Source organism: Colossoma macropomum, unplaced genomic scaffold (assembly GCF_904425465.1).
Source record: "Colossoma macropomum unplaced genomic scaffold, Colossoma_macropomum, whole genome shotgun sequence".
In the NCBI taxonomy this organism is placed as follows: domain Eukaryota; kingdom Metazoa; phylum Chordata; class Actinopteri; order Characiformes; family Serrasalmidae; genus Colossoma; species Colossoma macropomum.
This window is the reverse complement of record NW_023494809.1, coordinates 12276548-12389803: the sequence shown is the minus strand read 5'-3', so window position 1 is coordinate 12389803 and position 113256 is coordinate 12276548. Positions and strand designations below refer to the sequence as shown.

Below are 113256 nucleotides of genomic sequence, written 5' to 3'. Positions count from 1 at the left end.
GCAATTGTCTTTTGCAAGTAATAAAACATGCATTTACATGCACTTAATAATCTGATAACTGCAGAAAATCAGATTTAGTCATTAATCCGTTCAATGCGTTTACATGCACTTGATTAATCAGATCATAGGTAAATTCAGACAGTAATCAGATTTTAGCAGAAAATATGAGTATACACCTACTGAAGATGAAGAATATTTAAATGCTGTGCTCCACGCCGCTTGCTATTTCTTGTACAGCGGTCTGTTTGCACACCTGAGAAAACCAAAAGAAATCAGAGTATGGGTTTCCATGCGCTGAAAGACCCATTCCTCGAATCCAGGTCTCTTTATCAGATTTTTTTAATCAGATTTCTAGGCCCTAAGAAATCTCAGTATGCTTGAATAATCACTTGAATAATCAGATAACTGCCAAAATCCAATCATGATAGGATTATTAAGTGCATAAATGTACTCACTGTGTTGAGGCAGCTTAAGAGGTCATTAAACATCATGATGAACAAAATAAACCTCTAAAGTCATGAGTCATTCTGTAGTTAGTGCCTTGCCCATATTTGGAACTCCAGGTCTAAGCAGATTTTCTGGGGAGAAATGAGTGCTGTTTTTGCCCTGCAGTGAACAAAAATGTTCTAAACTGGATATGTTTTGTCTTACCTAGATTTTTTTTAAAAAATGCTGCTCATTTTTAAGTTAAAGAGAAACCCTAATATGGGCAAGACACTGTCTACAGAATGACTTGACTAACTTGACTAAGTCACAGAACAAAATTGCCCTGAAATGTAGACATTAGCCGGTGCAAAGTCATCCGAACACAGTGTGACATATCAACTTTGACAAGGTCTAAACAATGCAATAAGCAAGAATGGCAGGCTTGGCTAAGTGCATTGAAGCATGTCTTTTCTCACTATGACATGGCTTGTATTTGTACACGTATGCATTCTTTTTGTGTAGTTTTTTAGCTCATAGAAAGTATTTCACTGCATATGTCATATTTAATTAGCTCAAAAAGACATAATCACGACTGTTCAAATTCAAAGCCAGTTTCTGACATACAGGTTAGCCAAAATGATTATGGAGGTGGGTAGAAGGTGTGAATTACCTGAGTTAGCCTACATGTACTTAAAGGGACATTCTGGCCAAAATGAAGATATGAAGCATTGTTACATCTGTTGGAAATATGACTATTTGCCTTCTACAGTCATGCCACAATAGTCTCTAATTTTTTTTTTTCAGTTTAAAGAGTAGAAAACCCATTGATGATGTATCTTGAAGGTGGACGGATTCTTTTTTTCCTTCTACCTGGATAATACGGAAAGAAGACAGCTCACGCTACTGCTAGGAAGCTGAATATCATGTGTGTATTATTATGTGGGACTGGTTGTATGACATACTTACATAAGGCATGGTGAGAGGTGCAGTAAGGAAACACTGATGGACAAAAATACAAAAAGCATACAAAATTGTAAATTGTAAACTCTAAAACTGATGAGGCTGAGGGAAACAATGCTGCACTACAGAATATTACATAACATGACAAATAAAATATTAAATGTGAGTTTTACAGCAAAGTTCCCCTTTAAGTGCATTTTTATGGGTCTGTAGCTTCCTAATTATGTTCAAATGTCAATACCTTTTCTTCTACTCAAGTACATTAGTAAGGAAAGGAATCTACCTTTTCCTCAGTTCCACATCTAGTTCCTGATTCCCTTTTTCTGGTTTTGCATTCAATGTATTTTGTATTGCTTTACTGTTGCTCACACTTCTCAGTTTGGAGACCATAAAGATCCAAAAGGAGAATACAGTTTAACAACCTTCAGTTTCTATTCTGATAGATGCCATAATGTGCTCAAATATTCTAAGAGGGAAGTCAGAACTAAGTTTTTGGATCTGAGACGTTTTTACTCAAGTTGTTTTTTGGGAACTACTTTTACTAGAGAGTGGGGTTTCAGCTACTCTAGCTAACTGTGCAACTGCAGACTGTCACATAGGCTCCACATTCATGTGGGAGAGGGGAATTCAACACACTTCCATTCAAACCACACTTAAACAGCTCCTCTAGCAGGAAGAAGTACAAAGGCGCTGAAAGCAATGCACACATTCACAGATTCCAGTGTCCAGATACAGAATGTTCTTTGTCCTTCAGCTTCAGGGAGGCAACACTAATTAAAACCACACTTTAAGCATGAGCACAAACACGGCCTGCTATGGTTCTATAGTGGCTGTTTGTGGTACTGAAGATTGAATTAGTCAAATTTTACTCTTTGGCTTAAGCCACTCTGAGATCAAGACAGACCTCTTAGAAAGCACACATTATATAGACATTTCAAAACACTTCTAAAATTTGAGTCACTTTTGAACACTGGTATACTTTCTGTAATTCTCAGAACATTTAACACAGCCAGGTTTACAAGACAATAAAATTCATTTATAGTCAATTACACTAAAATCTTCTTGACTTTTTATAATGGTTTTGATGTAACAGTGAAACACCTTCTCATAATTAAACATGTTCTATTTCCTAATTATCTTGTAATAGTGAGCTACTTATGCACAAATGTAAGGTAACATTATCTCTACATAATGTCTCATAAAAAAATTACATGCTTTTGTAATACACCACCTTAGTTCAGTATTATGCACACAGTTGAGGTTTTGTAAGCCTGTAAATTGACTCCAAAGTCAAACAAACAGGGCTGTCAACCCAATCCTAAACCTTCAGCTATCATACTGGCCATGCTTATGTAACTCGTCTCAAACCCAAGCTGTTCATGAAAACGCAAACAATGGAGGGCTGTTATGGAGGATCAAGTTGGTTGATGAAAATTTTTTTTAACATATTATCCATCTTATAATGCTGTCAACACAGACTGGCAGAGAAACTGGCCAACATTCACTGAAAAAAAACTGCATTGAATGTTCTTCACTCAATTGGGTATATATGTTCTATATGACTGTAATATATTACATCAACACAATTATGTCCAAAATTGAGTAAAATGAAAACAAAATTGTCCAATCTAGTAAACAACACGGTATCAGTAAGTCAAGTCAAAATTTATTTATATGGCATTTTCCAGGTCCAGTGCCTCAATAAGCATTGCAAAGGGCAACAGTGGCAAGGGAGAACTACCCACGAGCAAGAGGAAGAAAAGTTAAGAGGAACCCAAACTCAAAAAAGGAATCTATTAATGGACAAGTACATTAAAATATGCCTACAGTCATCATTTAAACTGTAAAAAATTTAATACAAAATATTTGTATGTATCATTGCTTATTATGTGCCCAGGAAACTACTAAAAACACCCAATAAGAATGCAAAGATTTTTGAATATGCACAATTATGTAAATTCTGAATGCCCCTTTGCTTCCCGTTTTCCGAACCCTGGCCCTTCAGTCCACAAAAGCAAGCAGTGCTTTTTACCTTAGCTGAAGGAGGAATGCAGCGCTCTATGTTTCAGACTTAGCAGATCGGATACCAAAATAAACTCCCACTTTAACATTAAAAAGAATACTAATAGGATTTAAATGTTAAATCAGAAACTGAATAACTATTGCTATACAATGTTAAGGAATGAAATGTGGAACTGATTATGTTAACGCTAGCATAGCATGCTAATAACTGCTTCAACCTTTGTCCTCTAAACCTGTGGATATCGAACCTGAGTTGCGGTGTAAGAAGCTAGTTCAGTCTGCTCACTAAGCTAGCACTAGCCTCGATTGCTAATAAGGACAGAACAATGAAGCAATAGTACCGTTACTGCAGCTGTTCAACACAAAAAAAAGATTTACAAGCTCAGATATAAGTCTGTTTGCCTGCTTCCTAAACTAACATTAGCCTCTGATGCTAGCAAGAACAGTGGTGTGTGAAGCTGGAGCATGCTAAGCTACTGCTACCTGCTACTAGGACAGCTAGTAGCCATATTTAACAGTATATTAGATAGATTTTAGATAGATACAGTTGACACAAATTGACAATCTGTATCATCATAATCAGCCATGCAAAAAGAGGCAACCATTTAAAACTATGTTTTGAGGGTGTTTAAGTGATGTAAGTGAGCTACTTTAGACAAACATAAGCACACAATGTAACCCTTTTACAGTGGAATTGCATTGAGATTTTTCATAATTACAATAACTAAGATTTCTATTAATTTCAGGAATATTTTCTCTGAATTACTGGCTTAATTGGCTGTATTCTTATAAACATACAATTCCACTATATTGTGTAAACATCATATGTGCTGGTGTACACATAAACTCCCACCACAACTCTGGCTTTCTTCCACAAGTTAACGCACCTTTTCCAAGCACATTAAGCTGGCAGCTTTCCTATGGCAAACATGGTTCACTCCTCTGGCTCTGCCCCGGCCTGACGACATTTAACTGTTATACAATATGACTTTACTGGTATCACAGACACGTACACACTTATTCTTATGCAATCTTACACATAAACACGTGTACATGCCCACAATTGCCATTGTAATTATAGATCATGAACAAGAGCAACAAGTAATAAGAAAACATGTGCACCTTGTTACAAAAATACCAGCCTCTCCAAAACTCCAGAACTAACTCGAGCTAAAATGAAGTCAGTAAATCACATCGCTACGATTAGCCTGTGATGACAGATCATGTCACTCAGACAAACACTGGGATATCCTGATATGGAAGATTACAGCCAGGTTGGGTAACACCACTGCATGACCTTTCCATGAGGGCCAACCTGCTGATAGAAATCACACCACACTATCTTTAAGAGAATAGCCACAGGAACATCAAAGGTCATGCAAACCTAAACACTTGTGAAAAGTGTGGCAGCTGCCACTTTCTCTGGTTTCTAGAATGGGCTCTAGAGGTGTGATAAGCAGAGCTATGCCATGTACCCTGCACCCCTCCTCCAAAGGGACATTAAATGTTGTTGTTCTTTAGGTTAAGGTGTGTGTGTGTGTGTGTGTGTGTGTTGCATGTCTGTTATTGTGTTGGGGTGTGGGCTTAGCTAGTGTGGGTTAGGTTTGCAGAAGTGCCCTTGCTGATGTCGCCATCCCCAGTAGCGCTGGACAGTGAGCTGTGAGGAGTCCCTACAAGATGTAGCCCCAAGCAAAGACGCTTGCTGCTGAGCAGTGAGCACCCCGTGGGGCTTGTGCTGGCTGGGACTTCATGCGCCTCAGGGACTTGGTTCAGGCTGTGTCGGTCATCGGGATGGGGGGGGGCTAAGTTGCTCTGGTCTTGTTCACAGAAGGGGCTCTAGAAGCATGGTATACAGAGTTGCCCCGCACACCCTGCCACCCTCTGCCATTAACGTTGTTAATGTTGATATTCTTTAGATTTACGTGTGCGTATGTGTTGCAGGTGTGTTATTGTGTCGGGGTGTGGACTTAGTTAGTGTGGGTTAAGTCCATATCATGAAGCAGAGTTGCATGGCTAGAAGTGACCTTATTTGTTAAGAGGCTGTTATGCATGTGCACTTGCTGCTGGTGCTTATAAAGAGAAAACATGGCCTCTCCCAAGTCTCCTTCTTCACCAAGATGCTACAATAGATTTTGCTGTTAACAGAGTTAAAGAAGACACCTGAACACAGGCTAAAATGCTCATTATTGAGCCCAACTAAAAGCTCAACATTAAAGACTAAACTAAATGACTGCCGGTTCTTAATAATCAGATGTTCATTAGCTATGAGGCTAATGTAGCTAAAGAGGGGTTCATTTTGTTTTTGTGAAGATGGAGAAATCACAAGGTGCACTTTCTGTACAGGCAGAAGGTTTATCCATTGCTATTAACTGGAAATGTGGAGCTGCTAGCAAACACAAGCTAAACAAAAAATAAGCTGCTTTTTGTTCATTTTGATCTGTGAAGGACTGCAACCACTAATCCCTCCATCATTACAGCTGTCACTGAAGGCCCACTTTACCTTTCAACTTTTTCCAACACAGGGCGCCTGGAGCACTTTGCACAAAACACAGGGTGCATAAAATGCAAGGTGCTGAGCGTGCAAAGCACATCTTTCTTATTAAATACAATCGGAAATTACAGCATGAATCTTCCCTAAGAAGTAAGAGAGACTTAGACCTCACCTGTTAGCATTGTGCTAACCACAAGCCTAAATGGTCACACACTTGCCTCAAACCATGTTGAGTTGTTCAGTAATCTCTAATCAACTTGCAGTTTCTGACACTGTATGACATACTGTTATCTGTAAACATGGACTAAAGTACAGACAACTTTCAGAAGCTGCTTTTTGCTATGCAACATATTTTTGTCCATTTTTATCTCCAGCACAAAACTAAAGAAGCTAACACCAACCATGTCTTGGCTGTTCCTTTAAAAAGAGCAGTCAGTGCTTTTGGTAACTGAACCACCTTGGTTTACATTATTTCTTGTATTTCTTCTTGAAAAGTTGCATTGAGTGAAACGACTGTGCAAGCAGGATGGCACATAAACAAATCATTACCTCCTCCTGATGTTTCTCTCTTACATAACCACTTTCTGACCCTTCACCTCTGCTGAAGGTATGGCTATCTGACTCTCAGAGGTCAAAGATCGACCCCCTAGCCTCCCGTCGTGTCCGTGTGGTATGTAGGGACCTCCCCAACAACCTGGAGACCAGCACATTACTCGAATGTCTCTAGCAACAAGCCATCATTCACCAGTAGTTACATAACCACACCAGTAACGACTGCCTTCTCTTTAGAAAGCTAATTATGTGCAACTTAACAGTGAATTTAGTATGTATTTTAGAGTTAAAATTGGCTGTAAATTGATTAAACTGTTATGAGAATTGTCAAGAAATGGAGCAGCTGAAGAGGATCAATAATTTAGATAAATGAAGTTTAAAAGTGACTACTGTCTCTTTGCCAGCACTCTGGGTAGCTGTAAATGACATACCTCAATGTTTGGCCTCAAGTAGTTTTATGAGGCTAATGTAGGTAACAAGTACTGGCAGAGCCGGCTCTAGACTGAAGGAGGCCTCAGGCATAACTTAGAGGCCCCCCTCTCCTCTGACTTAATATTTGCTTACTTAATATGTTATTCAAATAAGAAATTGAAAAACAATCATGCATCATCCTGTGATCATTTTTTCTTATTGCGCAACACTAAATGTCGAGACACGACCAGCTGGCATATGTATTTCATAATAAGCAAAATGGAAACTAAACATTAAGGGGGCAAAAAAGATTTTTGAGTCCTAATCCAGTGTCAGACATTGGAATTTTGGGCAAATATATTTAAATTATGAATCGTGTATTTTATTTTCATTATCATACACAGTAGTACCATTTTGGAGCCTGAAGTCCATTCTTTTGTCCATCTTTATAGATAGTGTGTCATACAGGGTCAGAAACCACATCTCAGATAGCAAGCATATATCGGTCCGCTGGCTTGATAAGGTCGGCACCCCGCTGACTGTTTGCCACTTCTGGTCCATCTTCAGATCACCCAGATTACTGTCCTGCACACAGGTAGTAGTCAGTCTCCTCAAACAGATTTTAAATGCACAGAGCCTTTTATTTTGGAAAATAGATTAAACAAATATTACAAACAACAGAGAGAAAAAAATAATATAAATGTCCTAATATAAAATGATTTTATAGAAAATCAGACACTGTGTTAAAAACATTTACTAATTTACAAAGTATTACTGAAGAAATGAAGGAAGGAAAAATAAAAAAAATGGTCTGTGAGCAGACAATAAGCAATAATAAGTGGAATTTGGTCAAATACTCCACTTTAACACCAGTGGGCTGCCCAGAAAACGTTAAGCAAAACACCAGTGGACCGCCAGCTTTGCCATCAGTGGGCAAACAGTGGTCCACCATCCTCTTGCTATGAGGGATAATCAGGTCTATTAGAGACTTAAGACAAATGTGTAAGTAACTTGTGTGCATTTAATTATTTTTTACCAAACTGTTGCTTGCACTGGAAGTTTTACAGTATCCCCGTTGCTAATCAGAATGAGGATTTGTTTCTGAATGATCTTGGGGGTTTCTGAGCCCACACTGTGTGGTAATGAAGGCTAGAGCCACCGTGAAGAAACACTTCACAGAGTTAGCGCTGTTGCATGGCCCCTCCTTCGGCTGTGCCACTGTAACTGGTTCAAACTGGCTGAGGAGCTGTTACTCAGCAAGTTTTCCTGCATGCCTGGAGTCTCTTCTCTCATCGACAGCTCTTTACCCCCCCCAACACACAAACACAGTCCACATGTAGAAGCCTGGTACAGTGTGTGCCATACCACGGCAGGGTCCTTGACTGGGATGTTTACAGTCATGTGGTCAGTATAGAAACACATATGGTAGCCTACGTGCGGACTGCTCCACATTTGATGTCTATATAATATGCTGCACATTGCAATAGGTGCCAATTATAGATTACAGGCTATGATGAGTGACAATGATGTGACTATGTGACTTTTATAGCAAAGGTATTCAAACTGTGGGGCTGAGAAAACAAGGAGAAAAGAAAAGGTTAAAACCTAGTATACGTGCGCTGCTGGGAGTCGTATTAATGTCACATAATGTTTATGTCTCAACATCAGCATACTGTTGAAGATAAGATGACAATAGTAGATAATTCACTCACATCCTCGGAAGAGTTCTCTTTGAATTCCCTTTCAATCATCAGATTCATCCCACATTACAAAATGTCTTTCCACACATTAGTTACACGTTTCCACCAGGGAGGTCTCCAAATCCCTAACACTTACATTGTGAAGCTTAAAATGACTGTACTTTTTATTTTTGTGATCTGGAATTTAATTAATTTTCACAATCTGATTTAGTAATCTTAATTTGTTTTATGCAGCTAATAATAAATGGTCAAAAGTAGTGTGATGTAATAACAAAATTATTTGTTTTTTAATACATATAGGCTGCATAGTTTGCATATTAACAAATTTGTTTTTGGAGGGGGCAAATTCTCAAAAAGTTTTCCTTAAAGCGTACTAAAGATTACAGAAGATTATAAAATAAGATATTTTTCCTTTTTTTAAAAAATGTATCAGAATCAGTAACCTTATGAGAAAAACAAACGTTCTTAATTTAATGTATGGGAATGTGGAGAGATAGAAGTAATTTACACCATTGTTGCCATTTTCAGTTCCATTTTTTGCACATTTCCATGCACTATTTCTATTTTTTGTTTTTTTACATATTGGAAAAAAATTAAACATAAAATATAAAATGTGCCATAACTTTGGCACAGGTCAAAGTTATGTTTTATTTTTTCCGATATCTTAAATTCAACAAATAGACAGTAACTGTGCACTGAAATGTGAAGAAGTCTGTTCTCTGTAGATGATGTGTAACTTATTTTTACTTCAAATTAGCCCAACTTGTCATTTAATGAGGGGTGCACAAACTCTTTTTTTATAAGACTGTATAGACAGAAGATGATAGCAAATAATCAGACACTGGTATAGTGTGGCTTGTAAATCTATATGATTGACAATTTGTCAACACAATGAAATGCGACAATATCAGTCAATCAACAGTTTTCAGAAGCCATCAATAGCAGTAGATACTAAAGCTCCCTCCGTTGGACTTTTAAAGAGTTAAGACCTGCTCTTCCAAGGAACATACACTAGGCCATTCAGGTCATGTCCATAATGTTCATGTCCCTTAGCCTCACAGGAAAAGCACAGAGCCAGCATTGTTCCCCACAAATAACCAGCAAATGTTCATGACATCAATAAACACTTTTGAGCGAGCATTGATGCCCTGTGTTTCATTCTGAATGTGTGATTTTTCCAAAACAGTAGCAGAAGATCAAGGCTCCGACTGTAAATGAACATTTACATGTATGATATACAAAGAGTCCCCAGTTTGTTGGAATAAATGTACTCTGCAAAAGTCAGAGACTACCGTTCATTTGGTGATTTCAGTCAATTTCCAGTATGTTACTCGTAATATATAAAATAAAACAGAAAATTACACAGAAACCACACACACATTTTCTAAGCTGAAATCAAGCATGTACTCTAGTGTTTCATGCTGTAGCCTGCTAGGCTAAGCTAACACAAGTGTACCAAGCCACCCTATAATCTAAGCCACTCGTAAGATACGAGCTGAAAAGGGCTAGGATAGTAACGTTAGCTCAAGTAACCTGTTAATCTAAAAGACCGACTGCCTTTCTCAGGCCACATATGATGTACTGTGGCTTTCTGTGATCTCGATATGGCTTTAATTTAAAGTAATGGCAGCAAAATGCTATGTGGCGTGCTGTGACATGCTGAGAAAATGAACAGTGCTCGGGTGATGGGGCGCCGGCACACGCCAGTGTGTGTACCTTCTTTAAAACAATGGTTTCAAATTTTTGGACGATGCACGATGCGATGTGGCACGTCCAGTGTGTGGTGATGTTTAGAGTAGCCAGCCAACATGGGACCCCCCCAAATACCAAGGGATATTTCGTATACTGATAGCATCTGTTGCTGCACTGTTAGTGGCATGGTGTTGTGTGTGGCCAGAAATGTCGAGCCAACAGTGGTCCGCAGAAACTGATGATGGACTGGAGGACGGCTAAAGCAAACTGTGTATCAACAGATGGTCTGCAGTCTCTAACTGTACACAAGCAAAGTAGGAAATTCTAATAAAGTGAATGTATGCATTGTAATTTTATGCAATTCCACCATTGCTAGTTCAATCTGAGATCTGAACACTGAGCTGCTGCATCATGACAAGGCATGAGAAAAAAAAAAACAAGAAAAAACAAAAGGCATCTTTCTCCTGGATTCCTGACCAGTTCCTCATTGCTAACTGTGGATAGACAGCTCTCTAGACCAATAGGGGAAATGATAGCTCCCCCACTAATCCCATGGCATCTTTCAACGGATGGTTGTAATTCTCATTTGGCCCACTCCTTGTGGTGCTGTGTGTAGTCAGGTGTTACTCTCTCACACACTCTGTATCTGAATACCAGGCCTATATATTTTCACCCAAAGCACTCAGATGTCCACCAGCAGCTGTGGTGTCCTAAATAAGTCAGCGGTCACACATCAATCACTACGGGACAGAGGGGAAGAGTTTGGATTGCTGTTTCATCTTGGCCATCTTTCAAGCATACTATCTAATAGTATCCATAATTAGCAGACCCACTATCAGCTGCTGCTTTCAGGGAACAACTTATTTTTATCTTTGTTTGAACCTAATCATCACACAATCTTAATACAATTATGTATTGGAGAGTCACTTACTGTTGTGGATAACGTTCATGTCCAATGCCCTTAATGCTGTGAAGGAGCTGACCAGTAGAAATGGTCCAGAATTACTTGGAATAAGACACAGGGGAGGCACAAGAAGTGTTTTTTATTGAACACAAGAGCAAAAAGGCACATGCAGAAGTGCGAACTCATGGGAGAGGTCACTAGTCATACACTTTACCCTCACAGTGACCACCAACCCTCACTAACTAAACCCACTCCCTGGCACAGAACAACACATAAACAACATTTAAGTCCTTTTTCCAGAGGGTGTGTACCTACCATGAACCTCACAAGTGTCCAGAGTTAAGAACTGTCTCCTATAAAATTAATATTTTAGAGATTTTAAGGTTTTGTTACAACAGTAGCAGTACATTTTACAAACCTCAATTCCAAAAAGTTGAGACAATTTAAGACTACACATGTTGTAAATTGTTAAAAAAAACATCCTAAACAAGTGAAGCAGTCAGGCCATGGGCATAAAAGGATCATCCACGAAAGGAGTCCAATGGGCAAGAATAGGTTAAAGCCACTTTGTCAAAAAAATGCACCAGTGAATAAACCAATGGTTTAGGAACAACACTCCTCAATGAGCAATTGCAAGGATTTTAGGTACTTCACTTTTATGGTACATCATCAAAAGAAGCATTCAGAAAAATGTTTGTGCAGAAAGCGAAAGGATGAAGACCACGACTGAATGCCCGAGACGTTTGATGAAAAGCAGAGGCTGTACATCAACATTGTCTAGAAATGCTGCCGACTTCTCTGGGCTAGATCTCCTCTAAAATGAACTGGTCCACAGTGGAAACATGTATGGTGGTCCACCTTTCAGCTGTTTGTGGAAATAAAAACTGTCATACTCTCCATGTGAAAGAAGAAAAGTACCATCCAGATTGTTATTGGCGTCATGTTCAAACACCATGATCTATTATGATATGGAAATATTATAGAATGACTTGCACATTTATGAAAGCACCATGAACACTGACAGATATATACACATTTTGGAGCAACATTTGCTGCCCTTTAGACAATATATACCCTGTCTTTTAGATGGCGTTCATGCTTATTTCAACATTACAGTGCCAAACAACATTCTGTGTGTTTTATACCACAGCATGGCTGCGTAATCACAGAGTGGGGGAGCTAGAATGGCCTGATTTGCTTCCCATTGAAAACGCGTGGTACATTATGTTGTGCAAATTATGACAACAAAGGCTAACACAGCTGAAGACAAGTATAATGGAAGAATAGCAAAAGATTCCTCTTTCAAAACTGGAACAATTGGTGTCTTCAGTCCACAAACAAATATTATTTTTCAAATGTTAGTGTTTTAAAGGAAAGGTGATGCAACACAATGGTAAACACACTCCTGCTCCAATGTTTTAGAATGTGTCAAATAAATGAAGGGTGGTCTTTGACTTTTGCACAGTACTGAACATAAATAAAATGTATTTTAAGTAAAATCGTTCATGTTGACCATAAGTCCATCCACTTTTGACCCAACACCTTAACAATTACTTTGAAAGAGAAGAAATCTTCAGTTGGGCGTCATTGTTAGAACCAGAGTTGAGTAATTTGCTGCTGGTATGTAAAGTGTTTTTATTATTTTGCAAAGGAAGTTCGTTTCAACCAAATCTAATCAGCCATTGAAGTCATTTCATCACACATCAAGATATGAATGCAGTGCTCAATCTCAAAACAGGTTGGGACAGTAGATCTTGCCCACTCTCATTTTCCTACAATCACATACGCTTAGCTTCACTTCTAAAAGAACACACTGTGCTAATGCTAATGCTAGCTCATTCCCACCCACTTTCATTCACTGTCAGCCTCATTATGTTTCTTATGTGTACTACTCCTTTAAAGTCATGCCTACCGAGAATGCTTCAGGTACAAGTACAGCACACTTACAGTCGATGGGCACTATCATCCTAATCAGACTTGAAAGTTTGATGGGAAAGTGAAGTGAGGACTTGTGAAAACTTGTGCAAAACATTACAGCCTGTTTTACATTCTAATCTTGTGCTCCAGGGTGTTATGAACTACATCTCATGCTTGACTATGAGAGAAGAACAGGGGCTTTTTGAGTCAATCGCCAAGCCACGCCTTATTTGACACATGTCAGCCCTCTGAGGCCTAATAACAGCTTCAGGACAAAAATATGCTTTGGAAAAATGAACACGCAAGAAGGAAAAAGGAAGGGGACGGGTTTAGAAACAGATTTAGATAACGTTTGTTTTGATGCCATGAAATTTCACATTCATCCAAGTAGATTTCTTTAACATGCCCCGAGATTCAGTCCTTCCAGAAGTGGATCAATGTTATAGTCATATTTTGATTTTGATTATACTTTTTCTTAAAGGATATTATTGTTATCTGTAGGGCACTGGATAACATTTTTGTTGTAATGAGATTCCAGCGGGCTTGGCCGGGCTGGGAGGTGGGGGTGACCGTGTTCATTCATTCATTTTTTGACAGTATTTCTTAGCACTGATCTAAAATACATTTGAACAAGCAATGGCTGTCTAGCTCTTCAGCATTTCTCTGCAGATAGACAAGAGCATAAGGCATTGTAACCAAACTGACCAGGCAACTATTGTGTAAGTCGAATCCTGTGAAGCCACGATGAATGTGGCATCTTATTTTGAAGGACTGTCATTTTCCAACGGCTATGCTGGGAGTGGGTTATAATAAGCACTCCCAAACCACATACCCCAAAAAAAGGAGCTGCTTGCCAACAAGCAGTTCCCTGTGGCACTGTTTTATAGAGCTATGAAGACAGGCAAGGAAAAATATGATCTTGTTGTTGTCAGTTTGAAAAGACACATAGCAAAAGAAACTTGTTGATGTAAAGAGTTTCACACATTGGCTGTGAGAGTCACGCAATTATGTCTATTCTCAATGTCAACACTTTACACTACACTTGATGTTTCTCATGCATTTTTACATCTCAATTTTTACCAGTGAATCTGAAGACCCCTGAAGTTTCCTACTCCAGCTTTTCACAGAAAAAGAAAACATGGGCCGGAAATGCTGTGTTCTCGAAAATGGATGCAAATGAATGAGAGCACCTGGCAAACTAGCTAGTTAGTTACTGTCAGTCCAGGGGTGTTTCAGATCAATACTATAGACCACTGTAGTCGTGTCGTCATTTTGTAGACGGCGCCATGTTCTTATGCCCATATTAGGAACTCGGGTCTACACTCCATTTCTCTATGGCCAGAATGAATTAGGTTTTTGAAAAAACATCTCGATCGCACCCTGTGTTAAATAAAAATATTTAGAACCCGAGACGTTTTGTCCTGTGTACATTTTTCTACCGAATACCACTGGATCCTCTGAATTACGAGGTCGGTAAAGAGTTGAATTATGAATATTGCTACATGTGAGCTAAAGCTACTGCGCACTGAGCTCATGTCATTTGACTGGCAGCCTCCTTAAGCAGGTTTTGTCAGTGTACATTTCCATTTCCATGTACAGACTGAGAGCAGATGAAAAGAAGTCAGAACAAAATAAGCAGGTTTCCCTGCAGTTCTCTGTTCTTCATCTGATGCTCACTGAAACACGATAGATCTTTCCTTTAAGCTTGATTTAAAAAGATCTACAAAAGTACCCGCACTCAGGCTAATCCAGTACAGACTCAGCTTAATATCACTGCTCACCCCTGATAAACTGATTTAGGCTATCAGAATATCCTAATTATTATTTTAATGCTGGTAACATTTTTCTCAGGACATTAGCCAGCTTTTTGTTCGAATTTTCCTGTTCCACCTTAAGTGGTGCAGCAGTCACGTTCTGAACTGCTGCGCCATTTAAGGTGGAACGGGAAAATTCGATCAAGCAGCCGGCGAAAAAGAAGCTGACTTCAGCTTCATGGAGGCTTGAAATGCATGATACGATGAGGTTTCTCTATTTCCGCTTAACAGTAACATTAACTTATTTTTGCTGTTTCACAGAACCAACAGGTCAGTATTTTGCTAGCTAATGTGTGTGATAGCTACCCAGTTAGCAAAATTTATCTGGCCCACTTGTGGGCCACATCCTTGGTTGAGTTCTGGCCCAATTCTGGCTGGGTCCCCGGCCCAGATCTGGCCCATATACTGTAAAACGAGAAGAACTAATGGATGCGGCCCAGATCTGGCCCACGTACTGTAAAGTGAGTAGAACCAAGGGATCTGGCCCAGCTCTGGCCCATGTACTGTAATGTGTGCAAGTTTAATGGCTGTGGTCCAGATCTGGCCCACACACTGTAAAGTGACCATATTTAAAAGGTGTGGGCCAAATCTGGCTCATATATGGCACACAGTTACGGCTGACCACCCACCTTTGACCCCGGCCCGGAAATGGCCTTGCAGGATGCCACACTCATTTATTGCAGAACATGCAAAATATTAGTAATATTTCTTCTTAATAATCGATAAGTGTTGACAAAAGCCATTTCAGAATGAAAACTCCATGTTGATTTTGGTTAAATAAGTAAAAACAGAAAGCCTCACCTTTGTGACAGGTCATTATCTGCAGTCTTTGTGTGTACATCTTCAAGGACATATACTGCTGGTCGTTCCGCAGACCATCTGCCTTTTGTCAAAAAGTATAATATTTTCCGCATTCATAAATACATTTCTAAGAATATTTCTACATTCATTCTAAACAGTGGCAGATGAAAAATTCTTGAGCTAAGTGGAGAGGCCACTGAAATAGAGGCTAAATCTTATATCTTCCTTGGAGTACTGTTTCAGTGGGTTTAGAATGTAATTTCTCAGACATTTTATTTTACATCAACGATGACAAAAATGTCTGAAAAATTATACTTTATAATTATATTATATTATATTATATAAGCAGTCTGTGGAATGAAAACAGTTACATATGTCCCTAAAACATAGGTGTCAACCCATTCAGTATGTCTTTATAAAATACATACATTCCTGAGATCAAGCCAACTGTGTATGTCACACTGTTTTACTGTTTTGCAATTTAGCTTGATCAACAGCTACTTTTTCTAGTTCTGTATGCAATAATTACTAAAGTTGTTTTTGTGCACAAATACAAAACTGGAGAATCTGCTGTATCCCTAATGATTTTAAATGCATGATTTTATTCTATATTATGTTAAACATGGACGCTTTCTGGGATTTGCATTGGATCCCAGTTCAGTAAGAGGTGGGTTTAGAAATTGGCTCTATCATGAGCTTACGTGGGTATATTATGATCATTTTGCTTCGTTTACATTGATTTTTACCAGTGCAGAATCCTTTAAACAAAACAAAAAGCAAAAACATTTAGAATATATTCAGACTGTTTATTGTGTATCACAATTATAAATTTTTTCAAAGTAGAAACAATACTGATGCACAGAAGCAAACACGCAAAGGCTAGTGAATACACTAGATAAAACAAGCAATGTATGTTTTTTGTTAATTACATAACCTATAGTAACATAATAAATAATGTAAGTTTGAAGTGATTTGTTGTTGAAAAATATATTTAAAGTACTAGACAATGACAGTTATTCAGTGACCTTAATAATAATAATAATAATAATAATAATAATAAAAATAAAAGTTTTCAAAATACTCATTCTAATGTAAAAACTTACCATTTATAAACATTCCTAAAATTCTACATCGGTCAAAACCTGTCCACTTCCTGATGCCTGGGGAAAGAGGAAAAGCATTCAGCTATCATTTACTTCTTTAACGGATTTCCAGATAACAGTTTTTTGTGTTCAACAAAATCCCTTTACCTGACAATCTGGAGCAACACCACAATCAGCATTTCCAACAGTCCCCTCTACAGACTGAATGAGCTCTGTCTGTTTGGAAGTTGTTCCACTGTAAGCAGTCACAGAACCCCAATAACAGGTCGTCTGGAACAGAGGGTTTTACTTTAGAAACTGAATAATGAGGCAAGAACTCCACAACTGCAAGATCTGTAATCAACAAGAAAGGTATTGCTCTAACAAACATTAAGAAACCCATAATCAAAAATAAGCTACTTACAGGTCTAACTAATGTAAAGCACTCCTGACAATGAACCCTCATATGAACTAGGAAATATCACCTCAGGTGAACAACCACAGCACCTGTTTCAAACTGTTTTCTTCTGGTTTTACTGACTTACACAGAAGGGTGATGTGTGCAGATGAGAGGACTTAACACTGCTGTCAAGACAACGCGCTAGCTCCGAGCTAACCCGCTAACCGCGAGCTAACGTTAGTTAATTACTCTAAGTTAATGTTAACTACACTAAGTTAACATTATTCACGACGAATTAGCAACGAAGGATAACGTAACTAAACCTTGAACTGATTGACCATTTCATTAATCTAGCTAGCCTGTGCTTTTCAAGTGTTAGCTATAGTTATAACTTTTGATTTTCCATACTGGAACAATAATTCACTGAACTAAACTTACACATCACAAATCATGTTAATGTATGTACATGTGATTTTAAAGTATATTACTTACCCTCTTGCTCTTTGTCTTCTTAAAGAGACTTTGTCTTCTCTTCAGTCCTGGCTGCTGGCTTGTCCATTTGAAAATGATGAACTTGGGTGAGAAAATACGTTAAATGAGGGTTTTAACCCTTACAGCGAGTGTCAGCTGTTTTCTGTAACTTCAGTAATGGGCCACTTATGACATACCAGACTTGGGCCAAAAGTACTGAGACGCAAAGCAACGAGCATTGGTCTGTCACAGCATTAAGGCGCGGCCCTCTTCCTTTATCCACACTGTTGGGCCACAACATTTACGCCAGAATTGGCCCTTAAAAGCAGATACGAGTTAAAAACATACACAGCTGTTCAGCATCCGGCCCAATTCTGGCCTACATATCCATCCTGAAGTCAACCAACACTCGCGTATATAAGCCAGAATCGGCCCAGAACAGTCGGCTATTGCAGTGGACCACTTATGACATGCCAGACTTGGGCCAAAAGTGCTGAGGTGTAAATCAACCGAGTACGAATCTGCCACAACTTAATTGTGCTGTGGCCCTTTTCCTTCAACCACATTGTTGGGCCACAACACTCATACCAGAATTGGCCCTTAAACGTAAATATGAGTCAAAACCTTACACAGCTGTCCAGCATCTGGCCCAGTTGTGGCCCACATGCCTAATATCTATCCGGAACTCAACCAACACTCGCGGATGTAAGCCAGAATCGGCCCAGAACTGTCTGCTATCTGGGTAGTCACAGATGCTGCATCATTTAAGGTGGAACGGGAACATTCAAACAAGAAGCTTCGAAAGAAGAAGCTAAATTCAGCCTCGTAGTTTTAACACGGGTAGTATTTTTGGAGTTTTAGTCTATCAAAATATCCCACCCAGAGGTTTTATTTACAGGTATACCTGTAATTATGCGCTACTGTAACGGTTGAGGTGAGGAGGCGGGATGCAAATGCGAGTTGCTTTTATTCAAATTAAAGTTAGAGTCCAGAAACTGAGCAGAAGTTTGAAAAACAGGCAAGTCCATGACGAAAACAAAGTCAAACTACAAGATGTACAAAACCAAGAGACAAGGAAACACCAACAGAGTAACATCCACAATGCAAACCAGAGACTGAACAAACACAGGGGTATAAATACACTGAGGGAAAATAAGAAACACCTGGGACTAATGAGGGGCGGAGCATAGACAGGTGGAGCAGATAACAAGGGGGCAGGACCAGGGAGGAGACACAGAACAACAACAAAAGCACATGGTATAAGAAAACAAAGGCACATGGCTACAACAGAGGGGAAGAAACAGACACTCAGAGCGACAAAGGAAGAATCCGTGACAGCTACGGTAGAACCTTTCGATGAGATACCAAAACTCGTCAGAGCACCGCCACAGCCCACCTAAGTTTTGTGTAGCTTAGTGACATCAAATTGATGTGCAGTAGCTTTAGCTCGCATGTAGCAATATTAGTATTATAGCTTTTTACCAACCTCGTAATTCGGAGGATCAAATGGTATTTGGGAGAAAAATGTACACAGGACAAAACGTATCAGGTTCTGAACATTTTTATTTAACACAGTGCGATAGAGGTGATTTTTCAAAAACCCTATTCATTCTGGCCAGATAGAAATGGAGCTTAGACCCGGAGTTCATAATATGGGCATAACGAGGACTACAGAATGACGCACAAATACAGTGGTATATGGTTAACTCCTACCCCCAACATGGCCCAGTCCACTGAAATCTCACTCGCACAAAAATGTAAAAGTTACCCAGTGTACTACAGATAAATATAGTATCCTCCAAGAAAAGGTAATAAAAGGCTAAATGTGAATGGAACGTTTTTCCGTTTCTGGAAGGACCACTATTTTGGTGCATGTGCAAAAAATGCCAATAAATGTAAGGAAAATTAGATAATGTGGCCTGTAAATGAGCTAATATAGTTGCTACTAGTGTTCAGGCTTTGTTAGCCAGATTAGCATTTCTGTGAGCAGGTGTTTCAGCTAGCCTTATATTAGCTCATACTCTGTAAGAAGATTAAAGGACCCCAGTCCAATTTATGTTTAGCTAACTCAGGTTAAGTTGAGCCAATGCAACACTAATTAAATATTACATCAGGTTGCTTTTGCAGGAAGTACATGGTTTGTTACTTGATTGGCCTCATTGTCAGGGAAATATTTACTGTACAAAAAAACAGTTTAGTCTTGAGTTCTGTCACAACTTTGTACCAAGCATCATTCACAGAATACAGTTTTACAGTATAGACAGTCCAGTACAGCCACCCTCCTTCAGAAGTTAGCAAAAGTGCTAATAACTGCAGCTGTTCGTCAAGTGGCCATTCACAGTGTATAACCAACACCCTCAAATACAGAAATGATCATAAAAACACTGCAGTGTCATAAACAGAACACAGTAGAGTCAGCAACTAGTCACAGCAGAGTCAGATGATAAGCAGCTTTCAGAAAATCCGAACCAAAAAAAAGAAAAGAGAGAGAAAAACAGATGACAGATTAGCGCGAGAAACATGGCGGCCTACATTAGTGACCTCATGGACCAAGAGGTTGCTTTAGTAGAGAGGGTTGAGTGGATATGAGCAGATAGGACAATTTATTTGTGCCTGTTTGTCTGTTTATTTTCTGAATTTAACATCTTGGAAGAAAAATACAACATAATGTGGCCTGTGCAAAAGTTTTGGCACATTTTATTATTTTATGTTTTTTTCCAATATGTACATGGCAACTGCCATTTTCAAATGGTAATAAATAATAAATAAATAAATAAATAAATAAATAAATAAGGGAATTGTGTTTTCTTATGACAGGGACGCTTTGTAGACTGTAAATGTGGAAAACGTGGGCCGGGGGGGTTACACAGTGGGGTTCAGTGTGTTCCAGACAGAGCTCCAGACGTGTCACAACACTGCAGCCCATGGGCACTCTCTCATGCTCAGCACTGTGGCACGGAGCAGACAGGCACATGCTGCTACAGTCTACTGGCCCCGAACACAGTTGTCTAACACCGTCCCAATACAGATACATAGATAGATATATAGATATATATAGATAGATAGATAGATAGATAGACAGACAGTCAATCAGAGTGGTTTGATGTGAAGTGGTTAATTGTAGAGAATAATTGTAATAACATTCTGTGAAGGAGCTTTTAGAGGCATTAAGCTCTACACATGTTTGGTTCCTATCACACTCTGTGAACATTGAGCATTTCACACCAAACCACTCTAAATGACTTTGTTTACATCTTAATGACTGAAAATTTTGAACAATTGGTGGAATTACACTTTAAATTAACTACCAAACTAAATAATTTTTAGCAGGTTTTGACACAGGCAGAAAATACAACAAACCAAATTGCATAAAATTAATTTTCTCTGCTAAAAACATAGCATGAATTCCATGCTGGACTAAGCTGGTCCATGCTGGTTTACCTGGTCACCCAGTATCCAAAATATAACACATGCTAGTTTTGCTGGTGACCAGGCCTGCTGGTCTATACTGGTTTTTCTAGCAGGGTTATTGTGTGCTTGTAGTAGCAATATTAAATAAATTAAAGGGGCACTGATACAGTAATTTCACTCCATAGCAACCTAAAACAATGGCAGCATTTACAGAGAACACTGATACTTCCCTAATAAGAGACGTAGAGAGAACTTCGTTAGACCTACTTTCTAAAAATGTTCTGTAAGCAGCTAGCTATTTAACAGCATGCTAGCCTACACCAACATAAAATAAACCTGTCAAGTGAGTTCATGGACTTTTTTCTTTCTTTTTTTGTTACACGTCAATAAAGTACACTTTAATGTGGAAACTTTCAACAACCACAGGTATGATAATGTTAATTTCGGATAGCTTTGGGATTCAGTCTCTAAGATTTGCTGTGTCATGTTAGCGCCAAGCTAACCATGTGTATATTCACTTTACCACATTGATGTTAATACTATACAGCTTTAGTTTTAACACTGGAGCTTGTGAAAATTAATGTAACATATTTTTATTTTGTACATTGCAGTTTTTAAATGAATCCTTTAGAAAATACTTCAACTTAAAGTCTGTGAATAAACAGGCCTGTTAGCCTGTTAGCTAGCTTTTGAAAGATATAGCTTTAAGCAATTTAACAGCATGTTTCATTTCCTAATATGTGTGTGTGTATAGTGTATGTGTGTATATATATATATATATAAATATGTAATATTCATATATGCAATATTCAAAATTTTTGATAACAGTAATATACTGCTGTCAAAATGTAGTTTTGTGAAAATGTAAGCCTACTGTATTTTTAATACAGTATGTCATTACTGTAAACAAACATTACAGTATGAGTGGTGTAAATATTACATCTATCCATATTTTACATTGTAGAGACATAATTATAATACTATTATTTATAAATATATGGGTAAATCTTTTAGAAGCTCAACCAGCATGGTCATTTAAAGGATTATTCTCTAGTCTGTACCTGTATTACAGTTGAATGCACTAAATTCCATGTTTGACACTAAAACATGGTATTGACCATTTCCAAATCCAACTCAATACATCTGATATTGCTGGTCATCAACAATAAGGCCTGTACTGTCTGCAAATTTGCAACCAAAACAAAAACAGATTTTATGTTATTTTAAAGTCGTCATCGGTATCTCCCTCGTCGCCAGTGTGTGATCCCCTTCCCTTTTGTCTCCATGGCTCAGAACAGAGACAACTTCCTGACGCATCACTGGTCCAGCCAATAGGAGCACAGCTCTCAGGTTCATGTTCTGAGCTTGTCTTTCCGAGCCACCGCGGCAGAATTTTTTTTTGGCCGAATTGCCCAGTGATGCATAAGGGGGGGGTTAAAGGCGATGGGGAACTGAGAGAAGTACACGTGACCCACTGAAGTCTCGCCCCATCGAAAAAAGTGGGCATGGAGAGAGGCAGGGCGGGAGATTGAAGTATGACATCACCCACCCAGCCACTGTGTGCACAGCAACGTGCATGGCCTTTTCTCCACCAAGCAGCAAACAGAAACAGTCAGAACCCATTGGTATGATGTCTAGACAGTTCAGCCTCCTGGCTTATGGTGAGCCAAAAGGAAATAAAGAGGAAATTAAGAAGACAGGAAGACTGTAAAGCCGCAGGGGCAGCCTTTTTTGGTATTTTAACTCTCCTCCCTGCAAATGCACCATCAGTACCAACTCAGAACTCATGGCGTTTGACCTTGACAAACAATATATAGTTCATCTAAACCTAAATTCTGAATTATAATATTTTATTTTGGTCTTGTGAAGTTTCCTTAAAGCAGGATTTGTAAGTAAAGCAGGAAAAAGCGTAAAGTGACAACCGACCAATAGGATTATCACAGATATCTTCTATTGGCGTGATTTTTGGCTTAAGGGAATGTTTTGGCAAAAAAGATGTACACAGTTTTCCACTTACCTCAAAAATGTAGCTGATCAGCCTAAAGATATTTGGTATGCAAGTTTTGCTTCTTTAGTTTAGCGCTAGAGCTACAAGGCTAACGTTGCTAACAAACCCTAGAAGCCAATAGTCACCCAAATCTTTTTCGGTAAATACATTACCAAAACATCTCTGTAACTGCATCCAAGTTTTCGTTAAGATCATACAGACTTGTCAGCACAACATTTGTTCTAGACCACTCCAACGTGTTTACAGAAAAGATTTGGATGACTATTGACTTCTAGTGGTTTTTAGACTTCTAGTGGTTTAACATTGGCTCCAGTGCTAAACATAAAAAGCCAAATTTGGACACCAAACATATCTTGGCTGATCGACTACATCGGAGTAATTGGTAAATTCTGTACATATGATTTTTCACCATTAACATATTGAAGATTGAATATCTTTGCTCTAACACAAACATGTCAACTCAGGAGTGGCTTTCTAATCAGCAAATTAGTTGCATTGTCTGCGTTAGCACAGAAAAAGGCAAGGGTACTGCTGGACTATTACTAGAAACCACTGCTTTAAATATTTTGCCAGCAGCAGTAGATCAGCAAAGGAAGCCACTGCACGTGCTAGCACACGAGCTAGCGCGGATCCTCACGCTACTTTAAACTTCCTCTTGTTTCTCTCACGCTAACTGAGCTCAACACCAGACATCTGCCTATGTGACTCAACAAAGTACTTTCAAGAAAACCTATAAGTGAACAGTCTGTCCTTACAATAAGGGACAAAGACTGACAAACAACAAAAACACATCCTCACCCATTCACTCTTATCTGATGTCCCAGTTGTAAATAGCGCTGATAGCTCACAACTGCCTGTACTGCTAGCATCTTTCAACAACCTTTAAATGATAATGCAACTGATAACATGTACAAGACCAAGGGGGCCAAGATAATACACCAGAGCAAACTAAAGAGTTAAAAGGCAATTCCAACGATTTTTCAAAATGTCTGCATAGTTAAAAAAAAATTATCTCCACAAACTGGCCGAATCAGATTTCTTTACAGTGGTGCCAGTCAAAATAATCAGCTATATGTTTTGACAAAAAATTGAATTTTACCCATTTGTAAAGCTTATTGTATATAAACTAGCTGACTTGGATTACTTTACAGTGGTGGTGATAGGAACCAGAGATCGTAATGTCTACAACACAAATATAGCCATTTTTTATTTACTATCCAAAACCACCAGAAAACCTACACGTGTCTTCTGAGTTTTATATGTAATGTTGATAAAATAGTGGTAAATCTGAAAAAATGAACTTTCTTTGGGGACTATTTTGCCTTAGAACACCCTTTATGTATCTCTCTGCCATGAACAGATTAAAATAAACAGATTAAAATACTTTTTTTCTACAAAACTACCATATAACAATGTCTCAGACATCAGGCAGTGTATTCATAGCCATTTCATGTAATAACTTTCTTTTAGGGAGCTTTTAGAGGCATTAAACTCTTCAAACGACTGGTTCCTATCACCAGCACAATGAACAATTCTGACTCAGTAAGTTTCTCTAGAACATAGCATTTATCACCAAATCACTCTGAATTACTTTGTTTACATCTTACCCATAAAAATTAGGCAGAAATGTTTAAAAATTGGTAATGTTCCCCTTTAAGCATTAGTTCTGTGCTAACATACCATTTTCAACTCATTAGCCAAGTAGAATCACAGATTCTCACTCAAAGGCATTTTGATTCATTAGCCCAGTGGTTTCCAGTGCTGAAATACCCCTGCCTTCCACAGTAGATCCAATTAATCAGCTGTTAAGAAGTCCTTTCCTGAGTTGAGGTGGGTGAATTATGGTGCATTTCAACAGTTCTCATCATCTCAAGTTGGAAAACTGTCACACCACCAAATAATAACCACTAGTCAGGTGGTCATTAGTAACTGTTAAGGTCATAATGTTAAAAATGCATATACACTTGAATGAAAAAATACATGTGCAATTGATTTTCTAAGTAAAAATAAGTTAACACGTCCTCTACGGAGAATACATTTAAATATGCTTATTCTAGTACAGAGTTTCTATTTATTTGCTTAGTTTAACCCCTTAAAATCTCAGACTTATTACATGCTAAGGCTTATAATTCAGTAACTACAGGGACTTCAGTGCAAACTGCCAGAGCTATTCTTAGGTTATAGAAGTGAGTAATAAAACTTTGGGCCTGCCGACGAGCCCTGGCCATTTCAGTGGTTAACATATTGAAAAAAAAAGAACATATTGTTCCACAACTTTTGCACAGATCACATTTAATTTAATTGTTCAACTCAAAAACTCAAGAAAATGTGTAACTTGACCAGGGGCACTCAAACATTTGCATATGCCAGTATATCTGCTGGGGTGGACCAGTGCTACCTTGGTCTGCTCTATTCACATGGTAGCAAGGAAAGTACAGGTTGGTAATATATCTCACCTCGTAAACTTGAGTAACGTATAACTTGCCCACATTTACCACTTGTATTTATGCCCTTTCGGCAGCAATTTCTTTGTGGTGAACTTGGAAGTTTCCTGTTTGAATGCATCTTAAGAGCAGGACCAGCAAGAAAAACTGCACCTCTGTTCCTGCCAACATCTACACTATGTGGCCAAAAGTATCCAGACACCTTCTATAACCTAAATCCAGTTACTTTAAACATTGTTCAATTGCGCACTCACAGGTTGTATAATTTCCAGAGCAAAGCATTGACCAATAAAATGGGACACTCTGATGCAGCTCCACCAGAACCTCAGCTTTTCATGCCTAATGCCATACATGGGCTAGAGGGGTATAAATAGCCCCAAGCACTGGGCTGTGGAACTGAGTTCTCTGAAGTGATGGAGCTCCACCCAATACCTTTGGGATGAGTTTGAGTGATCCAGAGCTGATCATCCAACATCAGTACCTGACCTGACTACTGCTCAATCAAATCCTCACAGCGATGTTCCAACATCTAGTGTAAAGCCTTCTCAGAAGAGTAGAAGTTGCTCCCTATGAATACTCTTGAATTTAGAAGAAATGCTGGTGTCTACAAACTTTTGAACATATTGTGTGGCTGCATACTGTTCTCTCCAAACCACTGATGCCATGTACCTCAACATTCAGGAGGCTTAGAGATTCGGACCACTTACAGGCAACGCAGCGTGAGCTCAGAGAGGAAGCTGCTATCTGTGGTTCTGACCGCTTCCTGTTTGGCACAGATGGCACGCTTCTGTGGACAGCTGGCTGGTTGCAATTCAGGAAGCAATCTCACTGAACTAGATTTGATGTCAATCAAACCCGCAGCTCTTTAAGGGTCTGCTGAGTTATTATATTAAGACCATGGTCTTATGGCTCGCTTGCATTCGTTTGAACAGCATCCAGCCAACAGTACAAATTTTAACAGAAGGTCTTTGCTTTGCTCTGAGCCACCTAGCCAGTCAAACCGGACAATCATAGGATATATGATGATGCATTCGGACAGTCATTGTCAACTCGTGAAATCGTAAAATCGACATGTCAGTCACTTGTAACTACCAGGTTTGCGCATTTATCAGCAACTGGTAGCTTTATCACATTAACAATACATCTGTCTATGTCCTGAGATGGACCAGTGGCAGCTTTGTTGGTTGTGTTCATGTGGTATCAGAAAATGTTCCCATCTCGATCAGTCTTGGCGTTTATTTAGCTCTGCAACACAAACAAGCCAGAGTTTAGGGTCACTTCCGAGCCCCTCAAGTCTGCTTGGTATTGCAGTAAGACAGGCTGAATCATTGGCAATCTGGTTCTGTGTTCATAAGTCTATCATAACAACTGATGGTTGCTGAAATAAGTTTTTATAAATGTTACTGTAGGTTTAGGTCAGCTGTTATTAAAGGCTTATGTAGGTGTCATGTAGCTTTATGAATGCTACCCTGCAGTAAAGTGTTAGTGAATGTTCTATTTTGTGATGTCACAACTTAAACTCACTTAGAACTTAACTAGTTTACCAATTTGTGAGCCGTTAAAGTGCAATTTCTGTGTCGTAAAGCGCTTATGCAGTTCGAAGGCTCTGTAACAAGGGAGTCTTTCACAAAACAGATTTTTAAGTTAGCCAGATAACTTGGGCCCAAAACTGAGGATTGCCCAGTGGGAATGTCCTTCAGCCTGTTTCATATTGAACAGATTTGACTTTAGAAAGTCACTAATTAATCCTGCTTTGTGAAATACCCCGAGGTGTACATTATTTGGAAAGTTCATTTACTTGCTAGTTACTGGCCTCCTGACAGAGGGAAGAGTACCTGTCCAGACGTTTGGCAAGAGATGCAGGCAGACGAGCCTGTTGCATTTCTGTTCAAACATATAATGCATTTCAAATAGGCAGGCGGCCATCTTGTTCAAAATCTTCACAGCTTTATTTGTTTGTTTTTTTTTAAAAAAAATAGCAACGTACATTCATTACCATAGAAGTCCTTAGTAACATTATCACAGTTTCACTTAATATTTTACACTCATGCATTAGAAATGTCACATTAAACACCTAATAGGCATTGCAGATACATATAAACAAGAACAAAAAGTGAGGAATACAAAACAAAGTTGGAAAGGAGGAAAAAGTCCCTTTTAACCAGGTCTAGATTTGTTCCAAGAAATGAATTTACAGGCTTGCATTGACAGTACAGTAAAAATGTTCACAGTGTCTAAAAGAAATTGAATTTCATTCAGTTGTGTAGACCATGTTTACTTCTTTTCCAGTGAGAGTTCTCAGGATGCTGTGGCATCTTGCCTGCAGCTATACAGCCTAAAAAAAAAAATCACCTGTTTTAATCCAGCCTGCTGTCAATGGTTGCTCACATATTGCACCCTTTCAAAGGCATTTATTCTCAGACATAGTACCCAGCTACTACTCGTTTTTACCCGGCCTGTGTTCAATAGTTGTTTGATACATACAAATACAGCGGGTGCTTCCCTTTAAAGGGCACTGATTCTTAGCCAAGGTAGCCAGCTACTGGGTCATTCCCTTTAAAACAGTATTATATTGTCTGCTAGCACCTGAATTTACTGAAGGGGCTCTGTGGTGCACGTACCACAGCAACCATCGACACGGGTCATATTCAGCTTCCTTCTGGCTTTGATTTCTGGCCCCAGTGCCAACTTGCGCCCACCCATTCTATGCTAAGCTGCAGTCAGAGGAACACCCAGCAGCAGCCCTGAACTCTCTTCTTATGGTGAGTGAACTCCAGTGTCTTAGGCTTATGGTGACGATGTTAGTGTAAAACAGTGCCATACAACTTCATTAATCTCTGTCTCTCCTTAACTCTCCATCTCAATCTCCGATTCAGCTTTTTGGTTTCTTCAGCTCCGGCATACAGAGTTCAGGGTCACTTCAGGGCCCAGGGACACGCTGGACTTTCTCGGTCATCTGCTTGGCGCTGTAGTAGGACAGGCTGAGGCCCATGATGGCCAACATCATGGCAATCTGGTTGAGGGCGCGGTCCTGTGGCTGCGTCTGAACCTCACCGGCTACCTGCCTCTACAATGGCACACAAAAACAGACAGAAAGGAAAAAGTTAGTACAGACAGACAGCATTAGCCTTATTCACACAGCAGTCATTATGCTGGTTAGAGTCAGGGTTAGAAGTTAAATATGAACTGCATATGGAAACATATTCAGGAGCAATAGGTCAGTTTTTACTCATTATGTCAGTTTTAAATTTAACCTCAAAATAATGACATTTTCTAAACATTGACGTATTATCTAAAAATAATAAATTACTTTCTCAATGTTTTCAAACATTACCTCAAAATATGACTTATGACCTCAATACTTTGATTTTTTATCTCTTTGACTTTTTAAGTAACGACTTTCTCAACATTGATACATTGTTTAAAAAAAACGGCTTATTTTTTGGCATCTGGAAATAATTTTTTGCAATATTTTTTCTTAAACAAAAAATAATTGCTTTAATATTTTGATATCTCAAAATAATGACTTAATTTCTCAATATTGTCACTTTTTATCTCAAAAAAGGACGTATTCTGAAATAATTAGTTAATTTCTTAAAACTGAATACTGTTTTAACATGTCAGATTTTTATGATAAAGTAAAAAAAAAGAAAAAAATGAGAACATTTTATTATTTCAACATACTAGATCTTGATAACATGTCTACCATTTTGATAAAATAAGTCATCATTTAAAAAAAAAAAGCAAACTTTCAATATAAGTCAAATTTTTGATTTATGTCAAACTGCTCCCAGAAACAGTAGAAAAAGGGGAATTTTCACCTAACTAGCAAGAATAGGGCTTCTATAGCTGCATGATTCTCTTTGTAGACCCATTTGCCCATTTTCTGTACTTTCAACTCAAACTTTAGACGTCTAATTTTCACTCCATTTCTCTGCCAAATGGTCGCTGTGTAAATAGGGTGATTTGGTTTCACTGTTCTGGTTTATCTACACAGCTAAACAGTCTGATTAAAAATGAAAAAGGCGGACGTCCTCTTATCCGGAGCATTAGTGCTTTCCCGACACTTCATAAATCCATTGTAATGGAAGCTTTTATAAAGCCGTGTGGTTGGGTGAACGGCTGGAGTACAGTGATTAAATATTCAGAGGGGGCAGTGTGTTTTTGGAGAGAAAGGGGCGGAGCAATGCGTTTACGGAAAGTGATTCCGACAGCTAGACGACTGCAGGAGAGTTTGACAGACACCAAAACTGAACAGAAAGGCGTATTTTGAAAATAGCATTATTTAGCAAAACCTGCCAGGAGTACTAATTTAGTAAAATAACCATAGTGGTGAAAATGAGAGAAAAAAAATGCTAACAAAAAATCTGTACAGCCAGAATTTGACACATTTTGTAATTCGATCAGCAGCCGGGGCTTTAACAGTGACCGAGGTGGGCCTCACTAGGGGTCTTTAGGTTCATGGGCCCAGACTGTCCAGCTGAAACACACACAAGAGCTGTCCCAGCCGATGTCAACTCGGGTAGAAAACTGGTCTCAATAGTTAATGACAAGGTGGCGCCGCTAATCAGGTTTTAACAAGCCTTCAGCAAGAACCATTAAAACAGACAGATTAAACAGGGCTTAGAGAGGACTAAGAATAGAAAGACGATAAAGGTACTTAAGATTACTAAGATTTACTAATCACTCTTTCTTCATTACTTTAGACATCCAGTATAAGCATATGGGGAAGAAACTGTTTTGCTAGCAAAGCTACAGTGAGTCACTATAGTGAGTCTGAATGTATGTAATTATTTGAACAAACCTCATTGTAATTCTTATGATTTATCATTTAATCTCTCTTTTTTGTGGTTTTCATGCTATTTTTGCATTTCCAGTCAGGCGAATCCTGACCAACTCACACCGGATGTGTCCGAGCTGGTATTTCCAAAGTTAACACGGCCTTAATTCAGCTCACCAGTCCTATTGTCCTGAGGCCAACAGTAAGCCAGCGCAGGATTAACCTTTCAGAGCTAACTGGAACCCAACAGGCCGAGACCGTAAATTCATATTTGATATTATCCTCCTGGGCATTTCCTCATTCTGATATCATTTATTATTCATTTAAAAGCCATTACAATCATTTTACCACCATTAAAGGGGAATTCCACCAATGTTTAAAAAATTCTGCATAGTTCAGCCATGAAGATTCATTCAAAGTGGAAACTTACTGACTCAGGTTTCTTTACAGTGGTGGTGATAGGAACCAGACGGTGCAATAACCGCAGCACAAATACAGCCATTTTATTGACAATGCAAAGTGACCAGTGACTTCAGAGTCACCAGAGTTTTACATGTAATGTTGCAGATGGTAAAATAGTTTTCTTTGGGGACTGTTTTGCCTCACAATGCCCTGTGTGCACCCCCCCACCTCCATGAAAGGATTAAAACATTTTTAAAAATAATGCTTTATGCCAAGCGCTTCTCAAAACTATCATTAAACAAGCTCGAAACAAGAACAGTCGTAACCATTTCATTAACAACTTTCTGTGAGCTTTTAGAGGCTTTAAACTTCAAACGTCTGGTTCCATTCACCACTACTGTGAACAACTAAGTTTCTATTGAACAGCACATTTAAACACGAAACATCGCTTCATGACTTTGTCTACATATTTATTATTTAATTATGCAGAAATTGAAAACAAAATTAAAAGTGGCCTAAAAGCAATTACAAGAGCAATCCCTGACTCTAAACAGACACCATTGGTTAATTTCACTTACTGACATTGACAGCAAGTGAAATGAAAAAAAGCACTCAATGTACCCATTTGAGAGACATACGGACACATACCTGCAGGAGACGGAAGTATCCAGGGGTCAAGCGTCCCAGCCTGATGATCATACTTGCAGGTTTTGGTGAGTACACTGCTAGGATGGACCTACAGAAGACACCTGATGGACCTGGAGGACAAAAAAAAGACATCTCTAAAGCCTCAAGTTTTACAACGCATAGTGTATTTACAGGAACATTTCAAAATTTTTCAACCTAATCTCTATCTGATGCATCTGTAGCTGGGTTCAGTTTCCACCAGCTATAATTTTGATGCGTTCCCCTTGGTGTAGACAAAGGAATAAAAATGCGTTATGTAAGAACCTAAAGCACAGGTGCTAAAGCTGAGTAATTTATGTTTTATAGGTCATCAAACTGCTAATATTCAATTCTGACTTTCCAAAATGCAGTTGAAACAGCACCTTCAAATCAAAGCATTTTTTACATTCCTAGTTCTTGGACATCCAAGCTGTGGTGAACAAAACTGTCACTTTTTCAAAAGCTATAAGATCATTTTAGCTCAAACAATGAAAGTTTACCATCCACTATTTTGAGTCTCTGATCAAGTGAAAGAATCCGAACAGAGATGCCGTTTTGCTCTGCCATGTTAAACCCAGTCGACGCCAGAGAAAGGTCTCTAGCCTTGGGCAATGGCAAACTAAGTCCAGCTGATCCTATTCTCGGACCTCATACAGAGAGGCAAATCCACATGCTTGGACATTGGACATTTCCGTGTGATCTAGGTTTTGGATTTGACCTACTTGATCCATTGCCATGCTACCAAATATAAGGGAATGCAAGACTTATTACATAAGCATGTTTGAGCTGGATCTGACCAGTACTGCCATTCATGGTACAGCCAAGTTATCATGCTACTGGCAGTTAACTTGGCTAAAGCAAATGAAAAGGAATGAGCCATCCCAACTCAAACTGTAATTACAGACACCATTTTGGGAATTTCTATAAATCTGTCATCACTGTTGCTTAAATATCACCTCAGTAAAGCCCTCGAAGAGACTTTTATCTAAGAAACTAGCATATTTGAGAACTGGAGGAATACATGGATAAGGGCGCAAAAGGATTTCCACCAATTCTCTACCAATCTGCCAAAGCTGTGGGTGAAAACCACAACTGGATGAAAACCACAACCACAGACGCAAAGGCATCAAAGCGTCTCAAAGGCAGTCTTTTAAGAACCTTTCATAGGACAACACAGTGGCTAGGAAGTGAGTTTAGCTACCAGGAAGAGGGTACAGGAGGTGCAGGGAAAACATACAAAGCTACGTGTCCAGGATAAGTCTGCCAACCTGGTTGCAAACTTGCAGATGTGAGAAGAATCAAAGCAGTCCGACAGAAGAACACGGCGCAGTTATGAAAAGTTGCTCCAAGGCAGGAAGGAAAGTCCCGAACAGCTGGAATGGATACCAGCACAACTCTTTAGCTGTTAGGTGCTCTGTGGTTGCAGAGCCAAGTAAAGAAAATCCTCATAGACTGGAAACTACAGGACGAGACAGCTAAGCATGCAGGGACTCCTGTTCAACTGAGGAAGCTCACGCTAGAGCTTTGCCCTTTTATAAAGGCCCATCCCACCCAATCAGATGGAGTGACGGTATGTGTGTGTGTGTGTGTGTGTGTGTGTGTGTGTGTGTGTGTGTGTGTGTGTCTCTCTCTCTCTCTCTCTCTCTCTCTCTCTCTCTCTCTCTCTCTCTCTCTGCCAGCTGTCAGAATGGATCACAGTCTTTGTGGCTTCCACCGGGTGCCCGCCACAACACCACAGAGAGGGGGGGGTTGGGAATAAAATAAATAAATATATTTTTAAAATGTGGGTACCTAGCAGCCATGTTGGCACGTAATCTATAATGGCCTGTATGATTCCCATGAAGCCACAACCTACAACAAAAGCCCCACCCGTTCCAAGACAATCTAGGTGGCGTTAGCAAAAACTAGCATGCCTCTTTATGCCGAAATCTCTCCCGTCACGTACGCCTTTCGTGATGTCGAACCACATGGCTCGGCACGGTTTATTTTGCTATTATATAACCCTATTCCACTTCACTTGCTTGATAGTTACAGTTAGCATCCCTGCTGGTCAGCCACAATGATGTAATGAAGGTCGCCATCCAAAGATTCCACGGTTATCTTCTTTAGGAAAGATATTACATGAAGCTCAATCAGATTATGTTCTCCAAAAGTAATAACCTGTTTGCCAAACAAAGTATTCCATGAAGGATTCTCTTCAGTAAGGAAGTTGTCATCCTTCAAAGTACTTGGCTCCTTTTAATAAGCTACATGACTCTGAATAATTGGATTAAGCAAACCGCATTAATAGCAGCAAAAGTAAGGCAAAGTTGACCACTAGGAGCCCATGGCAAAACGCTTGAGGAGTTTCTCGCCAAGTTCAGGTCTCCTGGCTGAGATCAAACGTTTGGCCACAAAAGGCCTTTTTAATCCGTCCAGCCAAGGTGAAGAGCAGTTACTAAGCTGTCTAAGCAGTTTGTTAGCAGTACCTGCAAATAATCAGATTAAGTGACTGGGTTTTCTCTTCACGGTGGAAAATCTCGGCTGGAGGTTTGTGACATACTGGGCATGTCAAGGTGAAGAGTGTTAACATATATGAACAGCTTTACTTGGGACTGGCTGCAGAGGTTGGTCAAAACAAGGTATGTTGTAGCTGTTATGGACGCCAGGTTAGAGTTTAATCTAACGCGTTCATGTTATTCGCCCTCAGCCAAGATGTTTAGAACCCATAGTAGCCTAACGACTGGCAACAGAGATGCTGTTTGCAATTACACTGTAAAATCGGTTTACATTGACACTGCAACATCTAATGAGATTTCCTATTTGTCAGCATAACATCTATGATGTATCCACAGAAAAAGCACACTGGTGCTAAAACCTGCTCACCTGGCCGATTATAGAAGTGCTTATACTATGCTTGCTGAAACTTGCATCAGTACATTACGTAGCCAAAAAGAGTTGGCAAATTTTGTTTTGGTTCCCGATTTTTGGTGCTCTACACGAAATAAGAATCACAAACCCAACTTGTGGTGTGCGTAGATGACGCAGCTTATTAGGCATGTACCATAATATAACAAATCAGGCATGCAAATATAATGGAATCACACTGAACATAATGTGAAAGTTTCTGCATAATTCAATCATTGCAAAAAAAAAAAAGTCATTCAGAGTGGTCTGATGTGAAATTGTTCATCGTAGAGAAACTTAGACTCATATTTTTTTACAGTGGTGGTGATAGGAACCAAGGGTCGATTTGTCTACAACACAAATATAACCATTTTATTTACTATCCGAAACCACCAGAGAACTTGTGTCATCCGAGTTTAAAAATGGTGGACACTCTGGAAAAAGAAGTATTCTTTTAGAACTATTTTGCTTTACAACTGTTTGCATGCGCCTCTCCACCATAAATCCATTTTAAAGAAATATGTTTCAGGTCAAAACTATCATAAAACAATGTCTCAGGCATCAGGCAGCGTATTCATAACCACTTCATTCAATAACTTTCTATGAGGAAGGTTTTAGAGGCTGATGTCTGGTTCCTGTCACCACCACAATGAACACCCTGTTAGAAATAAAGGTACTGTGAAGGTACATTTTTCATACATCAAGGTACAAACAATGTAAATGTACCCTCAAAAGGTACAACAGTGGCCATAAAAGGAATTCTTTTGAATATGAAGATTCTCCTTCATACAGCTAGCCAATCACTGCTTTCCACAAGATCTGAATCCCTCCCCTCTCTCCCAATTCAACCCACCCCCCTCTGTGTGTGATTTGAGTGTGGGGTCTCCCACTGATCCCTGCCAACGAAATGCTCCTCTCTGCCTAAACAATGGAGTGGTGCTGGCTATGGCTTCAGCAGCAACAGCAGCTTTGTGGATGCAGCTTTTTTAACTGAGCTGGTGGTCTGTTACAGCTGTAAGGGAAGGCAGGATGATAAGGAAAATAGAAATCCATTCAAAATTTAAGAATTTTTTTTTCTTCTCCTGCAAAGTCACCATTTTTGAGATATAAGCTTTTGTCTCACTATATATGGAACATGTAAATGCCTAAGCTCATCGATAAAGACTGGTCAGTGTTCATAGTGCACACACATACACAAAACCAGCAAACAGGCTGGGTACTCTGCCTTACGCAACATTACACTGTCGACTCAAGCCCAAGACCCTCCCTTTATCCCTCCCTGCCTTCATTTGTCCATCCTTCCCCACCCCCCTCCCCACCTTTCTGTCGCGTGCACACTGCATTTCCAACATGGCTGTTGTATGTGTATGTGTGTGTGTGTGTGTTGATCCTCCCTCCGTCTGAAGCTAAACAGCCTGGAGAATGCAAAGATAGCAACACATCTACCCAAAAACATAAAACACACCTAGCATATTAGTATTCACAATATATTGCATTACTATAAAGAGCCATTACAATATCAGCATCTCTATGCTATTAAGCTGGTAAGTAAAGGCATAATGACTTAAACTGATTAGCCCTTAAATGATCAGCATGCAGAGGTATACAGCTGCTTCTCTGAATAGAACACCTAAAAGTCCAGTGAACTGGACCCAAGTGTGCATCCTAACAGTTTCTACTGAAATGCTAATGACCACACACTTAACTAAACATTAAAGCTAAAAGAGGCACCTCTACCTTCAAATTCTAACAAGATCAACTAAAGTGTGATTAAATTAAACCTGCTGTGGTCAGTAGGTTCTTTTCATCCTGCCATTTGGCCACAGCTATTCAAAAACTAGCTCAATATGTGAGTGAACTGAAAAAACACAATAAAAATCTCTTCAAACCAGAGAAACAGGAGTATGCACTACAAATATTGATGACATTCCAAGGCATCTTATGTGTCCAAACAAACCAGTCTTTAGGGATAAGAGGTCAGCTAAAGCAGTTTTAATCCTACAGCAACAGAGGCTTATTAGCACCTCTGTATAAAATGTAATCTGTTTACACTTACTATGGTCTGTGCAATTCGGCACTTTTTGGATTTTATGCCTGTAGTCAAGAATTTTAAAAAGAGAAACTCAAAAAGGGTATGTTTACACGACAAAGGAAAAAATACAGTTTAAATTCAATTATATTTCATTTCAAATCTTGTTGCACCCTTTTTATTGGTCCATTTGTCATGAAACGTTCAAAGGCCAGCTGGCACTCAAATGCGGTAAAAATCTATAAAAAATCTACAATGTTTAATTGTTTAGGGTGATCATATTGTAAATTTTATGCATGTGAAATATTTAAATATAGTCCAAAACAAATTCACACCATAGAGACTGCGCAAGTCGAACTATGAGACAAGACTGAGCTGGAACATTGAGTACTCTAAGAGACCCTCCCCCACTCTCGGGAGTCAATTCCAAAGGGGCCACACTATACAAAACTGTTCTACTATGATCTAGATGTTCTAGATCAGGTTTACTCTTTTACTTGACTTTCACAGCTTTGGACTGAAGATTTTCACCAAACAAGATTTTCACTTCTTTTACTTGGCACCCAATGGTCAACTCATGACAAGGTCATGTCAATCCTCCATGCAATGGAGCTTTAAATGTTCCATTGTTTCTCCAAAGACCTGGAGAGTCTACTCTGTCTGCGGTCCAGACATTACAGGAGCAGCATTACTGAACAATTCAGCATTCACTAGTGCAGTGTTTGTCAAGCCTGGTCCTGGAGGCCCACTGCCCCGCACTTTTTAGTGTTTTCCCTGCTCCCAACACCCCTGATCCAACTCATCAGCTCTTTAAGAGCCCATTATTAGGTTAAAGTGGGTGTATTGAAATAGAAAAACACTTAAATGTGCAAGACAGTTGGTTAAGAAACACTGTACTAGTGCTTGTAAAACGTTTACAGCTGCAGGGAGGAGATAATGTGATAAGAAGTCCTATAATGTGCTTTCTCAAAACAGACCACCTCCATACGTGAGCCCCCCGTCGCTAACTTTCCCCAGACTCAGCTTATATTCAGTTTTCACAAGCACGCCTATTTTTTCGTCACTTTTCATTCGAATTGTCCGTTCCACCTTAAATGGTGCATTCTTATAATGCATAAGAATGCAAAATTTAAGGTGGAACGGACAATTAGAATGAAAAGTGGCGAAAAAATAGTCAACGACTGCTCCCAACACTAAAACCCATTAAAAAGGAGCAAAAAAGTAATGCAACTCTGCTTCAAATGCATGCACACATACTACAAAGCCAATCTGGGTCAATTCAGAAGTTAGTCTGGTCTGTATAAACTGGACTAATTATGAGGGAACGAGACATTAAGTTGACTGGCAAATCACAAAAACAGAAAAAAACAAGAAAAATTGTAAACAAAACAAAATCAATTGATCCTTAATTAGCTCGTGTGAACTCTGTCATTTACTTAGGCTTCAGAAAAACTAAACTGTTCTTCACGTTTTGGTCTTCTGTTTGTAAACAAAGCGTCACACCGTATCTGTGGTGATCAGAGCCGCTCTGAATGAATGGCAGACTAAACTTTGGCCACGACACAGCAAAATAAATGAAACCAGGACATGTAAAGAGTCCGTTTCTTACCCAAATGTGCAACTGCTGCCGGTGGATGTGTCTGAAGTGAGGTTGAGGCTGAAAGCACACGGTGTTCAGAATGTAGGTTGTATAGGAAGCCTATATAGAAGAAGGGGGAGGAGCCACAGAGGCACGTGCGCGCCGGCATGGTCATGGTTTTATTGTGTTTTTTAGCATGAACACTTCAAACTCCCTGCAAACTATATATGGCATTATATATCAGATAAATATAAACTTCTACTTGTTTTTTTGGCTGATTTATATATTTTTTATTGTCACTTTTTATTTTACTTATTTTAACTATTTTATCATTTTATCATTACCATTATAGTTTTAGTATTGTTTTCTACATCATTTACTTACTTTTATTACTTTTTTATTACTTATTTGCTTAATAGTATGAATTGGTTGTCCTGATATGTCTTAACATTTCCTAATTTTTATTTTTACGTACTTTTTTAATAATAATTTGGTCGTATTTTGCTACTTTTACTACCATAAATGTATATTTACTCCTTTTATTTCCTTCTTTTTTGTACGATACTCGATTACGACCTCAATGTACTCTGAGTTTCAATAAAGGTTGATTGATTAATAAATATTACATTCATAACAGATTCCATATAGTCTACTGGACCAAAGGTCAGTATGATGATAAACTATTTGGAGAAAAAAAAATGCGCGTTCATGTTTCTTCACGTCATTAACGTTCATTTTGTCCATGTGCAACAACATCTCAAGGAAAGATGTTCTGCTTAGCTACCAGCTCATTTCCACCACTTAGAAAATAAGAAAATACCAAGATAACAGTTCTCTTTACAATAATGGCTAATGCTAATAAGCTAATGAAATGCCTTAACAAGTTATGAAGCTAACTAGCTCCTTTCCATCCACAATCAAATCAGAAAGGAAAGCAAACACTAGAATAAAAGCTCTTTTAAATGAGGATTCCACATTTTCTCCTAAAATGTCTGTTCAATTCAATGGTTAAGATGTGAACAAAGTCATTCAGAGCTTGGCGTGAAATGCTCTGTTCTACTGAGTCAGAAGTGTGGTGCTAGGTATCGGACATCCAGCTTGTCTCATGAAATATGTCACCTGATGTCTGACGACAGCTTTGTGGTACATCATGTTTAAATCTGTTCATGGTGGAGAGATACATGCTGGGTGCTGTAAGGCGAGATATTCCCCACCACCACTGTAATGAAACCTGAGTCTCTACAATCAACCATTTCACACCAAACCACTCTGAATAACTTGCTTACATCTTACAGTTTAGTCCTTTGAATATGGTCCTACAGGTCTAAGATCGTTCATCAGAGTCTAATCTAGGCTGCTAGAACAATACAAGACCTTTTGTGGGCCATTTCATCCATGCAGGCCAAACAAAATAATGAGTGTATACCACATGTAAACCACCTGTTCTATTTGCTCTTTTTCCTCAGTACAACAGGTCAGTAAAACCACAGGAATCTTTGGGAATTAGATTCTTTGGTTTGGTGTATTCTGCTGAAAGTTTGGTAAAGAAATCCAACTCACTCCCTTTCCTTTATACTTATTAAGTTATTGTGCTAAGTACATAGCTAGGAAGACCAATTGCGGCAAAGAACATGAAATCAGCAGTTATTTTTATCCCAGAGCATTTCATCACGTCATTGTTGTCATACTTCTTTAACTGCCTTGTTGTACTTTTCTTTGCGAGCTGTCCAAGTGGCCTGATTTATGGCCGCCCTGCACTGCTTGCATAATGCATGTATATATATATATATATATATATATATATATATATATATATGTATTCATGGAATGTAGACCATAAACATTGCTGATTTGTTGGAACGGTCACTTTAAACCACCTCCAGTGGTTTGATGGTGCTTTATGAGCTCTGACTCTTAAGGTTACTTACAGGAAAGGCCACTTGCATTATATTTAGTGCAAGAGTTTTATGTTCAATAACCTTTTTCTCTTTGACTGAAGACATTAAATGTGTGATTTACTCATTTTCTATTATAGTTTAATAGGTGATGAACACATGACGGCTTTGATTCTTCATTGGGAGAGTCCAGTGTGCTCTACTTACTTGAATAGGCCACAAGACTGTATTTTGCTTTGAATCCATCCTGTACGCACTGGATTTTTTTAGGACACGTCACTGATGATGATGTATGGTTTTAGGTTCTGAATCAGTTTTGCACTTTGTTGTTTCACTGTAGTTAATCAGATTCATAGATTATGGATACCAAGACTGGATATAACAGCAAATGAAAAACCTATAATCACAGTGGGCCAGCTTGGCCAGCATGGAATAGAACATAAAACTAATTTCACTAATCTTTCTTATTGTTTGCAAGTGATTTTCTTGGAGGAGTAATTTTTCTTTATGATGTGCAAAGGAGAGCAGTTTATTTGCTTTCCCATCACTGCACATAAATTAAAATAAGGTATTCTTTGATAAATAGATAAATAAGTCACAAAACATACAAGGCAAGTGTCCAGAGCTATCTCGACTTTTTTGTCCTGAATTTGATGGAATTTCGCTCTGCTGTAAAAGTCCTAAACTGAATGCGAAGAGCTCCCTCTGCTGGTCAAGAGCCTGAACTGGTGTAATAATGAGTATTTAAGGCGTTGGTCGCTAGTAGTGCAGTATTTTGTGTTCTACTGCCCTCTAGTGGGCTGTTAGCAAAACTACAACCGCCATTAAGCAACTGTGGAACTTGGCATAATGGTAGACTGTTTTGCTAACGCTAACAAAACCCCATGTTCTTCACATTTTAGTATTTTCTCCCTCTAAAACACCAACTTAATGGCTACCTGAGCTGAGCTGTGTTGAATCATACATATTAGAATAGTGAGAACACACTTTTTTAAGGCCAAAGGAGCTTCCACACTGACAAAATGTGGCATCTATCATAGTAAATGCAACCATGCAGTATTAACAATTGATGAAAATATAGTTTGACAATTAAAAGATAGATAAACAATCATTTTGTTTTGAGAAATAAAATGTGTTGAGATTGTTTCATTCATGAAAATTGCACTTATTTATTATCCATCCATCTGTATGCGCTCTTTTGTTATTGTTTAGTGTTAATATTATGTTTAAAGCAATCAAAATATCCTGTTATATGACCTTAGAAAGTAATATAACTACTGAATACCAATTTTTTTGAGTGGAACCCATTCTAGAACAAGGTTTAAAATTATGCCAGTTAAGTAGAAAATGGTAATGTCTTATGTGTTGACTTCGTTTAAAAATTAAATAATTGACCCCCACCCCCCAATTTTTCTTTATTCTGCAGATGCCTACAGCATACCATTCTCCTGGAGTAAGCAACATGCTCAACAGCAGAGTATAACAAACTAGTTCTCCAGCCCAGCCTAAACATCTCAGCTTATTCAGCTTCAATACACGTGATAAGAATCACTGGCTCATCGTCCAGTGCTTCGAAAGTGAAATTCAGGAGCGTTGCAGATGTCCTCCAGACTTATCAACATATAACTGCATTTACATTATTTTCCCCTCCGGTTTATGCATTTTAAAATCAATTAACATGAATGCTGAACAGATGGGATTCTTTTGAAATTTTTATTTATTCAAAACCATTTAGAACAAGTAATTTTAGGAGTCACAAAACATCCTTCCAATATTGGAGCGTATAACTTAATAAAAACGACATTATAACAGTTTGAAGAAAATTGTTACTTCCATATTGCAAATTTAATCATGGTCGATTTCCTACATGAAATTTAGCCATCATTTCGTTTTAACTGCGTTAATAAGAACATAATGCAAAAATTAAAACAGTATTGTTGTAAGTACACAAATAAAAAAAAAGAAGAAGAAGGAAGAAAAAAAAGGAAACTTCTTTCCCAAAATATTTTAAAAACACACAATAGCTGCCTTATGAGAATGTTTGGTGTTTAAAATATGTTTTAAAAACCCAAATCCCAAAATGTAGGAAACATTCAGGAGTTTATCAACCAATTTAGCCAGGGAAATCATTTTGGCAAGGTATGGGCGGCTTCGTTAATGACTGGGGGCGTAAATGGATATGAAAGCGAACAACAATTAAACTATAAACGATATTCTTAATATAAAACTTGGTAAAAAATAGTTATTTCAAACTGTACAGTCACCAAGTACACAGAAGAATTAAACAATTCATTTGCTTCTCATTTGGCGTCTCCGGTGGCTTCGACCTTTTGCGCCTGAAAGAAAGAGACGAGAGGAATGATCACAACGTTAGGCACTGTATATTAACAAATTTAACACTAACTTTAACTCTAACGGCTATGCATTAGTGTGGATTACAGTGTCAAAATGCTGAAGCAGCCAAGGTACACAAAAGCTATCTTGGTTCCAGTTAGTAAAATCTTATTTTCCTGATGCTAATGGGACTATAAATAACTTATTTATTGAATTAGCAATAATCTCAGAGTACTAACTGCTTTCACTGTAAGAGTCTGAATCGTGATGAGCACATTTACACTGTGAAGTTTGGCAATCATGGCCTGATGTCATCAACATACCTGGTCTGCCTTGGCATCTCCATTTTCAGCAGGGTTGGCCTTCTTCCCTTTAGCTGCTTTCTGCAAGTTCAATACATACATAATATATCGGAATTACAACAATTATCAATCAGACTTAATCATTTTCTGATTGCTTTAGATGTAGTTTACCATTACAAAAATGAAGAACCCCAGTAGAAATGTAAACGTAAGTTTAATCTCTTAACAAGAGTTATAAATGCGTTTACAAAGTTATGTGCCTTTTCTTCAGCAATCATTTAAAACAATCACACAACTATCATCTTAATTACTGAAATGCTTTATTCTTATTTATTTTTCATTAATTGTTGAGCTAAATGTAATAGACAAATTAAATTTATTATCATTTATTACCTTTGGGGCAGCCTTCTTGGGCTTTGGGGCTGGTTTCGGAGGGGCTGGTCTCTATATAAATAATGCACAGGTGATAAATAAATTAGCAAACATGCCAAAAATAGCCTAAGCAAGGCTCAACTAAGATTAGCAATTACAACAATTGTTATTCTAAAAAGATTAAATGTTAAGTGACATACAGCAGACAGTCTTGCAGAGCGTCTTGTTGGCTGCAAAACAAAGAGACGTAGAATAAAATGCATAACCGCTCACTTTGCAACAGTTAATCACATCAAATCGTTATGAAAACATGATTTCTGGGTAATATCAACGTTCTGGCTAATAAAAAAACAAACAAAAAATCTGAACTCACCTCCTCCTTGCCTTTGGCAGCTTTGTCTCCGTCAGCCTGTGTGTGAAACAATAGTAATGTTAGTTTTATTATTCAGATTTATAGAAATATAACCAAAAAATCAAAACAGCTTCGTAAAATAAATTATTCATAACAGCTGCGCCGATGAAAAGCACGATTTTCGCGGCTTTTTTTGTTGTTTTCTGCTCGCTCGTTGCTCCGAGTCTCGTTTCCCGCGCTTATTCAAATTCAAATTCAAATTCTAGGGCGCGCGCGGCCGCCCTTGCCGCTTCCTTTCCTTTCGTCCTCGAGTCCAGCAGCGCGCGCGCCACAAGCTTAAACCGTCGAAATTTCAAATTTGAGATAGGAATTTTGAATTTGTGCGCGTGATTCGGCCGGATTTATTTGTATTCACGTCATTTTCTGCACAACACTGCAAAAATACTGAGCCGAAATATGTATTTTCAAAGCAACAAAAGGCTGCAGTCTTCTCTGCCATTGGAGGCAGGTGTTCAGTAAACACGACAGCAAGAACAGCAAATGGTATTTTACAGCAAATAGTAACCCAACGTTAACGTTTAATACAACTTCTTACAACGCAGCGACCGTTTTTAGCCACAATTATTAAAAAATATATCACAATCCTAAGAATTTGGGTCATTATTTGTGCTTTTATGAGATAAAATCCACCAGAGCAGCCTCAAAAAAAGATGGGGGTCGAGCTGACAGTTGGAGAAGAAGTCGACGACGGAGGAATTGCGAAGCTGTTCGAATTTGCCCGTTCCACCTTAAATGGCGCAGCAGTTACATTCAGGCGCCTGAAGATCCAGAATGTAACTGCTGCGGTATTTAAGGTGGAACGGGAAAATTCGAACAAGAAGCCAACTTCAGGAGGAATTAGCGTTAGTAAAACTCCACATCAGGTTAAATATGCACATTAGAGGGCGTTTTTCTGCATCTTTAGCTCCTTTCGTACTCTCATAAACGGTAAAAAAGCGAAACATTTACGAGGCTGTTTACATTTTTTTACACGACTCAACGTCACAGGATGACAGCAGCGGAGGAGCTGAGCTGACAGCTTTGTCTGAAAACACGGTCGGAGCGCCATTGGAGCGAAAAAACAACAACACACGTCCACGAAAAAGTGTCGAAAAAGCATCAATATTATTGCTGTTTTTTAAAAGGGTGTAAAATATGTAAGTGCACGGCCTTACCTTTCTTTTAGGCATCTTGGCTTTTCAAAAAAAAGCGTGGAAAAATGAGGGGGAAAAAGCGGCTAAATAAGGTTCTGCAGCGTCGTGCTCACCACACAAAGCTTCAATACAATAACGGCCGAATGTTTATTTAGTTTTTATATTGAAATATAAGATAGAAACCGGTTTAAACCAGATCTTACATTTCGAGCTCGGCTATTGGCTGCGGCCGCGGTCACGTGATTTGGGCGTTGCTTTACATTTTAAAGAGACATGGAGCCGAAAACCGGACTCGCCGACAGAGGGCGCTCTTGTAGCTTCGTTCAGTTCAGTTCGAGTCACTTTGGCCTTTTGTATCAGGGGTGTCAAACGCGACCACCAAAAGGCGCCATATTAAAAATCTCAACAAATCTGTGGACCAGAGAACGCCTGTGTTTCTGTTGTATTTATTAAATTATATTTTGTTATGACCCGAGCTACAATTGTTTATTTATAATACGCAAAAACGTCGAGTCCTGCTAAAAAAGACCATTTTTGCTTTCTGATAGAAAACGGTTTAATGATTTTAAATAGAAACCACTAGCTTCCTGTAGTCCCCCTTAGATCCCGTTAAGAAACAATCAAATGCATTTAAAATCAGCCATTGGTCACCTGTTAAACCATTAGGATCATTTATATTGTGCTATCAACCAAATTAAAAAGCCAAAACACATTACAAAACTAACAGGGCCCAACAGAAACATTTAATGGTTTCTATGTTTATTTTCAGCAGGGAGACCTTAAATGTTGAACTGCAGCTGAAACACACCTACTGTGTTTGGTGGTCTGACTGGTGTGGAATTGTGTAGAATTGTGCAGAACTGAGCTGTAACTGCTGTTCCATAGATTGTTGTTGGGGGAAGATGGTTGGAGCGCACATTATGTTGCAGTGCATGCTGGGGTTTGTAGTGCAGCACATTATGAAACAGTCTAATACTAATAGAAAATCAAAATAACTTAACAGGCTGGATAGGATTGTGCCACAGGCCTTGTCCCTGCTGAAAAAACCCATAGAAACCATTGAGTGTTTCTTAACCCTCCTGTTATGCTGTGGGTCAAATTGACCAGTTTCAAAGTTTAAAAATACAGGAAAAATATTCTTAAGCATTTTTGGAGCAGGAATCCTTTTCCACTTACAAGGGATACAAGTCTTGGTGTTAAACCAACCAATTCTCTTTACTAAAGAACCCTTGAAGAACCATCTTTTTTAAGAGAATAGAAGAGTGCAGGTGTCTACAAACTCTTGCTAATTTGGGCCAGTTTCCCAGACTAGTCTTACACTAAATTGCAGTGCTAAATGGTGTATCACCAATGGGAAATCAGCCTAGGTTTGGGCTTAATCCAGGTCTATGAAACTGGCCCACAGTGTAATTACACACTGTCAATCAGAGTGAGTAGCAGTGAGACTAAAAAGGTAGTCACATTCTTGATATTGATCACTTTATTTTCTAAATCATCTGTCTTTATGTATACATATTGTCACAGTAACATTAAGTGATCAGTGTCCACTCTTTAGCCCTTTGAGGATTATGGCATTCAATCATATTCTGAATGTCTCGTCAACCACATATAGTCATCTGCTACACTCTAGAGCCACACATTCCAAAATCTCCACACCTCAAAGGGTTAAAAATCAACATTTTTAATTGGCAGAGATCATTTCACATGTTGAGCAGTGTACTGTGAAATGCTTTCAGTCCAGAACAGTCATTAAGACAACAAGTATAAATAGTCCACTGCCCCATAAAACGGGGGCACGTCCTTCTCATCTGAACTATATACAAATTATTAGATATAAAAACCTTTTAACGTTCACGGTTTCAGAGCCTTATCTGTTTACGGCAGTCCTGGCTTGATCGAGAAGCCGCCCTGGACAGTAATAGTGGAACTCCAGGACTGAACAGTGGTTCCAAATTCTGGTCCTGGAATGCCCCTGACCTGCACATTATGGTGCCTTTTCCCTGCTCTCAAACACCGGATTTGGCCAGATTTGTAAATGTTTGCCAAAGTTAACTACAAAATTAAATTAAGATCAATACTAAATACTCTAATTTAGTCATAACTATGCTCCTCAATGTAAATATGCCTAAATATGACTAAAGAGCACCATTTGAATTGCTATGACACCTACATAAGCCTTTCAAGACTGACAAACCTACATAAACTTTTATGAAGGCTTATTCCAACTAACTTTAAAAGGCTGCTTTTGTCCATTTTAGTGTTGTTTCACCTCAGCCAGTGTTATAACAAGTGCCACTTGATGGAATAAGCCTAATAAACGTCTACGTAGGTTTACACTGTTGCGTTCAAATTATTTATTTGGTACTTCTTATATAGCCTACTGATTATAGTCGATCTTAGATGATGTGAGACATTTTGGAAGGATAAAAAACAACCAGATGTTCAAAAATCTTTTGTCAACAAAACCTGAAAATGATGGTAAGTCATGTATTATGAGATTAAGAACATATATAAGTTAAAATTCCTAAGTTAAATTTCTTAAGACAGTTTCATGAATCTTCATGAACCAACTAACCAGCTACAATTCTAAAAATGAAGTTGCCCAAGGGGTTCTTACGGAACGTCTCACAAGAACCGCTTTTGGTTCCCCAAAAGAACCTTGCGATGGGTAAACCATTGTTTTAAATATGTTGGTGTGAATGAAGTTCCTTGAACCTCTTGAACTGTAAACGTTCTGGACTACACTCTTAAAAAAGGTGCCACAAAGTGTTCTTTGAGCAATGCCAAAAAACAACCACTTTTGGTTCTACCTAGAGAAATGTTGGAATAAGAGTGAGTGTGATGAATCTTAACCTAAAAGTTCTATACCAATTTAAGAACTCTTCATAGAACTTATGTTTTGTGGAGACTCCTTATACGTGAAAGATTGTTCACACTTCATAAATGGTTCTTTAAAAACCATCCAATGAAAGGTCCTTTAGTGAACCAAAATTGGTTCTTCTATGGACTACATTTAAAGGTTTATCCTAGAGCTGCATGTCCAAGGCATCTTTATTTTTAAGAGTCTAATAATCAAGCCTTTCATGAGTGGGTGTGTTAGAGCAGGAAAGATGCTAAAATGAGCACAGCAGAGGAACCCTAGGACCAGAACCGCTGCCTTAGGAGAACAGAGGCCTAAGCCACAACTGTTGGACTGCTCAAATGTTCGAAGAAAGTGTCTCTTTTCTGCTGCAGAGCGCAGAGGAAGCGTTGCACTCTCTCCTCCCGGCTTTTGGCATAGCTCAGCAGCTCGGTCTGTCGGGCACGAACGTCCATGGGCTTTCCGTTGCCTCGATGCTGGAGCTGTTCAGCCACACACAAGCGGTCCGCCTCCAGCTGGTGTATGGCCTGGCCCTCTTTGTGCACCTCCTGAGCTTTCTACAACACAGTTAAGACAAGCAGATACTTTAAAATTGGGTTCAATGAGTCAAAAACAGACTGTGCCAGACTCTGGTCTTCAGTTCTCAAACCCTGATCTAGATATATTCTAGCAGTTAATTCTCTCTCACAAACTGAAATCTCAAATTTCACCACAATTCGATTCAATTTGATGCAGCTAATGTCAGAGGAACAGAAAGCCAAAATTAAACCTGTTCTCTGGTGTCTGGAGCCTCTGAAGCAGGCTCCTCTCTCCTAGTTAACTGAGCATAGCTGAAGAGATCTGAACACCCCAATGCAGGTTTGGTTCAACTAACTGGTGCTCTGCTATCACAAATATAGATGATAAAACTTACAACAGCGAGAGTAAAGTCGAAAAAAGAAACCATAACCGGTGTCACAAGTCCAGACCAGCATGAAATGGCCCAGTACAGCCTTGAGGACCATTTGGCTCAAAAGTGGAAAAGTGGCCTTAGACTCATCCTTCCTATTTTCTCTGTCTTTTCTCATTGAGGGCTCTCCTTTAGTCATTTTAGATGCACATGTGATGCAGCTGAGGTGAGTTTGGGTAGCTGTTTGAATGTTTGTGAATGTGAGTGTCTGTTTGAATGGGAGCATAATGTCAGTGAGAGCTTTTAAAGGCAGCTTTTGTTGGGAGGACGCAGCTGTGACTGGTTTTATGATCGGAAGAAGGTAAAGTGGCAGTAGGTGCAAAAAATAAATAGTGGACTAATTAAATACTGACAGGTTTGATGCTACACTTAGTCTTGGGGGCTTCTGCGTGATTTTCTGTTAAATGTTTCCTTCCGATGCTGAAAAATGAATAACTTGTACTTAATGCTCATTTTGACAAGAAATCAAATAAATGAAAAGATGCTCTCTCTTTGCACATTACTGTATCTTGCTGAATATTCTTAGAAGAAAATATCATATCCGATTTTAAAGTGCCATGTTTTTACAACCATGAGGCACCTAGGAACCAATCACATACCAATTGAAAGAGGTCATAGAGTTTCTGACTGTCACTGGAAGATGGCTCCCTTCAGTTTGTGAGGAGATGGCAACCCCTGCAGAAAGCGTTTTGCGTTCTCCACTTCAATAAGAGTGAATCAGTCATAACTGTGCAACGTGATTTTCGTCGGCAGTGAACCTCCAACAGCTCAGAGCATTCGTTGTTGGTTCCACAACACTGGATGATCTCCGAAATCGCATTGGAAGAGCCGTGAGTACAGTGACACCCCACATGCTCAATTGAGTATGGGATGAATTTGACTATGGTGTTGATGTTGTCCGTGCAGCTGAAGGAGGTCATATCGAGCACTTGTAAAACTACATAATAAACTTTTTGCTCACTTAAACCATTTACAATTCACTGCATTGTTCTGTAATGATTCACAAGTGAAATAAATCATTTTAAAATCGGATGCATCTTTTTGAATCACGCTGTATCATAATCAACTTTTGATGCAACTTTGATGTCACAGGATGTCATGACATACCTGAAGAGAGCGATAATTCTGCTGGTACTGTAAAATAGCCTCACAGAGGTTCCAGAAAGAGTATTCCGGCCACAGGATGGACTGGAACACTAGGCAAGAGTGAGAGGTCTGTGGAACACACAACAATGAAAGACTACAAATCAATCACTGTCAGTGACCAACAGTAGAATGTACAGAATGTTACTGAAGCATCCTCATTCTTCTCAAATCACTGTAGAAATCAAGTCATGCAAGAATGGAATGTCACAGAACTGACATTTCTGCTTGTGACAAAACTTTATTAACTGGTCATCGAAGAACAGCATCTAAGAACCAAACGCTACAATTTCACTAAAAGATCTGAAAAAAAGCTTCCATTACCTGGCAGATACTGAATAAGCCTGTAAATCACACAATTTCTACAGAAATATAAACAAAAAGTCATTCAGAGTGGCTTAGTGTGAAATGCTCCATTCTAGAGAAACTGGCAGTGTCAGAATTGTTCACAGTGGTGGTGATAGGAATCAGACATCTGAAGAGCTTAATGCTTCTAAAAGCATTTTCATTTTCATAATACGTGTTCAGAAATTGTATTCCAACGCAAGCAAAGTTCTTTTAGGCCTCCGTGAGTTTTCGTACCTGCCACAGCAGAAAGTCACTGAGTCGCACCTCGCCGGACGTGCGGATGAGCAGGTCGGGGTTTGGAGAGTTGCTGGTGTACAAGCACTCATTCAACAGCGCTTCTGACACATCACTAAAATACATACATAAATGCACTGTGATTAATTGCAACATTTCACAGTATGTCTCACAGTACATATAAAGTGCACTGTTGGATCGATAATGTGACATAAATATAGATTGGCCTGCATTATTTTGATCACAATAAGTCACTTTTGTTGGATTGCATGAATACCTTCATGAAAACACAGACACAACCTCAATCAAAGATGTGATTGTTCAGAATGCTCAGAACTATGGGTGGGTGATATGATAAAAATATTACATCATGGTACTGAAAGAAATTTTCACAAAACATGATTACAATATTCTGACACACAGACACAAGGCACTAGTAGTGCCGGATTTTAATTCAGACATTAAAATCTCTGAGTAGAATGGTTTTTATTCAATGTTTTACAAAACAGTACTGAATATTGAATAAATTAAAGCATACTGTCTATAACTGTGACTGGTTACTGACCATATGCATATTACAGGGTCATATGCATTTTCTTTAGAACAATATCAATACTGCAGAGGCCAACATCGCAATAACAATTAACGAACGATATATTGTGCAGCAAGTTCTGCAGCAACATTCTGGTCAATCAGTTACCTAGACTTTATCAGGCCTTGCTCGACTCCCCAGGCCATCTCTTTGACAGCGTTGGCGATTTCATGTCTTGATGTATATGCAAAGCACACGTTCAGAAAACATCTGGCAACCGAAACAGACAAAACAGAACACCATGAAGTTGGAAATGTAGCTCCTGCAGCTGAAGATGTTGAAGGAATAATTCAGCAAAAAAGAAAAATCAGTATTATGTTACATAGTAAATAACATATATTATGCTGTTTAATTGTAAATCTTAAAATTTGTCTCTTACCTCCATTACCCCAAATGTGGCTGATCAACCAAGACATGTTTGGTGTCTGAAGTCTGCTTCTTTAGTTTTGCACTGGCTAATGTAGCTAACAAGTAATAGAGGCTTATGTACACCAGTTAGCACAGTGGGAACACTATGCCCACTTTGTCACATGCTAGTTGTTATCTCACACTTACCCATGTCATTTCTGACACTGTACGACATACTGTTACTATAAAAGGGGGCAGTTGAGGCAAATTTCGGACACTTTGATTCTTTTGGAGGTTTCAAAACGCAGTGTATCTACATCATCATGTTCTAGATTCAGCTCTATCTAATCATGAGTCTTTGTGCCCCCTGCAGCTTCTGTATAAAATAGCTCTGATTATATGTGACTTTTTCTTGCGAAACTCTACTGAGGTTTCAGTTTATAGAACAAATTCTCAGACGTGGTGTGAACAGACTAAGCTTTTTACACTCCTATAAACAAATAACAAACATTCAAAGACAAGTATATAATGTATGGAAGTAAGATTGACTGTGTTGTGCTTTCAACTGAGCTGAGCATATAAACATCCTGATATTGTTAGCCTACATGACATCAGGTCATGTGCAAAACTTGGACATTTTGAATCAGATCGGCACAACAGATTCATTTTGAATGATTTGGAATGAGCATCACTATAAGCTCTCATTACTTGTTAGCTACATTAGCCAGTGCAAAACTAAAGAAGCAAACTTCAGACACCAAACATGACATGGCTGATTGACATCATTGTGCATTGATTTTTTTTACTAAACTATCACTTTAAAGAAGTAGTTTGTCCAAAAATGTGTCTTACAGTGAGTAAAGCCGGCAGTAAGGCTCTCCTTCACATAAAGCTCACTGACCCTGCGAGCTTTCTTTCACAGTTGCATTTTGCAAGTGCTAAACTCTGATGAGAGAAAAACAGTGGCTTTCTTACCTGTTATGTGCTCTTGTTGCCACCACAGCTTTAGCGATGAGCCGCTGGAGATCTTCCGGCAGTAGTGTGAGGTCTCCCAGCACCCGGATACAGACGCCATGCTTCTCAAGATTCTCTCTTGAATCAAACACACAAAACGAGTCACTTGTACAGATCTATACATCAACTTACACAATCTAATTGGCTGAAAAGCATTCTTCAGGTATTACAGCACGTTTTTCCACTATACCCTTATCACTCTGCTGACCACAGATGTTAAGTACAGTCATATGCAAAAGTTTGGATGCTCTGGTGAAACAACATGCTTTGTTGATTTTCTAAATGAAGCTAAGTGAACACATCCTCTATAGAGAACACACTTCTGCACATTTTAATGCACAATTAATGTTTATTTACTGAATACAACATATGGAAAGGAAAAAAGGGAAATAAATAGAAATTACGCACTAACATTTGCAGATAAATGTCATAGGTAAGCATGTTCTCTGTAGAAGATGAGTTCACTTATTTTGTACTTAGGAAATCGACAAAACATGTAATTTTCAAATGTTTGCATACAACTGTAACAAGAATGATATCTTTTCCTCTATGCTGCTGCTAACTGTTAATTGTACTTATATAAAAACATAAAGATGGATGTTTTAGAAAAGATAAAATGGTCTGATTTGCCCTTGAGCTGTACATAGTGAGTACTGCTAGCTGTGTTATGTGCCAGAGCTTCCATATTACCATAGGACAAAACAGTGTTACATCTCAACTGCAAAGAACCTACTGCTGGGTGGATAACTGGTAGCGCTACACTGATAGATCAGAATTTTGTACTAGTTATTTGTAACACTTCTTTGGCCAAGATATTAGAAAAACAGAATAAATTTGGATAAAATATCAATATATTCAGTTACTGTATATGTCTAAATTTCCACAGCTGGACAAACTAAATGCTCCTAATGTTGCTGTTCATATTAGCAAGCCTGTAACTCCTGAAGCTGTTATGGTCTAAGCTGCTTGCTAAATTCTTACTCTGATAGCTTGATAACTTCATCATTAACAGGACTGTGCATTGACATATAATCCTAAACATGCACCAGCCACATAATGCAGAGTATAATTTAAAAAACCACATTAAAAGCATCTTATATGATGCTAATTTCCATAGCACCTCTGTGAGAATTGCCATGTTAAAGGTCTGTGTACTCACTTTCCCTCACTGGGATTTATACTATTAATAGCAGCTCTACTGGCTTTTGCAAGCTGGAAAATTGGAAAAACTTGCTAATGTTTCAGTTCAGTTTGTTCTGTATATTTAAAGTTATGTAAAAATAGCTGCCCGCATGCTGACTGGATGCAAGGATTGCCAACCTTGTTTAGAAACATTCTGATTGGGTCTACAAACACAACGTTTTTGAGCTGCTGCCAGTGTCACTCACTGTTCGTCCAGCAGACGGAGGAACTTCTCTTTAGCCAGCTCCATCAGGCCATCCACTTCTTCTTTAGAGCGCTTGAAGTTTTCTATGCTGAAGGCGTACACTGTCACCTCACGGATGTCCAAATTCAGACACCAACGTAGCGTCTAAAAGGTCAAACAGCACAGCGCGTTAATAAAAATATCTAAAATGAGAGATTAGGGACTCAAAACAATCACACCCTGGGAATTTTTTGTAGCAGTGCCTTTAGGACTACTGTATGTAAAGGAGCTCTGTTGTAACTCCTTATAACTTTAGCATGAATGAATGAAGCTAAACTGCTGTGGGCTGAACATGTGGGTAAATGTAAATGTGTTGGCTTTCATGCCATCACAAAACCAGTGAGATCAAAATGGGCTGATTTCGCAGCTTAGTTTCCACATATGGACTGTATGGACTGAGAAGTGAACGATAAAACCTTAACAACATTTACACACTCCTTCAAACTCTTATTTCAAAAAAGCAATGAAAATTCAGTTTTCCATGACATGGGCCCTTTAACACTACTGAAAATGCCCAGAAAAGTGGACGACGTGTATTTTTTGGAAAAGAAGATTTGAATGCATAATTCCAAACATTCCAATTTTACTGCATTTGTAAAATGTTATACATGCAAAACAGCGGTGTACAAGCATCTAAAAGTGGTGATTTAGTGCACCAATTTTACAATATTAACCACTTATAATAGATTATGATAATATTCAATGAAGTATGCATGCATTTCTTGGCCAATATAAAATTCCTGGACTATTCTGACACATAAACATTATGTTTAAAATATACATAAATATTGCTACTGTATAAATAGTTCCTCAAGTCACATTTGTGTATTCACTACTGAAGTAGAGGAGGGAGATATGGAAATAATTATTAATATTAATATATACATCAAGAAATTTTCATGATATACAATGTCACAGTACTTATCAGCTAGAACAGTATAAAAAATAGCCAGCAGTGCTACATTTAAAAAAATACTGTCAAATTATAAATACAACAATTTTAATACACTTTTTTCAAATAATGTGTTGCGCTAAATCCACTTAAACAGGACTAATTTTGCTCTCTTTATAATGAAACATGATGATGATATCTACAATATGTTCAGTATTGTATTGTGACATTTATCACAATAACGATAAATACTATCATAATGCTAAGACCTATTCTGAACTGTTACAAAATAATCTAAACAAATCTAAGTGTGGTGAAATCTGAGATTCAGTGAATCATTTCCACCCGCCCTGAAGTCTTGATCCTAACTATATCCACGCAAGTAGCAAAACTGCTTTTAGATACTGTAATGGCAGAACTAAACCACTAGAGGCCAGTGATGAGCCAAACCATGAAAATGATTCTGGGTGAGTATTTCTGTGCTGATTAAACTTACAAGGCCTGTTTCAAACTATGAACTAATATGTTGTTTTTGGTACAGCTGTTCTTATAGGGCAAATCCACTGTTTTTTCAAAATTTCTGCATGCATAAAAGGTTAAGATATAAAAAGTAATTCTGAGTGGTTTACTGTGAAATGCACAGAATTGTTCACAGTGGTGCTTCTAAAAGCTCCCTCACAGAAAGTTATCTGCTGAAATGGTTATGAATACAATGCATGATGTCTGAGGTATTGTTGAGAAGATTTTGCCCTAAAACATTTTAGGCTACATGCAGAGCATTGTAAGGCAATAAAGTACCCAAACAAGAAAACATATTTTTTCAGATTGATCACTATTTTAACATCATCAGTATTACATATAAAACTCAGAAGACGTGTTGGTTCACTGCTGTTTTTGGATAGTAAATAAAATGGATATTTTTGTGTTCTAGACATGGCGACCCCTGGTTCCTATCACCACCAATGTAAAGAAATCAGAGTTACGTTTCTCTACGCTGAATCATTTCACATCAAACGACTTTGTTTACATCTCAATAACTGAGTTATGGAGAAATAAGTAGCACACTTACTTCCGCCAGTTTGTCAAAACCCTGCATGTGGCCCTTCTGTCTTTCCACATGTGTCTTCCGCGCATAACGTCTATTGCCATCCATAATAAAGGCCACATGCTTGGGCATGGGCCCTGCCTGCAGAAAAGCAAATACATAAGACAGCGAAGACACATATAGAAGAGAACAAAACACAATAAAAGGACAATGTTATCTTATTCAGAGATAAAACGTGCCAAATCAGAATAAAAATCATATTTATTCACTATAAATTAATATGCTTTAGGATTCCACACCTTTCGCACCTTCATTAACTATAAATTCCATGCACAGAATATATACACTATATGATTAAAAGTATCCAGACACTCTTATAATTAGTGAAGCAGGTGTCTATAAACTTTCGGGACATACAGCGCAAGCATAACATGTAGGAAAAGTGCCTAGATTCAGAAATGACAATGGTGATGGCAGTGCAGCGCTAAGAGATGCTGACAAGTTGTGCCTCAGTGCTGTTTCCCAAAAGCATCTTAGCACAAAGATGATTCTTAAATGGTAGAGTGAGCATCACAGTGAACACTCTCTCTCCAGTTAAGATGATCTTAATACTGAGATGCTTTTGGGAAGCTGGGTACAGTTCGATTTAGTAGACAAACTGTTAGCGCACAGGGTGTTTTGTTAGCATGTCGTTCTTTACTCAGCAGACGTTTTGCTGTGCAAAAGTCAGAGACCACCCTTTGTTTATTAAATTTCCAGTCAAAACAGCCTTTGTGTTCAAGTTATTCACTTTTCAGGAGATATGAAAGGATGTGTAGCTGTCAAGAAGCCTCACTGAGAAAAGGAGACAGATAAAAAAAGGAACATTTGAACAACATTCGACATCTAAAACATAAAGTTTTATGGACTGATAAAAACTTGTAAATTTGAGACTACTTGGATCGCGAGAAGCAGAAAATGCAACAAAATGCAACTTCTAAGACTGAACTTTGACAGTGTGCTAACTTGTCTAACACTTAAAAATGTATAACTTGTACTTGAATGTCATTTTAACAGGAAATTCAATAAAGTAAGGATGGTCTCTGACCTTTGTGCAGGACTGTAGCTGTCTACAGCATCAGTTGAGAAAGCAAAGCTCTAATACAGGGGTGCACAACTCCAGTCCTGGAGGGCCAATGTCAAGCCCAGTTTGGCTGTTTCCCTACTCAAACACACCAACTAAACCTGGCAATTAACAATTGAGTTGATTCAGGTGTGTATGAGCAAGCAAATCACCAAATTATGCTGGGCCTCCAGGACCAGAGTTGTGCACCTCTGCTCTGATACATTTGGTTACCTGTGCTGAAAAGACATTTTCTTGGCTGATTAAGACAGATACAACATATTCTGCTTTTCTTGAGAAACTCCTCATTCATGAATTCATGTAAAATCAGATCTACTGTGGATCGCTGTGACAAAAAGAAAAGATGGTTTGTTTTCATGCTCATGGTGAATCTCCTGAGATAGCTGTTCAAACACTAGTATGCATTAACAGGGCAATGTGCCATGGCTTACTTCACCATGAGTACAACAACCTCTCAGACTTGACCAATTCACTTCATTCATCCATGACTTTCTCAACCACAGCTTTCTTCATCTGTGTATTTCTCAAGAAAACTGCAACAACTCAGCATGACCTTATTGACCTTTTTGCTCATTTAAAGGCTGCTTATTAATAGCCCATACAGACAGAAGATAAAACATTACAGTAACCATAAGACTATATAACACAGCCTTGATGTCTCAATATAATAATGTAAACAAGGTCATTCATAGTGGTTTGAACTTAACGAGTCAGAGCTGTTCACAGTGATAGGAACCAGACATCCGAATGGTGAAAGGGTGCATGCAGGGAATTGTAAGGCAATGAAAACTATTTTTTTTTTTCATATAACCTACTTGTGTAGGTTCACTGGTGGTTTTTGATAGTAAATAAAATGGCTATATTTGTGTCGTAGACATCTCAGCCTCTGGTTCCCATCACTACCACTGTCAACAAATTTGAGTTTCTCTACAATGAACTAAATCCCTTGGAATGACTTTGCTTACATCTGAAAGACTGAATTATGCAGACATTTTGACAAAATCAGTGGAATTCCCCTCCAACTCAGACACAGCTGACTCTAAGTAAGTTAGTCACCCTGATAAAAAGCAGCAGGGGAAAAGTTAAAGTTACCTTCAGGATGTTGGCAGAGAGCCTTTCCAGAAGGCTTAGTTCTCCTTCCCGGATCCACGACATCTGAGTGTATAGTCTGAAATGAAAACATTACCTTTAGTTTATTAACTTTTCTGGTAAACATAATATAGTACAGTCTTTAAAAAGATGGCTCTCCAAGGGTTCTTTAGAAAAGACAGTGGTTCTATATAGAACCACAAACACTCAATGAACCTTCTGCATGCTTGTAGGGTTTTTTTTTTTGTATGATGAAATGGTTCTTCAGATAGATAGACAATTTGTTGTATATGGTTCTATATAGCTCCAGAAAGGGTTCTTCTACTGTAACAAGCTTGACGCAGTAACAATAGCAGAATCCTTTCAGGTGCTCCATTGAACCGTTTATGAAAAGTAAAGAAGCATATTCAACACATTCTCCATCAATCTGAAGAAGTATTTCAATGTGCAAGGAACCATTTAAGCATGCAATTTTTTTTTGAGTGTCCATGGTTCTATATAGAAGCATCGTCTTTACTGAAGAACCCAAAAAGGTCCAAAACTATCCTGACAGCTCTTTTAATGAGTGAATTCAGCTGTTTTAAGGTGTACTTCCCGCTGGCAAAGGTGTTCAGTTGTGCACACAGATTAATATCCATAGAAAAGCATTGAACAGCACAAAATCAATGCTCTATGGTCACTATGCTCAATGCCAAGCGCCGGCTAGAGGGGTATAAACCCCACCAGCATTGGAACAGCAATGGAATTGCGTTCTCTGGACTGATGAAGCTCCATCTAATACCTTTGGGATGAGCTGGAGAGATCCAGAGCAGATCATCCAACATCAATACCTGACCTCACTAATGCTCAATCAAATCTTCACAGCAATGTTCCAACATCTACTGTAAAGCCTTCCCAAAAAAGTAGAGGCTGTTACTGCAGCAACAGGGGGCAAACTCCATATTAATGCCCTTCATTTGGACAGATGGTCTAACTGACTTGCCAAGACTTCTGCCTTCAACCCTTAATACTGGCCAAAAAGGCATTTAGTTTGTGTGATAAAGCATTAGTCAAAAGGAAACTCCACCTATTTTTTAAATGGTTAAGATGTGAACAAAGTCATTCAGAGTGGTTTAATGTGAAATGCTCTGCTCTAGAGAAACCAAGTTTTGGCCTAAAACGTCTTGTTAATCCATTTACTTTAATCTATTCATGGCAAAGGGGTATATGCAGGGGGTTGTGAGGCAAAACAGTCCACTGAAATACTTCTTTTTTCAGATTTTCCACTATTTTATCATAAACATTTCATATAAACACTCAGAAGACACATGTAGATTAACTGGTGGGTTTCGGATAGAAAATAAAATGGCTACATTCGTGTTGTAGACCCCTAGTTTATAAGACCACTCTGAATGACTTTGTTTACATCTCACTTAAGCAATTATTTTTTAAAAATCGGCGGAATTCCCCTTTAAGAGCACATACTCACTGGAACTTAATTAAGTTAATCAAGGCTGAATCTCAAATGGTTCCCTGTTCACTACATAGTACACTAGGTTACCCAAGTCAGGAGAAAAATGGCTTTTACACTAAATTAGTGCACTAGACGTCAAACACCGAGGCGTTTGGGATGAAGCCCAATTCAAAACATACAGAATAGCTTAGTTAGTTTGTCAGCCAGACAGATAAACGCCTCATTTGATGAGATATTGCTGGTTAGCTGCCTAGCTAAGCTAGTATTTGTGTGAACAGGCATAAAATACTCGCACCAAAACGTGTAAATAAGCGAAAGGAGCTAAACTAGGTGAATGAAAATAGAGAGTTTCATTCAAACGGACCTCAGTAGGCTCAAGTCACAGATTATATTCCGGTTATAAGACACTCACAGAGCTCCAACTCACAGCCTGCTGTAGAATGACGACCGCTTCCTGTCACAGGATGTGACGTCGGGGTGGGTGGACGTGACTGTTTTCAAAAGCTGAAAAAAATAACATTCAAAATTAAAGAAATTCTGTATTACAACTGTATTAAAGCCAAAAAGAGTTGCTCGCATGCACCCACGGCATACACTGATGTTCAGAAGAACTTGGAGTTGACTTCTTTGCCTGCTTTTTAATTCGAATTTTCCGTTCCACCTTAAATGGTATAGCAGTAACTGTACCATTTAAGGTGGAACGGAAAATTTAAATAAGAAGCTGGCGAACAAGAAGCCAACTTCAGCTTTTGCTGTGTTTATCCTGTCAGTAAAGGAGCAATAGCACAACAAATGACCGCTATTCCAACAAGACAATGCAAGATACCATTTAATTTAAGGGCAATTCCACCGATTTTTCAACATTTCAGCATAATTCAGGGGTTGAGATATAAAATTCCTAATGGTTTGTAATGATCCTTTTCAGCAACGTATGCTGCCTTAGAACACCCTTTAGGTACCCCTCCACCATGAATGGATTAAAATAAATTGGGTTGTAATATGTTTTAGATTAAAACCTTATCACAAAACTGCTGTGAAACAGTGTCTCAAGCATCAGGCAGTGTATTTATAACCATTTCATGTAATAACTTTCTGTGAGGGAGCTTTTAGAGGTGGACGTCTGGTTCCTAACACCACCACTGTAAACAATTCACACCAAACCACTCTGAATGATCCACCACCCAAATAATATCTGCTCTGTGGTGGTCCTGTGGGGGTCCTGACCATTGCAGAACAGGGTAAAAGGGGGCTAAAAACGTATGCAAACAGATGGACTACAGTCTGTAATTGTAGAACTACAAAGTGCTCCTTTATGGTCAGTGGAGTTGATAAAATGGACAATGAGTGTAGAAACAAGGTGGTTTTAATGTTATGCCTGTTAGGTGTGTGTCGTTTGTTTTGGTTTTTGTCCTTTAAGTGACCAGAGGATATAAACACATCAAAAACAGTTGCTAAACATCAGTTGTGAGCATTTCTTGGACTTATAAGAAACTAAAAGATTCCTATAATGCTCTATAATACTTCTATAATAGCAATGTAACAGTATACACCTTTTTTCAGGATCAATACAGTTTTCATTTCTAAAGTCAAGATTTGAAGCAATTTTTGATATTTTATGTGTTAAAATATCTGAAGTCTAAATTATTTGGAAATTATAAACAAAAGACTGCACAATATTACTGAGATAAACCAATACAAAAACCTGAATTGCCTCTTCTTTGTATATCTTAATATAGCATGTCTCAATTTTCAACCCAACAAAAATGAAACATGCCTCAAAAACATGATTAAATGATGTGCTGAATCTACTGTAAAAAAATTCATTGTGTGAATTTATTCACATTTTTGACTGTAAATTAGAGATACGTGAAAGAGAGTACAGTTTTGTTTTGAACTTTATTTTTTTTGCTCTTTTGATATTGCATTGAAATCATTATAGCCTCATTCTGTAATAAATTATATTTTTTTAAGATAAGATAAGATAAGATAATCCTTTATTAATCCCACAACGGGGAAATTTGCGGTGTTACGGCAGCACAGAAGACAGAGCAGCAGGAAATATACAAACAATATATAAAATAGAATAAACAATAAAAATATAAAGATATATGTATATGTACAAAAATTACAAGAAAAATATACAAAGTATTAAATTTAAATTTAGAAATGTATGTATTGTAGTGAGTATTGCACAGTGAATAAAATAGCAAATAAATAAACAGTAATAAATGGAGAAATATTGCACTTGACATAATTGCACATAATGGTGGTAAACATATTGACAGTGATCCGCAGTGAATATACTACGCATGGTGGGTTGAGATATTGCACACAGTAAAGTGCTGTGGCAGTGATGTTGAGAGTTCTTGCACATGGAGAGTAATTGTAAACTACTGTCTACTGAGTGCTGTGACTGTTATAGATTCTGACAGCGGCTGGGAGGAAGGACCTGCGGTATCTCTCCTTCACGCACCGCGGGTGCCGCAGCCGGGCACTGAAGGAGCTGCTCAGTGCTGTCAGAGAGCGGTGCATGGGGTGGGACAGGTTCTTCAGCATGTTTGTTAGTTTAGTCCTCATTCTCCTGTCCCCCACCACCTCCACTGGGTCAAGAGGACATCCCAGGACAGAGCTGGACTTCCTGATGATCTTATTCAGTCTCTTCCTGTCAGCATTGGAGATGCTCCTACCCCAGCACACCACTCCATAAAAAATGGCTGATGCCACCGCAGCGTCGAAGGAGGTCCTGAGAAGTGCCCCCTGCACGCCAAAGGACCTGAGTCTCCTCAGGTGATGTAGCCTGCTCTGGCCTTTCCTGTAGAGGGCAGCTGTGTTGTCAGTCCAGTCCAGCTTGTTGTTGAGGTGAACACCCAGGTACTTATAGGACTTCACAATCTCAATGTCCATTCCCTGGATGTTCACAGGCACCGGAGGAGAATGTTTGGACTTGCGGAAGTCCACCACCAGCTCCTTGGTTTTTCCTGCGTTGATCTGCAGGCAGTTCCAGTTTTTCACCTCTATAATATTCCTGTAGTGCTGTCGTATAGAACTCTATTACACTTGTGTATCCTGTTGTAAACTATAGTATTTGTTTGAAATTACTATAAGATTCTTATAGGATTCTTATAGAAATGGCTGTTGTATTATTATAAATGATTTTCAGAATGGAAAGTGTAGACTACAGATAGCAAGAAGGGTTTTTCTAGACAATTTTCCAGAATGTTTCTCAATGAACATCTAGTCGTAGGGCCTCAGATTGGTAACTGTCACATAGACAGAGTCTCATACAGGGGATAGAGATTACATGAAACGGAAGCGTCTTTTTCTTATTTCCCATTCCACCTTAATTGATGTAGCGGTTACAATCAGAAGCCTGTACAGGCACCAGCATATAACTGCCACAATATTTAAGGTGGAACAGAATTTTGAGTTAGAACATAACAACAAATGGTAAATCTGTTCAGATTATGCTTCTGAAGCTGTAAGTGTTTCATAGAAGCTGGATTCCTTTCCTCACACATATACTCGATTATTTTCAAATGCTCATTTATTATCAGCTTATTCAAAATTGTGATTTTGATCTCCCCTTTATATCAAAGATCTTGGAAAAAGTTGTGGCAAAACAATTAAGTTCCTATTTGCATAGGAATCATATACATGAAAATTTTCAGTCTGGTTTTAGGCCACATCATTGTACAGAGACAGCACTAGTAAAAATCGTAAACAGTCTTTTATTATTCTCTGACCAAGGAAATGTGTCTTTGCTAGTTCTCCTTGATCTTAATGCGGCATTTAACATGATAGACCACTCTATATTACTAGATAGACTAGAAAACCTTGTAAGGGTAACAGGAATCGCTCTTTCCTGGTTCAGATCTTACCTCACTGATCACTATCAGATTGTTAATGTGAATCATCTGTCCTCGCAAAAGTAAAGTATGGTGTTCCACAAGGCTCTGTTTTAGGACCTATATTATTCACATTATATATACTACCACTGGGCACCATTATCAGTAAGCATCAATTTCCACTGCTATGATGATGACACACAGTTATATATAGATCAAGCAAACCAAATGATAAAATTCAACTTAGCAAGATTGAGGACTGTATAAAGGACATAAAAGACTGGACGTCAAGTAACTTTCTCCTACTTAACTCAGATAAAGCAGAGGTTCTGCTTCTTGGTTCAAAAGCTGCTAGAAACAAACTGTCTAATTTAACACTTAAACTTAATAGTTTCTCAGTTGCGTCAGGTTCATCTGTAAAAAACCTTGGTGTCACAATAGATCCCGATCTGTCCTTCGACGCACATATAACGAATATTACTAGAATAGCCTTCCTGCATCTCTGCAATATTGCTAAATTAAGAAATGCGTTATCTCTATAGGATGCAGAAAAGCTAGTTCATGCATTTATTACCTCAAGTCTAGATTACTGTAATGCCCTGCTGTCTGAATGTTCCAGCAAAAGCCTTAACAAGCTTTCTTTAAGTCTAGGCTAAAAACTTACTTGTTTAGTCAAGCCTTTGGTAAGTAATTTTCCCTGTCAGATAAAAGGTCCAGATCTGGGGGTTCATGGTCATAGAGTATTATGGTAAACTGGGAGTGTTGGTGCTGTCGTCCCGCTGCTCTCACACATTCACTCTAGTTTGCTGAAGGTGGAGCGGACGGGCGCTGACATCTCGGGGAGCCTCATGTCTCTGTTATCTTTCTGGTTTCTCCCTTTTAGTTAGGCTGTAATAATTAGACCTGCCAGAGTCTGTGCTGCTCTCTGTTAATGCTGTAATCTGTGATTACTCACCCTTTACAGAACTAACTCTCTGTGTGTATTCCTTTTCTTTGCCGAGTTAAACAGCTGCCCATCCTGTGCATCTGATGTTGTTGCTTCTTCTGCCTTGATCGGGTGCCCAGTGGTCGCCAGCATTCTGGACCAGTTTGACCACCATTGAGCTTCAACACTGTGCAAGCCTCGCCCTCATGAACTGACCCTCCTGATGATGCTGCTGCTGCATAAACAAAACTATCTAATTAACCATTGCTCTGCCTGTTTTCCCCATTTTGTATTCTAATATTTTATGCTAATGCTGTTTGCTATCCAGTGTCAACCAGAGGAGGATGGGTTCCCCTATTGAGTCTTGGTTTCCTCTCAAGATTTCTTCCTCTTGCTCTTAGGGAGTTTTTCCTTGCCACGGTCGCCACTGGCTTGCTCATGGGGGCTTGGACCCAGATTTTTCTGTAAAGCTGCTTTGTGACAACACCTGTTGTAAAAGCGCTATATAAATAAACATTGACTTTAACTTTGACTTTGACTTTGAGCCCCTGAACTTGAATGAATAGTGAATTTAGCTAGCTTCTACACACTGTAGCTTCTACCGGGAGTGTAACTTTTTGTTTTCTAATACTAAATGCTTTGCTCAAAAAAGTTGTAAAGAGTTTACAAGAGTTAAATGTTCAAAAAGAAAAAGGTCAACTTTATTGTTCTTGCTGTTTACCACAGACACAATGAGTGAAGTACTAAATATACTCCACTGGTTACATTTAACACAACAGCAAACAGGTAAAGAAGACAATAAATGCAGATAATAAACTACACCAAACACTCTACAACAGTGAGCACCAGCCCCCCAGCTGGAGATTTATAAACCCAGATAAGAGATCCTTCTTGACCAGTGTTTATTTAAAAACAGTACTAAGATGAGATATTTAATGTTTCATTTAATAATAGTGGAATAAGTTATTCATTTTAGAAACGCTTGTTGTTGTATTTCTTGAAATACTCTTTACATCCCAAAATCAAATGCTCTGACAATAAAAAGAAAAAAACAGACCAAATGGAATGATTGAATGGCCCACCTACCTCACAGACTGACCAAGTGTTCATTTGCGCATGTGCAGAGTCCATCATATGGCTTTACACACACACACACACACACACACACACAATTACACATACACACAGCTGAAAGGTAGCTAGCTAGGTTTACAAGAATGGCAGAGAAAGTTAGTTTGTTTTGTTTATGGAGGAATTTATTATTTTCCTGAATCGCATAGCGAACATAGCTAGCTACTTATGTATTCGTCTAACGCTAATGTTAGCTCAGCTGTAGGTGTAAGCTAGCTAGCTATGTTAATCTTGTATGTAATCTTGTATGTTCATTGGCCGTGTGCATTCATGTGTTTTGGAGTGGCTTTGGAAGAAGGGCTGAAAGAAGTGGGTGGGATTTTTGACTAATGTAAGAAAAGAAATGTAGTTTCTTTACATTACGGTATCATTGCTAAGCAACCATTGACCGCTGAATGAGGAGAAGAACAGTTGCCCACCAATACTGCAAATACTGCAGACATTTCATGATTTCTTCAAAAAAAAAATCGTAAAACAGTGAACATATGTAACATAGCACTGTTTAATGCAAATACTTCCAGTTTATAAGTACTTTTTGGTCACTAAATTACCACCGCGAGTCTTTTCTCACGCTGGGGCTGAATCTCAAACAGCTCCCTGCTCTTCCCTCTATTTCCACTATGTAGGAATTTAAATGCTGACTCCTGCACCCCAACAATGCAAAATATCGCTAAAAAATTCTCATTTGGGATTCATCAAATTCACACTCGACAAGCAGTGCACTATTTGACAGCAGAAGCTAGAATTTCTAAACTTAATGTTACACAGCTCACTATTTTGCTAGGGAGTACAGAGTCTTTTGGGATTCAGCCTGGGTTTGATGCTACCAGAGCCAGTTTATGAGGAGCCTGGCCACTTCCTATTTCCCCATTATATCACAAACAGGAATGTAAAACAGCAGAGGGCGCCCACGAGCGAGTCCTCAATGAATAGGAGTAAATGGAGCACAATGGCTAAAAACGAAAGGTTAAAATAGATTCTGATCACTTGCCCACTTACGTAGAAGGATGTATGTCACTAAAAAAGCAAAGAAAACTTACCTGCATGTTTCCTTTTTTATCAGTAATTTTTTTAGTCTCATTTTTGAAACTTTTACAAGGCCGTGTTTTAGTGAATCATATCATGAGAACAGTTTCAAACACGGCTCAGCCAATCAGATTTTAGGAACGGAACTATCCATTTTATAAATATGCTTGATCTGAATGTGATGCCTGCAACATGTTCTAAAAAAGTTGGGACAGGCACATACTTATCATTGTTCCCATTTAACAACATGCAGTAATCGTTTGGGGACTGAGGACACCAATTGTGATTGTGAAAGTGGATTTTTTTTCCCATTCTTGCTTCATATAATACTTCTCTGCAGCTCAACAGTACAGAGTATGCCTTGTCATATATTGTGCTTCAAAATGCGCCACGCGTTTCAATGAGAGAAATGTCTGAATTGCCAGCAGGCCAGTCAAGCACTCGTACTCTTTTACCAACAAGCCATGCTTTTGTAACACATGCAGAATGTGGCTTGGCATGGACAGACACTGGCTTTTGAATTTTGAACTGGTAATAATTGGGATAGTCCTATCCTCTTTGGAAAACACAACATCCATAATTTCCAAAAGCAATTTGAAAGATTGACTGTGTGTCAGAGCACAGCACGTTTCCCCTGTGCATCAGTCCATTTTAGATGAGCTTTAGCCCTGAGAAGCCGGCGGCTTCCTGGATCAGAATCAGAATCAAAATCATGTTATTTTGCCAAGTGTGTTACACATACAAGGAATTTGTCCTGGTGAGTGCACACAGTTATGACATGTAACATACTAAACAGACCAGACAGGCACTCAGACTGTTAACAAGTATTGAACTGAGGGACATATAAAAGAAAAGTACAATGAATAGAATAGATAATGAAAGAAAGGATAATAAAGATCCAATGTGAGAGGAGCTTAAAGAGGTGTGAAAATATGTATATGTATATATATATACATATATATGCGCATATGTGTATAAGCATATATATATATGTCTATACACAGCTGTTTTGGGAAGACAGATAACATAATAGCTATTATATACAATAGATTACAGGATGGTATGAACATTTTATATGAAAATTAACACTTGTACAGCTGCGCAAATAAGCCATATTTTACATGGTAGTGTTACTGCATTACAGTAAACAAGGTTTGTTGGATTCAGTATACGTTTAAAATGAAAGGTGTCCACTGTGGTCAATGAGTTACAGCTCTGGGGAAAAAGCTGATAGCATGTCTGGTTGTGCTGGTTTTGATGGTCCTTAGTGTTCTACCAGAGGGAAGTGTGAGAGGGGTTGGCTGAAATCTTGCCAGCACACTTCATCACTCTGCTGTTGTAGATGTCCTGAAGCGTTGGCAGACTACATCCAATGACCCTTATTGCTGTCCAATTAATGCAGTGGAATCTGGCTCATTTTTGTGAGATGAAGGAACCGAGCCAGGTGGTTGTGGACAATGTGAGGATGGACTCAAGGAGGATGGACTGGATAATGTGCTGGGTAGAACTGGATCAGGAGATTCTGCGGTAGGTTGAATTTCTTCAGTTGTGTCAGGAAGAACATTCTCTGCTGTGCTCTGTTGTCTGTGGAGACCGAGTTCATCTACCATTTCAGGATATGGTTGTGCCCAGGAACTTGAATGACTCCACAGTGGAAACCAAAGAGCCATTTATGTTGAAGGGGAGTAGAGAGGGGGTGTTGTTGATATATGGCTGTATGTTGCTTTTGCTTTGTGTAGTAGAGTCTTAATTTACATTTGTAGATGCGGCAACGAACTGTGTTTACTGACAAGCGTTTTCCGATGTATTCCTGAACACGTGGTTATATTCATTACAGAAGCATGTCTCTTTTACTGCAGTCTAAATCTGAGCTTCTTCTGAGCTGTTTTTTGTTTTCATAGCCGGTCCGGCCACACATGCATGTTAGTCCTCCCCACGTTTTGTTTTGCCCTCCCCAGAGAGTGACTGACCACACGGCATGCACACACAATTTAAGGTGGAATGGGAAAATTCGAACAAGAAGCTGGTGAAAAAGGAGTTGACTTCAGCTTCACTGAGAGTTGAAATGGGGTGAAAAGGGATGAGGAGGTCGCTCCAGCTGGACAGGTAGGTAACATTAACTCATTTTTGCTGTTTCACAGAATCACTGGGTCAATATTGTTTTGTCCTCTTCATGAATGTTTGTGATAGCGACTGGTTAACTGCTCAGCAGAAACTGTAGCGACAGTTTGCTAACCCACTTCCTAGCTAACATTTGTTACTTTACTTGCTGTGTCGTTATTCGCTCTAAAGTTATATCATGGTATTTGTCTGTACAACATTTGTGAAGGGTTTTTTGGTCCACAAAGATCTAAAAAAGCATGCGCATCCATGAATTTGAGGGTAGAGCTTCTGAAGGAGCATACTAGTGCTCCTTTAAACTGCTGGAATGCTGTGTTTATGCCCAATCATGAGAGCATCACCTGTTACCTGTTCACCTGTTTATCTATAGAAAGTTACAAAACATGTGTTTTTGATCATTCCAATTAGGAATTAGTGTATATATGCAAAAATCAATAAAGTTGTTCGGATAACATTCAATGTATCTTCTTTCTGCTGTTTCAATTAAATACCTCTAAAAGACAGTTTACAAGTTTAGTTTGCTGCTTTCTTTTGCTATTTGCATTTTAACCAATGTCCCAATTTTTTTAGAATGAGTTTATAATTTCTGTTTTGTTCCAGTCTGTATCTAACATGATGTCCCAACTTACACTAATGCACCTGATCCTGCTAATCAAAGGTTTTCTCCATATGTGTCCTGGCGTGTTTTTGTTGTCTCTTGTTCTTGTTAGATGACCACCGCCCAAGCTGCACTCCAGTATTCAAGAACGCAAGAACAGTCAAAGGACATATTATCTTGTATCTATCTGTATATTAGATACAAATTTAGCCTGTATGCTACATTTGAATACAATTTCATTGTAGCAGACAGAAGCGGTTTAGATGATGTATGTATGTATGTATGTATGTATGTAGCAGACAGCCTCTTCTTTCTCTTTTGCCTCAGGCTGGCTCTCCACCCCTGGATCAACGCCTTAGCTAAACTTCTCATCTCCTTCAGATAAAACATCAAACTTGATCTGCTATCACTTTTTTGGAGGGGATTTTTCTCAGTTTTCTCCCTAATTTAGTCGTCTCCAAATCCTCCTACTAGTTAGGACTCCCCCAGTCACACAGTACTATCAGCGCTCATATCCTATGAGACCTGTGAAGAGCCACTGCATCTTTTTGAACTGTCTCTAATGCAGCGTCATTGGACAGCTGAACGCACTCTGAGGAAAGCGCCAACTGGCAGTTCTGTTACATCAGCTAACAGATGCCTGTACTAGCTAGCATCATGCTGAGTGATGGGGGGGAGGTGGGGTCATCCTATCCACCCAGAGAGCAAGGTCAGTTGGGCTCACCTGAACTCCTGGCCACAAATGGCTGTAACATCATGCTATCACTTTTTTAGCTCAACTCTCACACTCAACATTCACTTAATGTGAATGTGTTGGTCCAGCTTGTCTTGCTATTGTCAGTTTTTAAGTGTTCACTATAATCACTGTTAAATCTACAGTAATGTTCTTATAGTCAGCAACAACAAAGATAAACAAACTTAAAGGTAGATTTTAAGTATACACCCAAAGGATGATAACCTACGGATGCACATCTTTGGTCCTGGAGGGCCAGCGCAGCTTGGTTACCCTACTCAAACACACCCACTAAACCTGGCGAGTAGCAGATGCGTTGAATCAGATGGATTTGAGTTGGAGAATCACCAAATTGCCCTGGACATCGGTCCTCCAGGACCAGAGTTGTGCACCCCTGGCCTAGAAGGTAAGACCTATGCGTTGAGAGATGGTAAGTAAAGATACCATTGTATGGTACCATGGTAAGAGATGATAAGTAAACAAAAGGAAAGACACACCCAATATGCAATAGATGGCACTTAGTAGGTATTGCTGATGCACAAATTGTTCATGCTGCAGAAAGAAAGCAAACATTCTCGAATGCTACTCGTTTGCCTGGCTGTGCCATGCCGACCGTTCATAATGTGCACATTGAAATTGTCAGTGAGCAGCTTGGCATCGTAACTAGGAATGTTGTTCATAATGTCTTGCAGCAGGTCATAGAATGCGTCCTTCACTTCTTTGCCGGTAACTTTGGTAGGTGCCTGGATTTCGTTGATGGACATTTCTGTGCCTTGACTATGACCGTGCTGTAATGATGCAATTGTTCATTATTTCCATTCCAGCCAGGCAAAGGGTGCTTCTTTGTTTAGCACTAGGCCAACACCCTGGGCATGATGTTCCTCATGGCCAGAGTACAACACTGTTGTTCCATCTCTGGTTATCCTACCGTTTCCAGTTCATTGCATCTCACTGACACCCAATTACGAATTAGCTGTGTCAGTTTTGCGCATTGGTACAAGTTCTGCTTATTGCAAGTGCCTATTTTCATGACAGTTTTATGCTAAAAATACTAAAACGCATCAGGCTTTGGACACCTGTTTGGGTTTCTTTCAAAGCCATCATAAAGGAAGAGTCTGTATTTTCCTCACTAAAATATATCTGATAGGTTTGCCTTTGATGTTTCTGTTTTTTTATGGGGCTGACCCAGCACCCAACCCTCCTGCTTTTTCAAACAATCTGGGGACCGTCCTTGGCGAAGTTTTTTCATTTTCCAGTCAAGCACACACACTCTGTGACTGCAAAGCCACGCTGGTGCAGCATGTGCAGAGTGAGGCCTGGCATCATCTTGCTGAAATAACTATGGACTTGCTGAAATAACTATGGACCCAAGAAAAGACGTCATCTTGATGGCAGCTTACGTCTCTTTAAAATCCCGATGTATGTCTTTGCATCAATAATACCTTTAGACATATGGAACTCACCCATGCCTTGGGCATTAATGTGCCCCCATACCATTACAGATGTCGGCTGATAAAAGTTTGGATAGTTCCTTTTGTCTTTGGTGCAGACAACTCAACATCCATTTTTCCCAAAAACAAGCTGAAACTTGGACTCATCTGACCAAAGCACTGTCATGTGCAACTCCCAATCCTCTCCTGAATTCTGTCACTAACCCACACCTGTTCTCAATCTCCATTCATCAACTCCCTTGTACATACTCACATGCTCTTTCCATTCTTCGCGAAGCATTGTTAGTGTGTCACTGTAATCCTGAGCCTTTTCTCTGTAACTTTTTGACTTTGTGGTTTTTTGATCTTGTCTAGCCTTTTGACTCTGTTTGTTAGACTTTGTCTTGGATTTTTTGGTCTTGGATCTGTTATATGTAATTTAGGCCTCTGACCCTCTGCTCTGCCCCAACTCTGCTTTTGGACTGTGTTTTTGTACCATTGTCTGTCACAATAAATCCTGCTTATGGATTCTACCAACCGGCCTAGCCCTACATTGTTACAAGAACACATTTCCACTGTCTTTCAGACTATTGGAGATGAGCTTGGGCCCAGAGAACTCGGCAGTGTTTCTGCATAGAATTGATGTATGGCTTTCTCCTTGCACAATAGAGTTTCTGGTTGCATTTCTTGATGCAGCAGTGGACTGTGTTAAGTGTCAACTGTTTTCTGAAGAACGCTCGAGCCCATGTGGCTATATTTAACACAGTAGCAGGACGTTTTCTCATGCAGTGCTGTCTGAGAATATGAAGATCACACACATTCAACAGCGGTTTCTGGCCTTGCCCTACACAGACTGAGATTTCTCCAGATTCCCTGAATCTTTTCAGAATATTATGTACAGTAGATGGTGAAAGACCTATATTATTTGCAATCTTGCGCACTGTTTAGCGCATAGTGGTAAGCCACAACCCATCTTTGCTTGCAAGGACTGAACCTTTGGTGGATGCTTCTTTTGAACTCAATCATAATACCCTCATCTGTTACCAGTTTCAAATTGGTATAACTTGAATATTCTATAAACCCTTCACTCTTATTTTGCCCCATCCCAACTTTGTCTGAGTGTGTTTCAGGCATCAAATTGAAGTTTTGTTTCCGTTTACAAAATATAATAATATAATTAAGTTGGTCAGCCAAAACATTAAAATTGTATTTTTTTGTATTTTTGTTGGTTTACAAAACACAGATTCTTGTTTTTATGGCATTTTACAAAATATCCCAACTATTCTGGAAATGGGGTCTGCACATGCAATCCACATGTGACTTAAAAAAACACAATTTGAATTGACCTTGACTGATTAACAATTGGGGTAATGATGTTCTTGCAGTGTTATTATTATGAGTACATTTCTGTGTTTTTTGAGTGTACAATAAACTACACTGTCATTTAGCACAGGACAAAAGATACTAAACAGTTAACAGGGGACAATCTTTCGGGGGTTGCAGCCAGTTTCAATACCGTTTTTAACAAGCCCTCGTCAACTGTGCCTCACCATTTCCCTTCAGGGGAATCCCTGACGCCATCTTAAAGGCCTTTCCATTACTGTATTAGCTCAAGTGAAGTTTGTTAAATGAGCCTTCAGATGTGCACATATCTTGATTATTAGCCATAACAAAGAAAAACCTTAAAACACCTAATATTTCAGAACTATAACATCAGATTTGCTGTGTTAAAACTACTCCATCTGTTATACATGACTATTGATAAACCATCATTACTGTGAGCATGCTAGTTACCAAGCTAAAGGCTTACACAGCTAGCAGATGCGCTCCCAAGTGGTGAGTTGAAGTTTGTGAGGGACCATTAAATACAGTATTGAAACAGGACTTCAGTTTTCAACGGTAATAAGTAGTTGTAGGGGAAAATGGGGGAAATGTCCTTTACCGTAAAACTAAACCACATCTATGTTTGGGTTTAACATGTACAGGATGATGATGCGCAAACCTGTGCACAGTTATAGGAAATAAACTGGCACAGCAGACAGTTTTGTCTCCAAATTTTCATAAATAACAGGTCATGGCCCCTGAGTATTGCAGCTAATCATTCAAGTACCCTAAATATTTCCCTATACTACTGGGTAACAAAAGGTGGCTTCTCTCTTAGCCAGTTATTAAGAATACATTTCCTAGCTGGGAGTAACAATTTATCAAGCAGTTTATGGCATAAGGGGATAGTGAAACTGTTTTGGAGGGGAGGCCCAATAATAAAAAGCCTGGATCTCTTTTTAGTTTTATGTTGACTTGTACATTTCCAAAATCTTGATATGAGTTCACACTCCCAGAAGTAACGAAAGTACATCCCCAAGCATGTACGGCACGTTGTATAGAGAGGTGAAGTATTACGATCAATTTTATTCTGTATCACTGGTGTTATATGTAATCTGTATAATATCTTGTATTGTGTTTTCCTTTAACTGGTTACAGAGAAAATAATTTCTTACAGACTCTATGGCCTCTTGCCAATCATTATCTATATATAGGTTATCCAAGTGCCTCTCCCATTTACAAATTACACTATCACAAGTTTTGACACTGCAACCCTTGAGAAAGTATAAATTAATACAATTTTGATATAAAATGAGCTGCCCTCTTTGTGTTAATGAAAAATGTTCCACCTCACTATATAAGGTGGTGCCCGAAGATGACTTTAATTTTGCTGTAATGTAGTGCTAAATTTGCAAAAACCTATAATGATCTTGCTTTGAAATGTCAAATTTGCTGCAGCTCCTGGAACGGCATTACACTATTGTCTTGTAAAAGGTCTCCTATCACATGTATTCCCTTAGGATGCCATTCACAAAAACGCTTGGAAGTTACACCTGGGAAAACAATTATATTGTATTTACAACTTATAACAACTTATATTTAGATACTAAATCAAGCTCCTTTTATTTAGAAAAAAACACGAATGGTTTAATTTCCATGATATGGACCCTTTTGTAAGAGTTTCCGTTCTTGCTGTGGAGCTGTCTGCACAGTATTTGCTGCACTACCACCGCCCGCTAGAGGGTAGCAGCACAGACAGCTGCCCGTTCTGGAGGCGCTGTGAGCGGGAGGAGGAGGCGAAGAAGGCGGCCCTCTCTCCCTCGGCCGTCCGTGGTGGGGTTTTTGTATTTTTTGTGGTCGCTCCTCCGCTGGAGAATCCTGCTTGAACGGTGAGCAGGATCCACAACACGCCGAGAGAGGGAGAGAGAGAGAGGGAGAAAGAAAGAGAGACGCGAAAAGAAAGAAAAAAGGCAAAAAAGAAGCACCCTGCATTTGTGGAGGACCAGAACAACCACACCGAGGAGCGCACTCCGGCCAAGCGGGACTTGGAGCGCAGAGCCCCGGCGTGGCGGTGCCGCCAGCCCCGCGGGCAGAGCTGCTATTGTCTCCCCGGCTCTGCGGGGTCCTGGAGGTGGTGGGGGGGGGACGGGGTGGGTGGGTTTCCAGCAGGGGTAGGGGGCAGGGGGGCAAAGGGGGAAGAGGGATAGGGGGGTGGGTTTCTTTATTTTCTTTTTTTTTTTAAGCGAGGAAAGAGACGCTTCTCCACGGCGAGGGAAGCAGGCTGTACAGGCAGGGCCGTGGTGGTGGAGGTGCCCCGGGGCTTGCGTTGATACGGCTCGGCTAAGTGGATGGGATGGAGCCGGGAGCATCTGGCGCTGGTGAGTTAACGCCAGGAATGTTTTTATTTTGGGTGCATAATCAGGCTGATGTCAGCCTCGTATCTGCCTGCTTCTTGTTCGAATTCCCCCGTTCCACCTTAAAGTGGTGCAGCAGTTAACGTACATTGTAGCGCTTCAGAAAGTAACTGCTGGACCAATTAAGGTGGAACGGGAAAATTCGAACAAGAAGCTGGCGAATAGGAAGCCAACTTCAGCCTCGTTGCAGAATGTGGGTTTGTTTGAGCATGTTTGCTGGGTAGAGCATGTTTGCTGGGTAGACCATGTGCCTAAGAGGCTTGAGTGAGTGGTCAGCCAGGATGCATGATCCGGGGCTGGTTCTTCTAAACTGTGCTGTTATCTTCTAAGTGCGTTTAAAAGAAAGTTAAAACTGTGAATGGAAGAAGTGAATGTGTTGAAGGGGTCAGGAGGCAGCAGGGTCGTGGGAATCTTTAGTGAGGAGGCCTTGTCCACATGCAGATGGTCTGAGACCCCTCCCCACCCCCACACCTACCCCTACCCGCCCCAGTCTCCATGAATGGTTATTGATTATGGTAAAATATGGCTTTCCCCCCTCATTTGATTAACCTCCAATGCAGAGGTTGGTCTAGGACTGAAAGATTTTTCGGAAAATATCTAATTGCAATTTTTCTGACTAATATTGCGACTGTGCTTTAAGTTACAACTACTTTTTCAGACTCGTTTTTTGCCAAGATGACCAGAATATCAACTTTTTCTAGTTTGAGGCTTGACCCGTGAAAGTAGCATACCAGAAAGTTTGTAAGTTGTGGTTGTGATGTCACAACACATGGGGGGTTTGGTTGCCTCCCATTGGTCTAACTTATCTACAGGCAGTTCACAAGCTCTGTGTTATTAGGTTAAGTTTTCCCACTTTAAACTTATTAATTCTTCTTGCACTTTGAAAATTGCACTCTCTTAATCTTTCAGCCCTAGTTGGGTCTCTGTTCTTTGCAACCTAATACGCAAAAGCTTAAGACCAGTGAGGCGACTGATCTTATTGATAGAGAAGGCTCCAAATGAAAAATTATTTTTTCAAAGCATTACTTTATAGCATGTTATTACTATTTTTCCTGACTCAGCATGGAAAATTGACTGCTAACATAGTGTGAGTGGTTTCTATCTCCAGTGTTGGGATGCTGGTAACACTAGACTGATAAACAGTGTGTGTTGTCAAGTTTAGATGATGTTTGCCTTTGGTCAGTAATGACCTCTGAGTGTAAATTTCTTGAGGTAGTTGTATAGTTGATAACTCATTTCAGTGACAGTCTTTTTGCATCTGTTTCAGCATCAAAGTTTTGTTTGGCAAGTTGGGCAGTATGCCAAAAACATCACAGTGTATATTCACGATACACAATACTTTGGAATATATCATGGCTGTCAGATAAACCCTCATGGTTTTGGTAAGGAAGAAACTTTGTGTGCACAAATTAAATGCGTTGTTTTTTATACACAAGTAATTTTGGACCATTTCTAATGCTACATTCGTCACAAAATTTTGACACAATGTGAACAAGTTTTGGTCATCTACCAGTACCCTTAAACGAAATATGTGTATTGATGTGCTGCACCTGTGCAAGTGTGCTGCTCAGCTCAAATTGTCAGTATTATCCTTTTTATCAACATTAATGGGCTATTTGAATTAGATATTGTCCCACTGTTAGTATTGGTTTTGGTGTAAGTGCATCTTAGACTTACAATTGTTCCATATTATAATGAACATAGCGCTGTGATGTGAAATAGAAACCTGCTTGGTAGCTATTGCTGTTTGTAGATGTTTCATTATGTTTTGAATATTGACCCAGCAGGGAGTATTCTTAAAATCTTACTGCTGCTTACTTGCTTCTAGCCTGCATGATGTACTTATATTCCTACATATTTTGATGATCCACAGTCTTAACAGTATTGGTGAAAATATCAGTTGCAACATCACAGTAATTCACTCTGGATCACAAGACAAAACCCTAGATAGTTTTGCGGGGCCAGATGTGATCTAATAACGAGACAGACTGTGGAACATAAATTTTGGGCCCAATTGTAGTTGGGAATGCAGACGTGTTAAGCGAGTGTGAAATGTCCAAACCAATCCAACAGCTTGTTAAGGCAGAGCCCACAATAGGGGGCGATAGCATGCTTGTCAACAATGTCTAATGAACGACAAGCCTGTAGCGCCTTAGCACATAGATGTAAGACACGTAGGTTATCATGACTGAAAAGCCCTACGAACTCTAGTTAATCAGGTAAGCATTCCTTACAAGAGACAAACGATTCTATTAACTAGGAATAGTGTTTTGCAACCTAGCTTGTGTTATTGGCAGTGCTCCAGATGTTAAAAATGCGTGGACTAGAGGAATGTGGGTGGTGGGTTTTCAAGAGGGCATATCCTAATTAGCACTAGAAGCCTGCCCCATGTTGTGCCACTGGTGTGGTGTTATCCCTTGCAGCCAGGTAATTTGCTTAAACATCTAAAATGTGCATCCAAACCTAACCATGTGAATAACATTATAAGATTCAAAAAAACTTTTTGTTTTTAAGAAGAGAACTCATGAAAAATAAGAGTTAATTAACTGCAAAGTATTCTGGGTTGCCCCGCCCCCCGGTGCTGCAACCTTTATGTTATTAAAGACTAAGTTTGCTCTGTTTATTTGATTTTAGTTGAATGTTACTATTGAGAACTGATAATCCTGCACTCTCAGAAAAAAAGGTACGAAACTGTTTCTAGGGCAGCATCCCTCTTGTCACTCTCAGCACCTTTAGTTAGGGAGCATAATTGTACCATAATCCACTAAAATTATAATTTATCGTATTGACTCCAAACACCCCGTTCCATCTCCAGACTTTTTTATTGCTTTGTTTTAAAATATTAGGTTATTAAAAGGTACACATATGCACTTTTCCACCAGGAAAAACTAATTTACAGTACACAGTTGGACTTGAAACCACTGTTGTACCTTTGTGAAGGTACATTTACATTTGTATTCTGTCGAACAAAAAATGTACCTGCATAGAACCTTTATTATAACACTGCTTAGGTCCCTTAATCTCCCACTATGCATTTTCTTTCTTCAGTAACTTTGGTGGAATATATTATTATGATAGAAGTGTGTGATTTTCAGCAAATTGGATGTCCATCTTTGTAGGTGAACAAGCCAGTAAACATTTATAAGTGTTTTATTGTGTTAAAAACTATTTTGTACATGATGGTTTGATAACAAGAAAGTTGAGGTGTCTGTTTTATCTTCACATGGCCATCTATATGGAGAGGTGTGAATTGTTTTCACGGCAGGGGGTTCTCACCCCTCCCCTTTTCACCCATCATTGCTCACTAGCAGCTCAACATCATTTCACACACAGAGAATCAACAACGTCCTAGTTCATCTGAAAAGGGTTGATTTCAGTTCTACTGGTGGAATGTCCACTAGGGGGCCTGCAGAAAGAGGTTTATTAAAACTGGAGTATAAAATTAAAATCTAAAATACAAAAATGCAGTTATATCAGCTGATATGAACAGCTATGTATAGTGTAGTTCTTCTAGCTGTCTACTTAAAGAGGAATTCCACAGATTCTTCTCAATCTCTGTAAACAAAGTTGTTAATCTGATATAGTGCATTGTTGAGCAACTTAATTGGCTCAGATTTCGGATGCATCAGTTGTTTGGTTCCCATCACCACCACTGTAAACCATTCTGACTCTGTGAATTTCTCTAGAACAGAGCATTTCACAACAAACCACTCTGCATTACTTTGTTTACATCTTAACCGTTACATTATGCAGAAATCTTGACAAAAAAAGGAGTGGACTTCTCCTTTAAACAGTGAAGGCAGCCTGCTTTAACTGAATGTAAGGTGAGGGGTCGGGGGGTATTGCAGTTGGCCAGGTGGTGCCTGTGTGGACGCTGCACAATTCAGTGCATTACACAGTCCGTCCCCAACAGCAAGACATCTGGGCTGGGGATGCTCGGCCAATGGGGGCCGTGCCAGTGTGGCTCTGGAGCTGGACTCCACTTCTGCCCCGTTCCAGCTCCTTAACAGGACGGATGGACTATTGCCCCCCTCTTCTGGCTCCCTTTCCAACCATCTGCCTCCATTCTGGCCTTAGAGCATGTGTCTGTTAGTGTGTGAGTGGTAATGTGAATGGACCTGGTGGTCATTGAACGACACACTAGCATTCGAAAGTTTGGAATCACTTTTAATATTAGTAATTACTGTTATATTATTCAGTTGTAAGTGAATGTTTTTTAGGAATAAAACAAAGGTTTTTGACCCCTTAAATGGACTCAACAGTAAGTCCAAACTTTTATTAAACACTTCTACAGCTTAGAGGGGAAGTCCACTAGTTTTTCAAAATTTCTGCATTATACTGTCATTGATGTCAGATATATGTCAGAGTCATTTTGTGTGTTTTAATGTGAAATGGTTCATTGTTGAGAAACAGAACGGCTCAGGTTTCTTTACAGTGGTGGTGATAGGAACCAGGGGTCGCCGTGACTACGACATAAATATAGCCATTTTATTTATTATCCAAAACCACCAGTGAACCTACAGGTGTCTTTTTATGTGTAACATTGATGATGGTAAAGTAGTGGAAAATCTGAATGGAAAAAAAAATGTTTTTTTTTTTTTTTGTGGATTATTTTGCCTTAGAACACACTGCATGTATCCCTCCACCATGAATGCGTTTAAAAAATAAGTTTTAAGCCAAAACCTTCTCAAAACTATTGTAATACAATGTCTCAGACATCAGGCAGTGTATTCATAACCATTACATGTAATATCTTTCTGTGAGGGAGCTTTTAGAGGTGGTCGTCTGTTTCCTATTATCACCACTGTGAACAATTATGACTAGATAAGTTTCTCTAGAACAGAGCATTTCACACCAAACCACTCTGAATGACTTTGTTTGCATCTTAACCATTTAAATATGCATGAATTTTGAAAAGCTCTGTACAAGAGAATAGCAGTCTCTATGTTGCCTCTTCAGAGTCTACAGAAAGATAATTTAGTATTTAATTTTATGATTTTGTTTTACATCTGAAGAGTGTAGACACAGAACTTATCGGCTAATATAACAGCTCAGAAACTTTATCCGCTGCAGTGCCTCATGTTTCTTTGCTGTCTAATATCACTTAAGTTTTTTCCCTTTAAATTTCTTCATTAGTCTGATGTTACTGCTGACTTTGAAGCTCCAAACAGGAAGTCACAGGTCTTTTGACACATGAATTGTGTTTGCATTTCCATTATTTATTGGGAAAGTAGTAATTTGTGTTTCTTATGCAATGGTAAAGGTTGTATCCACCTCATGGGGACCTACCATCTTCTAAGCCGGGGTCAGCAACATGTGGCTCCGGCTCTCTTTTACTGTCCTGTTGCGGCTCCACAGCAGAATTAGACTTTTAGGTAAAAATAAAATAATCCTCCTTTGCAGTAAAATGAAGCTCTGCTGGTCATTCTAAAACAGTTTTAAATATAAATGGTCTTAAACGCTGGAGTTAATGTAGCCTATATCTGCTAATTCACCCTTTAACCCCGAAGGTTGGCGCCGACTGATGGTCACCATAACAACACAGACAGCAATGTCGCCTAGCTAGTAGCTAACGAAAAGGCAAAGAGAGAGATTTAAGACGAACAGCAATGATTTGGAGTGAAAGGACTTATTTACATTTATAATCACTTCTGCTGTTTTCCTGATACGTTTAATCTGCAACAAGAAACTGTCAAACACTAAAAAGTCGGGAGGCTAAAGTCAGCTTCTCATTCGCCAGCTTCTTGTTTGAATTCTCTTGTTCCACTTTAAATGGTGCCTGAGGTGCCAGAACGTAACTGCTGCATGATTTAAGGTGGAATGGGAAAATCCAAACAAGAAGCTGGCGAACGAGAAGCTGATTTCAGTCAAACGTTGAGAGACATTTTACAAGAAATTGTTCTACTTTTGCGTAAAAGTTTCCTGCCAGAGATGTGAGAAAAGCAACTATAGCTGAGCTAAAGCTTAAAACAGAGAAAAGTAAGTCTATTGTATTTTTGTTTATATTAAATTTATTTAGCCTATACTAGCACATCACCATGTACTGAGACATATTTACAGCCAAGATGGTAAAATGGACATAAAATATTGAGGCTCCCAAGGTGGTTTGATTTTTGTTGACAAAATGGTTCTTATTAAAGTTTGGGTTGCCAACTCCTGTTCTAAACGAATCTTGCCAAAAATACATGAAAAGTAAACTAGCTACAGTCTGACCTCAAACCATTTTTTTTGGTTTTTATACAATTTAAAAATGCCAACTATGCTTTACATTGTGTGAATGTCATCATAAATAGTCCAAAATGAAACTGGAACAAAGTTTTATTTAGTTGGTATATACTAATTCTGATTTTCTAAAATTCTGAAATTAAGAATGCTCTCTTCATTTTTTTATGAAAACACTGTTTTGGAGCTCTAATAAAATGGAGATGTTTTGCTATATCAGCAATATGTATCTATTTATATTTATACATTTATATTTGTAAACAGTCAACTTTTGGACAGCAGTTCTAAACGTTTTAATGGCACTGCCCCAAACACTACCTGTTTACGAAATTCCAAGTGTAGTTTTAAACGTAGCAGGTGCTGAAGACCCCCGCGCTCAGCGAGCTCTTTAAATTGGGGTCTGTATGGGGGGCGTTTGAGGAAAGATTGATGACCTTGTCCGGGTGGATTAGTGTAGCGGTGGCTAACGGGCTGCTTTGAATAAGGCCAAGGTGCTCGAACCATCATTCAGAACCCCCCACACACACACCCCTCCACGCCACACACACCCCTACATGCCACACACACCCCCAGGTCTGCTCATCTCCATGACAATGTGTGTTGCTGTGGTGTTGCTATGGTGAGGCTGGGAATGTTTTGGGGGGCCCAGTGTTGGCGTGTGGGGAGTGTGGGTCTCCCTCTCTCTCTCGCTATGTCTTGGGCTCCCTCTCTCTGGGTGTTGGGGGAGACAGAAAGAATAAGAAAAAGTTTTAGAGAGAGAGAAGATGAAGTGGGTGTCTGTCTATCAATTCAATTCAGTAAGCTTTGCTAGAATGATCATATTTATTTACAGTTCTGCCAAAACATTGAAATAACAACAAGAAGCAATATTTTGAAATGTACTAAACTTGGGCTTCAGTATGATTTTGCTGTCATATTGGTATCGTCAAGTATTGCTTAAAAAGGAGCTCAGCGTTGGACAAATGTTTGACTGATATTTCAAACTAGGGTGGGCAATATAATGATATTTAATCGTTAATGTGATCATTTGTTACAATGTGTTTAACTACATGTTTTGTTAGAAAGTGAGCATAATTAGAACAGCTTAATTTATATTTAGTGTGTAGGTTAGTTTCTAAAGCATTTAATAAAAATCGCAGAAAAAAGTAACATTTCTTTAATGCTAATCCAGGTAGATCTAGTTCCACTCGCAAAATTTTATAAATGTTTATGAATCGATATCGGCATCGGCCCGGAATTCGTATATCGGTACACTCCTAGCAAATTTAGCAGTGCACCCTCATTGTATTTTTAATCTGTTCAGTTCAAAAACTTTTACTCATATGATCATATTTAGTTATTAATAAATTTAGTCACTTTAGAATAACACAAACCAATATTTAGTGAGGGTGAAACGATTTCCATCTGTAGAGAAAGCCATCTGGGTGCACCCAATCAGAGTAAAGTGGAGGGGGTTGGGCTTATGCTGCACACATACTCGCGCTTAAATGACTGGGCTTTTTATAAATCAATTATAAATTTTAGAGGTTGTGATTTTGTGAAAAATAGAATTTTTAGCCCTTTACTGTATTGTGTTGCCATTTTGCCCGAGGTACAATATAAAGATATATTTTTTTTGATTTTTGATTTATTCATTTTATTGATTTCTTTTGTTTTTTAGATTTTGACATAATTTAAAAACCTTGGAGATACAAGGTTTTGTTTCAGACAACAGCGATATGTAATATGATATACATTTCATGGTCACATGCAGTCCTGTTGCAGTTGCACGCACATCTAATAGTGAGGTCTAGAGTTTGAAGTACTCTCAAAGTGTATGTTGAGCTCAGTATTTATGCATAACAACGTCAAGAAAAGAAATAAAACGTAGTGTACTTTTCCATAAATTAAATCAGAGTAGATGCTACAGGTTTTGAGTATTGGGTAAAATATACTTGTTGTCATATGGCAACAACAGCATGACAGTGGAACTGCAGTCTGCAATGCACACAGTTGGAGAGAATGAATACACCGCTATTGGACACTACAATTTTCATTTTTTTCATACTCCAAGATAAATTTTTATAGTTTTTTTGTCTCTTATGTCATTATTTTCAAGAAGAGAAACAATGGAGAGATTTGTTGTGTACTTCATTATTCATGCAATAAAGCGCGAAATGTTGAGATCTTGACCTCAGGATTAAAAATCATATTAAGCCTGCAAATATGTGTATCGTTATGTCCCGAGTGCTCAGGCGTGGTGCAAACATTAACATTTTAACAAAAACGTATGAACACAAGGCACGTATATTGTATCGTAACTCCACCGTATCATATTTGTGTATCGTTTTACCCCTAATATTAAGGGATTTATAGTCCAAAGTTATCAAAGAATAATAATAGCAATTTTATCAGTGTATCAATTTATCCATATTGAAGTTTTGACTAAGTGAGAGAGAGGCAGTTAGAGAGATAAGAGAAAGTGAGAGAGTGAGAATGCAAAACGAGTGTCTGTCTCTCTCAGTTCAGTTCACTTCAATAAGCTTTATTGGAATGATCACATTTAGTATGTCTGCAATCATAAGAACAGACATTTACAGATTTAAGAACTCTAAAGTCTCTAAATTTTGTTTAAACAAAAAATTCTCAATTTAGAATGTATTAGTTTGGCAAAGTTAGAGAGGGTAAGAGAAAGTGAGCGAGAGAGGCCCACTTTGTTTTCTCTCTCTCTCACTCCCCCACTCCCTCCTCCCTTCTCGGCGCAGAAGGGCAGCTGGCCGCTTTGTTTTGGTGGGGGGTGTGTTCTCCAGGGACGGAGAGGTTAAAGCTCTGCAGCTCGAATAAAGCAGGAGTCACCCAGAGCCTCCTTTACAACCCAGACCTCACTAAAGCTCATTCAGCAGCTCAGAGATGATCAGCGTGTTTAAAAACTCAGCTCAAACTAAATCAGCCTCGCAGTTACGAAAAACCACTCACCGTTAATACCTGGAGATATTTTAGAAGTTTTATTGAGGCTTTTATGGGAACAACAAGAAGTTATTATTTCATGAATAATATAATGTTATCTCTTTTTAGTAATTTTAAGATTTGATCACCCCTTTTGAAATATGAAGCATTCTGGACAGTCTTTTTATTATAACTTCATTTTTGATGTTAGAGATGAACAACAATTGGATCGATTTCAGTAAATATTTGCTCTAAAAATATCAATATTGGACAGATGTTTAGATTTGACTGATATTTGTTGATGTATTTATTGCTTTCTGGAAGAGCTGATCGTTTAGGCGTCACTGGGTTACTGCACTAAAATATCTGCATTTCATTAATTTTATTGCATTTGTAACCTCACAGAAATAAATATTATATTTCTTTGTAATACTAATCCAGATAGATTTAGTCCAAATTTATACATATTTAAAAAATGTTAGATGTTTGTATAATAGACAGGCATAAGTACATGAAATATGTCAGCTGGCAGTATCAGCCCAGATTTCACACATTTGTACAATTTTATAAGAACTTGGTTCTGGATATTAATTTTGTTAGAACTTCTTCTGAATATTAATTTTATAAAAACTTGATTCTGAATAGTACTTTTATTAGAATTTGATTCTGGATATTAATTTATTAGGACTTCATTCTGGTTCGTAGTTTTATTAGGACTTCATTCTGGATCGTAGTTTTATTAGGACTTCATTCTGGATCGTAGTTTTATTAGAACTTCATTCTGGATCGTAGTTTTATTAGAACTTCATTCTGGATCGTAGTTTTATTAGAACTTCATTCTGGATCGTAGTTTTATTAGAACTTCATTCTGGATAGTAGTTTTATTAGAACTTCATTCTGGATAGTAGTTTTATTAGAACTTCATTCTGGGCAGTAATTTATTAGAACTTCATTCTGGACAGTAATTTTATTAGAACTTCATTCTGGACATTAATATTATTGAAACTTTATCCTGGATATTTATTTTATTAGAACTTCATTCTGGATCGTAATTTTATTAGAACTTCATTGTGGAAAGTAAGTGTATTAGAACATCATTACGGATATTAATATTATTGGAACTTCATTCTGGATATTAATATTAATGGAACTTTCTTCTGGATATTTATTTTAGTAGAACTTCATTCTGGAAAGTAATTTTATTAGAAATTCATTCGCAGTATTAATTTTATTAGAATGTAATTTTGGATATTAATTTCTTTAGAACTTTATTCTGGATATTAACTTTAGTAGAACTTCTTTCAGGATATTAATTTTATTAGAACTTTATTCTGGATAGTAATATTAGTAGAATTTTAGTCTGGATATTAATTTTATTAGAACTTCTGGAAGTTACACAGCACCAGCATCTTATTAGGCTAGTTTTGTAAATTGTTGCTGTGATATTGAAGAATAACTCTTATTTGACTTTCTTTATTATACTTTTAAGCAGTTCCTTAGTGTGTCCTTGTTTTGAACTAGTGAACACAATGATTTTTAATTTAACATTTTTATTTGTTTATTTATTTATTTTTTGGATCACTGCTGACCTCTGGAGTTTTTAATGTCCCCCAACTTCACTGATTTGTCTGCTTTTCATTTGATTGTCCTTATTTTACTGTAAGCTGGACATGTTTCAGTTTTCAGCATTAGGCTAAAGTGTTCTCTCGCTCCTTTTTCTCCTCACTCTTTTCTTGCATTTCCATTTCTTTCCCACCACTCTGTCTTTTCTCTCTTTGTTCGTCGTCCCTTCTTTTGTCCCTGCATCCACACTCTTCTGTTTGCCGTGTATCCGCCACGTTTAATCCCGTCTGCTCTGAGCTCTCCACTCATTCTACATCACCTCTGTCCCTCAATCCCTCTTTTTTCCTCTGGGCAGTGTCAGAAATAGCCAGGGGCAAAGGGCAGAAATGCCCCCATGTTCAACAGTAGTTTTGCCTCTTAAAGCAGAAATAAAGGGGGAGCATAGCTGTAAATGCAGTAAATGAACTTCATATGTAAGTCAATAAACTAATAAACCATGTGATGATAAACGCATCACTTGCAGAAATCTCTAACAGCAGCACTGCACTGATTGTTTTTCCACAAAATAGAAAATGTACAAATGAGAAAGTGAATAGAATAATATTTGCATACTTCATTTATGGGTTCAAAAAAAGAACATTCTTATATTTCATTATTATTTGAGTTAGCTTTGTCTAATTTCTATAGCTAAAAATAAGGGATTTAAAAATAATACATAGATTAACATTGTAACACTTCACGCTCCATATTTATCATTTAAACATGCTGATTCACTATACTACACACAAATGGGTCGTCAAGGGTTCTTCAGTAAAGAAAACATTTTCCAAGGAACGCTTAATACAATAAAGGGTTCTTTGCATCATGAAAATGTGTTGTAGATGGTTTTATATAGAAGATGGCTCTTCTATTGTTACAATATCAAGTCTTTTGGGGTTCTTCCAGCCCTCGAGCTAGTATGACAGAATAGATAAATCCAGATGTCTGCTAGCTTATGTTTGAATACTGTGAAACGCTCTGACATGGATGTTGTAGGAGTGGTAGGCAGCGTGATCCATCACTGACATACCAAGCCAGCTAATGTTTACTGTTCGTACTAAGATGAAGTTGTTCAGTTTAGCACCTGTAACCAGATAGGCTAGCATTTGTCACCGGACAGATAAAAATGATCTGTTTTCTTTTTAAATTATGAATATTACAGAAATCGCGGCCATGCTTATGCGTGTGTGATCCCATTCAAATTCACATTCCCCTTCATAAATCGATCCTCAGGCGCTGCACTCACTGAACAAAAATCAATGGCAGGCAACACCGGACCTACGGAAAGCAGTAAAAAATTCGAGAAAGGCTGTATGGACAAAAGGTTGACGCAGTCAGTAACAATGGCCGTTTAACGATAACCTTTTCTGAACCGTTTCGCTTTCTGTAGTTCCAGTGTTGCTTGTCGTTAATGTCTGTTCAGTGAGTGCGGCGCCCAAGGGTTTGAGTCGCGAAGGAAAACATGAATCGGATGCAACACCAGCAGCTTTATGGAGACTCGCAAGAATCCTCACTTAATCGGTCCAACATCTTTGTTACAAACTAAGCTCAGATTAGAGTTATTTACAGTTGGTACAGACAGCTGTCATTTCACAGCCTTGTGAGGTGGTGCTGGGGGTATTTAGCTCAGCACGTGAGTGTGGTTATCTCCTCTCTCTACCTCGCTTCCATGCTTTCATATTTATGAGTGCAGCACGAGTAGGGCATCATCAGGGGCGGTAACGTTGTTTGACTGATTTGCATACATCCGTGCCTATGGCAGAGTTGAACCAGAGGGGCACTGCAGAGGCAGAACTGACCATGATGAAAATGATGTTTTTACAGTTTGGAAAGTTGTTTACATTTTAAGCAAGACTGGCACATTTTATTATTACAGAGCAGTGCATTTCAGCTGTTAATGAAAAAAGAAGGTCTTAGGGTGTAGTTACTCTTTAGAAGAAAAGTTAAAAACAGTGTTCAGACAGAAAAACGCTTCGGAAATCTCATCCATTTTTTCATCCCAAAAAATCATACTTGGGGTGAATAAGCGTTAACGGTCCAGCTCGCCCTTGATCAGTATCGGCTGTCGGCTGATCGTGCTGAAAAGTGATCTGTGATCAGTATTGGCTGCAAAAACACTAACCGGTCCATCTCTAATATCAACAAGTTCTGGAACAAGATACAGGCAGTCAAGAAACTGAATTTGATGAGGTGAAATGAGGCTGGCTTCAACAACAGGACCATGATTTAGAACATACCACAAAAACCACCAGTCCAAGAATATCACTATACTTGACGGATTCTGCAGGGAAGAGTGGCTAAAACAAGAATAGAATGTTACAGTACATTACAGCAACTGTATATTTAATAGAGTTACAAATAATAGTTGTAGTTCACAAGCAGAAGCAGAGCCTTGAATCCCCCCACTGATAGAAGGAAATACTTTCAGAATCGCTTAGCTTCATCTCCTGTATGATGTGGTAGAGCCCCCCGTATTGTCTTCTTTTCTTTTGAATGGGGTGAACTTATCAAATTGACTGTTTTTTTTTTTTCCTTCCAAACAATTGTACTTGTTGTGAATGGGCCTAAATGGCTAAAGGGAGGTTGGAAAATGGTCATGTAAAAAAAAGATTTGGTTAAAATATTATTTTGAATGTTTTACGAAGTGCTCTGTTTGTCTAGAGGATTGAGAATGGACTAGTCCGATTGAGGCCATTTGAAATACAATTTCTATCTGATTGAACGAGGTGGGTAAGCCTGTAGATAATCTGTTAAATATAAGACAAAATAACGTGTAAACACCTGAATCCGATTACAATCCCAATCAGAAAGTTTATGTTCTGCACATGTGTGTTTGGATCATAGCGAAAGTTTAGAACATTCAGCATGGTGGGAGCAGAAACTGGTCTGTAGAGGAGACAAAGTTTATGCTTTCAACTTTAAAAGACGGCGGTGGGACGGGCGTCCAGCTTTTGTGTCTCTGAACACGCTGTCTTCCTCTCACCCTTCTTTAATAAGGACGTGAAGTACGTTTTCATGAGTCTGACATCATTTTAAAGTGATTAAAAACACAGGTAGCACACACACTTGGGTAGCTAACGCACTGCTGCTTGTTTCTCACGCTGACTGGACTCGTGATGCTCATTGTCAGATTAATGTCTACACTAAGCGGTGCTCTACGCATGCACATAATTTTGCATCTGATTACTTGTAGAGATTTTCATCAGATTGCTGAGTAGAGTGAGCACAAACACCTCAGTCTTAATCTATAATCAAAATGTATTCAATCAGATCGGCAAAACTATTGCATGTTAAAACAGCCAGTGAGTCATTTACTTGGACCCTAAATGACCCATGAAACCGTGTGATGTCATCCTTACTGTAAAATCCTTAAATTTCACCCTCTCTCACTCAGAGAATCACTGTGATCTCATCCTTTCTGATAAACTCTCTCTCTCTCGCTCTCCCTTCTCTGTGCAAATGCTTGTATCACTGTGTGATCTCATCCTTAGTCTTCTCTCAGTCACTCTATGACTCTGCTGTCTGGCCCTGAGCTCTATACATGATTTAATTGTTGTTAAAGCAATTTAAAAAAGAGTTCATTAAACAGTCTTAAACTACTAAATCAAACTGTCCCCTTGAATGTAGTTTTAGGCCCTGTTTGCTTCTTTAGTTTTTCACTGGAGCTACAAGGTTAATGTAGCTGACAAGTAATGCAAGCTTATAAGCATTTTTAACCTTAACTAGACTTGCCTATGTGGTTTCTCATAATGTAACACATACTGTTACTTAAAAATAGTCTGTAATAAAAGAATGCCTCATAACTAAAAAAGCCATCTTTTGTATAAACCTCTGTGTCTTTCTCTCTCAGTGCCCGTGGGGCTGTACCCCCCTCCCCTGCAGCAGGTGTTCCAGGCCCCCCGCAGGCCGGGCATGGGCACCGTGGGGAAGCCCATCAAGCTGCTGGCGAACTACTTCGAGGTGGAGATCCCGAAGATGGACGTCTATCACTACGAGGTTGACATCAAACCTGACAAGTGCCCTCGTCGGGTCAACAGGTAATGATCCCTTCAACCCAGGAGAGCTCGGTCATGTCTGATTAATCCAAGAACAGGGACACTCTTTTATACACCTGTATGCAAAAGTTTGGGCACCCTTGGCCAAATTACACATTTTGTTGCTGATTTTTGAAGTAAAAAGCAGTGAACATAACCTCTACTGCAAACTGTTTAAAAAATAACATACTTTATATTTGATGTATTTAAAACATAGGAAAAAAAAAACAGAACAGTAATTGTGACGTGAAAATTTGAATACCATTCCAGCTGTAATGTCTATAAGCTTAATTTACTCATTAAGGCTTATTAACATCATAAGAATTGGTTAGCCAGGTCAGGAATTTTCTCTAGGAAATGTAAGCTGATGACAGTTCCAGAGTGTTCTTAATTGTTTGGCTCATCACACCTTGTGTTAACACTCAACAACCATGAGATCCTCTAAGTCACTGGCTGAGGAATGTGAAAAAGAAGCAAATTAATGCTTACAAAGTAGAAGAAGACTATCAAAAGATATTAGAGCTCTTTCAGTTCGCAATTTTAGCTGTCCAAAATGTCCTTAAGAAATGGCAGTTAAGGGGAACTGTGAAAGTCAAGGCAAGATCTGGAAGCCCAAGAAAATTCTCAGATAGAACTGCTCGTTTTCTGTCAGAGAGACAGAGCACCCCCTCATATGATAGCAAAGGACCTGCAGGAAGGTTTAGCTGACACAGGAGTGGTGGTGCACTGTTTACTGTGCAGAATTGCGTTCACAAACATGATGTGCATAGAAGTTATCCGAAGGGGGCCTTACCTGAGACCTCATCACGAAAGTCAATATCTGAGGTATTCAAAATAACATCTGGAAACAAGTGTTGTGGACTGATGAAGTCAACTTTTTGACCACAATATTTGGTGAAAAAAAGGAGCAGCATTTGATGAAAAGAACATCTTGCCAGCTGTTAAGCATGGGCATGGATCTGTTATGCTTTGGGGTTGTATGGCAGCCAGTGGCACAGAAAATATTGCATGAGTTGATGGAAAAATGGATTCTACTAAATATCAGCAAATTCTGAAAGCAAATGTGATGCAGTCACTCAAGAAACTGGGACTGAAAAGAGGCTGGCTGCAACAACAGGACAATGATCCAATATCCACTTACCGCAAGAAGCGTAAAGCTCAACCTTTTGAAATGGCCCTGATAGTACCCAGACTTTAATGTCTTTGAACACATGTGGGTAGACCTTAGGCATGCTGCGCTTGCAAGACAGCCTAAGGATATCACAGAACTTGCAAGGAAGAGTCACTAAAACACTAAAACAATAGAAAGACCCCTAACTGTCTACACAAAGTGTTTACAAGTGGTGATCTCTGCCAAAGAGGATGTAAGTTCTGCCTTGTTAGTTTGTCCAAAGGTTTCGCACATGACACAATTACCATTTCATTTTTTGTCTTTTCGTAAGTGAATCAAATATAAAGTTAACCATGCATGAACATCTGCAAAAAGTTATTACTGCTTTTCACTTCAAAAATGCATAAAACATTTAATGTGATAAAAGAGTATCTGTTCCGTGTTTCCTGTTCTGCAGGGAGGTTGTGGAGTACATGGTGCAGCATTTCAAACCGCAGCTTTTTGGTGACCGGAAACCAGTGTACGACGGCAAGAAGAACATCTACACAGTCCTGGCTCTTCCTATAGGGAGCGAAAAGGTCAGTTAAGGCTGCGGCATTAGCATTAATATTTGAATATACAGATATCCGGCTTTTTGATTCGAAGAAGACTGCAGTGTAGATTCGCATATGATGCATGAATTTTACTCCTTCGTCATAAATGTGAACAATATCTCTTGGAATAAAATTAGGAACTAGTAAATAACAAATCCTGTATAATCTTCTCATCTTTATCTTGTCTCAGTGTTTGACTGTGGCTGCATGGAACTGCCAAGATTGTCTGTTTCACACTAAGACAAATAAATGCATCATAGCAGAGCTATATATTGAAATATTGCACTCTCAAATATGTTAATCTTTAATTTTTTTTTCCAAAGGTAATCAGTGACAATTTAAATTGGGAGTATTTATATAGCAAAATGCCCCCCATTATACAGTCATAACATAACATGGGAGCAACCAGGTGTTTTTACCTGATTTGTAACAGGTTTGTCCTGACCCTTAATCAGTCTCTGGCCTTTAATGTTGCAGGTGGACTTTGAGGTGACCATCCCAGGTGAAGGGAAGGATCGAATCTTTAAGGTGTCCATTCGCTGGCTGGCGAAGGTGTCGTGGCGGCTGCTTCAGGAGACGCTGGTCAGTGGTCGGCTTCAGGTCCCGATGGACTCTGTTCAGGCTCTGGATGTGGCCATGAGACATCTGGCCTCCATGAGGTACACAGGATAGGGATTATTATTATTATGCATACGGTATGAAATGGCTTGAAATGTTTTAAAAAAAACTTGCTAGTAATTGCTGAAAGGTGGTCCTTAATGGCAAAGAGCATGGTACAGTTGTGTTTAAGAGAGTTTTGTTTTAGTTCTTTGAGATTGCTTGCCAACTACAGTAGGGCTAAAATGGTTACTTGGGGGAAAAACCCCTAAAATCAAAAGTGCTCCATAGTGTTCGTATGACCCACACAGTCATTCTGACAGACTGTAATACACTACAGGAAGTGTAGGGGGTGACATGGCTTCTATTATTTCATTTAAAAAGTGAAGGGAGAGGAAACCACAGAAGACATTAAAGTTAGTGTATTAAGTGAATAATAGTTGATAGATGTTCTGATTATAGAATTGCTTCTTAATTGCTGCACTAAGTTACAGTGATTTCTAAGAAAGTCTCTTGCACTTTTTAAGTGAAATGAGCCTGTTATGACAAGACTGTAACAAAAGAAGGTGTAGCTTGACTAAACAATGGCCAAACGGATATCTATCCCACCCTACAGGTACACTCCAGTGGGTCGGTCCTTCTTCTCTCCCCCTGAAGGCTATTACCATCCTCTGGGAGGAGGGAGGGAGGTCTGGTTTGGCTTTCATCAATCCGTACGGCCCGCCATGTGGAAGATGATGCTGAACATTGATGGTGAGGCACTGAAGTTAAAATTCTGTGATATTCGCTGTACCTTATGGGTCAGTTAGCTGATTAATTAGCTAAAAGAAGTGATGGTTCATTGAATAATCAAATTAGCTATCCCACATGTAATGAGTCATCCAAGAGACTGATGCAGCTAGCAACTAATGGAAGTTTATGTCTACCAATTACCATCATGCAAACTGCATGTCTACTCGCATCAAAGTGTGTGGAGTCGTTCAGTTTCTCTAATAGACTTGATCATGTGGTTTCTGACACTGTGTAACACACTGTTGTCTATAAACATGGCTCCTGCTGCTGTTTTTAACTACACAATTTGCTTTTTAGCTACATTAGCCTTGTAGCTCCAGTGCAAAAATCCATTACATTTGTAGTGAGTGGAAAATGGTGTAAATTAGATTTTTGGACAATCACTTTAAGATAAAGGAAAAGGCCTCTTTAGTTTCATCTTGGTGGTTTTTTTTTTGTGCTGAAATGGTTGTGAATTTATAAAGCATCACTTTTTTATAATAATATTTTACAAAATGGCCTCCTTCAAGGGGTATTTGATGTTGGAGTGGTGTCATTTGTCATATTATTTTATTTATTTTTAAAAACACCTAAACCCTTGTATAATTAAATCTCTCTGCAATTATCTCGTTTTCCAGTATCAGCCACGGCCTTCTACAAAGCCCAGCCTGTCATTGAGTTCATGTGCGAGGTTCTGGACATCCGCAACATCGACGAGCAGCCCAAGACTTTAACAGATTCCCAAAGGGTCCGCTTCACCAAGGAGATCAAAGGTGGGCTACTGCTCAGACACAGTCCTGAACCAGCAGTTCATTGAAAGTCAACTTGATATTAGGGGTGGATGGCAGGGCTGGGCAGTATGAGTATATTTATTATTATTTTGGTAAATTGGGTCATTTTATGTCACAATATGCTTTTCTGAGCATATTGTTGGAATTGCCAGTACTGAAAACACTTCCCAGCTGGATATTTGAGTATAAAGAGAGCATAATCAGTCCTGGTTAATTGGATTTAGTGCAGCACAGTTGAATATAAATCATTAAAGTCATAGTTTCACAGTAGTCTGTAAATGCTGCACTATTTTTTTTTCTTATCAAATGTCAGAAAAAATATATTGTGACATCATGGATCGTGATATCGCTCACTTCTACTCACAATATTTAGTTTTTTGGAGGGGAGTTAATACTTTTTGTTTAGAAGAAAGTATATTGACCATAAGAAAGAAAATATACACAAAGGCCCAGGATTTATCCACAGCATTGGTAGGGATACTAAAAGGATATTTCTATATTAGTATACTGTTGTTGTTGTTATTATAATATTACACTAATAATAAATATAATTATAATATTATATTGAAGGGATATTATACAAACTTTAGTAGTAGTAACAGTAGTTGTGGCAAAAACAATAACAGTAGATAATGTATTTATTAATAATATATTGTTAAAGAAATACTATTAGTTATCATCTAACAAGTATTATGTTCAGACATAAAAAAGAATATGTTAAGTAAACAACATAAGTAAATAAACATACAAACATAAAGCTTCCACATCCTTTTCTGAAGTTTAAAAAGTTGGAACAAACTATCAAAAACTATGAATACAGTAATTTTGGTTCAACGTTAAAAGTTAAAAGTTTAGGGCTCTGGATTTGACTTCAACTGGCCTGTACTGACTTGGGACCTGAATCGAGACTTGACTGGCTTGAGTGCTTGTTACTTGCAACGTAGTGAATTGATCGCACCTCTGCTGATTTATGCTGTCTTTGCAATGAAACATGCAATATCGACAAAATCCACAGTACACTCAGAAAAGTATGTGAAATGTAATGCGTCATAAATTATCAGGATAATCAAACATTTCATTATGTTAAAACTAAATTTTTTTTTTTAGCCTTGTTAGTTGATGTTTCTGGTCATATTGAGCATAATTCATCATATTATATATAAAAAAGACAACGTTCTTGTTTTTCTGTAATTAGGATATGTTATGATTTCTGATTCATATAAACTTTAACCAAGGCATACATCAGTTTTACTGCCAGTTCAACTGCGCTGATACTCTAATCACAATTTTCCATTGAGTCATTCTTGAAAGCTGGTTGATTTTGAACACAATGAATCAAACTTGTCTCAATAAAAGACTAATAGATTAAGATCAAACTTTTGAACTAAGGCAAGCAGTTACTGAATCCAGTTGAATTACTCTGGACAGTCATCCACTGAGTCATTGTCATGTGTCATCATGAATCACACTGTTAAAGACTCAGATATGTGCATGAAGTTTTGTATTTATGGTAAATATTTGATACTTATCTGTGTTTTTCATGTTTTAGGGCTGAAGGTGGAGGTGACGCACTGTGGTCAGATGAAGAGAAAGTATCGAGTGTGTAACGTAACACGTCGTCCTGCTAGTCACCAGACGTGAGTCTTTTATCTGTAAAACTCACTGTGTGTCTTACTGTCAAGTTTTTTAAGAAGTTTTGTTAAGGAAATAAACTACGTTCAAAAAGTATGTGGACATCTGAATATCAAACCATATGAGCTTGTTGGACATCCTATTCCAAAACCATAGGCCCCATTTTGCAGCTAAATCAGCCTCCACTCCTCTGGGAAGCTTTCCACAAGAGTGCTTCTTTGGGAATTTGTGCCCATTCAGTCAAAAGAGAATTTGTGATGTCAGACACTGATGAAGGCCTGGCTCGCATTAGATGTTCCAGTTCATCCCAAAGGTGCTCGTTGGGGTTGAGGTCAGGGCTCTGTGCAAACCGCTGGAGTTCCTCCACACCAAACCCGTCAAACCATCTCTTGCTGGAGCTTGCGTTGTGCACAGGGGCTCAGTCATGCTGGAACAGGAAAGGGTCTTCACCTAACTGCTGACACAAAGTTGGAAGCATATGATTGTCTAAAATGTCTTTGTATGCTGTAGCATTAACATCACCCTTCACTGGAACTATGAGGCCTGGAAAACAGCCCCAGCCCATTATCCCTACTCTACCAAACGTTACTGTTGGTACTATACATTCCAGTAGCTGATGTTTTCCTGGCATCCGACAAACCCAGATTCATCGGGCTGCCAGACAGTGAAACTCCAGAGAAGACGTTTCCATTGCTCTGCGAGTTTGTGTGGTCTGCTGTTTCGTGGCTGAGCTGTTGTTGCTCCTAAACACATTCACAATAATAGCACTTACAGTTGACTGGGGCAGATCTAGCAGGCCAGAAATTTCATGAACTGACTCATGGCAAAGGTGGCTTCCTGTGACCGTTGTCTTGTTTAAAGTCACTGAGCTTTTCAGTATGACCCATTCATTTGTTTTATTTGTACTTAAAACGGCCTCTAAGTACAAGTTAGTCTTTTTCAGGAGAAATATTTGAAGAGGGTAGATGTAAGCAGCAGTTTCCAAAACAGGAGATCAAAAATTCTTAAGCTACAGAGGCAATAGGACTCCTAACAACCACCTGGAAGACCCGGTAGACCCCAACACTGTCCCCATCAGATAAACAGCACTTAAAGCTTTCATCTTTAAGAGAGAGGAGAAAATCAAGCTGCTTCAGATCTGAAAAAATTCACAGCCATCCTTCCACTGTGAGAAGACAACTCAGCGCTATGGGTCTGAAAGGAACAATGGACTGACCACTCCAGACTGACCAGTCCAGACATTCAGCATCACTCAGTGTGATTGGATTGCTTCAGAAAATGATCAACCAACTTCTAAGACTAAACTTTGGAGGTGTGTGTGCAGATTCCTTAGAGAAACTGAAAATTAGTGAAAATGGAAGCTGTAATGATAGGAAAAGTGACACACTGAACACTGAACAATCTGATATTATGTTTAATTGTTAATGCCTCTGTGTCATTTTCTGTTCAGTGTGTTGTCTGCTTCTTACCCGACACTGAAAATGAATAACCTGTACTTAATGGCGGTGGAAATTAAATAAAGTACTATTACAGTACTGTATGTGTTAACACTTAGCTATATATTAGCAGTTTAGTTTGTGCTGTTTGTTACTACATAAGCATGTATAACAAAACAAAAAACCTATTATAATCTAAGGAAAAATTCTGGACATTTCAGAAACCAATCATCAGTTGGTTCCAGACGATTGAACTGTATAATTTTGGGTAGTAAGGGTGACCAGCATTTGTGAAGCTTTCCTGCAAACCATGCTTATGCATGCTTAACTTGTTAGTAAAGCAGTAAAGAATGGAGAATGTGCTAAACGTAGTTTAGAGCTGTGCATGTTTAGTGCTGAGATGATGATTGTTACCTTCTGGATTTGTCTCCAGGTTTCCGCTGCAGCTCGAGAGTGGTCAAACAGTGGAATGTACAGTGGCGCAATATTTTAAACAGAAGTACAACCTGCAGCTTAAATACCCTCACCTGCCCTGCCTGCAGGTGGGCCAGGAGCAGAAACACACCTACCTGCCTCTAGAGGTGAGACATCATCGTTAGAATTATTAATTCACCTAAAATGCTGGCAGAACGAGTTCGCTTAAGCCACAAGACTCAGATCTTTCTGACTTCTAGCGTGTTTTTGTTTCCCTTCTGTCCTCTTTGTAGGTGTGTAATATAGTAGCTGGGCAGAGATGCATAAAGAAACTGACTGATAATCAGACGTCCACCATGATCAAAGCCACAGCACGCTCGGCACCGGACAGGCAGGAAGAGATCAGCAGACTGGTGAGTGCTGCCTCCTAGTGGACAGTCATGAAAGCACAACATGGCTAAGTGCATTTTTTAAAAATTTAAAAACGGCATTTACCTGTAGAGTCCCATTCAGTGGAAATTCATTTTAAAATGTGAAATAGTAATACAAAGTAAAACAGCATAATTGGTTTGGTAACAGATTAAATGTATTTTTCATGTCATATTTTAAAACCTAAGGCATTGACCATATATGACAAATGGAAAGAGTTTCTTTTAAACTTGTGTCCATGTGCGTCTCTCTGTAGATGAAGAACGCTAATTTCAATCTGGACCCCTACATTCAAGAGTTTGGAATCAAGGTGAGGGACGACATGGCGGAGGTGACAGGCAGAGTCCTCCCAGCACCCATCCTGCAGTACGGCGGCAGGGTAAGATACAAACATGGGAGAATTATAAGGACCAGACCAGGCTTATTATAGGTGTGAAGTTTTCATTAGTTTTATTTTTATTGACTTCATTTTGTTTTTTGATTTCAGTTTAGTTTCAGTTAGCCTTAAGGGTACATTATTAGTCTTAGTTTTGTTTTATTTTTTTCTGAAAAGTAACAGTTTTAGTTTAGTGTTAAGTTTTTATTCATTCTGTTTTGCTTGTAGTTTAATGTTATGATGAACATTGTGATAACGATCCAGCATCCAAACTATTATTATATAACTATTATAACTATTATTTATTTATTTATTTATTTTTGTTTTGTGGATCCTATGAGGCTACTGTAGTTAACAAGTAATGGTAGTAGCTTATGTATGCTAATTAGCACTGTGCAAACACAAGCTCACATCATCACAAGTGTTCTTATGGTTTAAAATATCCTGGAAATGTCATGGACTATAGAAATTTGTCCTGGAAAAGTTCTGTAAAATAATAAATGTTGAAAAAGAAAATTTCCATAACTTTTCCCGCATGTGATTAGTCGTCTTATCACATAAGAAACACTGAATAGTCTACATTAGGGGTTCTTAACCTTTGCACCGTGAAGCACCGTTTAGTGTTCCGCAAGCCTGTAGTCAGAAGGAGGTAGTAATTCGTAGTGATAGATGTAAGATAATTCACTTGCATAAGGAGAATGTCAAAGAAAAATAAGTGAAACAGCAGCAGTTTCCAAAACAGGAGATCAAAAATTCTTAAGCTACAGAGGCAATAGGACTCTTAACAACCACCTGGAAGACCCGGTAGACCCCAACACTGTCCCCATCAGATAAACAGCACTTAAAGCTTTCATCTTTAAGAGAGAGGAGAAAATCAAGCTGCTTCAGATCTGAGAAAATTCACAGCCATCCTTCCACTGTGAGAAGACAACTCAGCGCTATGGGTCTGAAAGGAACAATGGACTGACCACCCCAGACTGACCAGTCCAGACCTCAGCATCACTCAATGTGATTGGATTGCTTCAGAAAATGATCAACCAACTTCTAAGACTAAACTTTGGAGGTGTGTGCTTACAGGTCTTACAGGTGCCATACAGTCAACATAACTGTTTTAATGACTGACTCTTTAGACACTGAGCACAAGCTGCTGTTAAAAACGATAGACGAGCCATAAGATAAAAGCGAAGAGATGCGTTTGATTTCAGCTCACGGATTGTAGCGGAGCGTCTTTTGGCCGAGCATCAGTGACCTGAGCGGTTAAACACAAACTGATCAAAAAGTGACAAAGCCGATATCAAGTACGATTTATCATTATTGTTGATTGTGATGATGTTAATCTTAAAGCCCGGTGAATGGGCTGACGAATCACAGAAACTGTCAAAAGTAAAAATAAATCTTGAGACCAAACTGGGAAAGCCAGTGGAGTATTTTCAGTGAAAATGCGATGGACTGCAGCTCCAAATCACAGTCCACATTTACCTTATACATTTCTATTCTTCTTTTTTCTTTTTTCCCCCTTTGTAACATCACTACCACCATGAGTTTTTTTAAAAAAAAAAAAAAACGTTTCATGTTTTTTAACATGCCTGCAAATTTTGCAAACCTACTGACAGCCAGAATGGCTGATCTGAATTCTTTTCTCAGGCCCTAACGTTCAGGTTTTCAGCGTCAGCATTTAAGAAAAGAAAAATAAAGTTGAATTTAAAAAAGCTCATTTTAGTTTTCCTGTGGGCCACTGTACTTTGTAGTTATACACAGGTGGGCCTTGGGGTGGACAAGGCTGAGGAGCCCTGGTCTAGACTGTAGAAAACACACCGAGACCCACACTAATGTATCTGTGCATGGACTAGCTTGACTAACATTTATTAACATGAAACCTGGTAAGCCGATGGGTAGCATTTTTTGCCATTCAAACACAAGTGAGGAGGGATTAACAAGTCGAATGAAAGAGGCAAAACAAACCGCTGCTGCTTCACAGACTGAGACCTGCTTGACCAGCTTCTTGCCCATGAGTCACAGCGCTTGGCCTGAACAGTGACTACTAAACAAACATCACCTGTCTGACTGTTGAGATGCTCTCAATAAACATACTGCCTTATAGCCATTGTTGTGCATTTTCAAATTATGTCAAAAACTGAAAACCGGCTAAAATGGAGATATCAGGTATCGACAGCAGTGATACAGTATGTCAATTTCATGGAGTGCCAGTATAAATGATATATCACCCAGCACTATGCTAGATGTTTGACATTGAAATTTAATTTTATGTCATGGAAAAAGTCATGGAATTTCACTGTTTAGAAAGTATGTGAATCTGCAACACTTGCTTGCCTTTAACTATGTTAAGCTGTTAAGTCTTAGGGATATATGAAATGTTTTGGCTGAAAATGGTCAAAATTGGCGCTTTTGGTTTTTGGCCGAAAGAGAAGGAAGGCTGAAAAAAACGAAAGATAAAATAGGACAACAACAAAATGTAGAAATCTAACACTTAACAAGTTTGTTCCTTTGCTCTCTTGTACCAGTTAGCGCAGGCTAGAGTCGCAATGATACAGTGGGCCCACAGTTTGGTATGTGTGACGGTTTTTGCGCCACGGTATTGGTACAATTTTTGGTTTCTTTAAATTTAAGAAAAAAAGAAATCTTTCCGTTCAGAAGAATGGCAGCATGACTGACTAGGCCTGCTTTCTGTCTCTACTGTATGAAATTAAGGGCAGAAAAACATTAAAATTTGAATTAAAAGTGCTTAGCTTTGACAGCATGTGGATGCTTTGCCTTCTCTATTTTAAATAATTAAAGAAAGCTAGAAAGAAAACTTCCCGAGAGCTGTAGAAATGTACAAACGGCATCCAAAAAGCAAATAAAAACTTTCCAATAATAGAAAGAAAAAAATCCTATACTAATGGAATGCCTTGGATGACCAGCTGTTCTCTGTTAACAAGGACGTTGGATTTCGTGGCACATACTGCAGCCCACATACTATAATCAGTTTTGTTTTTATTTTGTTTACTATCATCTCAATTTTGTTCTGTTGAAAATCTGTTTATCAATAATTAAAATGTACTTTCATTACATTGTAGTTTTTATGTTTAATTCATTATTCAAATGCATAAATAAAACAGTAACCGGTTTTAAGTTTTAGCCAAGAAAAGTATACATGTCCATTTATTGACATGCTCTTCCTCTTTGCAGAACCGGGCCATAGCCACACCCAATCAGGGTGTGTGGGACATGCGAGGGAAGCAGTTCTACAACGGCATTGAGATCAAAGTGTGGGCCATCGCCTGCTTCGCCCCTCAGAAACAATGTCGAGAGGAAGTGCTCAAGTAAGACTCTACTCTGTTAGTGGGAAAAACTTGTGTCACTGTTTTGGGTGTTTTTTTGTTTTTTTTTTCCTTTTGAAATGCCAGAAACTTTGCTGCAATATGTGTTTCATAGTCACAAAACATCCCCATTCATTGCATTATTCATGAAAAAGTAGCTTATTTTCTCACATAAAGTTTGTTGAGTCTCAGTCTAAACTTAATGTTCACCTCTTGCAGGAACTTCACTGACCAGCTGCGTAAGATCTCTAAAGATGCTGGGATGCCCATCCAGGGACAGCCGTGTTTCTGTAAGTACGCGCAGGGAGCAGACAGTGTGGAGCCCATGTTCAGACACCTGAAGAACACCTACTCCGGCTTGCAGCTCATCATCGTCATCCTGCCTGGAAAAACACCCGTCTACGGTACACAACAAGAAGTCTTCTAAATCTTATACGTACTGTACTAATGACAGCACACATTTGTTCTGCTACTGTATTGGTAGGCTACTTCAAGTTCATTTTGCAGCGCTGTAGCGGTGTCCTATCATAAAGCAATAGCCGATCCAGCAAAGGCAGTAAAACCTGTGCTTTGTGTGGTGTTTTTTATGCTCAGTTTAAAGCTGTTTTTAAATTTTTAAACTATATTAACTAATACACTTGAGTGTTTTGCATTGTTTTTTCTGAGTTGTTGCTTCAGTGATAACAAGCAAAAGCTGAATCGAAGTAGCATACTAGCACGCTAAATAGTATGTAACAAGATTAGTATCAGTAACATTGTGCACTCATTAGTGTAAAAGGTTTGGGACACAGCATTAGTGAGACTCATTCAACGGTCCAGCAGCTCCAGTGGCTGATTGTAGCCCTGCTGTGCCACTTCAAAATTAAAAATTACGAAAGATATTTCCTGATTTAAGGATGCATTTACTGAGGTAAACTGGATATCTTTTAGCCGTGTGTGTATGTACCGAAGCTAATTTTGGAATCTTATTCGCCAGCGTCCATTCCATTGGCCTTCATCCACCTGCAGGCTTGTAGCTGCAGCAATGGTGATGAGAGAAGCAATGTGAGAGCTGCAGTTTGCCTACCAATTTGGCAGCGGGCTGTTCTTAGTGGTGTAATCGAATAATATAAATACATCTCCAATGCTCACGTCCCAACATGCATGTAAAAATTGAACTGATGTTTGGTGGCTTGACTTGAAATGGCACTTAAATGTGCAGGGCTTGGTTCATTTGCCATTTAGCTTTTAACATAAACAGATGAATAACTGATGAATAACATCAATATGTTTGTGTGAACCCTCTGTGTTCTGTGTTTATGGTGCAGCGGAGGTGAAGCGTGTAGGAGACACTCTTCTGGGCATGGCCACTCAGTGTGTTCAGGTGAAGAACGTGGTGAAGACGTCTCCACAGACGCTCTCCAACCTCTGCCTCAAAATCAACGTCAAACTTGGCGGCATCAACAACATCCTAGTGCCCCATCAACGGTGAGAACCTGAACCAGCTCTCGTGTCAAGCTCAGTTCAACTCCATCTCTCCATGATGTTGCTTGTGTTTGTTTTTTGTTTATGTAGGAGGCACATGAAGGACATCTGAGGGAAGTGCCACTAAATTTACAGATAAATGCATTATTCTCACATTTTTCAGAAAAAAAAATCCTTTGGATGGAAAATTGGCTGCTGAGGCAGAAAATGAGACTTGCGCCACTCCAACCCTGTGATGTGAACATAGCGGAAAAACTTTTTGTGTGTGTTGTGCTTCCAGGTCTGCGGTGTTCCAGCAGCCCGTTATCTTCCTTGGAGCAGATGTCACTCATCCACCAGCAGGAGATGGCAAAAAGCCATCAATTACTGCAGTTAGTATGATTCATGTGTTCTCTCTCACACATCACACTATCAATGCACTGTGTAACAAATGCTTAACAGCTGTTGCCGAGTTGGACAATGTTGGACAAGCTTTACAGAACATTGAAATCCCATGTAATGTAATGAGAAACTGTGGAGCAGTTTTATTTTAGGATGAATAAATAATGCAAATTGCAATTAATAATTATGTTTATACTTAATCCTCTGAAAGGTCATACTACTCCATAGCTTACACAGTACTTTCACAGTAGTTAGTGAAAGATTCTTAGCAGTTACTGAAGAATTCTTAGCAGTTACTGAAAAAAAAAAATATCCAAATTGGAGTCAAAGTAGATCAGGGTGTGTACCCAGGGGCTAAACTGGGCCAAAGCACAAGATCTAGAGGTCAGATGGGTCATCAGGAGGGGAACTGTTCCAGTGGCTTTTCCACATGGACATGGTTTGACACGGAATGCTTAAAACCAAGCTCAGCACGTTTCTTTTTCAGCACAGGTACCTAACCGTTCTTGAAGCCACTGAACCATTCGGTGGGATGATTCTACACTGGTTCTACGTTTATGTTGCCATTGTGCCACCACATCCTGCTGCGCTATTTAAAACCCGAAAACAATCAAATAAGTTCACATGGACGGCAAAAAAATGAAAGCAGTGCATTTTAAACCTACCATTCAATAAACGTCAAAGCTTTAATCTACCGCCAGTTTCTAATAGTTAAATGCCACTGCTAACCAGGAGAAAGTAACTGGTTAGCATTCACAGTAAAAAGCTTTCTTACGCAAGTTGAGATGATAATGACTCAAATCTGAGGAAATTAAGACGAGCGGCTCTTGTTCTGTGGTGTTTGGAGCTGGAGCCTCCTAGCTAAGCTGATATTAGATGGGCTCCTCTCTTCTAGCTAACTTAACAGGATCCAAAACCCCAGTACGGGTTTGATTTTACTAACTGAACTGGTGCTCTGCCATCACAAGTATAGACGATAAAAAACTTATAGCAGTGTGAGCAAAGTCAACTGATTAACGGTGGAGTCACAGAAAGCCGAAATCGAATTTGTTTTGTAGTGTTTTAAGCTGTAGCCTGCTAGGCTAAGCTAACGCAAGTGTATGGCTTACAAAAGACCTGTTTAGAGCATAAAGACTCATATCTGAGAGTGCAAATTCAAATGACTGGTGTTGAAGTGACAGAAAGATGAAAAATAGAATTGTTCTGTGGCGCTTTGTGCTGTACTCAGCTGGGCAATGCTAATGCTAGTGTTGTTAGCCAGCTACAGGTAAAAGCCACCGCAGTACAGGCTGTTTCAGTAGCAGATGTTCAAATGACACCCATTTAGAGAATAAAGAAGAGGAGAGCACGCTGTGAATGAAGTTGGACTGATAGACATCAAACGTGTTTTGTGGTGGGTGCTGTGTGTGAAGCTATTAGCCTGTTAGCTGATAGCCACTTGTTTGTGTAGTTTTCTTGAGTATTTACTGGTTCTTACTATCTGCCCAACACATGGAAAAAGAAACCATAGCCGGCCTCACAAGTCCAGACCAGCACGGAACGGCTCACTACTGCCCTGAGAACTGCTTGGGTCGATCGTGGGAAAAGTGTCCATTGTTCAGACTTATTTGACTAGTTTAAAAACTTTAGTGTGACTTTCAGTTTCTATAATTTTGAACAAACAGAAAATTGACAAACAATGAATGCTAAAACAGCCAAAGAAATGAAGAGACAGAAACATAGCATGTTATTAGTTTTAATCCCATTTTCATGGCATTGTTTCACTATGTTGTTCCCACATTATTAACACCCATGAAAAAAAGAGGCTCCTCATTTCTGAAAGCTCTGAATCCCCTGTGTATCTGCTATGATCATATTACACATTCAAGTTCGGTTATTTTAGCACTTTACATTGCAGTAATTTAAGAAAGTAGGCAAAAAGTATCAGCTTAGTGTTAAAGTAAATGGTAGTCTAGAATATCTGAGCAAATGAGTAGGCATAACTCTCTTGGAGCTATGTCTTTCCTATTTGGAGTTGCTCCTGCCTGTAGGAATGCACACTTGGAATATCTTTCCTAAACTAGATTAGTATTAGTCTTTAGTATTGAATTAGTATTAATTTTAATAGATCTGAAGTGTGCACTGTGTGGCTGTGGTATATACAGGAATACAAGTATCTTATCGGATTTAACGCCAACATGTGAATGCAGCATAAATCTGACCTAGTATTCATTTTGAGACTAGATCTAATCTACGCATGTTAAATAAGACTCAGTGTTTACTTGAAGTCATGAGGGGAAAATAACCAGATATTCAAAGATCCATCAGCGAAGAGAATATCTAGATGATCAAAATCAGCTGTCACGCCTGGCCTCAGTCCTGACTCATTCCTCTCGCTGCAGAGTTTGCGTCTGAAGTTCGGTCTCCTACTTACTTTGTAGTTGTGTGATGTGCTTATTAATCTGAAGTTTGAACCCAAAGGCACTTCAGCTCTGTTGAAGATCCTAACAGTAATGCTTTTCTTTACTGTTCTGTTCCTTTCTTAAAGTGGAATTCCACCATTTTTTTTTTTTTCAAATTTTGAAAAACGTGTGGCATTTCCCTTTAATCAGTGATGCACGATGTTTCATATACTGTCAATGTAACATGTAAACCACTAGATTTTCTGCTCCTTTCCTTTCAATGAACCTGAGCTACTCCAGTTATACCTTTTCCTATCAGCACCGCCTTATTTGAGCAGACTTGTATAGTAATTACAGTAAAGGCCTTTTTCCCCACACAAGGCTACTTACTGTGCTTACTTGTGGTTCAGTAGCTGGTTGTAATTGTAAGAGGGCTGAGGGCCTGTGGGCAGTGGCTCAAGCCTCCGGACTCTGAGGGGCGAGCCGAAGCCGTAATGACCGCCCTGCTGCTGCTGCGGTGGTCAGCACCGCCCTGTCCTTCATGCTTCTAGAGAACGCTTTGGAGAGCCAGGCACGCAGCAGAGGTGGAGAAGGAAGGATTTAGGAGTGGTTAAAGCCGAGAGGGAGTGAGCGAGTGGCTCGCTGATGACTCACAGACAACAGGAAGCGACGTCACCACGCCCCGCCACGGCGTGACCGCACGGCTGCTTTGTGGTTGCCAGGCGATGGTGACAAAGGACTGAGTCACAGGGAAATGAGCGAAAGGAGTGGACGCTTCTGGAGCACATGTGTGTACGGGTTTGTGTGTTCGGAGGGTGTGGTGCTGAGCGGTGTTGACTGTGTTTTGTTTTTGTTTTTTTTTTCTTTTCTTTCCCAGTCCCTATGGCGAGGTGAGCTGCTGACAGCATCTGGAATTGTTCAGTACTTCATCTCGGCCAATAGAGGGCAGTGCTTTTATAGCAATGCATGGAATTCTATAGAATGGTTTACAGAGCAGTTCTACAGTTTTTTGTAAGTTTTCTGCATAAGTCAGTGGTTGAGGTGTGAACAAAGTCACTCAGAGTGGTTTGACGTGAAATGGTTCATAGTAGAATTTCTCTACACTGGTGGTAATGGGAACCAGGGGTCAGCATGTCTACAGTGCAAATGTAACCATTTTATTGGCTATCCAAAACCACCAGTGACTTTCAAAATAGGCCAGAACCTTAAAAAGATCCTAACCCAATATCTCAGGCATCCAGCAGCGTACCATTTCGTGAAATAACTTTCTGTGAGGCAGCTTTCAGAGGTGTTAAACTCTTCAGACGTCTGGTTCCTATTACTACCACTGTAAACAGTTCTGACTGTTTCTCTAGAATGGGGATTGTATGGAAAGTAGCAGCCCCAGCTTTACAGCTTGCCTGTTTTGTGAGGAGCAAACAATATCTTTGCGCATCTGGAGGTTTGTTTGTTTTTGCTGCACAAACAACACAGTGAAATTCTCTCTAAAAACGTCTCATGTCTTGTCTGTATAGTTTTGCTGTAGAAAAATGGATGTCTGAATATTTTGCATTTTTGTGTCATTTATTCACATCACTTTCAACTTATTGTTGGATGTGGAGTTTTCGCACATCTTTAAAAATTAGATCAGTCTCCCAATAGCAAATGTTTCCATCAACTTTCTGCACAAATTGCAGTGAAATGGAAATGAGTTTTACTGCCCAGCAGCTCATTTCCATCAAACTGAGTTTTAGCGATTACAAATGTTGTACGTAATGACATCATTTCTTGCAAAAAACTGTTGTGGGATAAGATGAAATATATTTTTAGTGGAACTATTTGCTTTACAACACCCTGCATGTACCTTACTGCCCTAAGTTAGGCCTATATATTTAAAAAAAAATCAAAATCTGCCATAAAACCCATATGAAAAAAAAAAAAATCATACCTTCAGACTTGTCTCCAGATATTTCTGAGGTATAGGTTTTTCTTGGGTGGTAATTTTGTTAGCAAAAACATCTATCGGTTTGTATTGAGAGCTGTTTGCATTTCTGGCTGTATGACTGTTTTCAGGCAAATCGCGCAGACTGGTTCATCAAGGTGAAATGTAAATGAGTAAAATGTGTGTATTTGGCTGGTTAGTTGACAGATGTGTAACAGAAATTTGTCATAATTTTCAAACGCATTTATCATAACGAAAGGAAAAAAAAAAACATTATTTCTTATTCTTGGCTCACCTCCTGACCCTAATTCCAGTCATCAGGCAGTGTGTTCTTAGCCATTTTGTGTGTCACCACTGTGACACACACAGCCCTTACTGTGAACAGCTCTGACTCTGTTTCTACCAAGTTTTACCAGAATGGAGCATTTCGCATTTAAATCATTCTGAAAGGCTTTGTTTACATTTTAACAGTTTGATTATGCAGAAATTTTGTAGAATCAGAGTAATTCCCCTTTAACTATGCAACATGCCTTTTTCCTTGTTTAAAGATAACTGTGTGTCATTCACTGTCAGAAACCACATTGTGAAGTCTGTGTTTGATTACTGAACAGCTCCACATGATTCGAGGGAAGTGTGATGATTTAGGCATGCTATGGGCGTGATGCTAATCAGTGGGGTATAAGATTAAATTGTGTAGCCAGATCAGCCTCAACGCTCCGGTGAAAAGTAGTAAAAGTAGTGAAGTAAACTTGGGAAAGGTGGAAAACTTTGGGTGTGCCTCATCAAGGAAATTGTGTAGTTTTTTCAGCAATCTACAATACTGTGCAAAAGACCACCCATCTTTTAGTTAATCTCCAGCCAAAATGGTCATTTAGTTACTAATTGTTCAGCAGTAAATTACACAGAAGCCTTAACAAATAAATATAATACTTTTTCTGTATTCACTGTGTCCACTCTTTACCTTCATTACAGCTTCCATTCTTTGCAGGAGCCTCACTTTGCAGCCATAAATCTAAAGTTCAGTCTTAGAAGTTGGTTGCAATTTGTGCTTCTCGTGATCCAAATAATTTCACACATACATTTAACACATTCAGTCCATTGTTCTGAGAACACCAGCAGCTTTTTTGTTTGACTGGCCAGTTTTCTTCCTTTCTTGTCTATTTTTTTCATTTCCTTAATATATTTTAAATATATATTTTTGTTTTTCTTTTTCTTTACGCAAGTGGACTATCTTATTTCTATGCTGTTCAAAAACATTCAACTTGCATTAAATGGACATTAAATAAATGGAGGCTGGTCATTCTTTTACCCAGTACTGTATTTCTCTAACCGATCACCCTCTTGCCTTCTCTCTAGGTGGTGGGCAGTATGGATGCCCACCCCAGTCGGTACTGTGCCACGGTGCGGGTCCAGAGGCCCCGACAGGAAATCATCGAAGACCTTTCATACATGGTGCGAGAACTCCTCATCCAGTTCTACAAGTCCACCCGCTTCAAGCCCACCAGAATCATCTTCTACAGGGACGGCGTTCCAGAAGGCCAGCTACCACAGGTCAGCTCATTTGGTTGGTTTCAGTATCTGTCACTTTAAGCGAATTGTACATTCATCGTGATTCATCAGAATTGTTGCCCTCCGCATTGAGTGAATCACACAGTGCAGCTGTTAGTGAATTTTATCCAGTAGTGTGCAGGATCGTCTTACTGTGTGTAACATCCACACAACCTGAACAAATGTGGAGTGTAGGTGCTTTTGACTATGCAAATGTTCTGATTGCTGTTTATTGCAATCACAGTAATTATAGACATGGATATGGGTGCAGCTATCATCCTAGAGTACACACTCAAAAAGGTTCTTTAGTAAAGGCAGTGGTTCTGTTTCGAACCATGAACCATTTCTTGCTTAAATGATTCTTTGCATGGTGAAATGGTTTGATGAGATTGATGGAGACTGTGTTGTATATGGTTCTATAGAAAACCTTTTTAAAAATGGCTCTATATAGTACCAAAAAGTGTTCTGTAGTTATGATGTCAAGCTTGTTTGATGTAGCATGTAAACAGTTCATATATAGAAACTAAGCTGCAAAAGCAGTCTGTTTTGAATGTATTGTTTATTTGTGATGTCACAAAAGCCTGCGCTGTTTACATATATCTATGTACAGTAATTTAGCTCCGCCCACTTACACTGAAATTGGGAATATTTCAGCCTGGACTGCTTTTTGAATAATGCACAGTTCAGGGCAGCCAATCAAAACAGAGGTCATTTGCAAACCACTGTTGCTGGACCAAAACCTTGGATCTTTAAAATGTTAAGAAAAAAAAAAACATTGGTTACTTTTTACTTTAAGTCAGTGCAATTACTTTTTTCCCCAAATACAGTTTTGGAGCATTTTTATTTTTCCATTCATCATGAAATTTCCACACAGTGTAATTTTTCAGATTTCAAACATGCAAAAATGCGAATACTAACTATATATATATATATATATATATATATATATATATATATATATATATATATATATATAAACTATATTATTATATTATTAACTATATTGATATATAGGTGTATTTTTCGGTAATACAAATTGAGGTAGATTTAGTCCCAAGTTGTATGATGCATGTATGTCTGCATTAGTACATGCATTGACAGATATGTACGTGAAGAATATCGGAAATCAGCATCAATGTGGAATTTAGACATTCACAAAAAACCTTAAAAAAATGTTAGGAAAAAAGCAGGAAATTAAATTGGCGAGGCTCAATTAGCTTGATTTTGTCTTATTTACGCCCCATTAGCTTCGCTATTTGCACCATCAGGGTGTTGTTTTTGTTTGAAATTTGAACAGAATTTCATTCTGTTTTTCCTGAAAGTGTTTTTAAAAATGATGAGCGAATCAGATCCCTGAGGATGATTTTGTCAGCGATGACTCATGCCTGTTTTCTGTCCTTCCTCTAAATGCAGATCCTGCACTACGAGCTGCTGGCCATCAGGGACGCCTGCATTAAGTTGGAGAAGGACTACCAGCCCGGCATCACCTACATCGTGGTGCAGAAACGCCACCACACCCGCCTCTTCTGCGCCGACAAGTCCGAGAGGGTGAGTTTCCTGGAACAGCGTGGAATGACTCACTGCTGAGAGGGGTCTGGCTGAAGCCTCAAAGCAATGAAAAGAATGATTAGACACAGATTAAACACAGACGAACTCACAGGCATAGAGTTAGAAGCTGTAAGAGTAAAACATGTGTCATATGCTTTTCAAAAGCAGTTTAGAAACAGTACTTGTGCTTATAATGTGTATATACAGTGCTGTGCAAAAGTCAGAGACCACCCCTCATTTATTCTAGTCAAAACAGGCTTTAAGTGCAAGCTATTCATTTTTCAGGAGATATTTCTAATTAAATATAAGATAATCCACTTGCATTAGGAGGGGAAAATCAAAGAAAATTAAGTGGAGTTTCCAAAACTGGAGTTAAAAAAAATGATTAAAAGCTACAGAGAAGTTGAGACTCCTAACAACCACCTGCAAGGTAGACCACCAAAACTGCCTCCATCAGATAAACAGTACTTAAAGCATTCATATTTGAGAGAGAGGAGAAAATCAAGCTACTTCAGATCTGAGAAAATCCACTGCCATCCTTCCACTGTGAGAGGACAACTCGGCGCTATAGGTCTAAAAGGATGTGAAGCTGTCAAGAAGCCACACTGAGAAAAGGAGACAGACACTTAAAGCAAAGAAGCTGAACAATGGACTGACCACCCCAGAGTCCAGATCTCAACATCTCTGAATGTGTTTGAATTACTTCAGAAAATGATCAACCAACTTCTAAGACTGAACTTTGGAGGTGTGTCTGCAGATTTCTTTGAAAAACTGAAAATGAGTCTCCTGAAAAGAATGGAAGCTGTAACAAAGGGAAAGAGTGGACACACTTAAACACTGAAACTGTTTAATTATAATTACTGAAAATACAGATATTAAGTAGTTCAAGCGTTGTATGTGTTTTCTCCTTTTTTTAAATGAATAATTTGTAGTTAATGGCCATTTGACTCAAAGGGTTTACATAAACATGCGCTAAGTGGGCCGATAAAAATGGTCCTGATTTAATTGGAATAACTCCTGTAAAGTTGCCATTTTGTAGATTTTTACCATTTTTGGCATTTTCTTTGTTCTGATGGTAACATGTAAAATTATGTATGTATGTATGTGTGTGTGTATGTGTATGTGTATATATATATATATATATATATATATATATATATATATATATATATATATATATATATATTAGTTTCATAAAAATACTATAAAAATATTTCATAATATTTATAGATTTTAACACATTTTTGCCCTTATTTCACCAGATCGGGAAAAGTGGCAACATTCCAGCAGGAACCACTGTTGACACCAGCATCACACACCCCTTTGAGTTTGATTTCTACCTGTGCAGTCATGCAGGTATTCAGGTGGGTCCTGCTGTTTGTTTTTGTTCCCCTGCCTCCTACACACACTTTGAAGTACTTTTGCTCACTCTTCTTAGGAATTAGTATTCTGAAAATGTTTTCCTGTGTTTTAGGGCACCAGCCGACCCTCTCATTACTACGTGCTGTGGGATGACAATCGCTTTACTGCAGACGAGCTCCAAATTCTCACCTACCAGCTGTGCCACACGTATGTTCGCTGCACACGCTCCGTGTCCATCCCAGCACCCGCCTACTACGCTCGGTTAGTGGCCTTCCGTGCCCGCTACCACTTGGTGGACAAAGAGCACGACAGGTGAGTGAGGTCTTGTTCACAGAAGGAAGCCGAAGCCAGCTCTTAAGACCTTATACAGTGAACTTTATGGAAGAAACAACTCATATTTACAGATTGGAGACTATTTTTGATTCTCGGATTAACATTTAAATTGGTTGCCACTGCAGCCCTTACTGTACAGTTCATTATTTGAGATGAGATCTAAACAAAGTCTTTCAGAGTGCTTTGATGAGAAATGGTTTATTGTAGAAAAACGTATTAAAATTCCTTTGCAGTGGTGGTGATAGGAACCAGGGGTCGAAAATAGAGCCATTTTATTTAATGAACAGTGAACCTACACGTGTCTTCTGAGTTTATATATGTAATGTTGATGATTATAAAACAGTGGGGAAATCCAGGAAAATAAATTTTCTTTGGGGGCTGTTTTGACTTAGAATGCCCTACATGTACTCCTCCACCATGAATGACTTGTTTTAGAGCAAAACCTTCAAAAGTCTCATAAAACAGTGTCTCAGACCACAAGCAGCGTATTCATAACTAGTTCATATAATAACTTTGTGAGGGAGCTTTTAAAGGCATTAAACTCTTCAGACATCTGGTTCCTATCACCACCACTGTGAACAATTCTGGCTCTGTACATTTCTCTAGAACAGACAATTTTACACCAAACCACTCTGAATGGCTTTGTTTACATCTTAACAACTGAATTATAGTGAGATGTTGAAAAATCTGTGAAATTCCCCTTTAACAAAATATGCCCCATTACAACCCCAATAATTTGGAGGCTTCAGGAAAAACTCACTTAGCCCAGTGTGTCCATATAACCACCAGGTCTAATCATTTTAAATTTAAATATCAAATGTTATTATTGTTTTTGGATACTTGATACTTGGATACTTGGATATTGAAATTGTTCCACTCTAAATGTCTAGTGTTTGCTAGATACTGAGACCAATGAGCCAAAGCCATTTAACTGTTGATTGTCAGACAAGCATATTCAGTATATTCTGTGTGGTGCTTGTTATGTGATGCTGTATCACATACCTTAAGATGGATTAAGATTTTTTTTCCTTATTCCCTTTTCCCATTCTCTCTCTGTAGTGGGGAGGGCAGTCATGTTTCTGGTCAGAGTAACGGTCGGGACCCCCAGGCTCTGGCCAAAGCTGTGCAGATTCACCACGACACCCTGAGGACCATGTACTTCGCCTGATGGATCTTCACTACACCCCCTGACGGCCTGCGTGAGGGGCGCTGCAGGGCCCTACAGTGGCCTCAAGACACTCCTGACCTCCCTGCGCTCGAGCCAGTACACACAGCACCACCGGAACTACAAAAAAACTACAAATCCCACACACCTGAGCAGTACTGAATTAATGTGGAGCATCCTGACCTCACCACATTTTTTTAAACATGGCAGGGCTCCTTTTCAGTTGGTTTGTTTTTGTCCCTTTTTTGTTTTTAAGTGTGTTGTTGTATACTACCTTCACGTTCCCGTACGTATGTATGTTCGTATGCAATATGGAGGGGAGGAAAATCCGAAGATTTGACTGCCACCACGACGCTGCCTCTTTTTAGGCCTGTCCGGCAGGCTGCTCTCCAGTGTCCAGCACCCAGGCCCTTGAACCCCTAGTCTGGGCGAAGAAAACCGAAAGTGGACACCCTTGTGTTATTTTAATTCTTGCTCTTTTTGAAGTACACTATTTTTTATTGTTTTCATATTTGTTGTTTTTTTTTGTTTTGTTTTGTTTT

At 38.9% G+C, this 113256-nt stretch overlaps 3 protein-coding genes and 1 long non-coding RNA gene across 6 annotated transcripts; 1 reads left to right on the top strand and 3 right to left on the bottom strand.

Annotated features, from left to right (window-relative positions):
* Positions 1 to 27439: 27439 nt before the first annotated feature.
* Positions 27440 to 37964, bottom strand: LOC118799040. The gene is made up of 3 exons (XR_005006090.1): positions 37879 to 37964; positions 31337 to 31446; positions 27440 to 28573 (listed from the first exon to the last, which is right to left on the bottom strand). It is a non-coding gene; the product is annotated as an uncharacterized LOC118799040 (long non-coding RNA).
* A 3473-nt stretch (positions 37965 to 41437) lies between these two features.
* hmgn2 (high mobility group nucleosomal binding domain 2) lies at positions 41438 to 44488 on the bottom strand. Its single transcript, XM_036558753.1, has 6 exons — positions 44318 to 44488; positions 43125 to 43160; positions 42952 to 42981; positions 42773 to 42823; positions 42401 to 42460; positions 41438 to 42079 (listed from the first exon to the last, which is right to left on the bottom strand). Exons 1-6 carry the CDS (start codon positions 44330 to 44332, stop codon positions 42044 to 42046), a joined length of 228 nt encoding a protein of 75 aa, XP_036414646.1. The 5' UTR covers positions 44333 to 44488; the 3' UTR covers positions 41438 to 42043.
* Positions 44489 to 45761: 1273 nt separating this feature from the next.
* Positions 45762 to 59271, bottom strand: dhdds (dehydrodolichyl diphosphate synthase). 3 transcript variants are annotated; one of them, XM_036558848.1, is made up of 9 exons: positions 59177 to 59271; positions 57363 to 57438; positions 55172 to 55288; positions 53173 to 53315; positions 51746 to 51862; positions 50531 to 50632; positions 49831 to 49945; positions 49213 to 49320; positions 45762 to 47713 (listed from the first exon to the last, which is right to left on the bottom strand). In XM_036558848.1, the coding sequence occupies exons 2-9, from the start codon at positions 57423 to 57425 to the stop codon at positions 47471 to 47473; spliced, it is 1008 nt and encodes a 335-aa protein (XP_036414741.1). In that variant the 5' UTR covers positions 57426 to 57438; positions 59177 to 59271; the 3' UTR covers positions 45762 to 47470. The 3 variants fall into 3 exon arrangements, with proteins under 3 accessions (XP_036414741.1, XP_036414742.1, XP_036414743.1); XM_036558849.1 differs by having other exon boundaries at positions 59225 to 59269; XM_036558850.1 differs by having other exon boundaries at positions 59240 to 59259.
* Positions 59272 to 74148: 14877 nt separating this feature from the next.
* Positions 74149 to 112748, top strand: ago1 (argonaute RISC component 1). Its single transcript, XM_036558911.1, has 19 exons — positions 74149 to 74322; positions 88958 to 89144; positions 90710 to 90830; positions 91323 to 91504; positions 92059 to 92195; positions 92852 to 92986; positions 94554 to 94641; positions 96506 to 96653; positions 96780 to 96899; positions 97172 to 97294; positions 100481 to 100614; positions 100831 to 101015; positions 101919 to 102078; positions 102356 to 102446; positions 108115 to 108309; positions 109720 to 109854; positions 111117 to 111218; positions 111329 to 111528; positions 112609 to 112748. The coding sequence occupies exons 1-19, from the start codon at positions 74298 to 74300 to the stop codon at positions 112715 to 112717; spliced, it is 2577 nt and encodes an 858-aa protein (XP_036414804.1). The 5' UTR covers positions 74149 to 74297; the 3' UTR covers positions 112718 to 112748.
* Positions 112749 to 113256: the final 508 nt, after the last annotated feature.

Bases quoted from the DNA above. Each gene is read 5' to 3' on its own strand.
- dhdds (XM_036558848.1), bottom strand. From the start codon at position 57,425: ATGTCGTGGATCCGGGAAGGAGAACTAAGCCTTCTGGAAAGGCTCTCT. The intron at 51,863-53,172 runs GTGAGTGACACT...GTTTGATTCAAG, and splicing joins CTCCGTCTGCTGGACGAACA to AGAGAATCTTGAGAAGCATG. The intron at 50,633-51,745 runs GTAAGAAAGCCA...TTCGGTTGCCAG, and splicing joins GCAACAAGAGCACATAACAG to ATGTTTTCTGAACGTGTGCT.
- ago1 (XM_036558911.1), top strand. From the start codon at position 74,298: ATGGAGCCGGGAGCATCTGGCGCTG. The intron at 96,654-96,779 runs GTGAGACATCAT...TCCTCTTTGTAG, and splicing joins ACACCTACCTGCCTCTAGAG to GTGTGTAATATAGTAGCTGG. The intron at 101,016-101,918 runs GTACACAACAAG...TTTATGGTGCAG, and splicing joins TGGAAAAACACCCGTCTACG to CGGAGGTGAAGCGTGTAGGA.
- hmgn2 (XM_036558753.1), bottom strand. The intron at 42,824-42,951 runs GTATGTCACTTA...TTATTTATATAG, and splicing joins GCTCTGCAAGACTGTCTGCT to AGACCAGCCCCTCCGAAACC. The intron at 42,080-42,400 runs GTATGTTGATGA...TCTTTCTTTCAG, and splicing joins GAGATGCCAAGGCAGACCAG to GCGCAAAAGGTCGAAGCCAC.